This window comes from Cryptomeria japonica, unplaced genomic scaffold, assembly GCF_030272615.1.
Source record: "Cryptomeria japonica unplaced genomic scaffold, Sugi_1.0 HiC_scaffold_25, whole genome shotgun sequence".
In the NCBI taxonomy this organism is placed as follows: domain Eukaryota; kingdom Viridiplantae; phylum Streptophyta; class Pinopsida; order Cupressales; family Cupressaceae; genus Cryptomeria; species Cryptomeria japonica.
Window position 1 is genome coordinate 727038 of NW_026728847.1, and position 144179 is coordinate 871216.

Below are 144179 nucleotides of genomic sequence, written 5' to 3' on the forward strand. Positions count from 1 at the left end.
CTCTATGGAATGCTTTTCGAGGCAGAATTTTGCCTAATCCTTGGACTGGCTTAATCCTCAGTCCATCCTTGAACCATGTTTCGAATTTCATCGAATTTTGCGTGCTTTTGCTATGTCTTTCCTTCAATTTCGGGTTTTTCTCTCTCACTCCAGGTGGAAAATTTTTCTTGAATTGCAAGTTTTTATGGTTTCCTTTGTTTTGATCTTTGTAGGGAAATTTTTGGCTAATTACAAGTGCACTTTATTATAAAAAAAGAACTTGTAACTTAGCTTTTATTTCCCCCTTGATGCTTTTTGGCTTTTTAAGTTATGGTAGGGATTTTTTTTATAAGTTACAAGTTAATTTTAAATTGCATATTTATAAATAACTTGTAATTCTTTTCTAAAACCCCCATTTTAATGTATTTTGCTTGTAATAGGGATTTTAAACCCCTATTACCTATGTGCAAGTTATTAGAACTTGTAGGGATTTTATTTTCCCTTTACAAGTAATTTGTAACTTGCACATCTCTCTCCAAAACCCGATTTTGCCTAGAAATGAAATAAAGTGACATTTTAAATTTGCTCTTTTGATTAAAAAACATGATTTTCTCCATAAAGTGCAAATTGGGGAATTTTAAACTTGTAATTTCATTTCTAAAACCCAATTTTGCCTTGTTGAGAGAAAATTGACATTTAAAACTTGTTATATGGGAAATATAACCCGATTTTCTTTATTGCATGTAAATTAAAACTTGCATTTTTCTTCCAAAAACCCGATTTTCCTCTCCTAAGACAATTTTGCCGCAAATTCTTCCCAAGTTTTTGTGCAGAAATTCATGGAGAAAGGAGGCATTTTTTTTGCAAGGTGATTTATATGCATTTGGTGCCACGTTGCTGTTGTTTTAGTGATTATTTAACCGTCATTTTTTGTCAAAATAGTTTACCACGTGGTTCTTTGAATCCACATTTTGGGGGATCTAAACTCCATGAAGTTGCAATCTCCTAGGTCATTTTTGCCTTTCATGCCTAGGTGTTGAAGTTGGAGGGAGATTTGACCACTTCTTGTGCCATTTAACTTGCATTTGTTGCCACGTTTTGCTGCTGAAAACGTTTTTCAAAAATGTGGCAAGGGTTTTTGAATGCGGTTTGATCTTTATTTAAGAGCTATCCTTTCTTCTTTCAAAGACTAATCATCTTTGGAAGAGGCATTTTCACTTTCAAGCAAGGTATGGTTTCTTTCCTTTCTTTGTTTCATTTTCTTGTTTTCTTGTTTTTCTTTTTTAGTTGTAATTTATGTATATATTTATTTTGCCCCAAAAATCGGTTTTGTGAGAGAGATTTTCCCCTTTGAAAAGCAATTTTTGAATTGCATTGTTCTTCCCCATTTTCCCTCTTTACTTGTATTCGGGATTTTAAATCTTGATTACAAGTTGGATGAAAATAATTGTTCTTCCCTATGGTTAAAAAGAATTTAACTATTTTTGGTTGAAATTCCAAGTTGCAAAGATGAAAAATACCCATCCTTCCAAAATCGGGTTTTTAGAACCGGATTGCATGTCCAAAGTTCTTCCAATTTTCTTGAAAATGACATTCCCAAAATATACACATTTTTATCCATCCATATTTCCCATATCCATACTTTCCATTCACATCATTTCCCACAAGTCTAATTCTCATTTTTCACTCATTTCTCCATTTTCCATTTTACAAGTATACTTGCATTCGGGTTTTAGAAATCCGAATGCATGTGCACTCTTCCCAAACTTGTATACTTGTAGAATTTTCCCTAAGATCTGAAATTGGTCAAAGTCAAGATTCCTAGCATTTCCCATTTGTTTCCCATCTTTCTTTCAAAAAAATGTGAAGTGCAAGGGTTGGAGTTCTTCCCATTTGAAGAAGGAAAAATGTTAGTTGCACGTGATTATGATGTTGCCTTAACACTTGTAAGTCTTTGTCACAATATACCAGGTTGTCCTTCAATGTCAAATTTGTCGTCATCTCCAATTCCAAAGAAGATGAAGTATAAATATGACAAATATCAAAATGAAGTTTCACCTTCTCATGTTTCCTCTCTTTTTGATCGCATCAAAGACACAAAGATAGGGCATGTGGATATGTTAGAATTTTTCAAGAGGGTGGAGGATCTGCAAGATAGCAATATGTAGTGGTTGTTGGACAACCATATCCATCACGCATCTTCTTTTCAAGTGGCTGCCCTAGAACCTGAATTTGTTCTCGCTTGTGCCCATCACTTTGACAGGGACACAAGAACCATCATAAATAATGATGGTGAAGTAATAATCTGCCTTGATGCAGATACAATTGAGAAAGTCTTCAGAATACCACTAGCACCTATTTATATGGACATTTCCAAAGATAGTGTAGCTGAGTACTACTTCAAAAGGGAAAAAGACTACAAACGTCATTTTAACAGGTGGATTCATGAGCCACAATCTGCCTTTTCAAGATGAGCTAAGTTGTACCACTATGACATTAAATGGGACATTGCAGACATCATAACTCTCATCAGCAGGATGATGGGTCTTGAACATTCTAATATTTTTGAGCCCTAGATTTACTAGTTTATCATGTTCATAAGGTAGTCCCATCATATATCATGGGGAAAAGTCATTAGTGATGCCTTGTGTGAGCGACTTGCAAAAGTCTCTTCCACCATGACTTTCTACATGAACTCATACCTGGTGTATTTGGCAGCATCACTTAGACATTTCCCTGGTCTTTCTACCAAGTGTGATCGCTCGCTTATACCTGTATGGGAATATTATGATCAGCTACCTTTGAGACCTAGCAGATTGCATTTTAGAAGAGTTCAAGATGCATTCTTTGGTTACTTGATATTCCAGCTTGATAGAACTCTAAAGAACAGAAGGTTGTCAGATGAGGCATTGGAAAAACTGAATGAGTATGGGTGCTTGTTTCTTCAATTCCTGACCTTTACCTATATGAGAGTTGGATGCTATAGTGGGCAGCCATACATGCTCCCTAGATAGCCGACTGATAAGATCATACTTATGGAGTTGGGAAGACAGATCGTGGTTGTACACACTCATGAGTCTGTCAAACATAAAGTCGGAATGGGGATTTCTACAACAAACCCATTGAAAATTGGTCGGTATTCTCTTGTCACTTTCGTTAAAGCCAAAGGTATGGAGAGTGAGATGCAAGAAATTAAACTCAAAATGTTTAAGTTTAGAGCTGATTTTGATTACTGGGGAATGAAGGAAAAGATCAAAAAAGTCCTTCGTGTACGTGCAATGTATTGAGGATATCTGGGTAGCTCTCCGTACAGAAGTGGAAATTTTGAAGATGGATTACTGCAGGCTTACTGTTGAGCAGGTTATTGATTTGAACTTGGTGGATATTCCACAAGGGATGATTGATGATGGGCATGTACTTGATCCTGAATATATTTCACGAAGGGTTGAGGAAGCTCCGCTTCCTTTAATCCAATGGTCACATAAAGAATGCACGTCCATTCTTGAAAGATTTTAGCTTATCTTGGCTAATACCAATACTTGGCTCAAAGGTAATGGTGTTAGACTCATTAAGATCAAGGTTGGGAAAGAAGATGATTCTACAGGACCTCTTGGATGTAAGTCTGAGATTCAGATTGACAATAAGGAAGGTGCATCATCTTCTGGCACCGGGATCAAATTGCAAGTTAGTTGAGCAGTAGTGCTTCCTCCTGACGAGGTGACAATTCATGGAAAGTAAATGTCACAATTTCATGTTCAGGTAATCCATCTTGATAATCCAGAAGAAGGACAACAATCTGATGATGCTCCTAAGTCTTCAGCTTCAGACTCACCTCATAAGATTCCTTCCTCAGTTTCCTTTGAGATGCCTCTTTCTCCTCCTGACATAATAGTAGAAGAGTCTCCTCAGAATGTCGTTCCTATTTCAACATACGAGCCACCTCCTGATCATCAACAAGAGGGTGTGCTATAAATTCTCGAGGATACTCCTGCATGTATCTAGTTGTCAGTGATTGATACCTCCACTTCTAGCTTTGAAGAATTTATGAGGCAATCTCCATGCCCATTGGTTACTGAGAAAACCATGATCATCATCCAAACAGATACTCCTGCTAGGGTGACCACGATTGGTCAAACAGAAACTGCATCTCCTTTATTTGCAATTCCTACTGAAGGAGAGTTGATGGCTTTACCTCCATGACTTAGTTCTTTTACCCCAAAGAGGAAGAAGCAAGAAATCTCACCTGATGCCTTTAATTATCAGCAACTTAAACAGTCTAGACTTAAGGTTGCTAAAAAGGATAAAACTATCTCAAGAGTAACTGTTGATAGCAACAAGATGAAAGTGGTTGAAATTGTTGAGCCTCTAGCAGATAAGCCACTTGAATAGATGTCAGCTACTGATTACAAAGTCATAAGGGTAGAATTGGGAAAGAAAATGCATGAAATGGTTAAACATGATGCCCAGTATTTCGTAGCCTCACTAGTGCAGCGATACGATGAACTTCTAGCTAAGAAAGATAAGCTAGAAGAGGACAACTGGAAACTTGTTGCAATTGTTCATAAGATCACAAATCCGATTAGTGAGGTGAGTAATCTTACAAGTTCTTTTGAGGCACGAGAATCAATCTAGGGAGTTGAGAGAGCTGCTCAAAAGGTACAAGCACTAGAATCTTGGGTTGATCAGCTTCATAATCTACCTGCACAAGTCTTGCAGGAGGTTATCCAAATGATGGCCAAGTTGAAAACAATTGAAGAACAATTGAACCAAGTTTTTGATACTTTGAAACGGAACTTGGAAAAGGTAGAAGACAACTTGACTACTTGTCTTAAAATTCCTCAACAAAAGTTAAGTGTTCTTCTAATACATCAGGTAATTCCTTCAAGAGTTGTGTACTCGAATTATCAGGAGCTCTTGGAGAACAAAGACCTTGTTCTTAAATCAATTATTGAAGATATTGATGATGCTATGAGGCTGTGAATGTAAGTTTTTTAGGATATGATTTCTCATTGTCAGAAAGCTTCTTGCACCATCATGGATCGTGATGGGGAATTGTTTATTGAATAAAATGTTCTTTCTAATCTGCAGTTGAAGATCCATCAAGAGTGGAAAAGTGAACCATTTTCAGCAGCATCCATTCAAACCTTAGTGACTTATCAAGTTTACTTACGGGAGATTCAATCTTCCTTTGAGAGAAATAATGCCACAATCCTTCGTTGCAATGATGTTATCGTGAAAACCATGATCGTGGCCAAAAATACCAATGAAGTGGATCCTGATGAGCTGCAAATAGTTATCCAGAAGTACAAAGGATTCATGTCTTCACATACTATAGTTTAAGTGTTTTTCAACACTTAGTTGCATTTTTCCTGATTTGTAATCTCTTAGTTGTAGTTTTTCTTTTGACAAGTTACATGTAAGAACTTTTTGTAGATTGTAAGTCAAGTCTTTACTTGCACTTTTGTAATTACATGTAAGGCAACTATAGGTTGAGTTCAACTATGAGTGTAGTTGGAATAAGTCATAGTTAGTTATTGAATAAGTCTTGGTGGTTGAGATAATCTCTCAAGTTAGTTAGGATCCTCCCACCTTTTTCTCAAGGCTCCTCTTCTATAAATACTTGAGGGGTCTATTGTAATCTTTGTCTTTTGGAAAGCAAGCAAAAACTCTGCCAAATTTGCAGCAAAGAAGTCTTTGAGCTTTTATGTGTAAATTGAAGAATTGAAAGGAATAGAAGAAAATTGCTCAAGCTTTGAGTCTTTGTGCTACATTCTTGAGTTTGTGTTCCATATTACCTTTCTTGCAAGTGTTTCTTTGAGAACTTAATCGAATCTGATTTGCAGTCTTTGAGCTGCAAGTATTTGAGATTAATTTAGTTAAAGTAGAAGTTCTATTTGGAGAAAAGTTGTGAGTCTTTGAGCTCACACTTCTTCTTGTTGTCTTGCATACAAAGAATAAGATATTTCATTCTTTGTGTTGTTATAATTTTTTCTTAATAAAATTAGTATAGAAAAGGGTAGATAGGACTGCACATAATCAATACTTTGAGCTTGATATTGTTGTCCCGTCCCGAAGGAAGTGACGGAAGTCTTTGAGCTTTCAGGAAACTTCATTTCCTTTCTCTTATTTCATTCAGAAAGTTGTTACTATTGTTTTATATCAAATTTCTATCACTTTTCTATGAAGAGAAAAGGATATTGCCTTTCTTAAAAGAAGAAGAAAGACTGTTGTGCCATCCTATTTTATTTTTAAAGTTGTAGCTAGATGGGGGAAGCCTTCCCTTAATTAGGAGAGTTTTACTCACACACTGTGGTTGAAAGCACAATTTTGTAATTTCCTCAAGTGTACAAAATTTTCAACCAACAGGGGACACGAATGCATTCGGAAGCCTCATGCTTTCATTTGAAGTCTAGTGTCTTGCTGATTTTTCAAAATTTTATCACTTTGGTTTTTTAGATTTCTCTAAGATGGAAGGTTTGCATGTTTATAATCGTCGTAGGAAGAGTGAAAGTTCTCAAGAAATCTCTCTTGCTGAACGAGCTAGATTCCGTTTGCTTACTAGTACATCCTCCCTTTCATGAACCATAAGTTACCCCCGTCAAGGAAACAGAAGTCTATCCCAAGTGGAAAATCCCCTCTCTTTTTCAAACCGTTGATATCTTCATCATCTAGTATGGCTAATCTACCTCCACCTCCTCCTCCTGGTCTATGGGGAGTAGCTTTTGGTCCTTTAGCCTTAACCCCACCTCTTCATCCACTCCCACAAGGTTCCCGGAAAAATCTTCCCAAGTTCTATGGAGATGGGAAGCAACATCCCGATGAGCATGTCAAATCTTTCTATATGGCGTGTGGTGTTCTTGGAGTAGAACATCAAGATGTTGTTGTTCATTTGTTCGTAGAAAACCTTCAAGGCATTGCAGCCGATTGGTTTTTCAATCTTGCTACTGGTTCAATCATTTTTTGGAACTCGTTGAGAGATAAGTTTGAAGAACATTTCAAGCCTGCAAAAAGCAAACATGCCTTGCTGGCCCAATTGACCCAAATGAAGAAGGATACCCATGAAGCCATGCATGAATTCATTTCTAAGTTCAACAAATTAGCAAATAGGATTCCTATCAATTCTCAACCTACACCTAAGAATCTCAAGTTCTTTTTCATCAATACTCAGTTGCCTAAGGTCAATTTCTTGTTAAGGCGAGCATCTCCCACTGATTTAGTTGTTGCTTAATCAATGGCTACTGAAATTGAGGATGATTTGATCCTAGCTTCTAAAATCAAAAGGGATTCTAATTAGTCCAAAGGAGGTTCACATATGGAGAGTTCATCTTCTGGTTCTACCAATCCAATGGTGCATAAATTGGCAAATGAACTTCTTGCTTTAAAGAAGCAAGTATCTCAAAATTCCTATCCTACACCATACAGGGATATCCCAAGATGGACGTATCCTAATGCTGCTGATAGTTATGTTGCTAAGAATCAACCCAAGTTACCTCCTCCTCCTGAGAGACTTGTACTTGAACCACCTCCTTCAAAGGCAGCAGTTGGTTATTATGAGACAAATCAAAATGAGTCTTCTTATTTTGATTATCAGTCTGACGATGTTGCTCTTCCTCAACAAGAAGAAGAAGATGTAACTGCCGACTTTGCTATACGCTATATGCACTATGATAACTCTATTGCTGCTGAAAGGCCTCATAGTCAAGAATTTTCCGTGATGACAAGATCTCAGACTCGTTTGGCTCAACAAGATGAAGCCGCGAAAGTTGCAAGTGATTTACAATCACCTGTTACTATTGCTAAAAGAGTAACACCACGGCCCTACATTCCAAAGGATGCAACAAAAAGTCAAGTAAGTAACAATAATCCTCCTTTTGCTTCTTCTATTGATCCCAAGCCCACTATGCCTAACCCCAATCCACAATTGGACAATGTTCATCTCTCCCTAGCTAGTTCATTTCAAGCTTTCGACATTATTGATCATGCTAAGAAGACCAAGATTCAAATGTCTGAAATTGAATACTTACAAGCTAATCCTGATCAATTTGATAGATTAGCTAATTTTGTTAAAAGTAAGGAAACTCTTCCTATACTTGAAAATACTATCCCTCAAGAACCCAAGAATTTTCCCAATTATTTGGTGATCATTCCATCTACTACCCAAGGAAAGATAGAACCTTTTTATATTTCCCTGTTGACCAATGGTTTTCAATTGAGCAATTGCATCTTGGATTCTAGTGCTTCTAATAACATCATGCCTGTTAAAGTTGCTCAAGCTTTGGGGCTGACCTTGACCAAAAATTTTGGTCATTGTTATTCCATGAAAAACAAACAAGTGCCTCTTATTGGGCAAATCAAGGATGCTTAATTTGCATTTGCAGCTTTGCCGGATAATAAAATAAAGATGACTATTTTGGTAGCTGACGTTCCTGTGTCATATGGAATGTTACTTGGCTGTAATTTTTGCAAGGATGTTGGAGGTGAACTCAACATGGATATGACTGAAGAAAGAACACTTGTCAAAGGTATTGTGCAGAAGTTAGTTCCTTAAAGAGAAACCAAATACACGGTTGTCAAGTCTAATGATCCCCATGCTCAAATTCTTTTTGAATCTTTGGGTTTCAGGAATTATTATCTTCATATAGATGAAATCTCAGAATTTGTTAAATATTTTCCTTCTATCAGCTCTGACATTTCGCTACTTTTAGCAAATGAAAAAATTGTTGATGTTGAGAAAGACCAAGCATTGGAAGATGGATCTTCAAGTTCATATATCATGGTTGAATAAGCTTCATCTCTTGTTGTTGATAAAAATGCTCCACTACCTTCTCAACAAGAAGAGTTTCACAATTCACCTACACAAGACAAGAGTTCATCTTCTCCCATGGAGGAAGATGACAACTTTTCTTTCATAATGCATCCATTTTGGATGAAGGTAGCACTAGCCATTCCAATGAAAATGACAGTTCAAATGATGTGTGGACTCTTGAGTTTGATGGTAGCTGTGCTACAAATGGATTTGGAGCTGGCATAGTTCCCATATCTCCTAAGGGAGAGATCTTCCCTTATTCTTTCAAATTGAAATTCATTAATACTAACAATATGGCCTAATATGAGTTGCTTTTGTTAGGAATGAGCATTGAATTGAAAAGAGGAATTAGAAATCTTCACGCCCAAGGTGATGCAGAATTAGTAGTTTGTCAAGTAAGGAGTATATATTGGACTAGAAATGATAGACTCAGGCATTACCATAATTTGGTATGGGAAAATATTGAAGATTTTGATGCTTTTAGCATCTCAATTGTGCCTCATGAGTACAATGACAAGGTTGATTCCCTTATTGTTTCAGCTACTTTGTTGATTCCCCATCTTGACTTTGGTCAAGATAAATACATTATTGAGTTAATCTACAGATCTCGTGTGCCTAACAATTGGGATCATTGTCAGATCTTCAATGATGATAAGCAGATTAATATTTTCACTAAAGCAGAAGATGGTTTCAACAACCTATACTTCGAAGGAAGTAATTCTCCTTCTTCTTCTTCATCAGATTCAATGTCTGAAACATCATCCGAATCGGATGAAAATATTCTTCAGCTAAAAGGAAATAAAATTCCCAAGGGGTTGGTTTCTCTTGAAAAACTTTTTGATCAACATGATCGTTATATCAAGAGACAGCAACAAGAAAGTGTTGATTCTCCTATGGGATATGAGAAATATAATATTGGCTCACATGAAGACCTCAAATTTGTCAATATTGGCAATAACTGCACTTCAGATGAAAGAGATCAGTTTATTCAGCTTTTAAGCCAATATCGTGATGTCTTGGAATATTCATACGATGATCTTAAATATTTTCAACCCAAGGAAGTGCAACATGACATTCCCCTAAAGCTTGGTGCATTTCCTTTTAGACAAAAGCAGTGCCAGTATAATCCAAAAATTTTAGGTACCATTCTTTTTGAGATTTAAAAAATGCTTGATGCTTGGATTATCTTTCCCATCCATCTTTCAACATGGTTGGAAAATATAGTATCGGTGCGTACAAAGAATGGAGAAATATGTATCTGTGTTGATTTCAAAAATCTTAACCAATTGTCACTCAAGGATAATTATCCATTGCCAATTATGGATCAAGTTTTGCAAACAGTGACAGGTTCTGAAATGCTATCTATGTTAGATGGATTTTCGGGATACAATTAGATTGAGGTTAGTGAGCCAGATCAACATAAAACTGCATTCACTATTCCATGGGGTATATTTCCCTACCATAGAATACCTTTTGGATTGATCAATGCAGGAGCTACTTTCCAATGAGCGATGGACTTGGCCTTCCGTGGTACTATGGGAAGATATATTGTAGTATATCTTGATGATCTTACTATTTTTTCCAAAGACCATGAGAATCATATTTTTCACCTAAAAGATGTACTTGAAAGATGTCACAAGCATGGCATCTCCCATAATCCCAAGAAGTCAGTTTTTGGACTGACTGAGGGAAAACTCCTTGGTCATATTGTTTCCAAGGAGGGGATAAAAATTGATCCTGAGAGGGTTAAATCTATCCAAACTCTTTCTCTACTGTCCAATAAGACCGTTGTTCATTCCTTCTTTGGCAAGGTAAATTTTGTGTGGAGATTTATTCCTGACTTTGTAGAGAAGACTCATCATATCGTGGATATGATGAGAGGAAAGACTATTTTCTGCTAGAATTCAGAAGGAAAAGCTGCATTCAATGAAATCAAGGATGCAATTGCTCATGCACCTATGTTGGTATGTCCCAACTACACCAAGGAGTTTATCATGTATAGTTATTCTTCCGAGCATACTATGTCTGCTATTTTAATGCAGAAGAATTCAAAAGAGATTGAATCTCCTATTGCTTTCATGAGTTGTCCCTTAAAGTCTCATGAACTCAAGTATTCCTCTATTGAGAAGAATGCCTATATGGTTGTTAAAGCAGTCAAGAACTTTCATTTCTACATGCTAAATTCTTGTATCGTTGTGTTAGTTCCTGATACATTAGTCAAGTCTATCTTGACACAACAAGAATTTGGCACAAAAAGAGGGAATTGGATTGCTAAAATCCAAGAGTATGATTTGGAGATTAGGCCTACAAATCTTGTTCAAGGAAGAGGACTTTGTCAACTCATGGCAGAAGGGATTCCAGAATAACAAGAATTGGATGATTCTGAAGATCTTCCCAAGGTATTGTTTGTCAGTACCACTGATGAATGGTATTCTAATTTAGCATTTTTCTTGACTTATGGTGAATGTCCACAACATTTGTCATTCAAGGAAAAGAGGAGTATCAAGTTGAAAGCTGTGAACTTTGTATTATGGGATACTGGTTTGTACAAAAGAGCAATTTATGGTACTTTCCTCCGTGGAATCTTTCCATGACAAGGCTTGTGGTGGTCATTTTTCCACACAAGTGACTACTCATAAAACTTTGAGAGCTAAGTATTATTGGCCTATGCTCTTTCAAGATGCTTTTAGATGGGTGCGAAAATGTATACATTGTCAGCAATTTGTGGGAAAACAAAAACTTGCAACGTTACTATTGAGACCGGTAATTGTTGAAGAACCTTTCCGGCAATGGGGTATTGATTTCATTGGTGTGGTCAATCCTTCTTCAAGTGCAGGTCATTCATATGTTCTTACTGCTATAGATTATTTCACCAAGTGGGTGGAAGCAATACCGGTAAAGAATGCTACTTCTGAGATAGTGTGTAGATTCCTCAAGGAGAATATTATTTCTAGACTTGGTGTTCCATACAAAATTGTGACTGATAATGCAGCCACATTTTCTTCCTCTGAAATTTCACAAATTTGTTTTGAATATAGTATTTTGTTAACTCATTCATTCGGTTATTACCCTCAAGGTAATGATTAGGTAGAATCAAGTAACAAAAATTTGATTACCATTATTCGCAACCTTGTGGAATAAAATCAAAGGTCCTGGCATAAGGCTCTTTTTGATGCTTTATGGGCAGGCAAAATTACACCCAAAAGGGCTATTGGTATGTCACCATTTCAGCTTCTTTATGGGATCAATGCAGAGATACATGTCACTTTGGAACTTCCTGCTCTTAAGTTGGCTAAATCAATTGAAGATCAAAATTTTGAGAATTCTTTAGACAAGAGGATCATGTACCTTTCTCTACTGGAAGAACAAAAAGCACAAGTGGTGGATCAGATTGCTCAGCATCAACAACAAGTCAAAATCCTTTTTGACAAAAAAGAAAAGCAAAGAGGATTCCAAGTTGGTGATCGCGTGTTTCTCTAGGATAAGCGAAGGGAACCGAAAGGTTTACATGGAAAATTTGACTCTCTTTGGCAAGGACCCTTCACTATTCATCGTATTACGGGAGAAGATAGTTTTATCTTGGCTTATCCTAATGGTACACAATTTGCACTGCCCTATAATAGCCAACATTTGAAGCATTACTTTGAATGAAAGTTCAAGGTAACTTCTTGTAAATAATGTTTATATCTTTTTCTTTTCCTTTTTGTCTTTTTGTTTGTTGGTTTTTTGCGTTGATTGACTCTGTGGCCCAATGCATAAGAGGAAGACACTTAGAGATCCGGTTTCTATTCTTTCACAATCTTGAAGGATAAATGAAAGAATTCCCCAGTCAGAGCTAGTTGTTGTCCTCATTTTTTTTTAAATGAAGGACCATTACATAAAAAATTTATCAAAAAATAAAAAATTTACTCTATGGCATGCTTCCCGAGGCATAATTTTGCATAATCCTTGGAATGGCTTAATCCTCAGTCCATCCTCGAACCATGTTTCAAATTTCATCGCATTCTGGGTTCGTTTTCTATGTCTTTCCTTCAATTTCAGGTTTTAACTCCCTGGCTGCAGGTGGGAAATTTTCCTTGAATTGCAAGTTTTTATGATTTCCTTTGTTTTGGTCTTTGTAGGGAAATTTTTGGCTAATTACAAGTGCATTTTATTAAAAAAAAAGAACTTGTAAATTACCTTTTATTTCCCCCTTGATGCTTTTTGGCTTTTTAAGTTATGGTAGGGATTTTTTGGATAAGTTAAAAGTTAATTTTAAATTGCATATTTATAAATAACTTGTAATTCTTTTCTAAAACCCCTATTTAAATGTATTTTGCTTGTAATAGGGATTTTAAACCCCTATTACCTATGTGCAAGTTATTAAAACTTGTTGTAGGGATTTTATCTTCCCTTTACAAGTAATTTGTAACTTGCACATCTCTCTCCAAAACCTGATTTTGCCTAGAAATGAAATAAAGTGACATTTTAAACTTGCTCTTTTGCCCAAAAAACCCGATTTTCTTCATAAAATGCAAATTGGGGAATTTTAAACTTGTAATTTTATTTTTAAAACCCGATTTTGCCTTGTTGAGAGAAAACTGGCATTTAAAACTTGTTATATGGGAAATAAAACCCGATTTTCTCTATTGCATGTAAATTAAAACTTGCATTTCTCTTCTAAAAACCCAATTTTCCTCTCCTAAGACAATTTTGCCACAAATTCTTCCCAATTTTTTGTGGAGAAATTCATGGAGAAAGGAGGCATTTTTTTTGTAAGGTGATTTATATGCATTTGGTGCCACATTGCTGTTGTTTTAGTGATGATTTAACCCTCATTTTTTGCCAAAACGGTTTACCACGTGGTTCTTTGAATCCACATTTTGGGGGATCTAAACTCCATGAAGTTGCAATCTCCTAGGTCGTTTTTGCCTTTCATGTCTAGGTGTTGAAGTTGGAGGGAGATTTGGCCACTTCTTGTGCCATTTAACTTGCATTTGTTGCCACGTTTTGCTGCTGAAAACATTTTTCAAAAACGTGGCAAGGGTTTTTTAATGCGGTTTAATGCGGTTTGATCTTTATTTAAGAGTTGTCATTTCTTCTTTCAAAGACTAATCATCTTTTGAAGAGGCATTTTCACTTTGAAGCAAGGTATGGTTTCTTTCCTTTCTTTGTTTCATTTTCTTGTTTCCTTGTTTTCTTGTTTTTCCTTTCTAGTTGTAATTTATGTATATATTTATTTTTCTCCAAAAATCGGTTTTGTGAGAGAGATTTTCCCCTTTGAAAAGCAATTTTTGAATTGCATTGTTCTTCCCCATTTTCCCTCTTTACTTTCGGGATTTTAAATCCCGATTACAAGTTGGATGAAAATAATTGTTCTTCCCTACAGTTAAAAGAATTTAACTATTTTTGGTTGAAATTCCAAGTTGCAAAGATGAAAAATGCCCATCCTTCCAAAATCGGGTTTTTAGAACCGGATTGCATGTCCAAAGTTCTTCCCATTTTCTTAGAAATGACATTTCCAAAATATACCCATTTTTATCCATCCATATCACCCATATCTGTACTTTCCATTCATGTCATTTCCCGCAAGTCTAATTCTCATTTTTCACTCATTTCTCCATTTTCCATTTTACAAGTATACTTGCATTCGGGTTTTTAAAAATCCGATTGCATGTGCACCCTTCCCAAACTTGTATACTTGTAAAATTTTCCCTAAGATCCGAAATTGCTCAAAGTCAAGATTCCTAGCATTTCCCATTTGTTTCCCATCTTTCTTTCACAAAAACATGAAGTGCAAGGGTTGGAGTTCTTCCCATTTGAAGAAGGAAAAATGTTAGTTGCAGCTCATTATGATGATCCCTTAACACTTGCAAGTCTTTGTCGCAGTATACCAGGTTGTCCTTCAATGTCATATTTGTGGTCATCTCTATTTCCAAAGAAGATGAAGTATAAATATGACAAGTATCAAAATGAAGTTTCACCTTCTCAAGTTTCCTTTCCTTTGGATCGCATCAAAGACACGGAGATAGAGCATGTGGATATGTTAGAATTTGTCAAGAGGGTGGAGGATCCACAGGATAGCAATATATAGCACCTATTGGACAACCATATCCATCACGCATCTTCTTTTCCAATGGGTGCCCTAGAACCTAAATTTGTTCTCGCTTGAGCCCATCACTTTGACAAGGACACGAGAACCATAAAAAATAATGATGGTGAAGTAATAATCTGCCTTGATGTAGATAAAATTGAGAAAGTCTTCAGAATACCACTAGCACCTATTTATATGGACATTTCCAAAGGTAGTGTAGTTGAGTACTACGTCAAAAGGGAAAAAGACTACAAACATCATTTTAATAGGTGGATTCATGAGCCACGAGATGCCTTTTCAAGATGGGATAAGTTGTACCGCTGTGACATTAAATGGGAGATTGGAGACATCATAACTCTCATCAGTAGGATGATGGGTCTTGAACATTCTAATATTTTTTAGCCCTGGATGTACTAGATTATCATATTCATAAGGCAGTCCTATCATATATCATGGGGAAAAGTCATCAGTGATGCCTTGTGCGAGCCACTTGCAGAAGTCTCTTCCACCATGACTTTCTACATGAACTCATACCTGGTGTATTTGGTAGCATCACTTAGACATTTCCCTAGTCTTTCTACCAAGGATGACCGCTCGCTTATACCTATATGGGAATATTATGATCAACTGCCTTTGAGACCTAGCAGATTGCACTTTAGAAGAGTTCAAGATGCATTCTTCGGTTACTTGATATGCCAGTTTGACAGAACTCTAAAGAACATAAGGTTGTCAAATGAGGCATGGGAAAAAGTAAATGAGTATGGGTGCTTGTTTCTTCAATTTCTGACCTTTACCTATATGAGAGTTGGATGCTATTGTGGGCAGCCATACATGCTCCCTAGACACCTAACTGATAAGTTCATACTTATGGAGTTGGAAAGACAGATCATGGCTTTACACGCTCATCATTCTGTCAGACATAAAGTCGGAATGGGGATTTCTACAACAAACCCATTAAAAATTGGCCTGTATTCTCTTATCACATCCATCAAAGCCAAGGCTATAGAGACAGAGATGCAAGAAATAAGGTTTAAGTCTAGAGCTGATTTTGATTACCAGGGAATGAAGGAAAAGATCAAAAAGTCTTGCGTGCACATGCATTGTATTGAGGATATTTGGGTAGATCTTCGTACAGAAGTGGAAATTCTGAAGATGGATTACTGTTGGCTTACTGATGAGTAGGTTATTGATTTAAACTTGGTGGATATTCCACAAGGGATGATTGATGATGGGCATGTACTTGTTCCTGAATATATTTCATGAAGGGTTAAGGAAGCTCCACTTCCTTTATTCCAATGGTCGCATAAAGACTGCACGTCCATTCTTGAAAGATTTCAGCCTATTTTGGCTAATACCAATACTTGGCTCAAAGGTAATGGTGTTAGACTCATCAAGATCAAGGTTGGGAAAGAAAATGATTCTATGGGGCCTCTTGGACGTAAGTGTGAGATTCAAATTGACAATAATGAAGGTGCATCATCTTTTGGCACTAGGATCAAATTGCGAGTTAGTCGGGCAGTAGTGCTTCCTCCTGAGGAGGTGAAAGTTCTTGGAAAGGAAAAATCACAATTTCATATACAAGTGATCAATGTTGATAATCCAAAAGAAGCAAAACAATTTGATGATGCTCCTAAGTCTCCAGCTTCAGACTCACCTCATGAGATTCCTTCCTCAGTTTCCATTGAGACGTTTCTTTCTCCTCCTGACATAATAGTAGAAGAGTCTCCTCAGAATGTCATTCCTATTTCAACATACGAGCCACCTCTTGATCATCCACAAGAGGGTGTGCTGGAAATTCCTGAGGATACTCCTACATGTATCCAGTTGTTAGGAATTGATACCTCCACTTTTGGCTTGGAATAATTTATGAGGAAATCTTCATGCCCATTGGTTACTGAGAAAACTATGGTCATCGTCCAAATAGATACTCCTCCTAGGGTGACCACGACTGTTCAAATAGAAATTGTTTCTCCTTTACTCACAGCTGCTACTGAAGGAGAGTTGATGGCTTTACCTCCATGGATTAGTTCATTTACCCCAAAGAGGAAGAAGCAAGAAATCTCACCTGATGCCTTTGATTATCAGCAACTTAAACAGTCTAGACTTAAGGTTGCTAAAAAGGCTAAAACTATCTCAAGAGTAACTGTTGATAGCAACAAGATGAAAGTGGCTGAAATTGTTGAGCCTCTAGCAGATAAGCCACTTGAAGAGATGTGAGTTGCTGATTACAAAGTCACAAGGGTAGAATTGGGCAAGCAAATGCATGAAATGGTTAAACATGATGCCCATTATTTTGTAGCCTCACTAGTGCAGCAATACGATGAACTTCTAGCTAAGAAAGATAAGCTAGAAGAGGACAACCGGCAACTTGTTGCAGCTGTTCATAAGATCACAAAAAACTGACTCATGAGGTGAGTAATCCTACAAGTTCCTCAAAGACACAAGAATCAATTCAAGGAGTTGAGAGAGCTGCTCAAAAGGTACAAGCACTAGAATCTTGGGTTGATCAGCTTAATAATCTATCTGGACAAGTCTTGAAGGAGGTTTTCCAAATGATGGCCAAGTTGAAAACCATTGAAGAAAAATTGAACCAAGTTTCTGATACTTTCAAATGAAACTTGGAAAAGGTAGAAGACAACTTGACTACTTGGCTTAAAATTCCTCAACAGAAGTTAAGTGTTCTTCTAGAACATTAGGTAATTCCTTCATGAGTTTTGTACTTGGAATATCAGGAGCTCTTGGAGAACAAAGCCTTTGTTCTTAAATCACTTATTGAAGACATTGATGATGCTATGAGGCTGCAAATGGAATTTTTTTAGGATATGATTTCTCATTGTCAGAAAGCTTCTTGCACTATCATGGATCATGATGGGGAATTGTTGATTGATGAAAAGGTTCTTTTTGATCTGCAGTTGAAGATCCGTCAAGAGTGGAAAAGTGTACCATTTTCAGCAGCATCCATTCAAACCTTAGTGACTTATCAAGTTTACTTACGGGAGATTCAGTCTTCCTTTGAGAGAAATATTGCCACAATCCTTTGTTGCAGCGATGTTATCGTGAAAACCATGATCGTGGCCAAAAATACCAATAAACCGAATCCTGATGAGCTGCAAATGATTATCCACAAGGTTGAAGGATTCATGTCTTCACATACTACAGTTTAAGTATTTTTCAACACTTGGTTGTATTTTTCCAGATTTGTAATCTCTTAGTTGTAGTTTTTCTTTTTACAAGTTACATGTAAAAACTTTTTGTAAATTGCAAGTCAAGTCTTTACTTGTACTTTTGTAATTACATGTAAGGCAACTACAGGTTGAGTTCAATTAGGACTGTAGTTGGAATAAGTCATAGTTAGTTATTGAATAAGTCTTGGTGGTTGAGAGAATATCTCAAGTTAGTTAGGATCCTCCTAGCTTTTTCTCAAGGCTCCTCTTCTATAAATACTTGAGAGGTCTATTGTAATCTTTATCTTTTGGAAAGCAAGCAAAGAATCTGCCAAATTTGTAGCAAAGAAGTCTTTGAGCTTTTATGTGTAAATTGAAGAATTAAAAGGAATAGAAGAAAATTGCTCAAGCTTTGAGTCTTTATGCTACATTCTTGAGTTTGTGTTCCATATTACCTTTCTTGCAAGTGTTTCTTTGAGAACTTAATCAAATTTGATTTGTAGTCTTTGAGCTACAAGTATTTGAGATTAATTTAGTTAAAGTGGAAGTTCTATTTGGAGAAAAGCTATGAGTCTTTGATCTCACACTTGTTCATGATGTCTAATAAGATATTTTAGTCTTTGTGCTGTTATAATTTGTTCTTAATAAAATTAGTATAGAAAAGGGTAAATAGGACTGCACATAATCAAGACTTTGAGCTTGATATTGTTGTCTCGTCCCGAAGGAAGTGATGGAAGTCTTTGAGCTGTCAGGAAACTTCATTTCCTTTCTCTTATTTCATTCAGAAAGTTGTTACTGTTGTTTTATATCAAATTGCTATCACTTTTCTGTGAAGACAAAAGGATATTGCCTTTTTTGAAAGAAGAAGAAAGATTGTTGTCCCATCCTATTTTATTTTTAAAGTTGTAGCTAGATAGGGGTAGCCTTCCCTTAATTAGGAGAGTTTTACTCACACATTGTGGTTGAAACCAGAATTTTGTATATTTCCCCAAGTGTACAAAATTTTCAACCAACAAACTTAACATTTAAATAAACCAAAACAAAACTTGGATGAAGACAAGAAATTTTGGACAAGGAAAGAATTCATATGGGAGCAAGTAATAAAATACATGGGTACAAGTAATGAAGCTTATGGAGGCAAAAGATGAGGGCCATTTAAGATTTCATAACATAAGATATAAATATTATTTGATAAGAGATGAATGTGTTAAGACAAAAAGTAAGTGACGTAATAGTTGAGATTATATATGAAATTCCTTCTTATCATGTCGGCGACTTCTATTTTTTAATATACCATTTTTTTGTCTTTCTTTATTGATAATCATAACTTGTTTTTTATAAGTTCTAGTATAATATATTTTTCTTATAGTTTCACAATAACATGTAGGCAATCGTTTATAAAATATAAATTTTAATTTTTTATTGATATTAGTGAAGCTATAATGAAGTGGAGAAGAATGACCATAATTATTTCGCTGACTATGGTTATCATATGAAGTCATGACTTTAACATCAATAAATTCTCAAATATCTCTTGGAGTATAGGGGGGTTATGGTTGGGGTCAGTGCGGGAAGTACATGCCTCCTACAATAATATATTTGAAGGGTTGGGTTTTTTATGAATTATACATTTATTGCTTTTTGTTATTTAAAAAGATAATAATACACTATTCACAAATAAAGATGGATGGTAGAAAGATGGATTAATATCTATAAACTATCATAAGACAATTTTGAGATACACTTGAACAATGTAAAAACATCGTTTCAATATAAGAAATTGATAAACATACACCAAACTATAAATCAAATTAACATTGACACAAGCACACTCGTTATAATAAATTTTAATGGTAGCAACAAGAAAAACCTTACCTTAATAAAAAATAAGAAAAACCTTATTGCACATCCCCAATTCAAACAACACCCACGAAAAGAAGACTAATGATAACAATATATTAAAATATATAATTTTTCGACATTACATCATTTAATTATATATTAAATTATTTACTTTGTATATGATTACATAATTATTTCAAAAGTATTACTCTTCTATTCATAAAATATATTAGTTATTATTTTTTATTTATTAAAATACATAATTACTTACTATTTTATTTACTAAATTATATAATTATTTCAATAAATTAATTTTCTATGCTCTATATTTTTTTATTTCTATTATTTTTAAAATATAATTTTTATATATAAATATTTTATTTACTAACATATACATCTTAAAAAGTTATGCCAAAATTTCAATCAATGTCTTTCTTTAGACATCTATTTTTTTTATATTAAATATAAGAAAACCAAACATCTTACAAAAAAACATGAACGCAATTCAGACTGTCAAATAGACTGCATTCATCATAGTCAGATTAAGGGACTATCCTAGATAGGGTATAGTGCTTATCTACACAACATAATAAATTACATAGTAGCAAAACAAATCTAGTATCATGGTAGTATACCAACGAGTATGACGTCATACCAAAATAAGATACATAGTAGAAAAACTAATCTATACATCATGTAATGTCCTATCAACATAGATATACATCACTGGAAATGCTCTATTTGTCAAGCCAAGAGGTCCAACCCCTTGGGCCTTCCATCTAGATGGATATCCTAGAGTCTTGGACCACAATAGGTACTTTGGCGAGGATTTGTTGCTTCAAGTCATCTTGCCTCTTATCATTGATCTTTTTGACATATGCTTCAAGTGCACTCACGAATGGAGACCACACATTAGTGAATTTGATCGAAGTATGGCCATGGGAAAGCTCTGAAAGGTAGACATGTATAGTGCCCTCCTCAATGAATCTCTCAAACTTTTCCACTGAGAGGCACATGACCAAAGTAACTTGCATGCCAACATTGTGAAAAACGAGTCTCTTGAGAGACTTAGCTAGCACCCTACCCCTATTTTGAAATTTAGCCTCATTGAAAAACTTCCAAATAATCCAAAGAATTCCACAAGATAGGACAGACTAGAAATAATTAACATCTTTTTTCAAGCCCTTGATAAATCCATTAAGAACATCATATCAAGAGAAATTTCTATCAAAGTTAATACCAAACATGTTCCAAACCTCTCTAGCAAAAAGGCAATTGAAAAAAATATGATTAACATTTTTAGTAGTTCTGCAAATATCACAAATAGACATTGTTTTCTGAATATCCTTAATAGGCAATCTATCCAGAATAAAAATCCATTTAAAGCATTTAAGCTTAGGAGAGACAATAGAATTCCAATGAAAATTAAACACTTTCTACCAATTAGCATTAGTACCCTATAAATTCCAAGCAATTTTTAAGTGAAGGATGAGATTGTCATTAGCTAGTAGAGAATTATAAATGACTTTAACAGTGAAGTTTCACAGTGGTGACCCATTCACCCATGTGTATGAGAGAAACCTATCATCCCTCAACACACATGGTCTAGATAGGTCTACATTGTTGCAAGCATTTTTAAGCATAATGTATGTCCTCCAATTAGAGGGCGGGATCAGGAAGTTCTGAGAAAGATCACACCTCGGGATCAAAGCCCCATTACAAAAGATATCATTGAAGCTCTTAATGCCTTTAAGAGCCCAACTCCTAGCTAAGAAACCTTGGACAAGGGCCAATGACTTGTCTTTATGCATGAGGTTCCGCCAAATAGATTTCTCACCACAGATAGTATTATCTTGGCCACGAATCCCACTGTTAGCAATCAGGTATCTAAAATACTCCTAGGCCTTCCAAATAGACTTAAAGACAAAGGACCCGAAAGGGGAGATAGGAAATCTCCCAACAACCAAGTCAACAAAGGGGAGAAATTTCCAAGATTTAGCCTTCTTGGGAACAAAAAGCTTGATGTTGTTTCTAACTAGAATCTTCCAAGGCTCTTCACCTTCTAGAGCCTGAAAATTTCATTTAGTAGCAAGTGCAATACCCTGAAGCTTCAAATCCTTCAACCCAAGACCACACATATTCTTTCCAAGACAACACCACTCACATCTGACTGAATGCCATTTTTGTTGCATTTACCATCTGACCAGAGAAAGCTTCTGATGGTATTCTGAATCTCATTAACCTAATAATTTCTAAACATCCACATAGAGGAGTAATACAAGCTATAAGAGGAAAGAATTTTTTGACATACTTGAAATCTACCTACCAAGGAAAGTTAGAAATTGTTTCATTTATTTTGTTTTCCTTCAATTTTATTCCTGATCCAAATCCACATCTCTCTAAGGCAGGGGTTAATAGCAAAGAAAATCCCCAAATATCTAACCTGTTTGGAGGGACCACCCCACTGAAATTCAAATTTGGAGAGCCAAGGGGGGGGATTATTCCAACCCAATAGTGTAGACTTAGGGGTAGAGATCTTGGCCCTAGATGCATCACAAAAAAATTTCAGTTTGTGGAGAAGAGAAGCAAAGTTCTTCTCTTCTAGCTCAAGGAAGAAAGATGTATCATCTTCAAACTGTACATTCACCAAGTCCATGTTGTTTGACAGAGTAATGCCTTTCACCCTGGGGGAGAGAGAAGAGTCCCTTAATAAATAGAATATGGCATCAGAGGCAATCACAAAGAGGGTCAGGGCTATGGGACAACCTTGCCTGATGGATCTACTAAAGGATATAGCTTGTGAACATGACCCATTAATTTCCACTTGGGTCGAAGCATCCCTAAGCAAGACAGATACTATGCGGCATAAATCTTTAGGAAAGCCAAACACTTCCAACATCATAATCAGAAAACCCCACTCCACCCTGTCAATGCTTTTTCAAAGTCAATTAAGAACATATCAACGTGTTGTTTGATATCTTGGGCCCCATACATGGCCTCCCAACTGGTAATCATATTTTCAATAATATACCTACCTTTGATGAATCATGTTTGAGTGTTGCTGACAATAAGTGGGAGGAGACTTTCCAGTCTAAGGGCTAACAGCTTAGCAAGAATCTTGTATGATACATTGAGTAGAGTAATTGGTCTCCAATTTATGATGAGGGATTTATCCTCATCTTTAGGTATTAATTTCATAACTCCTTTTTTGATCTCAAAACCCAAAGTACCAGAGTTAATGGCTTCATTATATAATTGGACTAAATCCTCCGCAATCCACTCAATGTTGGACTTGTAGAATTCAACAGGAAGCCCATCCGAATTGGGGGCTTTTTCATTGTTTATGCTATTAATTTCTCTTTTAATATCCTCAAGGGTGAAATGTTTACTAAGTACAACAACATCATCATTAGATATTTTCCTAGGAATAAGAGCTCTACACTTTTCAAGGGCATCTCTGTTGAGTGAGGAGTCACATTCTAAGGTGAAGAGTTTCTCATAATAGAGGAGAAATGCCTTATTGATATCTTTTGTCTCAGTTAGCTCCTTATCTTCATCCCAAATTATTTCTATTATCTCCTTGAACACCTTGTGTCTAAGCATGTTGAAAAACAATTGGGAGCCTTTTATCACCAAATTGCAACCAGATGATCCTAGTTCAGACCTTGGCACCTTGAACTTTCTTATGCTTGAAATTTTTGAGCTTATCATGGGTATGGGAGATTGCAAGGGAGAGATCAACATTATGAGGAACATCCTGAACTAGAGCCTCCTAGATAAGGAGTTGATCTGTGAGTTGTCTTTTAGCTTTCCTACCATCTTTGGAAAATTTAGTGTCTAGAGTTTGACAAAGGGTTTTCCAACTATCAACATTTTGGTTCCATCTCTCAATAGCCAAAGCACTCTAAAGGTTCCATTTATTAAGTTGCCTAATGATAAACAGAGCATCCCCAACCTCTTGGTTCTGCAGGAGCTTGATGTTGAGATTGAAAAAATCAGGCCTCAGGTTGTGACGAGACAAGGGAGAATTAATAGAATTGCAGGTCAAAATAGGGCTACTCATTAGAAAGAGTAAAAGGAATTACTCTAATGGTGCTCCCATCTAGATCTCAATTAGAGGAACAAGCAGATGAGTTAGCATAGAACCGATCTAATCTAGAGTAGATTATTTTTAACCTTGTTGAGCGTTGCACCAAGTGAACCAGATATTGTTATAGTCCCTTTTCTTCCTTGCCAAAGGATCAAAGAGATGCAGCTTGGATTTTATTTTATCCCAAAACAATTTCTCTCCACACTTCCATTCCAAGAATAGACCTCCACTTTTATCTTCTTGTCTCTCAATCATGTTGAAATCCCTTCCTAGTATCCAAGGGATGTTTGAGAGGCAAGTCATCCACTTCCAGAGATCAATTCTATCCCTGTACTCACTAGGGGCATAGATAGAGAAAATACCCACCTTAGAATCTTCCATATCAAGGATAACCCAAGCAAGCCTGTTATAGGGAGAACATCCACTATCTGCAATCTTGGATGCCCATTTCCTACTTACTAACACAACAGTGCCACCTCTCCCCCTATCATGGTTAGTGGTGAATTGCAAGACATTTTTCCAAATAAATTGGAGATTGACCTCAAGGATGAACTTGGTGGCTTTTACTTCTTGCAAGAGGAGGATGTCTAGATTCTTATGTTGATTTAAAAATCTTTTGATTATGAGCTTTCTATCAGGGGATTCTAGAACCCTTATATTCTAGGAAATGAGGCTCAAATCCATGGTAAAGATTAGGAGGAGGAATCCTTGGTAGTCTAAAAACTGCTAAAACACTTAGGAAGCTCACTTTTACTATCCATCTTTTTGGGATTGGGGGAAACCTTTTTACTTCCCAGGGGTCTTCACATTTTTCTTTTGACTTTAGTGAAGGGGCCCTCTCCATTAGTACTCAAGACATCTCCATCCACATGGACAAGGGACTCAAGAAAATGCTGCTGATCTAGGGGCTCCCTAGAGTTGGCAAGACCACTAGCTATGAAAAACCCATCCCGTCAGAGTCCTCAAATAAAGGGTTAGTTTTGGTAAGTTCATACTTTGATTCGGGTTGATCCTGAGGGATGCTAAAGGCCTAATTGCTAACAGTGGGTGTTGCCTTAACAACCTCGATGTTGGCAACATCAATATCATAAATTATGGGGTGAGAATTAATAACTGGGGGTGCATTGCCATTATCAATAGTCACAGTATCATTATGAGATTTTGGGCTGCTCGTGAATCCATTAGAACCATAAGAAACAATTTTAGGATTTGATTCATCAGTTATATTTTTATAATCTTCATCAATTATATCACCAATAGAATTTTTGTTTTCATAAATTTGAACCCTATATTTAACAAGAGAGTTTTTAACTATTGAAGAGTGGTCCAAAAGAGACTTATCGAGAGGATTGGCAATATGACCATGGGTGGCTGCATTTTGAATTTTTTCTAGAGCAAGTTGTTGGGCGTTCTTCTTTCTATTCTTACTAGCCTTCGAGTGAGGATGAGCTAGGTCATCATGGCTATCTCTAGCCTAAGAGAGAAATATCAATGGTCGAGTGTGGGGGAGGGTCGACAGTAAACTCCCCAAAAGTCATGGAATCATCAAAAGAGGTCGGAAAAGAAGAGGAAATATTTATTTCCCTCAAAACATAATCCTTAAGATTGTTAAAATTCTCAGTACTAGGGTCGTGAGAAGCCCTAGAATGTCCGGGAATCTCTCCCTTGACACCTTCATTCAAAGGGGCCTTAGGTATCAAATTTTGCCTACGACTGCCAATCAAGCAATTTCTTCTAACATGCCCTTCGCGCCTACAAAGAAAGCAGACATTGATTCCTCCTAAAACCTCAACAGAATAGAGAATAGGGGCATCATTTTCAAAGATCTCAATACACTTGGGAATGTCTTTTCCAGGGTCGATGGCAACAAGAATCTGGGCATCAATGTGAGGGATCAAAGAGTTAGAATTATCCACTCTAATAACTCTACCCACTGGTTCAAGAAGCTTTAGGATAAATTTCCAAAACAGAGGGGGGAGATGTTTAATGATCAATCATCTAGGACATGAGAGGGCGAGGATTTCATCATTAACTACCTTTGAAGACCATTTAATTGCTCTGAATGTGCTTTTACCTACCGACCAAAATTGCTTGGTAATTACATGCTCTTGAGATTTAGAGTCTCTAAAAAAAATAACAAATAAGCCTTTTTGAATTAAACGGCAAAAAGAGAAATGCAACCCTAGTCTTTTAATCCAAACATTTTTAAGCCATTCATCCATATATTTGCGGGCCGGATAACTAGAGGTATCCGTGAATGCCAAAAAAAAATGCAATACATTTGAGTCTAGATTTCTCATTGTTTATCTCATTAACCATATCAGAATTAGGGGTAACAGAGAGTGTAAATTCAGAGGGGGTAGGGGGCTTACCTGCTCCTCCTTTGACCCCATCTTTACCTAAAACCGAATCCAAAACCCTAGCTTCGAACCAGGATGAATTCATAATTGGAAGAGAGTCGGAATCAAGGAGAGATAACTTAAACGATTTAATAGGAGTCGTGCCCTTGGTAGAAGGGCCGCCATTCGTCTCGCTCGTCATCAAGGAGCCAGCGTCCGGAGAGAACCACAATCAAACCACACACACTCGAGGACAGCAAATGTGACAACCAAAGCAAAAGGAAATAAATGCGGAAGAAGAGAACGTGAGGAATAGTACTTACCTACGTGGAGGAGGCCGAACACACTCCTCCATGTTCAAAGGATGAGGGACCCCTCCACATGACGAGCTCTTGTCAGACATCTTTTTTCAAAAATTAGTGATATGTAAATAGAATTCTCTTTTTCGAAATCATATCTCTATCACTTTCGACACAAACTCCATAATTGTTTATGCTAAATTGGATTTTTTGATCATTAGCTTTGGTTCATTAACTTGTGTTGATCAACATTTTATAATTGAGGGAAAATATGAGAAAAGTTGTATATGGATGCCTTCCACCATTTTGTCATGGTATAAAAGGAAATTATTAGATTTCAAAAATTATTTGATATTCTTTGTCCAAACCACTCAACATAAACCATTTATATAGGAAGATGTCTTCCTCAAATTGCTCCATACAATTCGACCTAACACTTGAATTAACAATTTATTTTAAAATAACTCACAACCATTACATCAAAATTCACACTAACAATATGTTTCCTAACATTCCTTCCTTTACCATGAATATGGTAAAAACTCACACTTTCCACTATGGTAAACCCACCTCTTGTGGCTCATGATCTTGATTCAAATGAAAGGCACCTCTCACCAATTATTGATAATTTTTACAAAGGTTTACCAAAAACCTAGACACAAATAGTAACATATTCATCTATTCACATCATATGATTTTTTAGACTACCACTAACCATTTCAAGATCCATGATTTTCATTACACTAGTGAATTTTTTAACTACAATATTTTACAGTAGGAGGTGACATGTGATAAACCAACCTGCATAGGACTAGAGAAAATCACTATTGTTGATCATGCCACTCTATTTCCAACAACATATGAAATTTTCACTTCCAATGGATATAAAATAATGGTGTTATATTTGCCCATGATGTAAAATTTATAATTATTAGAAACATAGAAAATAGAATCACACAACAAAATTCCACCAAAGCTACTAAGTGGCCTCATCATTGATGATTGAAGAGAAGACATTGAGTGTCCTCCTTCCTCCATTGCTTCTTACCTCTAAGTTTGAATTGATTTAAAACACATATTGTTGATCACTAAATCATGATAGCTCTTCATCATTGGCATAGTCTTTCCAATACATTAGCTCCAAAAATGCAATTTTGACATTGATAGGCATTCACTTGCCAATGTCTAGAGGAATAATTTTGGTGTAATAATATATTGGATTTCAGAACATTGCACACAAATAGAATATATTTTTATGTTCTCCATCCAAACCAGTCAATACAAACAATTTATATAAGAGGATTTCTTACTCAATTTTCTCCATACAATTCTACTTAGGTCTAGAATCTGTTGCAAGGTGTGCACCCTTGGTATCCTTGCGTTGTACAACGCAGTGCTCGAGTTTGTGACATGGCTTAACCACCTCCCATGGATTTTATAATTCTAGTGGTTGTATTGGGCATTAATAGGTCGATCTTTTGGTGCAACGACAACCGTAATTATAACAAGTGGTATCAGAGTCTAGGTCATAGGGTAAGTGCAAGAAGTTGTGTCCACTTAATGTGGAATTTATACACTTAGAAAAAAGTAGAAATCAGGTGGAGCACATAGGAGACAAAAGAAGATCCCGATTAGCCACGAGATCCCATGAGCATTGGGATCTTGAGCCTAAACCCCAAAATGGGATCCCGTTCTAAAATGAAATGGGATCTTGTTTCATTTTAGAAGGGGATCCAGTTTTGAAAAACATAATTGTTTTAAAAAATTGGACCTAGTTCATTTTTTCTAACTAGAATCTTGATTCGAGCATCTAGCCAGTCATCACAAAATATTCCAGGTACGTCATCTACTATTTTTTTTCAATAAGTTTTAGTTTTTAGTATATTTTTTTCAATTTGTCATAGTTTAAATTATTTTTTTAGTTTAAACATTAGTTTTTAGTTTAAAAATTAATTTTTTAATTGATTGTGAAAATAATTTTTTCTGAATTGATTAGATTAGTTTTTTTAAAAAAATGTTAATCTAGGTTAAATTATTGATTAATCAATTCTTTTATAAAATTTTCTTTTTTTGTTGATTTAATGAAAATGAAAATGTTGAAAACCAAAAGAAAAACAAGAACAAAAACCAAAACCAAACCTTGAAATGAAAATGAAAATGTTGAAAAACCAATTTACCAAAAGCAAAACAAAATAATCTACCCATTTTAAGAAATAATAGATATAAGATCCCTTAAAAGATCCTATTACATGTCATAAGACCCATTAAGACACGTAATAGGTCCACTTAAAGGGTCTCGTGAAATAATTTTGCACCTATTATGACCTAATAGGTGGACTAAATTATGTTGTAATAGGTCCTATTATGACATAATTTAGTCCACCTATTAGGTCATAATAGGTGCTAAATTATTTCATGAGACCCCTTAAGAGGATGTATTACATGTCATAAGGGGTAGATTATGGCATGTAATATGTCCTCTTAACTTGGGGTCTCCTCTCTCCCCCCTCCCTTTCCCAACCCCTCTCCCTCTCCCCTTCTCTCTCTCTCACTTTCCCCATCTCCTTCTCTCCCTTTCTCAACCCCTTCAACCCTTTCCCCTTCTGAACTCCTCTCTCCCCCATCCCTTTCTCAACAACTCTCCCTTTCCCCTTCTCTCCCTCTGTATTTTTTGATACTTCCATCTCCTCCCTTCTTCCCCTCCCCCTAATTACACTCTTTTTTTTATACTTCCATCTCCTCTCTTTTTTGATGCTTCCCATGTCCTAATGCGTCATATGGTGTTCTAACACATGTGTGGCATCTTAGGAACCCATATGACCCCTTAGGACACTATATGACCCCTTAGGACACCATGTATGACCCCTTTTAACATCCTAGTACTCGACATGACCCCTTATGACACTATATGACCCCTTAGGACAATATGATGTCCTAATGGGTCATATGGTGTCCTAAGGGGTCATATATGGTGTCCTAAGGGGTAATGTATGGTCTTCTTTAACACATGTGTGGTCCCTTAGGACACCATATGACCCATCATGACACCATATAACCCCTTAGGACCATATGATGTCTATATGGTGTCCTAAGGGGTCATATCATGTTCTACTTCACACTCATGGCCCCTTAGGACCCCATATGACACCATATAACCCCTTAGCACACCATATGACCCCTTAGGACAATATGATACATCCTAATGGGTCATATTGTGTTATAATACATGTGTGGCCCCTTAGGACACCATATGACCCCTTTCAACATCCTAGTACAAGACATTCAACACCTTATGACACCATATGACCCCTTAGGACAATATGTTGTACTAATGGGTCATACGGTGTACTAAGGGGTCATATGGTCTTCTAAAACACATTTGATCCCTTTGAGCCCCATATGACCATTAATGATACCATATGACCCCTTAGGACACCATATGGTCCCCCTCATGAGACCATATGACCCTTCAGGACCATATCATGTCCATATGGTGTCATAAGGGGTCATATGGTGTTCTAACACATGCGTGACCCCTTAGAAACCCATATGACCCCTAATGACACCATACATGACCCCTTAGGATACTATATGACCTATTATGACAATATGATGTCCTAAAGGCCCGTTGATTATGGTGTCCTAAGGGGACATATGGTCTCCTAACACATATGGAGCCCTTTAGGACCCCATATGACCCCTAATGACACCATATGACCCCTTAGTACACCATATGACTCAAATGTTAGGACATGTCATAACATCTGGGTCATATGGTGTACTAAGGGGTCATATGGTCTTCTAAAACATGTGTGGCCCCTTAGAATCTCATATGACCCCTTAGGAAAATATGATGTCCTAATGGGTCATATAGTACATCTTAAGGGGTCATATGGTGTTCTAACACATGTGTGGCCCCTTAGGACCCCATATGACCCCTAACGACAACATATGACCTCTTAGGACATTGTACGACCCCTCAATACACCATATGAACACTTTTAACAACCTAGTACACACGACCTGACCCCTTAGTGACACCATATATGTATATGTGTATATATATATGTACATATACATATATATATACATCTACATATATAGATATATGTATATATGTATATATATGTATATACATACACATATACATATATGTATATATATGTGTATATGTGTATATATGTATATATATATGTATACATATACATATATACATATATGTATATGTATATGTATATATATATATATACATACATATATATATATATATATATATGTATATATGTATATGTACAAATATGTGTGTGTGTGTGTGTGTGCGTGTGTGTGCATGTATATATCTATATGTATATATATATATATGTATATGTATATATATGTGTGTATATATGTATGTATATGTATATGCATATATGTATATATGTATACATATATATACATATATACACACATATATATACATATCACATATATATACATATACATATGTATATATATGTGTGTATATATGTATATATATGTATACATATATACATATATGCATATACATATACATACATATATACACACATATATATACATATACATATATATATACATATATACACACACACACACACACACATATATATGTGTGTGTATGTACACATATATGTATATATACATATATATACATATGTGTGTATACGTATACATATATATATATACATATACATATACATATATATTGTATATATATATATATGTGTATATAAATATGTATATATATGTATATTTATGTATATATCTATGTATATATATGTATATATAGAGAGAGATCAGATTACCCATCCCACATCTACGTGTGCATATATCTAGAGATAGATTACATGGATGAGTTTCACATAGATGAGTTGCTTAATCCGGCACAGGCTCCACCACCCCAGATGACCCTGCTCATGGTGCACTACCTCCACCTCCACCTCCATGCCCACATCGACCTTCGCCCACATCGACCTTCGCCCTTTGGATCCGATGAGGCTTGATATTTGATGCAGGAGCATCCCCGGTTCATAGCAATTTTGCATCAACCAAAATATTTCCTTTTTGTTTTGCTTTATGTTTGCAGTTTCATTATTTCTTTCTGTGTGTCTTGGATTTGGCTCATCAGATCCTATGGAGTTGGATTTTGTCTTGAATACTTGATCATCTTCCTTATTTCCAAACCTTGGAGCATTTGGATCATTTTCTGGCAAGTTATCGCTACTGGTTTTTGAGATAGTTTCCTATTACTGGTTGACAGTTTCCTGCTATCGGTTGCCTAGACCTATTTGCATTGGTGATTTACTGGATCCCTTATGTAGATTGCAGAGCCCTAAGCATTGATTTTGATGTTCCTTGGCATGTGATTGACGTTTTCTCGCCATCTACTCTTCATCCTTTGGATTTTCTGGAGGAATCTCTTGGCGGAGGCCAACCATGTCGGTTTTGCACGTTAGGTCTTGTTCTTCGAGTTTTGATCCCTTTTTGGACCGATCAGATCCCCTTTGATCATATAAATCATTGTAATCGAGCATTAGAATGTGATCAAGAAGTCAGATTAAGCATAGAAGATATACCTTGAGGTTTGAGGTCTTGGTTGTGACCTATTCTATACTTTGAGCATGTTTTAGCAGGCCTGTGAGCTGATTTCGGGAATCTAGTTGTTACCGGTTGGCTATAATCAATTTTCATGTTATAATACAATATGTTTTGCATTGCCTCCATCATTTCCTTGTGTTTCCATTGTGTTTACTCTTGCTGACCAGTCTGGATTGATCTCCTTGAGGTCCCTCCTAACCGGTGACTAATTCAAATGGTATCAAAGTGATTTTTTAAACTGGAGGTTGCATTGTCCTGAGAATTTTGTTGTAGGGTGGCGGACTGTGGATCCGACCTACAGCTGTAGAGGATTGGCGTGAAGATGGCATGAAGAGAAACTAGGAATGGTGGAGCATGTTGGAATGCATACCCTTCTATGATGGAAATGTTGCAAGGAATAGCAGCCCGATTGGAAGCCGTGGAGACAACTTGAGGAAGAGGCTGACACATTGAAGATGTAAGTGAAGATGAAGGAGAAGAAGCCTCGGTAGAACAAGTAAACCCACTGGAGGTTGATCTAAATGAGGAAAGGTTTTTGAGGGTTTTGAGTAGGGTGAATACTAAACCTCATTTTACCCCACCAAAATATGATGCAAAGTTGGATTAAGATGAATTGATGGATTGGATCTCAGAGATGGAGAAATATTTTATTTGAAAACACCGCAGAAGAAAGGAAGGTGAAATATGCTTGTACCTAGTTGAAAGGTCATGATTCTCTTTGGTGGGAGTATTTTCTGGTTGATAGACATAGAAGAGGTAAAGAGAAGACCAAGACATGGGATCAGATGGTTGCTAAGTTGAAATCAAAATTTATGCCAGCTAGTTATCAAGTGAATCTATTCCAGAAATTGCAAAATTTGAGACAGAAGGAATCTAGTGTGAAGGATTACACCGAAGCCTTTTACAAGTTGAATATCAAATCGGGACATGTTGATGATGAATTTGAACAATTTGCAAGATATTTTAATGGATTGCGGGTGTCTTTACAAGATGAAATCAATTTGATCAAATTATAGAGTGTTGAAGAGGCTTACCAGTACACCCTGAAGGCAAAAGAAAAGATAAACAAAAGACATGAGTAGAGGCAGAGAGGCAGAGGTGGAAGGTTTTTTGGAGGAATATTTCAAGGAGGAAGAGGATATACCAGAGGTAGAGGAACCTATACAAATCAGAACAAGGACAAGGAAGTAAGAAAAGAAGGTAATTCATATGAGAAAGATGATAGAAATTTAGACGGGATGGCTACTGGAATGAGAATTTTGGAAGACAAAACAAGAGAACATTTAGAGGAACTTTCTTTAAGTGTGGAGGAGAAGTACATCGTTCTTTCAAGTGTAAGAAGACAAATAATACCAGAAGAGTAGTAGTGGTTGAAGAAAACCCCACCAGATTAGATAATAAACTAGAAGATGGAGAACTCTTGATGATGAGGAGAGCTTTGTGTCATACCAGGAGAGAGGAAGAGCCCTTGCAGAGGAAGAATTTGTTGAAGACCAGATGTAAGGTATCAGGTAAGTGTTTTAAATTTATTATTGATAGTGGTAGTTCAAATAATGTTGTTTCAAAAGAGATGGTGAATATGTTGAATTTGGAAAGATTGAAACACCCTAAACCTTATCAAATAGCATGGATTCGAGATGAACATAAGTTGCTAGTAAGTGAGAAATGTTTGGTGAAATTGAAAATTGGGAATTATCATGATGAAGTCTTGTGTGATATTATGCCTATGGATATTTGTCATATTTTGTTGGGTAGACCTTGGTAGTTTGATAGACAAGCAATACATGACGAGAGGAAGAATACATACTCTTTTGTGGCCAATGGGATGAAGCAAACCTTGTTTCCCTTGGAGGAACCTTTGAAGAGTGAAGTCTATATGAATGCTAGAATCTGTTTGGTGGATGGAAGGAAATTCTTGGATGGATTGAGACATGAAAATGTGTGTTTTTCCTTAATTCCTAATAAGATTAAGAATCTGAAGCATGAAGAGGAAAAACTGAAAGAGATAAAAGATTTGTTGACAGAATATGAAGACATCATTTTAGATAATGTACTTGATGAATTGCCACCTGTGAGAAGTATCAGTCATTGCATGGATCTGGAGCTAGTTTGCCTAACAAAGCTAGACACTGGATGACACCGGTACAAAATGAAGAACTCAATAGACAAGTGCATGAGTTGTTGAAGAAAGGTTGGATCAAAGAAAGTTTTAGCCCTTGCGTAGTACCAACAATATTAGCACCTAAGAAGAATGTAGAATGGAGAATGTGTATCGATTCCAGAGCAATAAACCATAATGGACTATCTTAGTGGAGCCAAATACTTTACAAAGATAGATTTGAAGAGTGGATATGATCAAATCAGGATCATAGAAGGAGATGAGTGAAAGATAGCATTCAAGATAAATGAAGGATTGTATGAATGGTTGGTGTTGTCTTTTGGGTTAATTATTTTTCATCGAGTACTTTCATGAGGTTGATGAATGAGGTATTGAAGAAATTCTTGGGTAAGTTTGTTATTGTATATTTGGATGACATTCTGATTTTTTCATAAGACAAAAGAAGAGAATTTGTTACATTTGAGACATGTTTTGCAAAGGTTGAGACAAGAAAAGTTGTTGATAAATCTTAAGAAGTTTACTTTCATGAAAGATGAGTTACTCTATTTGGGATTTGTGATATCTGAGGATGGTTTGAAGATGGACCTTGATAAAGTAAAATTAATTTTTGAGTGGCCTACACTGGAAAGCATTGGAGAGGTGAGATCATTTCATGGATTGGCTAGTTTCTACCAGAAGTTCATCAGAAATTTTAGTTCATTTTGTAACCCTATGACTGAGACCATGAGGGGAGATCGGAAGGAATTTAAGTGGACCACCAGAGCAAATAAAATTTTTGAGCCATTGAAAAGGAAAGTGACTGAGCAACCTATGTTAGCTTTACCAAACTGCAATAAAGTCTTTCAAGTGGATTATGATGCAAGTGGAACAACAATAGGAGCAGTCTTGAGTTAGGAAGGGAGAGCAGTAGCTTATTTTAGTGAGATATTGAATGATGCCCAAAGGAGATATTCAGTGTATGATCAGGAGTTTTATTCCATAGTTCAAGCCTTGAAGAAGTGGAGACATTACCTATTGCCTAAGGCATTTGTGTTGTATACGGATCATCAAGCCTTGCAGTATTTGAACAATCAGAGTAAGTTCAATCAAAGACATATGAGATGGGTAGAATTTTGGTAGAGTTACACGTTTTTGTTGAAGCATAGAAGTGGGAAATCTAACAAAGTTGCAAACACACCAAGTAGGAGAAGGAATTTACTGACAGAGATGAGAGTGACAGTACTAGGATTTGAGGAATTGAAGACCTTGTATGATGATGACCCGGATTTTATAGAACCTTGGAGGTTATGATAGACAGAAGAAAGTGGTTGTTTTACTTCATTCAGGATGGGATGTTATTCAGAGGAGTTTAGTTCTGCACACCTAACAGTTCTATGAGGGAAAATCTGGTAAAGGAGAAACATAGTAGAGGATTAGCTAGACATTTTGGTATTGACAAAATAGTAGCATTGGTGAGTGAGCATTACTTTTAGCCCCAGATTCATAAGGATGTTAGGAAGTATGTGCAAAGTTGTAGAGTTTGTCAAGATGCAAAGGGTAGTAGTCAGAATGTGGGATTGTATAAACCTTTGATAGTATCGGTAAGATCTTGGGAGGATATAAGCATGGATTTCATACTTGGACTGCTTAAAACACCGAGAGGGAATGATTCTATATTTGTGGTAATGGATAGATTTTTGAAGATGGCTCATTTCATACCTTGTCAAAAGACATTAGATGCACTACATGTAGCAGACCTATTTTTCAAGGATGTAGTGAGATTGCATGGGTTACCTAAAAGCATAGTTTCAGACAAAGACACTAAGTTTGTTTTTTTAGAACACTTTGGAAGAAGATGAAAACAAATTTGAAGTTCAGTTCTACTTTTCATCCACAGATTGATGGATAGATAGAAGTAGTTAACCAGAGCTTGGAAAATTTGTTGAGATGTTTAGTTGGAGATAAAACCAGAAGTTTGGATTTGATTCTTGCACAAGTAGAGTTTTCCTATAATAATTTAGTAAACAGGAGTACCGGAAGAACACCTTTTGAGATTGTTACTGGAATACATGCTAGAGGTATATCATAATTAAGAGATATTAATAGTGAAGACTAAAGAAGTTCAAAAGAAGAAGAATTTGCAGATCACATGAAGGATTTACATATTCAAGTTAGGCAACATTTGGAGGAAATGAGTAGCAAGTATAAGGGGAAGGTAAATGAGAAGAGGAGACATAAGGAATTTGAAATTGGCGATGAAATGATGGTGTATTTGAGAAAAGAAAGATTCCCGGTTGGAACTTATAACAAATTGCAGATGAGAAAGTTTGGACCTTTTAGGATTTTGAGAAAGTTTAGTTCTAGGAATGCATATGAAGTGGAGTTACTGGATAGTCTGAGTATTTCACCTATGTTTAACATTACAGATCTTCATGAGTATCATGAACTAGAATTCAGTGAGGATAGTATTGCAGACTTGGAGAAACAATTTCCCTGGAAGAAACCAGATCAAATTGAAGACATTTTGGGCAGTAGGATTGGGTGTAGTACCTAGAGCAGTCATTATAAGGAGTACCTTGTGAAGTGGAAGGACATACCAGTTCAAGATTCATCTTGGATTTCCCAGGCAAAGGTAGACTGCCTTGGTTTTCCTCTAACCCCAGCAAAGTGAGAGACTCACTTTTTTTCAACAACTCTAGATGTCTAATGTAGGAGCATCCCCGGTTCATAGCAATCTTGCATCAACCAAAACATTTCCTTTATGTTTTTCTTTCTGTTTGTAGTTTCAACATTTCTTTCTATGTGTCCTGGATTTATCTCACTAGATCCTATGGAGTTGGATTTTAGCTTGAAGACTTGATTGTCTTCCTTATTCCCAAACTTTGGAGCATTTCGATCATTTTTCAGCAAGTTATCACTATTGATTTCCGAGACAGTTTCCTGTCACCGGTTGATAGTTTCCTGTTATCGGTTGCCTGGAAACTATTTTCATTGGTGATCTACCAGATCCCTTATGTAGCTTGCAATGCCCTGAGTGTTGATTATGATGTTCCTTGGCATGTGGACGACCTTTTACCACCATCTACTCTTTATCCTTTGGATTTTTTGGAAGAATCTCTTGGCGGAGGCCGACCTTGTTGGTTTTGCACGTTAGGTCTTGTTCTTCAGGTTTCAATCCCTTTTTGGGCCGATCAAATCCCCTTGGATCATATAAATCATTGTAATAGAGAATTAGAATGTAATCAAAGAAGATAGATCTTGAGGTTTGAGGTCGTAGTTGTGACCTATTCTATAATTTGAGCATGGTTTAGTAGGCCTGTGAGATGTCTAGAACCCAGTTATTATCGGTTGGTTGTAATTAGTTTTCATGTTATAATTCAATCAATTCTGCATTGGCTCCATCATGTCCTTGTGTTTCCATTGTGTTTACTCTTGCTAACTGGTCCGGATTGATCTCCTTGAGGTCCCTCCTAACTGGTGACTGCTTCAATATGGAGCCATGATTGATGAGAATGTTGGAACCATACAAGAAAGAGTAAATGAGATCCTTAGAGAACCTCTCATGTCACAACACATGATGTGTTTTGCATCGAAGATGCAAAAATTTCTTGATGCAGTTAGAGTCATTAATGAGGATCTTGATTCACATCAAGCATGGAGAAAGGAGAGATGTCATTTCTATTATGATGGCCTCTCATATAGGCAGGTTTTAGACTTGAAAATAACCAAAGCACACTTAGTTCCTTTTTTTGTAGACCCTATCACAAATGAACCCATTCCTCCAAATAAATCACACATATCAATGAGGTGGTGTACACAATAGTAGATGGCTAATAATTTTTGGGAATGGTGGTAGATGGTATTTGACCAACCACCACACATGAACTTAGATTGCCCCTATAATTTTTGAGGAAATCATATGCAGAGTTTTTTGGGGGGTTTAAAACCCAATTATTTTGATATTGGATCATTCTAGGGTGTTAGTGGTGGCATGCCACAACATAGGTTGGAGGAACGTATTGACCCCAACTGACCTGTCCCTTGCTAGACCATTGCAGCTCCCTTTATTGTTGTTATACCTATGCCTTCTCACCAACATTTTTTTATCTTGACATTGAGCATATTGACTACACTCACTAGTATCCTTAGTCAGTAGACATCTGATTTGGTAGACCATGGCCATGATGATGATGGACATTTAGGAGGCTTAGATGATGTGACATTACAACCATTCCTCATACATCAGCACCCCATTTTTGTACCAATTGACATCGATTATGATATGGGCCCCGCAATGATCTAGGTAGCATCTATTGATCACATAATATTGGTTCATATGTTGATTTCTTATATGTCGATGATCATTCGACAAATCATGATTCAAGTGATAGACATGTATGTATGCAAGTTATCTAGATAATATTTTTTAATGAAATTAATTTATTATATTTAAAAATTGAACATATATATATATATATATATATAATTTTTTTTTTACATATATTATATATGTCTTCATTGTACATGTTTCTAGGCCATGGCTGGGGCCAACACGTTGACTGGAGCTTCTAAATGTTTTAGTGTATTATCGACACCTCTTGATCTCGACATGCATTTTGGGATAATTTATTTTTAATTCGATTGATTAATTTAGATCTAGTTTGTGCACATCCGTATATATATTGTTAAGTTTTTGGTATATAATTTAAATATAAATATGAGCCATTTTAAAAAGGACTGCGACACCAACTTCCACGTCGGATTATCCACTTGCGACTATGGTGAGTGCTAAGCCTCCAACATCGATTATTGCAGATGAGCCTACAGATATTGTTCGTTGACACTCTAGAATTAATTTTTAATACATCTATCTTAAATATAAATTACATGTATTCAATCTAGTGCTTATATGTATTAAATTTAAAAATTGAATTTTGTTATAGGTGGACATGACCATTAGGGTAGGTTTTTCAAAACCATATGGTCATGGTGACCCTCTTGTTGGTTTTCTACATACATCGAGTGCATTTCAAGTGATCAATTTGATTTTAATAAATACAAGCTAAGTTTGTAAATAAATAAATTATATGTGCACACATGTATGTATATATATGTAGATAAATCATACATCTTTGTGTATGTACATTGACATGTACAGTATGTGCTCTAATTTGACCTTGTAGGATCTTGTTAATAGCATTTTTTCTTTTGATATTACAACCACGCATACCACAACACCTAGACATGTATTGATGTAGAGCACATGGATATGCATAGAGGATATGATCATCAGGTTCATGATATATATTTAAAAACTTAAATCTAAGTGAGTACCTATTTTAAAAGCACCTAATTTTAGGATATACATGTAAAATTTCTAGGACCTTTAAATATTTTTATTTATATATTTAATTGAACATTTTAAATTTAAATTTAATATTCTATTTTTTTATTGATCTACATGAACTATAGCATGAGATAGTAGAGACATCGACATCCCCCATAACATCTAGAGATGTAGATGTTAGTCCCAACCAGTGCTGAGAGGGGAGGGGTGAATCAACACTTGATCAAATTTTCACAATTAAACTTTTAACTTAAATCTGCATTCATCTAATATCCAACAATATACTTAATCACTGAAGTAAAATATGCAAGCATGAAAAGTTGACAGTGACACGAAGAAGTTATCACGTGGAAACCCAAATAAGAGAAAACCAAGGTGTGAGTAGGAACTCACAAAATTTGTACTCTTCTGAAGTACGCCCGGTGAGGAGCCATCCATGTTAGGAGATTACAAAGACACTATTAGGTGCCACCCAGTTAAGGGATTTTTTTCAAGGTCGGTCAGTGTCTTTACTTTGTTAAAGGTAGCTTGGTTAAAGGACTTAAGAACATCAATTAAGATGTCACCCAGTTAAGGGATTTTTAAAAAGGGACCTGTTAAAGTCCACCCAATTAAGGGATTTATGTTGAAGTGGCTAGAAAGCAACAGATGGATGATCTACTGAATTAGCTACTAATAGCTTGATTAGATCTCAATATGCATCACACTCAATCCACACTAGTTGTGTCTTCTCTGTACACCACCAGTTTTTTTCTTAAACCTTTGGCTCTTCACTCAGCCAGTTTTCTATCCTTCGGCTCTACACTTTGCTGGTCCTTTGTCTCTCGACTCTACACTTAGTCAATCTACCTCAAACACATTCTACTCTGCTAAAACCTTTTATCACTTCCTCTCTCTCCGCTCTTCACTTTGGATCACCTTCAACAAGATCCACTTGTTGCAAATTTCATGATCAAAACTTTCTGAATGAACTCAAGAACACTTTATACATTTTCTGCCAACACTTTTAGGCGTTCCTTCAATCAAAGCAATCATGGATTTTGGAAGATTTCAAATTCAAAATCTCCCACTCTTTGTTTGCACGCCTTACAATAATTCTGCCAAGTGTTCAACAAATTTTGCAACCGCATCTCCCAAAGATAGTAACTTTTGGGTCGTGTTCAGTCAATTAAGTGCGAAGCAGAAAATCTGCAGGTAATCATGCTTGACTGCATGATAATTGAAGTTGACCTTACCAACAAGTGATTTGGCGTAGACACAAGCTGACCAACTCATCTTTCGCCACTGCAACTAAATAACCGATCACCGCTTTGAAATTTATGGTGATCACATGTCTTCCTTCTATCATATCGGTGTACTGGTATGCCACTACATTTCTATATTACCAGTTCATCCTTTGATTGTTGGTTTTTTGTGTTGGCATGAAGTCTCTTCTCTCATTTGCCAATGAGATTCCGGTTTGCATAAAACTTCAAGTTTGCTTGCCTGAGTCACCTTTTGTGACTTCATTATCATCAAAGTGATCGATCTTCTTGAATGATAGATGAGTTGGCTTAGTTTATCTTTCCTTGAGTTGATTGAACCTTTGATCATTTGTTACCAATGTTGTTTCCATGTGTTTGTAAGTCATCACCTTTTCTTACTTAAAAACACCACTCTACCTATACCACTTCATCGATTAGTGTCTTCATCGGTAAGTGTTGGACATCAATGACAAATCTTAGCACATATATTGGTTCTCTGGATTGACCGGTTTTGTAAATGGCAACAATCCAATAGTAGATCACCCAATGGAGAGAGGAGATGTGCCTAATCATGTATGTACACGATAAATTTTTTATTTGTACAACTAACTAGTTAAATTGATTTTATAAATTTAAAATTTAAATAATGAGTAAATTTTTTTAAATCATTTGAAATAGTTTTAAATAATTTATAATTTCATGTAATGTAACTCACAAACTTTCATTTTTGTCTTACAAAGCAATTCTCTTCATTCTAGTTCGTGTGGCTTGAAGAGGAGTCTAGATTTTAGGGAGTCCTCTTGATTTTAGGGGCTAGATATATAGATTTATTTGTTGCTATTTACTAAGTTGTCATTAGTTTTATGCCCAAAGTCATACTATATACACTAGTCAGTTAATACTACTGAAAAGTCTAGTCGGTAAATACCAAGGTTATCGATGTTGGTTACAGAAGAGAGACAAGTCACCGAGATGATATACATTGAGCTATGAACCGAGACAAATACAGCATGTCTACCGAGTTAAGTTCATATGTCTACCGAGCAGCAAAGAAGGAATACTGAGTTAATCTGAACCGAGTGGAAATGTGTTACCAGATTCAATGAACCTGGACACACATGTGAAACGTGTTACAAGATTCGAGAAGATGAAACCATTATTACATAGGAAATTGCATTTAAAGATTTTTTATGATTTTGAGGAAGAATATCCAGTGAAATAATTTCTATGTTTATTCATTCAATAAAACATGTTTGTATGATTGAAGCATGAACAGATCACCATCTCAGAGATCTATATAAACAGAATGATTTGAGTATTTGAGATATGACATGACAATCAAGAGAGAAGATACAAAGTGATGATATAGTTAAGTGTTAAGAAAGAAGATTGATAGAGATATTTAGAGGTTACCGAGAAGGTTTCAGAGAATAGTTTAAGGGACAAAGTATACAAAAGTGGTTACCGAGTTTATTTATCAATTACCGAGGAATGATATGAGCAAGGTAATTTTATATTGAGCACATAGAGTCTGCTATAACATTTCAGATGTGAAGCTGCAAATATTTTATAAAGATTTTGAATGAATTATTAAGTTGTGTTAGAAACCTTTAATAGGGTAAAAGACTCTAATAAAGTCTATAAATTGTAAAGCCTTTAACCAGGTACAACATTTTGTAAAAGTGTTTGTAAAATCCTTTAGCAAGGTAGATCTAAAGATATTTATACTCCTAATAGGGTAAGCTATTAGAAATAGCTAAACATGTAGCTCTAATTGAGCAATCTTGATTGCTGCAGTAGTGAAGTTGTGGGTGCCATCCCCACTGTAGTTTTTCTCTCTAACCAAGAGTTTCTGCATGACCCAAAATCTTTGTGTTATGGAGTGAAATTTTGATGGATGTTATTTCTATGATTATGTTTCAATATTATATATTTAGGAGATTGGCAATACTTAGTTTGTGTTTATCAGTAAAATTGTTTTTCAAGAAAAGTTTTGAAGTACTAATTCACCCCTCCCCTCTCAATACATTAGCTTTCCAATTCAGACCTAACAATTGGTATCAGAGCCCGATTCTTGGTAAAGGGACTAACAGCCTAAAGAGAAAGATCCTATCAATGGAAGGCTATAAACAATCATGCAAGATTGTGAATCTTCAAGAAGAATTGGATCATGGTAATCACGTGATTACAAATATGCAGAGGCAATTGCAAAGATCACTGAATGTCAGAAGAAGGTTGTCTGATGATTTACATGACTCACAAGAGTTGGTGGAACAAATTGAGACATCATCTGAGAACAACATATCAGAAGAATCTGAAGAAATGATTGCAGAATTGAAAGAAAAGAACAAAGCACTTAATGAACAACTAAAAGTAATGAGAAGGGAACATGAGTATTTCAGCACACAGATGACTGAAAATATTGAAGCATTGAGAGTAGCTAAAGATAATAAGTGAAAAATAGAAGGAGAAAAACAACAGCTAGAAGTAATGGTGTCTGCAAAGAATGATGAAATATCAAGGATGACTGAAGTTCAACATAATCTGTTTGATCAATTGGATTATGCACATCATGAAGCTACTCTAAAGGAAAATGAGAACCAAGCATTGAAACTTGAATTATAAAGATTGACCAATGAACTAGAAGCAGAAAAGAAGTCAAAAGAAACACTGAAGAAAAGCCATGAATCATCAAGAATGTTGGATGAGCAACTAAGAAATATGAGAACATCCAACAAAATTGCAGGACTCAGTTACAAAGGAAATAACTCTACCAAGAAAGGGATCAACACCATCGAGAAAGGATAATATTCAAAGCAAGCTGGAAATAAAGAGAACATCAATAACATGAAGGACAAGAATCCTATTTGCAACTGTTATCTAAAATTTCATTACCCATGTAATTTTAGCCAAAGGATGCATATTTATCAAATGATTGCATTTACAAAAGGTACATTGCAGTGTTTAAAAAGGAAAAAAGGCATATTTTTCATTTGTATTGAACAATGATAGATTACAAATTGAGTTCATGCATCTGAAGCATATTTATATACACTGAGTTTCTTAAAACCTCACACAAGCTGTGAGCTTAGCATTTCTATCTTTCCTACATATCCAAAACAGAAAAAGATAGAATCAAATAATGAGTGTGAGGATAACCAGTCATTGCCTTGGGTTGCTTTGACTGGTTATAGGCTGCCCCGTTGCCCTTATGAATGTTTTCTCGATCTTCAAATTCTGAAAAACCCCTACTTTCCTGCACAAAAGAGAAGAGGTGTTAGATCCAACAGATCTAAGCAATGAAAGATTATCCTACAACATATCATTTATCATAGCCTATCATATTTCTGTTTTGAAAGGGCGGGAAAGATAAAGATACAAATCACTGCTTCAGGATAAAGAAATGTTTATGCTAATGTGTTTGTTTCATGTGCAGATAATTAGTTACTCTAATTGGCATGTGCCCCTAACCAAGGTTCCCTTCGGGTATGAGCCCGACATACCTTTTAGAGTAGCTAATCTTGGAATATCAAAGTGGAATGATGAAGAAACTAACTGAAGTATCAAAGGGACATGTTTATTTTAAATATGAAACCTTTTACTTTATTATTCATGATATGCATAAAAAGAAAATATTAATGCATAAACTGTTTTAAGGGACATATTATTTCAATGTGAAACCTTACAGTATTTAAAAAAGGGTCAATACTACATCGTGAAGATAAACAATTCAATGCAACAAGTTGGTAAAGAAACAGAGCATCTGAGTTTTAAATGCATGTTCAAACAGTGAACTTCAATGAAATCAGAATCAACTGGTAATGAAATGAGTGTCACGAGCCCGTGCTCGAACTTCATTTCTACATAAGATCAATCCCAGCATGTGCCAAAGTCGGAAATTTAATAAGGATAAAGTACAATCTCATCCAAAAGTAGAGCCTCCTCATTTTGAGACTCTCCTAATTGGACAAGGCAATTTAGCTATGTTTTCAAAAAGATATTATGAGGCAATTGATCTGTATACATTGGCCATTTCATTGTCTAGAGATAATGCTGTATATTATTGTAACAGAGCAGCCGCTCATACTCAGGTTTGGTTTATTATGCACAGGGAAAATATCATGATGCTATACAGAAAGGTTTTGAGAAAGCTTTGGAATTAAAGACACACAACACTTCTGTCAAAGAGAATATTTGAACAGCAAATAATTCTAATACGAGAGACTTCAAGACCAACATTAACAAGGATTTGAACCCTTCTTCCACTGCAATGAACTCACTATACCAATACAAAGTTTGAAGCAATTTTAAGGGATTTCTTCATTTCTGGAGAAAGTCGATTATCTTTGTAAGGGAGGCTTGAAAAGGTTGGAGCTTTCTGTACTATGGTTGGAAAGAAGTGACAACAAATTTGAGCCTCTCAGCCAATTCTGTACATAAAAAAAAAAATGATTTTAAGAGAGGTTTGGTACTCTGCCTAATTGGGCAATGATAGCTGTTTTCCTTGGTTATTGCTTACTGCAATCACCTTCAACAATATTGATTAGACCTCATCCAACAATTTGGCGGTTAGTTCATGGAATAGCTGTCATTTATTTAGTATCTCTTACCTTTTTGCTCTTTCAGAATCGTGATGATGCCCGGCAATTCATGAAGTTTGTTCATCTTGATTTGGGTGTTGAACTCCCAGAGAGGTCATATGGTACAGATTGTCGTATTTACACTCCAGAGAACCTGAAGAGCAGGAAACATTGTTCGATAAATTTGTCATTGCTCATGTTCTTGGATGGTGGGGGAAACACGGTTTTTGGCTGTAGAAAACGACTTCAAGGAACACTAGTTCTATGTCTGTTTCAAGGTCATCACCTAAGGTAGATGGTGGAGACTGCAAGAAAATAGGGGAAGGAGAGCAAATCAATCAGTATGTGGCAATTGTTACCTCTACTATAGACCAGCTGAAGGCACAAGTCCAAGCTAATCGATCTATGCATGTAAAAGAAAAAAATAGAATCCAATGCTATACATTTAAAAGCATGTACTGCTTACCTTCAGTCACTTGCAGATACCAGGCAGGTACCAAATGCGATTGAGAAGGATGGTAATAAGGACATGTTTACATTGAGAATAGAAAGTGCTTACTGTAAATTAAGTGATTCTGATCATATGTTGGGACACAAGGAAAATGTAAATTGTCAAGAAGAAGGTTCTAGTGCATCCTCAACAATTGTTTATGCAAGCAGCTCTGGATGCAAGAGTATTGTTCGAGCAATTAAGCTTCCATTTGTGGAAAGGATACCGCCTTATACTACATGAATCTTCCTACAGCAAACTCAGAATGGGCCGCCAACGGAAAAATTCCAAAATGGTCAGAGAGCTCTATAAGATCTTTCTGTCTAGGAGAGTCGGTAGCTCGCAAGGTGCGTTACCCAAGTCTTGGTACGAAAGCTTTTCTCATTGGTATTTTGATGGAAGGTACAAGTCTTACTGTCAAATTTTTACGGGCTAATGGATTTACTCTTTCTAAAGTTCGGGAGGAAATGATAAGTTTGATTGGACTGCCTAGTATATGGGATACTAAAGTTGAAGCAGAAATACCAGTATCTGAAGATGCACAGAAGGCGTTAGATTTGGCTATTGAGGAGAAGATAAAATTGGGGCAAAGCGATGAGGTGACAATTAGTCACATGTTACAAGTCCGCTGGGCTCAAAAGGCTGCACGGGTCAACAAATACTGGCTAATTTTGGCTTTGATGAACAGCAGGCCAAGGAACTTTCTCAGATAAATGAAATGGTGAGAACAAAATAAAAGCTCCTTTTCCCCTACAGTATCCATTTTGGGTCACAAGGAATAGGAAGGTCTATGCATGCACATTTTGGTTTGTAGTCTTGATCTTGAGTAGAATTCAACATTCTTCCAATATTCACAGTTGCTGATCCAATTTGGAAAGGTAGTCCGTCCAGGTTTGAATATAGAGATAGCTCCAGATGCGATTGCAAATTAATTAAATGTCAGAACTGGGGCTCTTGTATTGTCGATTCCTGGTGAAAGTGCCGCAGCAAACTCAGGGTTGATTCCAACAAAGAGAGGATTTGCTGGTAAAATAATTCTTGGCAATGTAATAATTAGAGTCGAGAATTCACCTATAAAAAATGCTACAGAACTTTCCAAAGTTTCGGGAGAAATATATGCAAAATGTATGTGCGTGCAAAATGTAAAAAACCAGACACAGCACGTTATTTTTCTGGTAAAATATATGCAAAGTGTAGTGTATGCAAGATGTGAAAAACGAACACAGTAAGTTTCCTGGTAAATGTGGTGCGAGCATACCTGTAGAGAAAAAGATTTGCATTTAGAGAGAAGACTCAGAAAGCCTAGCACTCTTTGTCAATGGCGGCCACCAAACCCTCCAGAACTTTCTTCGCTGTTCGCACTTTGCAAAATGAAAAATGCGATGGGAGTGCAAAACTTTTAGGGTTATAAAAATCCTTTATCATTTTTCATATTCTCCCTCAAGTCCGCTGGGCTTTATTTTATTCAATATGATAAAAATCAAACATATTTGATAAATAGATGTTTATTAATATATCAAATATGTTTTACTTTTATTATATTTTTGTTTTCATTTTTGGTCCAAGGCTGGTATTTATTTGTAAAAGGTATTTAATTACAATGCAATTATAAATTGTAATTGAATATTATTATTCAAAATATCAAAGGTTTATCCACATGCAAGAAAAGGACTAAGTCTTTTGACTTAGTTTTGAAGGAGGAGTTAATTCAAGAGAGATAAGGCTCTCATTGAAGAAGTCTTTTCAGTTTGGAGACATAAGGAGAGCATATAGGATCACGCATAACCACTTGGGAAACATTCAAAAGGAGTTGAGATATTTTTGGAGACAAGAACGTTTTTATAGGAACATGAGGTTGTTTGAAACCAAATGGAGCAAATCTAGGGAGTTTGGAGCATTTTTAGGTAAAGGGTCGAAGTTGGACTTTTCCACCATTTTGGGGGGCTTTTATTACTTGGTTAAGTGTTTTGAGGCTGTTTCTGGTGATCTTTTGGGTTGATTATTTATTAAGGAAGACTTTTCCAGGTTTATAGCCCTCTTTGGTGTCTTCTAGACTCCTCTTTTTGAGGCACTTTTCTTGCATCCGACCCAAATCAGTTGGGGGTTTTTTTGTACTTAGTGTCTGAAGACACTTCATTTGTAGTTAGTTCAGATTTATGCAAGAATAGTGTTTTGAGAGACTTTTTTCTTGTCCTTAGCATTTTCTTTTGCACAGATTCTGTAACTCAGATTTGGAGATATGATATATGAAACAACATCTTTTGGAGCAATTTTCGATGGAATCAAACCTTGTTATCCTTCCAATTTTTTGTGTACAAGCATGATTGATGAAGCCAAATTTGTGAGTTATATTACTCCTTGTTTACTTGTCTCAGTCAGTACCTTAATATAGGAACGTATGTATGTTTGCAGGTCATAGTATGTGTTTTAAAGTTCAAAATTTTTGAGTGAAACATTATTATTTCCTCATTGGTTCATCTCAATACCTTATTATGAAATACTTATGCAAATGTATAACAGGAAAGAAGTGTTTATCAATTGAAGTAGAATATTGCAGACTAAGATCATTTTCTTATTATTTATCTCTCACATTTTGGTGTATCACCAGGTTCTAGTTAATTTTAGTTCAGTTTTAAGTATCATTTCTGTAATTTCTTACCCTTTACCCTGCAAAGTTAGTCCAATATTAGAGAGTATCAGGTGATTATCCAATAGGAACCGGCCTAGGAACCGGAGGTTTCATTTCAAGTTGCGCATTGCCCACATGCAGAAGTGAATCCCATGTTAGGCCAGATTGCTAAACTTGTAGTTTAGTAGGGTGCAAATTTGTGACTTAACAGCAACTACTATGGAAAATGAGGACATACTACCAACGTTTATTGGAGCAAGAAATGTAAGAAACCGAATGTTACTAGGTTTGATGGTTATTGTTACAATTTTAATAAGTATGGTCACACATTTAAGCAATGTAGGAAAAAGTCTGTTAACAATTATCAGAAGGCAAAATTCAAGGGGTTTTGCAAAAATTGCAATAGATATGGACATAATACCAAGAAATGTTGGTTTAAGCAGAAAAACTATATGTGGACTCCACACCAAGGAAACACTAGAAGCTACCGAACTCACACAGATCTCAATCGATAATATACTTCAATACCATGAGATTACAATACAAGGATATGGTGTGAATGTTGTGGAAGATACAGACATATAAGTGTAAACAGTATGATAAGGTTTGGAATGAACAACTAGAGATCATGGAGAAATCCCGGAACGACATGTTTTCATTGTCACAAAGTTGGACACACGGCTAAAGTCTGCAGAGACCAACCTAGAGGAGATACTGAGGAGATAAGAAGCAAATTACAAAAATTTTGGAAAAAGAAGGAAAATGTGTCAACTAATGAAGGAAGCACCTTACCTACCGAGTTAGGTGCATCTACTTCGAATTAATCAATAAAGGTATGGAGGGACTACATTCTCACAAGGTTAGATCTTAACAATTCCTATATAATCATGTACATAATTCCAAAATCTGCATAGCTAAGATGCAATAGCAAGTTTAAAATATTATCTAGTCTTTTGAATTACCAAAGAAGTCGGCAAATGTATTAAACCTATCTAGTAGGTAAAAGCTTATAAGAGAGATAGTCGGTATAGTGGAACTGAGTGCATTTAATGCCTATTTTACCTAACCGCACAAAGCCCAATAAGGTCAAAAGGAAGTATTTAAAGTATTTTAGACGGTCATTTTTCACTTACCAATTTTCAAAGTGCAGAGCAGAGCGAATCAAAAGATGATTAAACATTTCCAAGAGCAAATTCAAGGTATTTAGCATAATCTAAACTGCATTTTCAACAGTTAACTGATCAAAGTCACTTGTGAATATTTGCAAAGTATTTACTAAGTTGGAAGCATTTTCTGGTTATTTGAAATGCTAAGCTATTTTGTAAGTAGAATTTCAAGTTTGAAATGGTTCCCAAGGTACAGAAACCCATTGTAGTAGAGAGCATTGAGAAGCCTACCTTGAAATACACCTTACCTCCCAAAGTGGCATTCAAACCCGATGAGAAAACTGCATTCTCTCTCATTTTGGATAGGGTTCTGTTGATCGAAGATGTTAGATTTTATACCAAGTGCCGAGTTGATGAGCTAGGTCATACTGAGATTAAGGATATGTATGAAAAATTGTGCACTGATGGAAACCTAGATAGCAAGTTTGAGCATATCAAAGTTAAGGGATTGACCAAAGCCCTAACCTATCCTCAAGTCTTCAAACCCTAATGGGTCAAATTTGTCTTGAGCCAAGTGCATGATGATTTTATGTGGTTAGAGGATCAACCTTTCAAGATCACCAAGGAGATTATTCACATGATAACCAGATACCCTATATTTGACCATGCCCGAGCACATAAGATGATTTCACATAAGGAATTGATAACATTAACAGGTGTTGAGTTTGATAGAAGAGGTCTTAAGTTGAACAATGTGACTGATGCAGAACTCAATTTTGCTATTAGAGTTATTGGTTATTGTTTCTTCCAGTCTGCAAGAGAAAATAGTGTATCGTGTGCAGCTGTAGATTTAGCTTATAAAATTGTTAAAAAGGGTATGCAAATTGGTTTATGTGAAGTGTTATTGAAGAATCTTTTTGAAAATCTCAATACAATAAGGAAACCGAAGAATAATACTACAAACACACTAAAGTTTGGGTCACTCTTAGTGTGTATGTTCTTCTATTTTTAGAAATTCTTTCCATCAGTCGGTAACATTGTTTGGGAATTACACCAACCTATCACCCATCAAATAAATGATTTCATCAATCAGCTAGGTGATAATTTCAATATGATAATGGATGATTACATCAATAGATTCCAGGAAAAGATGCATAGCAGGTACAGGATTCCACCTCAGCTAGTGGAGAAGTACAAGGATACCGACTATTGTTATGTCAATGCAGTAGAACCCATGACTCAATCATTACCGCCTATGGGTTATGAGATAGATTTTGACATTGCTCAATAATAGATAGATGCCTTTTTAGCACTTCCAAGCCATGCTACCGAGAACAGATATGGCACCTATGAAGAGGTCAAAGAAAAAGTAAAAATGAGCATTGTAGTATCGAAGGCTGCCATAAAAGCCACCAGAATGATCAAGGATTTAACTGAAAAGTTTGGAGAAGGTTCTACCTCCACACCTACTAAGCCAGCAAGAAGGAAGAGTGATCAACTTTCGATCAAGGAAGAATCAAAATATTAAGAACCAGCAATTACACTGAGCACCGAGTTGCCAAAGGGAAAAGTTTTGAAAAGAAAGAAACAGGATACAATCGAGGTATCACTGACCAAGCCAGCAAAGCGACCGAACACTAGATCGTCTGCTACATCACCTGGTAAGAAGCAGAAGAATGTAGAAATGCCTAAGGTTACAAAAACTTATAGAAAGAAGCCCAGAAAACTAATTTTGGATAAAGAGGCAAGTGACACAGAGTCAGAAGATGTAAATAAACTTCAGGTTGTAAAAATCTCAAAGGAAGATGTACATAGTGTTGACAATTTTTGTGCAAAATTAAAGGAAAATGGTGGATTTGGGTTGTTTAGATATGTAAAATATGATACAAGAATAGATGAAGAGAAGAGGCAATTAGAAGAGACTATAATTTGTGCACTTCTCAAGTTCCGAGTAGTTCCATTGGAAGTGGTTGGTTTTCTTCCAAAATCATTGTACTCACACATTGATAATAGATGGAAATATGCTATGGACTCGGAGAAGCAAATAAGAGAAAGAGTTTTAGTTCATCTCTTTCCAGATATGTTGGTAGATAACATAAGAGATCATTTGAAAAACTACCAGACAAATTTTCAAGTAAAACAAAGGGCCTTGAAAATGATGAATGGCCTATATGGAAGAAAATATTCAAGATTCAGGCTAAAGATCCAAAAGGTGAAGTAGAAATAGTTGACATCACCGAGCAAGATCCTGCTTCCACTATTCAGTTAGATGAGGATGTAATAGACACTGGACTAGAGGAAGGAGAAATGATAGAAGGACGCTCCTATGCCAAACTGATATCAAGTGAATCAATTGTGGAACAGGTTAAGTCCTATCCTCCAATCACCCAACAAGTTACAACCGAGAAACTTCAGGACATAGATCAAGGTATAGAGGGTCAAAAGGTTAAACCAGATGAATCTACCTCTCAGGTCACCATCAAGCAAACTTCCCAAGTACCATCAAGCATTGAGATAATTGCCACTGAAACTCTAACCAAGGAAACACCGAAGGATACAATAGAGGCTACAAGAACCGACAAAAGTGTTGCCTCTACTGAGCAACATACCAAGGAAGGACAAGCCTCAAAAGCTATTGTACCCATTCAACTGGAGAAGGCATCATCATCAAAGGAGAAGAAAGAAAAAAGACATAGTTTTAAGATAGATCTGTCAAAGCCCATTGTGTTACCAAATGCTGACATTACAAAATTGAAAGGGCAAGCACTGATAGAATTTGGTGAGCTTTGTAAAGCCAAAGCAAAGCAGGAAAGACAGATAGCTATTCAACAGAAGAACTGAGTACTTCAGAAGGTCAAAACATTATTGACAGACATGATACCTATAGCTACCATCAATAAAGATGTTGCCATCCATGTGCAACTGGATGAACTACTCACTCAATTGGAGGAATTAGGAGTAGAAGCATCTGAATACCTTAGCAAATTGAAAGATAAAGAGCTAACTGCCTAGATGATTGAAGAAGTGCAGAAAGCAATTGCTATAGGTAAAATAAAGCTTATTGAATTCATCTATGAGTTGTCCCCTCAACTCAAGCATATAATTTATTTATTCAAGAAGTTATGCACATTCTCATTCTTCATCAAAGATATGAAGAATAAGACTGAAATCATTGAAAAAGAGATTACTGATCTCTCAAATAAATTGACTACCGAGCCAGATTCTCTTCAGAATTTTTATACAAGGCTACAAACCCTTATGGCTCAACAGTTAGAACTTCAGAATGAAGAGCATAAAATAAGGATGGATATCATGACTCTTAAAACATTATTTATTCCCCATTTGTCATTAGTTCAAGAGCAGATCAACCGAGCTACCCAATTGTCAACTCAAGTAGAGTGAAGCACTTTAGATGGTTTGATCACACTATCAACTGATATTACAGCTCAAAATGCAATAAATGAAAGTGTCAAGGATGCACTTACCAATGCTCTTACAGAAGCTTGTACAAAGTATAAATCTATTTTTGATCAGTTGCCCCCACTAAAAGGTAACTAGTTTTGATGTTTGTTAAAAAGGGGGAGTGTACCGAGTATACAGAGTATCTGAGTATATAGAGTATCTGAGTGTACAATGTTTATCATATATACCGAGTGTACAATTGAAATTGATAGGAAGAGCATGGATCATCAAGAGCATGGAACATCAAGAGCATGGAATACAGAGTATGGAACATCCAGTTATGTACAGAATATTGATAAGGGGAGTATGTATTTGAATGATGTATATGCTGACATTTTAGTTTATTTTGCAAGTATATAGATTTTGCGTTATGACTTTGAAAGGAGTTTTGTCAAACATACCAAACTAATGTCAAAAGGGGAGATTGTTTCTATTTACTAAGTTGTCATTAGTTTTATGCCCAAAGTCATCCTATATACACTAGTCGGTTAATACTACTAAAAAGTCCAGTCGGTAAATACCAAGGTTATTGGTGTCGGTTACAAAAGAGAAACAAGTAACTGAGATGATATACACCGAGCTATGAACTGAGATGAATACATAATGTCTACCAAGTAAAGTTCATATGTCTACCGAGCAGCAAAGAAGGAATACTGAGTGGAAACATGTTACCAGATTCAATGAACCTGGACACACATGTGAAACATGTTACCAGATTCAATGAACCTGGACACACATGTGAAACGTGTTACCAGATTCGAGAAGATGAAACCATTATTACATAGGAAATTGCATTTAAAGATTTTTTATGATTTTGAGGAAGAATATCCAATGAAATAATTTCTATGTTTATTCATTCAATAAAACATGTTTGTATGATCAAAGCATGAACAGATCACCATCTCAGAGATCTATATAAACATAATGATTTGAGTATTTGAGATATGAGATGGCAATCAAGAGAGAAGATATGAAGTGATGATATAGTTAAGTGTGAAGAAAGAAGATTGATAGAGATATTCAGAGGTTGCCAAGAAGGTTTCAGAGAATAGTTTAAGGGACAAAGTATATAGAAGTGGTTACTGAGTTTATTTATCAATTACCGAGGAATGCTATGAGCAAGGTAATTTTATATTGAGCACATAGAGTCTGCTATAGCATTTTAGATGTGAAGTTGCAGATATTTTGTAAAGATTTTGATTGAATTCTTAAGTTGTGTTAGAAACCTTTAACAGGGTAAAAGACTCTAATAAAGTCTATAAATTGTAAAGCCTTTAACTAGGTACAACATTTTGTAAAAGTGTTTGTAAAATCCTTTAGCAAGGTAGATCTAAAAATCTTTATACTCCTAACAGGGTAAGCTATCAAAAATAGCTAAACATGTAGCTCTAATCAAGCAATCTTGATTACTGCAATAGTGAAGTTGTGGGTGCCATCCCCACCGTAGTTTTTCTCTCTAACCAAGAGTTTCTGCGTGACCAAAAATATTTGTGTTAGGGAGTGAAATTTTGATGGATGTTATTTCTATGATTATGTTTCAGTATTATATAATTATGAGATCAACAATACTTAGTTTGTGTTTATCAGTAAAATTATTTTTCAAGTAAAGTTTTGAAGTACTGATTCACCCCTCCCCTCTCAGTACATTAGCTTTCCAAGTCAGACCTAACATTATTACATGTGTTTCATGTAGTTTATTGAACATTCCATCATGGACTTATTTTAAAACATTTCAGGACCTATACAATATTTCATACTTGTTTATTTTGTGCAATTTGTTTATTTCATGTCATGGACTTGTTTCATCATGGATAGTACATATTTTTGGCATTATGGATGAATTGATTATGTGTTTCATTGATGTTTTGTCATTGATGTCAACACTAGCTGTTATGGATGGTTACCAACAAATAGGTTATCAGTAGAAGATCTAGTGTTACCGATAGAAGAGACTATCTGTTGGACACTTCCAACATGTTTGGATCAGTGAAGTATATTTGATTCCATGTGTTATATGCTCCATGAGCTTGTTTTGGTCAATTTGTATTGGATGTTATCATACACTTTGGGAAACTATTACCAACACTAGTTTAAGGCTTTACCGATAGAGATTTCATTGAGGAATTGTGACAAGATGCACAATTGGTGTTGGTGCAGCTTCTTCATGGATTTCAAGATGCTAAAGATGTTCTTTGATCGTGCTTCAATTGCTTGAAGGCCTTTATTTAGTGTGGTGTACCCAGAATAGGTCTGGTACCTATCTAGGTTATGGACTAGTATTATGTTAGTGTGTACTCTACATGTTAATGAGATGCTTCAAGATGTTTTATGGATTTGTTATTATTGTTTTGGTCTTAAGCCAACATGACATATCATTGTAAATGGAATTATGTAATGATTGTATTGTAATATCTTTAGGTGGCCGACCTAATTGGGTTAAGCCTTAGGGTTTGTATAAATAAGAGGTAGAAACTCTTTGTGAAGTATCATGATTATTGGAAAGGTCATGGTCAAGGAATATAATGCGCGGATATTATAATATCATTCAGGCATAGGAGTTTGTCGATTATTGGTGATCGAATTGGATTCAGAAGAGGATTTAGTCCTTCGACATTGAGCTTAATCGGGACTGTAATCAGGCATTGTAGATGCTATTTCTAGCAGTTCACTCTATTGAATTGTTGTCCATTTATCTTGAGAAGGTTGTAGCCTCTCTATAGTCAGTTAGACTCTTTTGTAATGAGTAGTACGCTCTAGGCAGTGTGCCTTCCTGCAAGTGTAGGCCCCTCATTGTAACACATAGTTCCCGCAGAAGTATCATCTGACTGTGGGTAGGCTTCCCACTGTGGTTTTTCCCTTTCTGGGTTTTCCACATACAAATTATGGTGTTATGTGGTATGGTTTATTTGCATTGATTATCTGGTTAATTTTTAAGTTGCATTGTTTATCGGTATCTATTCCTACCGACATTTGTCTATGCTTTACCGGTACTTAATTTGTTTAAGGTCATATTATGGATTAAAAGTTATAATCTATTAACAACTGATTCACCCCGCCCCTCTCAGTTGTTCACCAGTTATCCTAACACATATATATGCTTTACGAGCTAGTACATGTGTTTCACACACACACACACACACATATTTATATCATCCAATTTAGTACATTTCAGGACATACGTGTACATGTATTATATTTATTTCATGGACTTTTAAGAAATTTATACATGCTTTAGATAGATCATCTACATGTATGGATAAATTCATGCTTTCTAGAGCACTTTGTTATATGTATGTATATGTATTTTATTACTATGTCTTCTTATATGTACACATGCATACATGTTAAATTATATATTGATTTCTAACAATGAGCTTATATATGTACACCTTAGTCACATAACTTAATCACATAGTTCTTAAATAATTAAAATATGCATTTAAATTAAGTATGCACAAGTGCATTTAATTAAAAAACTATATAAATATTCAAAACAATTGACAGGTATATATATATATATATACATATATACATATATATATATGTATATATACATATATATATATATATGTATATATATATGTATATGTATATATGTATATATGTATATATATATGTATATGTATATATGTATATATGTATATATCTGTATATATATATATGTATATATATATATGTATATATACACATATACATATATATGTATATATATATGTATATACACACACACATATATATATATATACATATATATATATGTATATATATATATATGTGTGTGTGTGTATATATACATATATATATATATATATATATATGTATACACACACACACACACACACACACACACACACACACACACATATATATATATATGCACGTATATATATATATTAAGCAATCTACATGTCCAACAAGATTAATTAAATTTATACACGAGCAATTTACACATGAACCAATTTTGAAATAATATGTACATCTATAATATATTAAAGAGTTAATATTTGTACACAATTAAATTAGGACACACCATGGCTTAAAAGGGGATGGGCCTAGATTTAGGATGTATGGCTTAAGGGGATGGACCTGATTAGGACATGGCTTAAGGGGATGAACCTAGTTAGGACTTGGTTTAAGGGGACATGGACCTAATCAGGACATGGCTTAAGGGGATGTTCAAAACTACTTAGGGCTTGGCTTAAGGGGATGAACCTAATTAAGACATGTGGCTTTTAAGGGGATTCAAGAATAGAAGGGGAACATAGTTCATATGTATTACACATACATACATGATATACATGAAGCAATAAATATCTCATACTGCACATACACTAAATAAATGAACCAATTATAAAATTAGAACTTACACATACTTAAAGAAACATAAATAACAAGTACACTATTATACACATGATTGATCCATGTACATCTCAAATTATATAAAAGTTTGATTCAAATCTTAAATATATTAAAGTTTTATCCACATCTCAAATATAAAAGTTTGCTCCACATCTCAAATTTAAAAGTTTGATCCACATCTTAAATATATATTAAAGTTTGATTCAATCTAAAACACTAAAAGTTTGATCTAATCTAAGACATTAAAAGTGAATTTTAAATCTAGGAAATAACATTTTAAATTTGATCCCTACATGGAGACAATCAGGTTCTTGAAAGATCTATAATTTAGATCCCTACCTAGTGACAAATTTTGTTTTGTAGGGGACCTACATGCAATTTTTTTTAATGAGTTAATTAGAATTAAGTTATTAAACATACACATTAAAAATAGAAATTAACTAAACATTTAACAAAAAAAATGATGCTAACCAATTTATTAAAAATCTTGATTTAAATAAATTCATGAACTCGTTTCACATGCCACCAACAACAAAAACTAACATAAACCTACAACAACAAAAAATAGTTAGATATATATAAATAGGAACTAGGGGGTGAAAAGTTAATTAGGACATGGCTTAAGGGGAAATTAACTAATTGGGACATGAGGCTTAAGGGGATGGGTGTAATTGGGACATGTGGCTTAAAGGGATCAAACTAAATAGGACACTTGGCTTAAAAGAGGATCATTTGAACTAATTAGGAAATGGCTTAAGGGGATCTAGGCCTAATTGGGATATGTGGAAAGAAAGGGGATCAAAGTTTAAACTAGGACATGACTTAAGGGGACATAAATCAGAATCTAGATGGAAGTACAAAATAGTTGAACATTTTAAATGAATTTTAAAAACATGTATTAAAACCAATTTAACAATTTATCATTTAAAAAAAAATTAAAATAGAAACTAAGTAAACATTTAACAAAAAAAAATGATGCTTACCATTTCATTAGGAATCTTGATTTAATTAGATTCATGAACTTGTTTCACATGCCACCAACAACAAAAACAAAGATAAACCTACAACAACAAAATAGTTAGATATATATAAATAGGAACTAGGGGGTGAAAAGTTAATTAGGACATGGCTTAAGGGGAAATTAACTAATTAGGACATAAGGCTTAAGGGGATAGGCATAATTGGGACATGTGGAAAGAAAGGGGATCAAACTAAATAGGGCATGACTTAAGGGGACATAAAATTAGAATCTAGATGGAAGTACAAAATGGTTGAACATTTTAAATGAATTGTAAAAACACGTATTAAAAGCAATTTAATAATTTATCATCGAAAAACATTTAAAATAGAAATTAACTAAACATTTAACAAAAAAAATGATGCTTGCCAATTCATTAGAAATTTTGATTTAATTAGATTCATGAACTCATTTCACATGGCACCACCAACAACAAAAAAAATAGTTAGATATATATAAATAGGAACTAGGGGGTGAAAGGATAATTATGACATATCTTAAGGGGAAATTAACTGATTAGGACATGAGGCTTAAGGGGATGAGTGTAATTGGGTCATGTGGCTTGAGGGGATCAAACTGACAAGGACATGGAGCTTAAGGGGACATATTAAAATTATAACCTAGATGGAAGTACAAAATGGTTGAAAATTTTATACATGAATTGTAAAAACCTATATTAAAAAGGCAACTTATCAATTTATCATTGTTCAAAGACATGTAATTTTAAAAACTTATACATACCTCTATATTAAATATTTAAATTCCATTACATACCATTGTGTAAACTCCTAAGGGGATGGACCTATATATCAAACAATAATATTTAAACTATAGATCAAATGGTAATAATATAGAGCTAATCTGAAAATTAAATAAAGGGAATGGGTCCCATAGAAATTATATATTTATTATACATGTATACATACCTCTTTAAATACTTATTCCATTGTACCATCTGCATCCTCTCTCTTTTCCAAAGCATCTATAATTGTTTCATGATCTTCCATAGAAATTGTCCACACCTTTTTATTAGTAGGTCTCTCGTGATATCTCACGAGTTGTATATTTGTTGCAATAATCAAATGTGAGTAGTGTATAATCTTCTTGTGTGTTTCATAATCTTCAAAAGCAAGCAAACTATTTTTCCTTGTCAAATATTTCCTTAGCCAAGTTCCAACAACTACCACTGAACTAGTCGGATAATGAAAGCCGTCATCATCTTCTTGAGGATTAACTAATTTGTGTTTAGTCTCAACACATCTAGCCAACTAATATTATGTTTCCTTCTGATTATCCTCAAGTGCAACAACAACATACACATGTCCTACAAACAAAAATACTTTTAAATATCAAAATTTCTAATAAAATTTTACCAAAATTTTCTACATTATATAAAAAAGGTTTGAAATTAAATATTAAACATGAACTAGAAACATATATAAATTTGAAACAAAATAATTAAATAATTACATTTTTGTGCAAGGTCTGAAACATGATCATAATCATCTAATGCAAACAATTGATCATTATCTTCAATCATGTCAATTTGATCTTGTGCTTGAGCAGGAGCATATGATCTTTGATTCCAATCTTCAACCCATTTAGTATTCTCACATACATCAAAATCACCTGAAATACAAAACTGACAAAAACATGCAAGTTCCCTTGTCCATATAGTCCATATGCTTGCATTTGAACTTTTGAATGAATGCCATTTTGTCAATCCACTAATTGTCTCACAATCAAGTTTGGAAACAATGTTCTCTTCTTTAACTAACCAAAAGAATAATTGAATTGTAGAGTTCACACCTGATCCAGTAGATAATGTTGTATTGCACCAATCTACAATTGCATGTGCATCTTTAAATTTTACATTATCTTCAAATTTTAATTTCTCTCTAGCAAGAATTCTTTTAACACATGCACCAAATTTATCATGTTCTCCTTTACCATGTCCAGCTTAAAAAAAACTCCATATATGTTGGATATTGTATTCCTTGTGAGCCCTACTTAGCCAATAAAACATTTGAGCATTCTTGAATTGTCATGTACACTTATCTGACCATATAAGATGTTATGTCATCTGGATTCCTCTTTCTCTTAAATTTTTATAAAATATGTTGAAACAATATTGAACAAACTCTGATGAGTGCATCTAATTATCACTCACATAGAAATGGTACTCCCTTAATATTTTTCTATCATCCTCTGTGCTATCATGTATGCATGTCTATAAATAATATGAACAAAAATAGCAACTTGAGTGGAATTGTAACACTGAGATTGAATTTCCTCTTGTGGTTTAAGAGTATAGTTTTCCACAAAGTCCACCAGTGATAGTATACTTCCAACTAGAAATGAATTTCTACATACATGCGAAATTGAGCATCAAGCCATCTGGCACGTTGAGAGTGTGTCACATATTTTGGAACAATCTTATTCTTAAATTTTGACATGAATGCATGCACACTAACTTGTTTTGTGATTAAATCAACATGCTTTCCTATTTTCCCATCCTTTAAAGGATACTCAACATTCTTAAATCTTCTAAGATCCACTAGTTGCCCAAAATCAGTTTCACTACTCTCATGCATACATTCTACTAGTGATGAAAAATTGCCACAACTAGAACATTGTCTAGAGATACATGAACATAAATAAAATAATTTCCCATAAGTTATTTCACAAAATAAATTGGTTACAAATTCCTTGATTGATTCAAGTGGTATATCAATACCACATTCTTGGATAAGCATGTTACTATGCAAGACATAACATATGTATAAAAAAAGATCATAATAATAACAAAATTGCACACATGTTTTATAGAAACAAGAGATTCCTTGCTTATTAATTTTCACATACCAAGGCATGCATTTTCAAATGATCTTTAGCTGATGGTAATATTTTCATGTAACACAACTTCATCAAAAAAATTCTATAAAATTTAGGTTGAGTTGTGTCTAATAGGTGTTTTGGATGAGGATCATGAATTTTTGACCCCACTATCAACTTTAGAACATGTCTAGCATTAGATGATACCCTTGTATTATCATGCCAAAACTTTTCAACCAAAGATTTCACTTCAATATTCAATTTCATATCTGACCTTGGAAGTCTACTACCAAAACTCCAGTTCATATTGATTGAATCATTTTCAATACTTTCTCTTCTTTTAGTTGCTCTAACCAATGTTTTAGGATGCATATTTGAAATTCCACTAATGTTTCTTACCTTCCTTTTATTCAAGGTTGTTTTATTCACTATAGCAATTGTTATAGCTCGTTGTGCCACATTCTTATCTTTAGATAGACTCTTTTTTCCAATAGATTGAATGACACTTGCAACAATAGAGATAGCATTCTTAACTGATTCATCTTCTTTTGTTGGTTTCACAAAGATGCCTATTTTTTTCATCACTTTTCTTATTTTCCACATTCTCATCAATTGCATCATCAGTTGACATTGAATTGCAATTTTTTTTCGATAAAAAAAATCATTGTATATCTTATTTGCATAAGTTCTTATTTGTCTCCAAGAAATCCTACTAGGAAGATTATCCAAAACATTTTTTTCAATTTTTATAAAAATGTTTTCTAGATCTTCAACAATAGGAGGATTTTTATTTTCACCATGTTCAAAAGGATTATCACTTTCAACTTTCAAAGGAATTTCATCTTTACAAACACAAGGGTTTTCATTTTCAATATCTCTAATTTGTTTCATTTTAGAGTTATGAACAATTGTATCAATCTCAACATTGGTATATCCAACTTCTACTAAATCATCAACATGAATATCTTCTATAATCACATTATCCATGTCTTTTAGAGAAGGATTTGAAGATGTACCTAGATAATTTGAAGATGTACCTAGATTTGAGGATGTAGTACCCAGATTATTCTCCATAATTGTATCATCCACATCAACATCATCCATAATTACATCATCTACATCCATCTTATTCCCCAAGACATCATCTTGAATGTTTGTCTTGTTAGGAACCGAGAAGGACAACTGAGAGGGGGGGCTGAATCTGTTGTCAATAAATTTTAACCCAAAACAAATTATTCCAATTTAAACCTTAGTGTTAGTAAAACAAATTAATAGTTATATTTATAGTGGTATAATTTAATGTATGAAATAGAAAAGAAAACAACATCCATAACACGACATAGAGATTTTGACGTGGAAACCCTATAAGGGGAAAAACCATGGTGGGAAACCTTACCCACAATCAGATGACACTACTGCAGATAGTATGTGAATACAATAATGGGGTTTTCACATGTAGAAAGCCCAACTTCCTAGAGCCTACTTCTCAATCACAAAATAGGAGTCACACTGAGTACAATTGGATGGTTAAATCCAATAAATAATGTACTGCTTCAGAATAGCATCTACAATGATGGATTCAGTACCGATTTAAGCTTTGACCATGAGTGCCAAACACCTTCATAGCCTTTCCTTCAACCTTCAGATAATATCTGCATGATTCACACAAGGATCTACTCTTTACAATGATCTTCAATATTCAATTCATGTCTTCAACCAATGTGAACCCGATCAGACCAATAAGCAAAACACCAAATCCAAACATCCAATTCATGTCTTCAACATAATCGAATGATCTCCAGATGATAACAAGTCATCATCAACTTCCTGAGTTGTCGATGAAACATATACCAGTGACTGTGCATAAACCAATATCCATACCGGGACCACAATGTGTTGGTTCAACAACAAACCAATATAACCAAAGTGTCAAACCAACAATGTAGACCTCCAGAAGGATAAGTGTTGACATCAATGACAAAACCAATGCAACACATGATGAAGTCATCCATAATACCAACAATCTCCCCCTTTGGCATTTATGGCAACACTAGATGGAAAAACATCTGAGTGCCAAAATAGAATGCCAAATACCAACATGTCTCTTTCATTATTGTGGATCAAGAAGCATCAAGATTATTCATTTGTCAAATCCTCATTCTTCTATCTCTTTGAGGTTTGACCTCCTTCTCTCTTTCTACTTGAATTTCCTCTACAGTCATTTCTCTCCTATGTTTCTTCTTTTGACGTTGTTTAGACCCCATGAATAAAAAATTATGCAATGATTTCCACCTTCAAAAACTTGATCTAAAATTACAACAAAAGAGCATCCAAAGGACAACTAGATCATAAAATATTGTAAAAAAAACCACAAAAAAAAAACATATTTTATCAATTCTAATAATTCCTACATATATATATATATATATATATATATATATATATATATTTAAGAAAAACTAAACGGGATCCCATTTCGAAAACAGGATCCAGTTTCGTTTTGGTATTTTTTATTAATTAAAAAACTAAACAGGATCCTGTATCTAAGATGGTATCCCATTTAGGATACAAGATCCCATTTCTAAAAAAATGAATTTCGACCCAGTTCTTGCTTCAAAATTTGGCTTGGAAAATGGTTTGGAGAGTCGAACCTTAGGCTTGGACCTAGTTTGACTTGCAACTTGAAGGCCAAATCAATCTTCATACAAAATAATGACTTCAAAAATATATTTGAACAGCGAATTTTCAGATTTTTTTTTTAAGTAATGAAAACCCATTACAATAGAGGTTGTCTAGATTCCAAATATGTAATTTTTTTTAAAAATGGATCAATATTTGTATTTTTAAAATAATTCCTAAAGAAAGAGGTCCATAAACTTGAAATAACAAAGTATTTTAGTTTTTTAATAGCTTTTTTGTCTTTAAGTTTTTTGGAATTTTTTTTGTATGGAATCAATATAGAGACAATTCTACATAGTTTTAAAAAAATAAAAAAATGTTTCAGTTAAGGTCAAATTATATTTGTCGTACATGAGTATTTTTCAAAATAGTGATTATGCCCAATAAAAAATTAACAAAAAAAAAAGCAGAAAAAATTACAAAAAAATATCCTCATCAAAGGTGAGTGAGTTACATATCTTTTCCCAAAAGGATTCAGAAAAATACTTTCATTTAGGTCAAATTATGCTTGTCGTATACGGGCATGGTATGGTCCTGAAAAGTGACTTTTAAACTATAGGTTTTAGTAATGAATATTCAAATTTAATTTTTAAGATTTGGGTATTAAAATAAATTACATATTTGGAAAGTAGACTTCAAGCACTAGATTTTCTATTCCTAACTATTTTCAAGATTCATTCTTTAAGTGCTTCAAATTTTTAGGTCAAATAGGGAAAACACTACCACTTTTTGGCCAAAAAGTGGACTCAACTTCTTGCAAACACCCCACAGGTTCAAACCCTTCGCTTGCACTAGGGGGGATTATTTCAAGGTGTGTACCCTTGGTCTCCATAGATTCTATAATTCTAGGGTTCTATTGGGCATTAATAGGTCAATCTTTTGGTGCAATGACAATCGTACTTCTAACAGAATCAACAAGTTGTTTAAAACAACTCATAACCATTACATCAAAATTCAAACTAACAATATATTTCCTAATAGAAATGAACACATTGTTTGTATGTGAATTATTAAATAGCTTGAAACATGTTGTCAATATTTACCAAGCAGATTGAGTGGACCCATATGATATGCCACTTAATACACCACAATCTTTTTTTATTTGTCACCACAAAGACAAGCCCTTTAAATAACCTACACAAAGAATTCAGATATTAATCTTTTGGCCAATAAGAATTGACAATCAATTTTAAATCCTCCTTTTTATTTATGACTATGGATAAAGATGTGCATCTTCTAACTTTTTGTATAGGCCAAAATAATATTGGGCACATCAATATCCATCTCATACCATAATTCATTGTCATAAGGGTGGACCCCTTAAAATTTTGCATATCATCCTTTTGACTAGTAGCTGTTAACTTGTGTTGCCACATGTCAATTATATTCCACTTTTAACCACCACCTTGAGTCAATGAATCTTGAGAATAATCAACAACTCACATTGATCAATAGATGATATATGGTAAGAAGTAAAATGACAGAAGCATATGTGAGAGCACCTAACTTTGGTTTTTTTCATATATGAACATTGGTTACCAATTTACTATTATCGCATGCATGGTTATCAATAATTTATTAAATTATCAAATTGATATTCAAATCAAATTGAGTTAATCCCTCTTTTATATTCATCAAGTATTAAATGTATTAGTGACTTATTAAACAAGACATTAGATATCTTTTGATAGGTTAGCAAGTAGGTATTAATTTTTATCTATTAAATTCTTTAATAAATTCAAATATTAGGGTCTAGCAATTACTAGGTTAGATCATGTGAGTAAGAAAAAAATGCCTTTGAGCATATGTTTGATGCCCTTTGTATAAAAATATCAAATGAAATTAAAACCCACTAGAGATTATGTTCTCTAGATTCCAAATATGTAATTTTTTAAAGATTTGATTATTTTGTCTATTTTTTTATTAACTGGTACAAAATACTTTTCATATGGAAAAAAAGTTAAGAAAATGATAAGTTTAGGTCTAATTATGGTCGCCATACATGAGAGGTTTTTAAACCAGTAATTATAGCCAATAGAAAATTAATTAAAAAAAATCCTCATCAATCTTCAGTGTCTTATAGATATTTTCCAAAGAGGATTTGAAAACAACTTTTATTTATGTCAAAATTGGTGGTCATACACATGCATGGTATGGTCCTAAAACAAACATTTTTAAATAGTGGTTTTTTAGAAATCCCTTATGAAAGTCAATTTGTATTATCTGGGCATTAAAATAAATTACATATTTTCAAACTAGACTCTTAGTATTGCATTTCATATTATTGACCTTTTTCAAAATTCGATCTCTAAGTGTTTCAAATTTTTAGGTCAAATGTGGCAAATTTTGAAAAATCAGAGAAAACGCTTCCACTTTTTGGCCAAAAAGTGGACTTAACTTATGCAACACACCCTTTACTCGTTTAATTTGAATAGCCGAACAATATTATGCCTATGTGATGACTAAAAAGGTACTTAGAGGTTTTTTTGAGAAAGTAGGAAAAGGATCCTTCAGGGTGCAAGGATGAATTTTGACCAAGTAAATCTTCCTCAATACATGTTCCAAAACTTTAGGAAGCTACTGTAGCACAAAAGAGATGCCTAGAGGTCATTGAAAGAGGTTCTAACTATTGCATACATAGGATTGTTATGGATATAGAACTTGTTTTTCAAGCTATAAGCTAGTTTTGTGGCTCTGATTCAATTTTAGATCAAGAAAATAATTATAATACTTTATGAAGAATAAGAAGAATTTCTGGTGAGAAGCATGATTTCTTTTGCACCAAAAGATCAACTTGTTAATACTTGATCTAACCAAGAGATTTAATGAATCCATGAGATGTGGTGAAATCATGTCACAAACCCAAGCACTATAACACACAACACAAGGAGACCAAGGACATACACCTTGCAACAATCCCACCCCCTCCCCACCCAATGTAAGTGAGGGGTTTACAAGTGACATGGCTTAACCACCTCCCATGGATTCATTAAATCTTGTGGTTGTATTGGGTATTAACAAGTTGATTGTTTGGTGCAATGAAAACTATGTTTCTAACAAGTGGTATCAGAGAATAGGTCAAGTGTTCAAACCCCTCACTTGCACTAGGGGGATAGTTGCAAGGGGTGTGCCCTTGGTCTCCTTGTGTTGTGTGTCAGCATAGTGATTGAGTTTGCAACCTGTCTTAACCACTTCCAATGTATTCATTAAATCATTTGGTTGTATTGAACATTAACAAGTCAATCTTTTGGTGCAACGACAACCATGTTTCTAACATTTCAATCAAATACTATTTCATCAATTGAAATAAAACAATTTGTCTTCTTAGTGTGTTACTTTATTATATGCAACTTCATGATTGATGTATGTTTATGTGATTTTTGTACTAAATCCTCCAATATATGTCTCATCTTAGCATCTCTAGGAAGGGAAACACATTTTCTTGCAGGTTGTGAGTTGTGTATGAGTGTGGATAACATGGGGGCTTCACTTAGTGAACTTAGGTTATATCACATGTGTTCATGGCATACTAGAGAACCCACCTATTTTCAAAAAATATTGCCCTAGAATCCTTTTTTTCCACCCCTTCCAATACACAACTTGAATAAAAAGCCCCCTATTTTCACCAAATATTGCATTTTTTCATAGCCCAAATTAAAAACCCCCCTATTTTCACTGATAGGAAATATATTGTACCCTCATTTTTAGGATATTAAACCCCCCAATATGAATGCACATGATATGATATTGCCCAACCAGTGAAACCCACATGGTGGATAACTTGTAGTTGTGAGAAAACCTTCCTTTTCCTTCAAAACTATTGAAACATCCAGCCTCCTCATGAAATGCTAATGCATAAATAGGTGAACACTCTTGAGCTGTGTAAGGACCATCTTGGGCATTGTATGATTGTGTATCAAAACTACAATACTAATCTCAATAAATATTTGATGCATCATCATAGTGGATTATAGTTTTCATTTCAAGTTATCTCCTTTCCTTTTCCTCATTCATTGCAATAGTATAGGTCAAATAAGGTGAGATATCAAGGGAAACAACCCTTATTTGGAGATTCACTCTAATCTTCATGCAACACATAGGCCCTAGAGTCATGGTACAATGTATGTGATAAAACCTTCATGGGTTCGTTTTGGGGCATGGTGACATAACTGTCATAGGTTATCTAGATAGTTTTATTTAGGGTCTTTACTTTTTATAGAATTTTGGTTTAGTACTTGGTCTTATGGTCATCATAATAGTATCTACAAAAGTGGAATTTGATGAATTTCCACTAAGTATGCCATATCTTTCCAACACTATAGCAAGTGATTGTAGAATTTTGACCAACACCTTGTATTCATCTACACCCATATTGATTCAAGTCTTGACCTTGGTATGCTATTTATTTTGATTCATAGGTTGTTACTAAGCACTAATAATCATTACTAACTTGCTACATTGGTATCAATGTACTTTAAAAATTTGATGATAGTTGGTCTCATGAGTTGGAATCATAATATATATTGATCTTGTACATGTCCATTTAATATTGCTACAAGAAAGGACAAGTTTTGTACATCATACACAATGTTCTTCAAATTCTAGGTGATCTCAAATAGTTTCATGTGCCATCATGACCCACATAGGGTTTTACTAGGGAGATAATGGGCTCATAGATTATTACATATTTATGAATTCTATTAGATTATGTAAACCTAATTTCCTATGTGATTACCTTGTTTATGTGTCAATATGGGATATGTTATTACATAAATAATTTTACTAGTTAGTATATGATGGTCACTTCTAAGGATACTCATGGGGAAACCAAACATATACAATTAATTTCTATTAGTTCCTATGCTTGCCCAAGAACCTTTTGAAAATTGAGTGATTAACTTTGTAAGGCATATCTAACTCAAGACACATTGCTCTACTTAATATTACATCATAATCACCATGAACTACCATAATCACTAGAAAAAGTCACCAAATAGTAAGGATTGTATAGTTAAACAATCTGAAAATTCATCTTCAAAAGCAATATGACCAATTTTGGTTGTTTACTAAGTTTCACCATAGCCAAGAGTGTCTATAATCTAATTTTTTTTTTCCTACTTTCATGATCCAATATGCCTTATCATAAACACACTAATGATATTGTGGAAGTTTTTAATATAATTATAAAAAATATATTATTAAATGTTTTTGATGTAGGGTTATGATTAGGATGACCATGTTCTTTTCATTCTTTGGCTATATTGAACAACATTTAATGGGCTCATTAACTATACTCCCCTTTAGTTAGTATATGAGAAGAAAATAATGATTCTCAGGAAATTCTACGTATCTAACATGTGCATTGTATTAATTACAAGAGGAACATATAACTATTGGAGCACTGGATAGTGCATTGAGAAATGATAGTAGAGTAATGGCATGATCACCACATTAAGTAGTGTGAATTTCAACAAGGAAACATGTTGCTTTTATTTGATAGTAACTTCCAATCATATATGAGTAAGCTAGGGCTCATACATTTTTTTACCATTTTCCTCAAAATGGTGCACTCAACTTAGACATGTTGGATGAAACATCATTGAAAGGGTAAATGACACATATTTTGATGTACATTTTTTCCTTGTAGAATTGACATTTTAGTTGGTTACATATAGCCACTTCGATATTTACATGGGGCACATGGAGTCAAACTAGGATTTGCAACATATAATTGAGCCATTTGTTTAGAATAATGATGATTATGATATTATATTAGTTAGACAACCAATTTTTTTGATTACACTAGGGAAACCACTTCTATACCATCTTTGCACATGGCATCAACATGCTAAAATGAAATGAAATAGATTTTAATAATATCTATAAGACAAAAGTAGTCTATAGTACCAAGAGTACAAAAAACTGGTAGCATACAAACCCGACCCTAAGACACAAGGGCACCAAATCCTTATGAAGCATATAAGCCTTCTTTATATAACATCTTCTATAATTGATCTTGATAAAAAAGTTTACACTTCTATTCAATATTCTCTCATCAAACAAAATTCAGATTTTCCACTCTCAAGATATCTCTATAATTGATATATATGTCACTATTGATAGAGCCCTTCATGATGTGGTGTTATTCTATCTTCACCACACACAAAATAGGTATTAGGTATTGTCTAGCTGTCAACTTTACACTTAATATGATGCACAATAGTTTTTAATTGAGTTATCAAAATTTTTGCTCTCCACTTATTATATCTCCTATATTCTCCTATATAAGACTTTTTAACATAATCTCATGTAAAATTAAATTGTTTGGCCTATATATCAGAGATTTTATTTTTATGTAAATAAAACTGTTACCAAATGATGTGAAGGAAATAATATCTATTGGGAGATCTTGGAAATCCTTAAGCACTTCAAGTTCTGATGCACATAGATGATATCAATTTACTCGATTCATTCAACATGCAGGCACTGCTTTGCATTATTTTTTTGCTTAGTTTTAAGAAGGATTGAAAACTCTAAGAAGAAATGGCAAGTACTCAAAATTGAGAAAATTGTGAATCAATAGATCCAATCTTTCCTAATACATCTACACTTACAGAATAATTATCAAGATCCATAATGTTGTACAATGAGATCCAAAAATTTGAACACCAAATTGCAAAAGTGGTATAATCATTTGTCTTACAAACTTTGCCTCCTTGAACCAGAACCCACTTCTGAGCTTTCAAGGATTTTATAGAAATAATGGGGAATCTATTTTCTACACATATATCTTTCTATACAAGAGAGTAAATAGAATTAATGTTGTGCAATATCATAAAGAATCTTAACCATGCTATATAAGCAAAAGAAAAACAAGTTTACTAACAAAGAAACATAGATAGCTACAAGAAGATGGGGATGAATGACCAGAGGCCTACTCTCATAGAAACTAAGGTAGACTGTTGGATTTTGCCAAGATCAAGAAGTCATTGAAATGTACAAGATAGAGACATAATATGGGACAAGAATAAACTGTATTCTCATCAATAGAAGATGATCAATAATCAACTGGATTATCGTTATTACATACAATGTAGATGAGCCTGCTTATATAGGCAAGGCTAGGGATATGTATGAGCACACAAACATGACATGTGGCTCAATAAGAAACAAGGGTAGGTAGGAAATAGGTGTGGGTAGGTAGGAGAAATAATATAATATTCCACATGAGGTGGATCACCCACCGAAGGTGGAATTATCACTCCACAATAAGTGGATATGATAGTGTAATAACAAGATCAACACCATAAGAGGTGGAATTTCTCCTACACACACTATCCCAATGTGGCACAAACACCCAAGTGTCTCATATCCAAACTACTATGAAATGCATTATCCTAAGTAAACTTAAGTAAGTGTAATAATATCCATGATGAATAATTATTTACACCAACACCCCCCCTTAAGTGCAACTTAGGGGAATGCACTTAAGTCTACAATGCAACTAAGCAATGCAAGATGGGTCCCGGCTACGAGGCCATGTTAGGTACCCATGCACAAATGCAAATGCATGCAAACCAATGCAATGAAATCTCTCACAAAGTGGGGAAAGAGAGAAAAACCCAATGGGAAAAAACCCTCCCCCAAAAAGAGAGATGAAAGCTATACAAGAGAACTCTCAAAGAAGTATGTGAGGAACAAAACCCCATGTGAGGAAAAAGTCCCCCCCATATGAGAGAAGAAGAGAAGTCAAACTGTGATCCTCCCTCAATGAAGAATCTGCACCAATGATAGAAGCTCGATGTATGAAGAAACTGCTCCACGAACGTCGAACAACATTCCTCCCCTTAGGAAGAAACAAAACCAAAGGTGTATCCATGAAGTCTCCCCAATCATGAAGGGAAGATGTATGAAGAAAACTCATGATGAAAGGAATCTCTGAAAACTGCTCAAGTGTCCCCATGTCGATGCTAAAAGATACCCCATCCAAAGGTGGTGAACTGCTCCACACTGCTGAAAAAGGAACTCCAATATCTAGTGAAGATGGATGTAGAACAATATCCAAAGACTCATGTGTCTCCTCAAAGAATAAAGAGACCTCCTCCAACTGCTGTACATAAGTATCCACAATCATGTCAACCTCAAAAGAATGATCATGTAGAGAATGAACAAGAGGGTCAGAGTGTGCCCTCGCAACAATCGAAGAAGGATCATCTTCATCAAGGAGAAGATGTATGTCATCAATGATGTCTCCCAAATCTGCAATGTAGGATTCCACAAACAAACCTGCAATATCTGTCATGTAATCATCCCATGAATCTGAAGCTGGAAGACAATGTATATCCTGCTGCACTGAATCACATGAAGGCAAAACTGTCACACTATCTGCATAATCAGGTGCAATAGGTGATGTAATATCAATATGAGGAGATGAAGTACAAGACTCAAGAATGGGGTCACATGTGAGAATCCCCATGTTCAAGTGTCCAAAGTTCTCCTCAAAATCTGAATCATCACAATAAGTGTGATCATCATGTGTAGAATCATCAAATGTGAAATCATCATCATCAACAAAATCTGAAAAGGAGTATAACCGAGATGCATGATCAACCACCCCAGTCGCAATGATAGCTCTAGTCTCCATGTCTCTAATAAAAACTGAGTCAGGTGTGAACTCCACAACTCTCTTAGTTGCGCCATGTGTGATTTGATAGATAGAAAGGAGATTGTTTGTCAAGTGGGGTACACACAACACATCATTGAAGGAGTTATCCCCAATGTCAATAGATCCTTTCCCAATCACATCCATGTATGTATGATTGCCCATCAAAATTTGAGGCATGGTGCAAGGCTCAAATGTAGAGAACATAGACTGTGAAGATGCCATATGATGAGAAGTCCCTAAATCTAGAAGCCATCTCTCTGAAGTATGATTTGTTGTAGCACATAGAGCTTGTCCTTTTCTTGTTCCAAAAGAGTGAGTTTTTCCATTTGTAGAAGCCATGAATGCTTGCCCTTTTCCTTTTGAATGTGAGGAAGTGGAAGTTGATGAATCATCCTTCTTGTAGACTTTAGGCAAATCAATGTTATGCTTTTTGATGATATGTGTAAGCTCATCAATCTTCTTAGTATGGCAACGATGTTCCTAATGACCAATCTTTTTACAATAAGAACAAGTAGGTCTCTCTCTCTTTGGTGAATTATCTTTCTTGGAAGAAGATGAATCTCCTTGTTGTGGAGAAGATGATGCTTTGTCTTTAGGCTTTGATTTCCATTTTTTCTTGTTTGAGTTGTCCTTTCCTTGATTTCCTTTGTTCCCTTGATTTGCCACTAATGCTTGAGACTTAGAAGAAGCCTTAAGAATGCCCATGCTTATCAACTTAGTTTGTTCCATCATCAACATTTCATTGAAAGCATCAAATGTAGGCATTTTGTAGCTTGAACCCATTGTCATCCTATGAGTTTGGAAACTAGAAACAAATGCTGCATATTCTTGTGGAAGCTTCCCTACCAAGTTGAATATCAATTGAGTATCCTTCTTATCAATGCCACAATCTTTGAGTTGTGCCCTCAACTCATTTGCCTTAGTGACATAATCTTGTATAGTATCAAAGTTCTTGGGATCTAACATGGTGAGATCACTATCAATTTGATATCCCCTAATCTCATCAACTTGACCATACAAGTCTTGAAACTTTTGCCAAGCATCCTTGATTAGAGTACATTTCTCAATATGAAAAATGAGATCCTTTGATACATACTTTCTTAAGGTACCAATTGCCATGATATTTTTAGTGAGCCAATCTAAGTGACCAACTGGATCAGCCTTAGGATCAGCTGGAGCAATAATAGTTCCATCAATGTAATGAGTGAGTCCTTTTTCCATAAGTTTACTCCATGCATCAATTTTCCAAGTAGCATAATTATGTGGAGTTAAGAGAGGAAACTTAGAAGAACCCATAGCAGCAAAAAGGAAAGAACACAAGAGCACAAAAGCACAAGAGACACCCCCCAAATTCAATCAATCAAAGTACCCCCCCTAAAGTGATGATTTTGGCACTTTATACTTAGTGCGATTACAATGAGCCACTTGCAAAACAAGGCAAAGTGGGCTTATGATGCAAATTTTACAACTTCCCAAATGAGATACAAGAGACTTAAATCAATAGTGCAATGAATCTAACTGAGATTCAAGCAAATATACAAGTACCAAGAGAGCCAAAAATGGCCAAGATCTGAAAGTACAATTTTTACTTACAATGACATCAATCTGATAACATTATGTGAAAGTAGATGAAAAAATACGCACTTTCAAAAAAAACAGCACCTAAAAAGGAGGTCGGATGACCCCAAACGAAGCCTCTGAAGTTGCAAAAACTGGGATTACTCAGGGACAGTCACCAAAAACTACATTTTCTGAAAAATCCGTGCATCAAAATCAAAAAATTCTTTCACCATTGCGGAGAGCACGAAATTCTAGCCCATTTCAAAAAACATTGCACCCAAAAAGGAGCAAAAATGAGCAAGTTATGGCCATTTCAAGTTGAACTGCAAAATCAAAAATGCAAATGAGAGGGGGTCCAAAAATTTTCAAACCCTGCTGATGTGGCGCTGACATCATCAATTCACTGGGTTAAATTTGATGGCCGTATGACCGTCGCCAAAACTTCGCTGCCTGGCTGACTGGGCGTCCGTACCGTACGGACGGATGAGGTGGCGTACTGACTGTGTATGTTCCGTACTGTACGGAATGCTGATGTGGCAAGGTGACTGGGCGACTGATGTGGCAGTTCATACTGTCTGCGTGGCGTACGGTTTGATCTACGTGGTGTACGGAAGATGATATGGCAGGTTTTCCGCGTGGCTGACGTGTCGGAGGAGCCGGAGGCGGAACCAGGAGCCTGGCTGCGCTCGGATGGCGGAGCAGGAAGAGCTGCGGAGGCGAGGGCCGGAGACGAGGCGCCGGGGGCGGGGAGGACCGGAGGAGCCGGAGGAGAGTGGGAGCTGCGGGAGCCGGAGCGGGGAGGACCGGTGCTGCGGGCTGCGGCGCTTGGAGACTGTGTCGGCGCGGTCAGCGAGGAACGGGCGTCGGAGGAGATAGCGGGTACAGTCTGCCAGACAGGAACTTGGAGCGCGTGCAGGTCGGCGAGGTACGGGCGGTTGCAGTCTGTGGCATGGACGGAGTACACCGCACAGGTACGTGCTCTGTGGAACCTGCAAAACGAGTACGGCGTGCGCAGGGGGGGGTCTGCGGACCCCCCAAAAATGATTTTTTTTTTTTGCTTTTCTTTTTCAATTTTTTTTGATTTTTTTTCGAATTTTTTCAAAAAATTTTTGATTTTTTCGATTTTTCAAAACAAAATGCAGAAATTTTTTTTTTGAAAAAATAATGAATATTCGAAAAATCCATACGATAAGCAAAATTGGGGAAAAAATTTTTTCTCACCAAAATAGGCCAACTTTATAACCAAAATTCATGGAAATGGCCTTCCAGACGCAATGGAGAGGTCGGATCTGGTCTAGGATGCCTCCAAATGATGATGCTCCTCAGATCTGCCTCTTGACGTCACAATAATGCCTCTTCAAGACGAATCAATGAAGCTCCAATAGCTCTGATACCATGTTGGATTTTGCCAAGATCAAGAAGTCATTGAAATGTACAAGATAGAGACATAATATGGGACAAGAATAAACTGTATTCTCATCAATAGAAGATGATCAATAATCAACTGGATTATCGTTATTACATACAATGTAGATGAGCCTGCTTATATAGGCAAGGCTAGGGATATGTATGAGCACACAAACATGACATGTGGCTCAATAAGAAACAAGGGTAGGTAGGAAATAGGTGTGGGTAGGTAGGAGAAATAATATAATATTCCACATGAGGTGGATCACCCACCGAAGGTGGAATTATCACTCCACAATAAGTGGATATGATAGTGTAATAACAAGATCAACACCATAAGAGGTGGAATTTCTCCTACACACACTATCCCAATGTGGCACAAACACCCAAGTGTCTCATATCCAAACTACTATGAAATGCATTATCCTAAGTAAACTTAAGTAAGTGTAATAATATCCATGATGAATAATTATTTACACCAACATAGACTATATTATTTACGGTAATGATAATAGCCAACATGACACTTCACAACAAGGAAATTTTTTTTTTTTTTTACTTTTGTAAACAAACAAAAAAATGTCAAAAATTATTATATCAAATATAAATGAATGTTTTTTGTAAAGATAAATAGGTTTTATAGGGACTTGAAACCAAAAGTATTACAAACCAAGGCCAGCAACCAACCAGACCAAAAACTAAGTAGAACAGGGGACAAGCCCCACACAGACTGACAACAAAAAATAAAAAGTTGAACCAAAAAAAAGGACCACACACTCAACTAAGAGAGTGCATAAATTTAGTATTTTACTAAATAATACTCCTATTAATCTTTTCCAAGTCCTCCTTGATGAATCTGGAGGTTCCCTGGTCCTAGCTATAGCTCCTAGTTCTAGTACATGGACCTGAACTAATCTTCCCAGCAGCAGCACCTTGTCCACCCTCTGAACCAAGCTTTTTATGCTTTTCTCCCATGGGAGGGTTTGATGGTATGATGAAAGAATAAGTATCTAGTAGATAACTGAGAGGGGGGGGGGGTGAATCAGTAATCTAAAAAATTCATACAAACTTCCCAAACTCAAACTTAAACACACAAAGTAAACTTTCACTTGACAAGATCAATACACATAATAATACTCAAGATCAACGGGTTAATTGTTATACCAACTTAATAGTAAACAACTTCAAACATTGTAAATGTCAAAATGCTTAACCATATATCAACATACTCAATCTCTCAATGCTTCCAGTTATCATGACTTATCAGAATAGTTAAGTAGTTAATCGAATCAACACATAAGATCATGACCACAAAAACATTCACCATATGACACAAATATTTATCCATGGAAAACCCAAATAGGTAAAAACCATAGTGAGATGACACTCACAAGATAGCTATCATGAACTCTTTTGAAGTTCGCCCTATTAGGAGCCAAGCTTGTTAAAGCTTTTACAATAAGTCATGTTAAGAACTGATCCTATTAGGAGTCATCTGGTTAAGGGATTTCAATAATGGCTTGATGAAAAGAAAAATACCTTGTTAGGAGTAACCTCGGTAGAGGATTTGAAAATCCAAGCTAAAGGGCCACCTTGTTAAAGGATTTAAGAAGTAACCAAGCCTGTTAGAGCTTACCCGATTAGGGGATTTCAATTATGCTGTAATTGTTAGAAAACAACAGGTTTTCTTGATTAGATCCTTTTAAGCTTCAATCTACCTTTACACAAACTGCAGATCCATTCACCACTTAGGCAACCACACACTCAACTGATTTCTGCCAATTTTGCCAACACATTAACACAACAACTTCATTGACCTTAAATACAAATTAGCTAGTTAGTAACACAACAAAAACCTAATTCTCTCATAGAGATTATAAACAAATTGGTTCAAATGTGACAGTTGGATTTACATAGCAATCCATACACATTCTTCAAGAAAATTCTAACCGCTCCATGATCACCACTTCATCGGACTTGTAACTCATCACGCGCTATGCATTAGATGCAATCCACTTTTCTCATTCCCTAGATGATCAAACAAACAAACACGCCAAAAAAATTTGAACTTATCCTCATACAATGATCACACGTGTCTCCATCTTCACCGCTCAACCTTAGATCTCATTTCAACAAATCTTGATCGGTTAGGGTTTATCAAAAACAACTAGTAGGGTTTACCGGTTAACTAGAATAGAAAGGGTTTAACCTTATACACCGATTCACCTTACAAACTTACATACCGATTCCCAACATCTTCCACAAAGCCTTTCCAACCGGTTACAAGATAATATCAATAATAACAACAACATTATCAATATCATAAATACCATTACCAGTTCAATTGACATTAATGACAACATATCATATCATTAATACAATCTTTATGGAAAATGCCAACAATCATGCAAATACCAACAATCTCCCCCTTTGGCATTGATGGAAATACAAATATCAACACCTTTGATTGTTGTTGTGGATGGGTGAATAGGAATCCTAGTTTACTTTACCAAGCATTCACCATACACTGTCTGTCTTCAGCCTGTCCTTAGATTCCCTTTACCAGTCAGAAAATTCTTCTCATCAATCATATAATTCATGTCCCCCTTTGACAACAATGCCAAATTGAAAGTAAAACATGTAATGTTAAATTTTCACTGTGCACCAAATATCATTCTGCAACTGGATGCTCCCCCTATGGAATACATCCACTTCTACTTCAATCCATGTAAAATTCTATATGTGATTCAAGGACTGATGCAGTTAGCATCATGCTCAACTAACTTCATGAAGGGGTACAACCCCTAGTTGTCTTCTAAGACACTCAAATATAGTCTTAAGCAGAGGTTTGGTAAAAATATCTACAAGCTACTCCTTGGTAGAAACATGATCTAAGATAACATCTTTACTTTGAACTTTTTCCCTCCAAAAGTGATACTTCAATTCAATGTGCTTGGTGCGAGTGTGCAAAACATTATTCTTAGAAATATTTATGGCACTTGTATTATCACATAAAATCTTTATAGGTTCTGAGATCTTCATCTTAAAACCTTCCAAAATGTGCCTCATCCAAATAGCTTGTGTGCAATTCATATAAGCTCCAACATACTCAGCTTCAGCAGTAGATTGTGAAGTACAACTCTTCTTCTTACTACTCCATGAAACTAGCCTTCATCCTAGAAAGAATGCTCCACCGGTAGTACTTTTCCAGTCATCAACATTTTCTGCCCAATCAACATCTGTGTACACCATCAAATCAAAATTTCCTCCACATGGATACCATAATCCATAGTCAATTGTACCTTTCAGATATCTAAAAGTTCTCTTGGTTGCTATCAGATGTGCTTCCTTTGGATTTTTCTGAAATCTAGCAACAATACCAACCACATGGGCAATATTTGGTCTGTTGTGAACAACATAGTGTAATTTGCCAAGCATTGACCTTGTAATGCCCCGCCAGGAACCCTAAAGGAAAACAACACAACTAGGCAACTAAAGGGTGAAATAATTTTTTTTTTTGTTAAAGACTAAGTGCACTAACTAAAACCATTGCACGTTTAACAACAAAACGAAAGTCTACCATATGTTTTCCTAAGGGTAACCAACGAAGATTAATTTCATAGATTATATTAACACCACAGTTAATCCATTTAATTAGATAAATTGAAAACTTAAGTTTAAAACTACACATACATCCAAATTTCATAATAAAGAAATAAAAGTATTCCAATGTATCCAATTTCCATAACCCATTTAAACATAAGCTCAAAACAATAACATTCATTTCACTGACAAAATAATATTACAATATCCATAAATACATGGCTTCCAATAATACCACTAATTACAAAGATATAATATCAAGGTTACATAAAAGTCTGATACAATGACCACAAGGTCTACACTGAACAATGATCTCGAACAAGAGCTGGTACATAAACCACGAACCAAGAAACACCAGTGAAGCCTTTCCTCGCATGAAGATACAATCCAGAACATCCGATGGGAAGTGGCACTACCACCCGACCATGTGACCCCGAAATGGAACCACCCCACCATGCTAGGAGATAGTAGAAAACCCTCAAGCAAGCAAAGTAAGACAAGTACGAAAGGACTACAAGACTTTGCAAACATCCATGTGACTCAACTCACAAAACACTAGTGACTCTAAGAAGAGAGTGTCATCGCATAGCTTGATGGTTACCATGGTATAGCCTCCATAGGTCCTGGCCCCCATCCTCGAGTTTCTCCTGGTAACCTCTCCCGAGCCTCCGGTTCCAACTAAGTCTCATGCGGACCCTACCAATCCTTTCATGAAGACAAGGTGGTAAGTTTGCCATTCTAGGCCTTCTCGTAACATTATGAGCCCTGTACAAGCACTCACCTATGCACGAGGTACATTTATCTTAATTAATATTTAATCTACCCACCCCCTAATCAATTATTAGGTTATCACTTTTTAACTAACTTTCAATGGGTTATCCTGTCATCCACTTTGGGCACAGCCCCCGCTCGAAAACCACTCTCTCTCCTAGGACACTAACAAGAAATGTTTCTCTCTATGAGAACTCTATGGCGAAACAAACAACCATAAACAATCTTGACAAGCACAGGTGAAGGATACACAAATACCAACCCAAGATTGAACATTTGGACAAAAACACACAATGGCTCATATCAAATAGGTTATACAACAACATCTGGTCTAGGAGAAATAATAACATAGGACACAATGACAATTCAACCAGAATACCAATGAAATTTAAGCTTGACTGAAAAAACCATTTACACAAGATCCTAATACAAGCAATCTTTTCTTAAAACAACCAAAGCATAAATTATTTGGGTAAGTGTACAAAGTTGTGTCCACTTAGTGTGGAAGTTTTACACTTAGAAAAAAAAGGCAAATCTCATGGAACGCATGAGAAACGAAACAGGATCCCGTTTCTCATCGGGATCCTGAGTCAAAATTTGAAACGGGATCCCGTTTAGCTTCGGGATCCCAAGCCTAGATCTAGAAATGGGATCTCATTTCAAAAACAAAACGAGATCCATTTTTTTTTTTTAAAAAATTTAAAAATGCAAGCTTTACATGAAATATAAAATTTATATATAAGTCACATTTCTCTGTCTTTTTTTTCCTTTCTATCTCACTTTGTCCTCTCTCTCCCAAAATCTAAAACTATGTCTCTACCTCTCTCACATCCTTAACTCTTTACTCTTTATCTTTTCTATCTCTCTACACCTCCCCTTACCCCCTACCTACATAACATAGGTCCTATTATGTCATAATAGGTCTTCTTAAGGGGTTTTATAATATAATATGACCTATGATGTCATAATAAGACCTATGATGACATAATAGACCTATTACATCATCATAGGTCTTATTATGTCATTATTAGTCTTATTATGACATAATACCCTTTAATGTGTCCTACAAAGGGATATAATGTTAGGTCCTCTTAAGGGGTCTTATGACATTATAGGACCTATTATGACATTATCGGACATATTATGACATAATAGGCCATAATATGTGATAATCGATCTTATTATGTCATAATAGATCCTACTAAGGGGTCTTATGTCATAATAGGTCCTATTAAGGGGTCTTATGACATAATAGGTCGTATTATGTCACAATAGAACCTATTATGTCACAATAGAACCTATTATATCGCAATAGGTCCTATTATGACATAATACCCCTTAACATGTCCTAGTAAGGGGTATAAAGTCATAATAGGTCCTCTTAAGGGGTTTTATTACATAATATGACCTATGATGTCATAATAGGACCTATGATGACATAATAGGACCTATTACATCATCATAGATCATATTATGTCATAATTAGTCTTTTTATGACATAATACCCTTTAATAAGTCCTACTGAGGGGCATAATGTTATAATAGGTCCTCTTAAGGGGCCTTATAACATAATAGGACCAATTATGACATAACAGGTTCTCTTAAGGGGTCTTATGACATTATAGGACCTATATGACATAATAGGTCCTATTATATGATAATCGATCCTATTATGTCATAATAAGTCATACTAAGGGGTCTTATGTCATAATAGGTTCTAGTAAGAGGTATAATGTCATAATAGGTCCTCTTACGGGGTATTATGACACAAAAGGACCTATTATGTCACAAAGGGACCTATTATGACATAATAGGTCATATTATGATATTATAGGTCTTATTATGTCACAATAGGTCTTGTTATGACATAATACCTCTTAACAAGTCCTACTAAGGGGTACAAAGTCATAATAGTTCCTCTTAAGGGATTTTATGACATAATATGACCTATGATGTCATAAGAGGACCTATGATAACATAATATGACCTATTATGTCATCATAGGTCCTATTATGTCATAATCAGTCCTATTATGACATAATACCCTTCAATAGGTCCTACTAAGGGTTATAATATAATAATACATCCTCTTAAGGGGTCTTATGACATAATAGGACCTATCATGACATGACATGTCCTCTTAAGGGGTCTTATGACATTATAGGACCTATTATGACATAATAGGTCTTACTAAGGGGTCTTAAGTCATAATAGTTCCTATTAAGAGGTATACTATCATAATAGGTCCTTTTGAGGGGTCTTATGACATAATAGGACCTATTATGACGTAATAGGTCGTATTATGTCACAATAGGACCTATTATGACACAATATGACCTATTATGATACATTAGAACCTATTATGTACCAATGAGACTTATTATAACATAATAGGTTGTATTATGACATTATAGGTTCTATTACGTCACAATTTATAAGATCTTCTAAAATCTAGAATTTGTATATTATAACTCTTAGAGATCTGAAACCATTCTCAAACATCCTGCTAATATATACATAAAATATAACTTAAAGTATAATAAAGGAAAAAGACAAAGGGAAATATGACTTAAGCTTAAATTTAATATTTCATGTATATATAGTTTGTTTGTTTGTTTGTTTTTTCAAATTTAAAAAAAAAAACTTAAAAATTTAATTTTAAAAAAAGGAAATGGGATTCCGTGTGTTAAACATTTTTTTAATTATTTTAAAAAATGAAACGAGATCTCGTTTTGTAAACGGGATCCCGTTTCTAAAAATTTCAACTTTGGTTCGGTTGTAGCTTCAGTTTTTGGCTTGGGAAATGGCTTGGAGAGCCGACCCTTAGGCTTGGACCTAGTTTGACCTACAACTTGAAGGCCAAATCAATCTTCATATAAAATAATGACTTCAAAAATATATCTGAACACCAAATTTTCATTATTTTTTTAAACAATGAAAACCCATTATAGTAGTGACTATCTAGATTCTAAATATGTATTTTTTTAAAAAAATTGATCAATATTTTTATTTTTAAAATAATTACTAATGAAAGAGGTCTATAAACTCGAAATAACATGGTTTTTTTGTTTTTTAATAACTTTTTTGTTTTTAAGTTTTTTGAAAAAAAATTTATATGGCATCAAACTAGAGACAATTCTATACAGCTTTAAAAAAAAAAAACCAAAAAAATGTTAAGTTTAGGTCAAATTATGGTTGTCGTACACAAGAATTTTTGAAAACAATGATTATGCCCAATAAAAAATTAACAAAAAAAAAACTATGCAAAAACAAATTACAAAAAAACATTCTCATCAAAGGTGAGTGAGTTATAGATGTTTTCCCAAAAGGATTTATAAAAAAATTTTCATTTAGGTCAAATTATGCTTGCCGTACACGGGCATCGTATGGTCCTGAAAAGTGACTTTTAAACTATAGGTTTTAGTGATGCCTATTCAAACTTCATTTTTAAGATCTGGGTATTAAAATAAATTACATATTTGAAAAGTAGACTTCGAGTACTACATTTTCTACTACTAAATTTTTTCAAGATTCATTCTTTAAGTGCCTCAAATATTTAGGTCAAATGGGACGAAATCAAAAAAAAAGGGAAAAAACTTCCACTTTTTGGCCAAAAAGTGGACACAACTTCTTGCACTTACCCATTTGCGAATAAAGATTTTTCCAATAATAAGAAAATACCACTATTTAAAAAAAACCATCCTTCTTGTCATCTGTCCAAAAAGATTTAAAATAAAAATAATTCTCCTAATGTATTTTCAACATTTTTATAAAAATTATAAGCTCTATTCCTGAAACATTCCAAACTGTAATTAAATAATATTTAAAATATTATAATAACTACCATAAGAAAAACATATCTAATATATAAATATATATATAAACACATATATGAATACACATATATCTATTTATATACATATATACATAATAAATTTTATTTATCCAACCCTTGGGTATGAAACCCGAGACAGTCATACCGCAGTATGCACAGGGGTTAGAAATTAATTTTAAAAATTAAAACCACTTTAAAATTTGTTAAAAGCCCTTAGCACGGTAGCCTAAGCTACCACCGGTAGCTAGTACTACTATCTGGTAGCACTACTACCGCCGGTAGCACTGCTACCGTCGGCAGTACTGTATACTACCGTCGGTAGTGGATGCTACCGTAGGTAGTATGCCCTACCCTTTATTTTTATTTTTTTAATTTATTATTATTATTTTTAAATAAAATTTTAACAGTAATAATAAAAAACAATATTTCTCCAATAACTCCATTTTCACAGAATTTAAGATTTAATTAACCCAAATAAATTTAATGTGTAATTAAATTTATTTTCTTAAGGTAATAAAACCATTTCTCAGACAAATATCCTTTCTCACAAATATTTCAATTTCCATGCATCCTAAAATCTTTACAAATTTTCTATAATAATTTCTCTTAATTTTCTCAAAATTACATACTTCTCATAAATTAGAAATACACATCAGGCATGGATTTTAAAACAAAACTCGAACTCACCAGAAGAGGGTTTGCATTTAAAAATAACTTTACACACACACATCAATCAGAGAAAAAAAATAGAAATATTTACTAAAACCCACAACTAAGAAATCATCCAACCTAGTAAAGCTTTCCTGGAAGAAATCTGTAGAAGAGCCCTAATCCCTTCAATAACTTCCAATAAATTTCTTCACCTAAATTATGGACCTGTTCCTGTATAACTAAAATAAAGACCTAACCCCTATTTAAACTAAAATTCTAGGTTCAATAGTTTTTTCACAAAAAACACCTAAATTTAGAATAATAATAATTTTTATTTTATTTTCTAAATTTATCACAAAAGATAAGCTAATATGCAATAATTAAAAAAAATATTATTCTTTCTTTTTCTTTTCTCATGCACATTAATTAATTTTCTAAATAAAGAATTAAAATAATATTTAAATTCTAATTAATCCTTTTATTCATTTATTTAATTATAACTTTAGAAAATAATAAATACAATTAATCTAATTTATTTTTCTATTTAAATAAAAATATATTTCTATGCAGCTTAATTTAATAATTTCTTTAATTAACTAAATTTATAATCTCAATGCATAAACAATACAATAATGAGATAATTTCATAAACTTAATTAATTAATTAATTAAATCCACTAAGACACTCAAATTAAACAAATCTCAAGCAATTACCCATAAAAGATAAAATGACAAAATACAAAGACCGAACTAACTGACAAGACGACCAACTAACGACACTCATATGAGTGTAACTGAGTAAAAATATGGTCAACTACTATCTCCTCCACTTCCATCAGAAAATATAAGGCATGCTCAGACCTGTGAAGCTAGGTGGAGACAATACCCCGTACCTACCCGGTACTTGTACCTGCAATATCTTGCATCACCGAACCACACATGCATATATATACAATATAGAAAACACGACATACACACCCATGAAGGAGAATCGCGACGTTCCCTATCTCACCGAAATGAGTGAAGGAAAATCATCCCCTTGCATCCAATACACTTGTAAACACACAACATATAATTACACATTGCATAGATAAAGTAAAATGTCAGTACATAGCAATAATCCATAAAATGCCATAAATCACAAGTACTGAAATACTGCAAATAAATTATACATCTCATCTCCAGATAAAGCGTAATGTCATAAAAATCTGAATAACATATCATGGTAATGTATCCACTAAAAACAACCAATAATAAAATATGAGTTTAATGAGTTCAAACTAGTAGGGGTACTACATTCTCCCCCCCAAAACTTGGCTTACTTCTGGAAGCGTAAAATAAATAAGAATACAGTTCTCTCATCTTTGTTGCATCCTCCCACATCATCGGGGTCTTATCATTTGGGTCCCATAGGACCCTTACCTGGTCGATGGTATGACCCCTGAGGATCAATTTGGTAGTCATCCACCACTATAAACACTCTATGGGATCTCCCTGCATCTCCCACTATAGCTCTGAAGTTTTTGGCCTTTGACTACCTATATCATGGAAACATTGGGGGCACTATGCGGCTTTGTGACCAAACTGCCCACAAGAGAAGCAAGCTCCTCTACCTGGTCCTCTATTACCTGTTGGCCTACTAGACTGCTAGAGAATTCTTTGGCTAGGGGCATGAGATTCACTCTACGAGGATTGCCCTGAAGGGACCTGAAACTATTTTGGTTTCGACAGTTGCTGCTGCTGTCCACCCTTAGCGGGTGCCTAAGGAGTCCTCAATGGTACAGCTGACTGGGACTGATTTCCTCAAGCTCTATTTCCACTGGAAGGTGCACTCCCTATCTACACACCTGGTTGACCACCAAGTGCACGACTAAGGTTCAACTCAACTAATCTGGCTTTCGCCATGACTATCTCCACTAAAGGTGGCTCAAACACCCTCACTCCTCCACTAATGCGGTCATTCAAACCTCTCAAGAAGTGTTGAACAAGAATATCCTTGTCATTACCTATCCCGGCATATTGTTTGAGCTCATAGAACCTATGCTCATACTGGTCTACTGTCATCCCATACTGACGCAAGGCATAAAACTCATCTGCTCGAGTTTGCCTCCACTGGGGTGAGAGAAATCTTGCCCTGAATCTCTCCAGAAATAGTTCCCATGTGATGGTGTTAATGCATACACCGATCTTCTCCTCCTCTAATCTTCACTAGATTGAAGCAAATTTATTTAGACGCATAATAGCACATCTTGCCTTGGTGTTACTGCTGTATGGAAACATAGCGAAACACCGGTCCAAGCTGATAAGCCAGGTCTCTGGCTCAAGACCAGTACCCATACCATCAAAGTAAGGAGGATTGGACCTCATCAAGTCCTTTATGTGACCCAAGGAAGGTAGATCTCGGATAGCTGGAATCTCCCCTCGCCTTGGTGATCTCTCTCTCTCTCTCTCTCTCTCTCTCTCTCTCTCTCTCTCTCTTTCCTCTAGAACCTGTTGAAGTGGCTCATCAACCAGAGCATGAATAGGCTATTCAAACTCAGGCCTTTGGCCTAATCTAGCTAGAACCTCCTGAAACATTTGTCTCAGCTCTTCCCTTTTGAGAACATGTTCTCCTACATGCTGAGAGTTCTGATGAACAGATTGTTCCTGCTCTTGATGAACTAACTGTTCCGGCTCAATGCTCACATGAGTGGGTGGTGGTGAAGGACTATGATGGTCAAAACCACAGCCCCATCCTACACCTCTGCCTCCTTTGCAACCACCCATACGACCAACTCCTCTAGCTTTCCTAGCCATGACCTAGTACCATAAAAGAGAAAACGGTTCAGATCTATAGCAAGGATAAGACAACAAAGATACAAACATTATGACCTAAGCAAGATGGTCAACTGAAAGGAACACTACAAACCCAGAGTACCCAGTGTTGAAACCTGGCTCTGATACCAAATGTAATGCCCCACCAGGAACCCTAAAGGAAAACAACACAACTAGGCAACTAAAGGGTGAAATAATAATTTTTTTTGTTAAAGACTAAGTGCACTAACTAAAACCATTGCACGTTTAACAACACAATGGAAGTCTACCATATGTTTTCCTAAGGGTAACCAATGAAGATTAATTTCATAGATTATATTAACACCACAATTAATCCATTTAATTAGATAAATTGAAAACTTAAGTTTAAAACTACACATACATCCAAATTTCATAATAAAGAAATAAAAGTATTCCAATGTATCCAATTTCCATAAACCATTTAAACATAAGATCAAAACAATAACATTCATTTCACTAAAAAAGTAATATTACAATATCCATAAATACATGGCTTCTAATAATACCACTGATTACAAAGATACAATATCAAGGTTACATAAAAGTTTGATACAATGACCACAAGGTCTCAACTAAACAATGATCTTGAACAAGAGCTGGTACATAAACCATGAACCAAGAAACACCAGCGAAGCCTTTCCTCGCCTAAAGATACAATCCAAAACATCCGATGGGAAGTGGCACTACCACCCGACCATGTGACCCCGAAATGGAACCACCCCACCGTGCTAGGAGATAGTAGAAAATCCTCAAGCAAGCAAAGTAAGACAAGTATGAAAGGACTACAAGACTCTGCAAACATCCATGTGACTCAACTCACAAAACACTAGTGACTCTAAGAAGAGAGTGTCATCGCATAGCTTGATGGTTACCATGGTACAGCCTCCATAGGTCCCGGCCCCCATCCTCGAGTTTCTCTTAGTAACCTCTTTCGAGACTCGGGTTCCAACTAAGTCTCATGTGGACCCTACCAATCCTTTCGTGAAGACAAGGTGGTAAGTTTGTCATTCCAGGCCTTCTCATAACATTATGAGCCCTGTACAAGCACTCACCTATGCACAAGGTACATTTATCTTAATTAATATTTAATCTATCCACCCCCTAATCAATTATTAGGTTATCACTTTTTAACTAACTTTCGACGGGTTATCCTATCATCCACTTTGGGCACAACCCCCGCTTGAAAGCCACTCTCTCTCCTAGGACACTAACAGGAAATGTTTCTCTCTATGAGAACTCTATGGTGAAACAGACAACCATAAACAATCCTGACAAGCACAGGTGAAGGATACACAAATACCAACCCAAGACTGACCATTTGGACAAAAACACACAATGGCTCATATCAAATGGGTTATACAACAACACCTAGTCTAGGAGAAATAATAACATAGGACACAATGACAATTCAACCAGAATACCAATGAAATTTAAGCTTGATTGAAAACACCATTTACACAAGATCCTAATACAAGCAATCTTTTCTTAAAATAGCCAAAGCATAAATTATTTGTGAATAAAGATTTTTTCAATAATAAGAAAATACCACTATTTAAAAATAAAAATCCTTCTTGTCATTTGTCCAAAAAGATTTAAAATAAAAATAATTCTCCTAATGTATTTTCAACATTTTTATAAAAATTATAAGCTCTATTCCTGAAACATTCCAAACTGTAATTAAATAATATTTAAAATATTATAATAACTACCATAAGAAAAACATATCTAATATATAAATATATATATAAACACATATATGAATACACATATATCTATTTATATACATATATACATAATAAATTTTATTTATCCAACCCTTGGGTACGAAACCCGAGACAGTCATACCGCAGTATGCACAGAGGTTAGAAATTAATTTTAAAAATTAAAACCACTTTTAAATTTTTTAAAAGCCCTTAGCACTATAGCCTAAGCTACCACCGATAGTTAGTACTACCGTCCGGTAGCACTGCTATCATTGACAGTACTGTGTACTACCGTAGGTAGTATGCCCTACCCTTTATTTTTTTTAATTTTTAATTTTTATTTTTTAAAATTTATTATTATTATTTTTTTAATATTTTTTTTTAATAAAATTTTAACAGTAATAATAAAAAACAATATTTCTCCAATAACTCCATTTTCACAGAATTTAATCCTTCATCATATATATATATTTTTTAAGATTTAATTAACCCAAATAAATTTAATGTGTAATTAAATTTATTTTCTTAAGGTAATAAAACCATTTCTCAGACAAATATCCTTTCTCACAAATATTTCAATTTCCATGCACCCTAAAATCTTGACAAATTTTCTATAATAATTTCTCTTAATTTTCTCAAAATTACATAATTCCCATAAATTAGAAATACACATTAGGCATGGATTTTAAAATAAAACTTGAATTCACCAGAAGAGGGTTTGCATTTAAAAATAACTTTACACACACACATCAATCAGAGAAAAAAAATAGAAATATTTACTAAAACCCACAACTAAGAAATCATCCAACTTGGTAAAGCTTTCCTGGAAGAAATCTGTAGAAGAGCCCTAATCCCTTCAATAACTTCCAATAAATTTTTCACCTAAATTCTAGACCTGTTCTTGTATAATTAAAATAAAGACCTAACCCCTATTTAAACTAAAATTCTAGGTTCAATAGTTTTTTCACAAAAAACACATAAATTTAGAATAATAGTAATTTTTATTTTATTTTCTAAATTTATCAGAAAAGATAAGTTAATATGCAATAATTAAAAAAAAATATTATTCTTTCTTTTTCTTTTCTCATGCACATTAATTAATTTTCTAAATAAAGAATTAAAACAATATTTTAATTCTAATTAATCCTTTTATTCATTTATTTAATAATTTCTTTAATTAACTAAATTTATAATCTCAATGCATAAACAATACAATAATGAGATAATTTCATAAACTTAATTAATTAATTAATTAAATCCACTAAAACACTCAAATTAAATAAATCTCAAGCAATTACCCATAAAAGATAAAATGACAAAATACAAAGACCGAACTAACTGACAAGATGACCAACTGATGACACTCGTACAAGTGTAACTGAGTAAAAATAGGGTCAACTACTATCTCCTCCACTTCCATCGAAAAATGTAAGGCATGCTCAGACCTATGAAGCCAAGTGGAGATGATACCCCGTACCTACCCGATACTTGTACCCACAATATCCTGCATCACTGAACCACACATGCATATTGTAGCGTCCTAAAATTGCGACACTTGCAATTTCGACTGCATTTCGGTCTTCACGATGGCGATGCAACACGGAACCTGAATGGAGACCCCGAAACCTGTCTACGACACCAAAAACTGCATTTTCTTGCACCCTGGCCTGATCCTCCTTTGCACCCTACTGTCCCGGGAGGTGGGACCAGGGCACCCAGTGCCCTAGTCCCTGGCCCTATTTTGGGCCCGATCTCCTATGGGGCTTCGGGTCTTTTTATTTGCAAATTGGAAAATTATCTTTCCTTGTCGGCCCAAGGTCGGAAAAATCAGTCTTTTAACCCTAATTGACAAGTATATAAACTCCATTTCCTCTCCCATTTTGGAGAAGGAGGACATATGTGTACAAGACGTGGAAATGATACTCAAGCATTCAAGCATTCAAGCATTCAAGCATTCCTTCAAGCAATTGATCATTCCAAGTCTCCATTCAAGGCTAAGTGTTGCATTCAAGACAAGGATTCAACCATTGAAGAGGAGATCACATACTACAACATACAACATACAACATACAACAACATCTATACCTTCACACATAAGGATACAAACATCCTTACAACAAGGTATTAGTACTTGTTTTACATTATAAACATTTACATTTACAACATTTCTCATTTCTTGGTTAATTCCAAAACCGGGGTTTGACCTAAGGGCAAACCCCTAATCCCTAACCCCCCAATCGTCTTCGCTTTTCTGTGTGTAGGTTGTAGGTACGTGGCTGAAATTGAAGATCTGGAATCCTTGTGTAGAGACGAACAGATCCCCCTTCGTTTCGCGGATTTTTCGGAGGACCGTGTGTACGCCGGGCGCCATCGTCCCATCAACTTTTGCTCAAATTTGCAGGACAGCGCCATATCGACATTTTACTGCTAATTCCAGGTCCACAGCTTCATCCTATAGCCCTATCTCAGTTTATAAGCGAATCTTTCTCACTTTCCATGCGTTCCTAGCTTAATCATTCTATCTACATTCTTTACAAAAGAGGGTAGCCTTGCTGTCTTAACCCTTGAAACTCATTTAGAATCCAATCTTGCCTTGTTGTGGGATTGGATCTTGTGGGTTTCAACCCCTCTTTTGAATGTAAAGTCTCCCCTAAGTGAAAACCGTCAACCCTAGCGACCTCTCTTCTCTCTCCTTGGAGTTGGAAGAGGGGAGAGCAACTAGGGTTCGATCATTTTTCGCTTTACATTTTGGTGAACCTGACGTGAACATCCTTTCTGATTATTCATGGTTAGATCTGAAAATTGGATTCCTTGATTACATTTCCATGTTTGATCTTTTGCAAAATTTTAGAGGTTAATTGCATAAAAAACCCTAAATTTTCTTTTTGGAAATTGAACTTGTGAAATGTTTAATTGCTAATGCTTATTTTAGATCTGCTCTTCTATTACAAATTATCAGTTCATATTTGTGCTTTAATTTTGAAAATTAAGTGGTTAAGTGTCAAAACCCTAATTTTTGAAACCCTCTTGATTCAACCTTTGTCCGACAATTTTACTGATCAAAACATCTCCAAATCAGCTGTAACTTTGGATTCCGCAATAAAATCACAATATCTTTCATCCCTGAAAATTTGGAAAAAAGTTGCAAGGACCGTGTGCACTCCGAGCGCCATCGTCCCCGACATTTTTTTCGAAATTTCAGGAGCTAGATCTTACTATATTTTTCTGCTAAAATCCATAATTTTGGCTGATTTTATCAATTCTAACACTTTCAAAATTACAGTCAAAGTTGGTCTAGTGATTGCTTGGATTAAGGCTCCTAATCATTCAAAAATTGGTGAAACTGAAATTCATGTCAAAATTGTGTTTCTTACTGTCCTAAATCTGAAAAGTGTGTTGGCATTCATTCGAAATTTCAGTGCTTTATTCAGATTTTTACAATTTGTGACTTTTGAAATTAAGTGCTTGATTACAACAACGTTGATTTCCGCTTTCAAAATTGAATTTTGCGTGAAATTGAGTCAACTTTTAAATTTCAAAACTTGCATTGCTTTTGGCATTCCCTCTAAAATCATAAAATTCAAAATTTCAGTTTCCCTCTCTTTTCCAAAATTCAAATTTTGCTTTTTTCGACAATCTTGGTAGTGTTCAATTTTGAGGTTGCAACTTTAATTTGGCCTATCTACAGATCGTAAAATCACTCAATTTTTTCAGATTAGCTCTAAAATCATCATACCTTTCATCCTTGCAAATTTCGAAAAAAGTTGCGAGGACCGTGTGCACTCCGAGCGCCACGGTCCCTGACATTTTTTCCAAAATTTCGGGAGACTGTCGTGATTGCATTTAACAGCTTAAATCTAGAAGATTTTACTGAAATTTGCTACCTCTAAAATCAAAATTTTCTCTCCCTCTCTAGTGCATGAGTTTTACAACAATAAGCCCTACTTACACTATACCCGTTAGACGAAGCCGTAAAATTAAGTCTTTCTGAGGTTTAACTACCGAGGAGATGGAACCTAATTTGAGTAGCCTTTTTAATGAGGACATGGGTAATTCCTCTCATCCTCCTAATGATGAAGAAGCTCTCCATGAGGTTTCTGTAGAACAACTTGCGAAATTGGATAACCAATTTGATGATTTTCAGCAATGGATGTCTCACGAGTATCCTGATAGTCAAGCTCTTCCTTTAATTGAGGGTCTAAAACATATGCTTCAAAGTGATGAGAATGGAATTGATATTTTGCATGCTATTGCACACATTGTGGATTCGAATGTGATGCCTATGAAGACTTGTGCCGAAACTTTAGGTTATACAGAACCTCCCACTCAAGTCAATCGTTCTGTTCCTCTGACAACTTCTATTGCTAGCATACCTACCTTTACATCAAACATAATGACTACCTCTATACAAGACATTCCACCTATGATCACTAGTCATGGGGGCAATCCTTCCTCTTCAATTAACCCTCTTCCTTCATTTAATCCGACTTCTTCATTTATTCCTTCAATGAGTATTCCTATTACATCTCCACAAATGAACATGACGCAAGGGGGCAATTCATTCAACCATTCCATTCCTCCTTGTAGTGTTCCTCCTTTCCAATCATCTCCTATGACTAACTATCATAGTGTCCCACCACCTTACTCTCTACCTTCTTTCAATAACATAACACCTCCATCTCAATCTAACACATGTAATATGAATTCTTCGACTGAAGCGACCATTAACAATCTTGCACAAACTGTCTCTTCTTTACAGCAACAAATTGCCTCTATGAATCAATCTAAGTTTAGTGTGCCCACATTTGATGTTGCGAGCCCACTTTCTCTTGACATTGTTCGAGCTATCCCTCCTAAACATGTTGAAATCCCACATTTGGAGCTTTATAATGGTAAAGGTGATCCTCTAACACATGTTAAGACTTTTCAAACAATATGTACCGATTTTGCTTATGACCAAAGGTTGCTTGCAAAACTGTTTACTAGAACATTAAGAGATAAAGCCCTACAATGGTATTGCTCGTTGCCTTCTTATTCTATTACTTCTTTTGAACAACTTGCAAATGCTTTCATTCAACAATTTCAAAACAATATAAGTCCTAAAGTTACTTTGATTGATTTAATGCATTGTAAACAAGGTGTTAAAGAAAAAGTGACTGATTTCATTGGTAGATATAAGCATTTGTATGCTCAAATTTCTTTTCCAGTGCCTGACAATGATATTCAAAGAATCTTTATTTCTAATTTACAAAAAGATATTCGAGACAAACTTCTGTTTTCTGAGTTTACTTCTTTCCAACAGTTGTGTGCAACTCTTCACAATTATCAACTGACTGTGAGTCAAATGGAACAATCACATCCTATGGCTCCGAGTGATAAGGGTGATAGCAGTCAACAACCATTTGGAAAGTTTAAACCGAACAGAGATTCCATCAAATTCAATGAAAACATCATCAACAACAATGTGAATGCAGCATCAGGCGTGCCTCCTATTTCTAAGTTTTTCAAGAAAGAAAGAAAGTTTACTCCTTTGAATGAATCATTGCATAGTATTATGAATAAGTTATTGGAACAAAATGTGCTTACTCTTCCTCCTATAAGGCAAATTGATCCTGCAAAGATTAATTCACCTTATTTTGATAACAAATCTTTTTGTCAATTTCATCGTCAACCTGGGCATGATACTGAAAAATGTTTTGCTTTAAAGGGTAAAATTCAAGATTTGATTGATAATAATACTATCTCTATTTCCGGAGTGAATGATAAAGGCAACACATCTGTAGCTCCTCCTAACCAAAATCTTCATATTTTTACTTATCCATTACCTTCCCATACCTCTAATGCGATTGAGGCTAACGATTCCTCTTTCTCATCTGATGGTCTTGTGTCTATGACTCCGAATGTGATTAACTTTGTAGAGCAGCAAGAAAACCCTAAAGAACCTTCCATCACATTTGATTCTAGTGAAACTATCAGGGCACTTGATGGTCCTTTATACATAGTTGCAAAAGTCAAGAATACACCTTGCCGTGGAGTGCTTATTGATCCTTCATGCATGGTTAATGTTATTACTGAAGAATTTCTTTTTACTTTGCAATTGAATCAAGTGATCTATGACAAAACAGATGTGATTGTGAAATTATTTGATGCATTTTCTTCTCCTGCAATTGGTTCTATTACATTACCTATTGAAGTTCATAACAAATCCCTTGATGTGAACTTTGCTATTATTCCTTCTTCTGAACAATATCATGTGAAGCTAGGCTATCCTTGGCTATCTTCCATGAAAGCTATTGCTTCTCCTATTCACAAGTGTTTGAAATTTCCTCATAATGGTGAAGTTGTTACTATCAATCATAGTCTCTTTAAACCAACTGAAAGAACTTCTAGCGTTCCTATTGATTATTTTTGGCCTAAACAATTCCAATCCCTTCCTCCGCGAAGTGATCATCTTTTCAAATCTTATCAAAAGTGGAAAACAGATATGATCTTATCTCTAAGTGAACCTAGAACACCCAAACTTGATATTCCTATCGTTCTTGAGAAGGAAGTTCTTCCTTTGAAAGATAAAACTAATGTCTTTCCTCAAGAAGATTCCCAACCCATTCCTATGGATGTAACTATGTCTATGCCTAATAAACTTTCTAAAAGTAGACCTATACCTCCTCGTCATGATGGACTTGGTCTCCTTCCTAAACCAAATATTCCTCCTTTATATGGAGCAGTTCCTCCTCCTTCCTGTTATAGAGAGAAGAGACCTTCTTCTTCTTCTATTATTCAGCCTAAGAGACCACAAACTAAACACCCAAGTGATAAGGATGAGAACATTCCTCCTCCTCAATCTTCTCCACTTCCTACTAAGACTAGACGAAATTGATCTGCACGTGAATGCCGATGAAAGCGTCCTCTTAGAGCTCAAGCAGCTGCTTCTCAAACTTTGCAATCTCCAAAAACACCTTCAACAAGCATTATTCCATTTTCTCCAAAATCTCCTAAACATAAGATGCATGATGGTCTTGATCTTGTGCGAGTTAAAGATCCTATTTTTATAAATCTTAATGATGATATAGATGAAAATGTTATTCATGATGGAAATGTTACTTCTCTTGCTTCTGATAGTGAATATGAACTTGTTGATATTGATAACCATTTATCTAACGAATTTTCTAAAGCACTTATCCTAGCTCCTAGACAAGAACAACGTGGCTTGGAACATGAACATAGCCCTTGTTTGGATCTTGTGATAGCTCCATCTGCTGTGTTGGATGTTCCTCCTCTAGCGTGTTCCCTGCCTTCCCGAAACATTGATCAGCAAGATCGGGGGGTAGATGACGTGCTAGACTAGTTTCATTAGCATAGCAGATTCTCTCCTCCTCTCTTTTGTTACTTCTTCTATATGTTATTCTCATTCTTCTATTTGTTGTCCTTAGTGTTGTCTACTTGAGGACGATGCAAAGCATTGAGATCTCTTTTGGTCTCTCTCATGTTGACTCAAAAGACACATGTGTTCCCTTCTTCTAGGTGACCTTCCTTGATTGGGGAATGAAGAACAATTATGCATACATACATATGATATACATGAATTATCATATAGCATATTGACCCCAAGGAAAGCGAAGTCACCTCATGCTTTGCATTTTTGTGTCTATTATCCTTGGGTTTATCTCACACTTGGGGGCTAAATCTTTGTGATAATGTGCTCCTTTCCCTTCTCATTTCTTATGTGTATCACTATGTTAAAGCAATCACCCCCGTTGAGGCTTGTGCGATCTCTTTAACGTAGGGGGGCATACACCCTATCTATCCCTTCACGATACTTGAAAATTTCTTGGCGAACTTAGCTTTGCCTTGAAAATTTTTGGTATTTCTCTTACATGACTCATAGTGAGGGAACCTTACTACTGACAGTCATGGCTCTCCCTCATGATCTTCCCTTTTACTTTGTCAATTGAAGTCGTAAGATTGTTAGTCCACTGGGGGCTTGGTGTGTCTTGCCTCCTTGACGTGGTGAAAGTCTTTCAATGTTGTTTCCTTGTACTTTACCGGAAGTATGAGCGTACGCCTATACTCCCGCTAAAGTGGGGGCTAAATGTAGCATCCTAAAATTGCGACACTTGCAATTTTGATTGCATTTTGGTCTTCACGATGGCGATGCAACACGGAACTTGAATGGAGACCCCGAAACCTGTCTACGACACCAAAAACTGCATTTTCTTGCACCCTGGCCTGATCCTCCTTTGCACCCTGCTATCCCGGGAGGTGGGACTAGAGTGCCCAGCGCCCTGGTCCCTGGCCCTATTTTGGGCCCGATCTCCTATGGGGCTTCGGGTCTTTTTGTTTGCAAATTGGAAAATTATCTTTCCTTGTTGGCCCAAGGTCGGAAAAATTAGTCTTTTAACCCTAATTGACAAGTATATAAACTCCATTTCCTCTCCCATTTTGGAGAAGGAGGACATATGTGTACAAGACATGGAAACGATACTCAAGCAATTGATCATTCCAAGTCTCCATTCAAGGCTAAGTGTTGCATTCAAGACAAGGATTCAACAATTGAAGAGGAGATCACATACTACAACATACAACATACAACATACAACAACATCTATACCTTCACACATAAGGATACAAACATCCTTACAACAAGGTATTAGTACTTGTTTTACATTATAAACATTTACATTTACAACATTTCTCATTTCTTGGTTAATTCCAAAATCGGGGTTTGACCTAAGGGCAAACCCCTAATCCCTAACCCCCCAATCATCTTCGCTTTTCTATGTGTAGGTTGCAGGTACACAACTGAAATTGAAGATCTGGAATCCTTGTGCAGAGACGAATAGATCCCCCTTCGTTTCGTGGATTTTTCGGAGGACCGTGTGTACGCTGGGCGCCATTGTCTCGTCAACTTTTGCTCAAATTTGTAGGACAGTGCCGTATCGACATTTTACTGCTAATTCTAGGTCCGCAGCTTCATCCTATATCCTATCTCAGTTTATAAGTGAATCTTTCTCACTTTCCATGCATTCCTATCTTAATCATTCTATCTACATTCTTTACAAAAGAGGGTAGGCTTGCTGTCTTAACCCTTGAAACTCATTTAGAATCCAATCTTGCCTTGTGTGGGATTGGATCTTGTGGGTTTCAACCCCTCTTTTGAATGTAAAGTCTCCCCTAAGTGAAAACCGTCAACCCTAGCGACCTCCCTTCTCTCTCCTTGGAGTTGGAAGAGGGGAGAGCAACTAGGGTTCGATCATTTTCCGCTTTACACATATATATACAATATAGAAAACACGACATACACACCGATGAAGGAGAATCACGACATTCCCTATCTCATCGAAATGAGTGAAGGAAAATCGTCCCCTTGCATCCAATACACTCGTAAACACACAACATATAATTACACATTGCATAGATAAAGTAAAATGTTAGTACATAGCAATAATCCATAAAATGCCATAAATCACAAGTACTGAAATACTGCAAATAAATTATACATCTCATCTCCAGATAAAGCATAATGTCATAAAAATGTGAATAACATATCATGGTAATGTATCCACTGAAAACAACCAATAATAAAATATGAGTCTAATGAGTTCAAATTAGTAGGGGTACTACAGACCTGTATTTCTTTTCATCAACAGACTTAGATTCATCTTCCTTGGACAACTTACAACCTGTAACCCTTGGTGTTCCAACTGGTTTATAGTCACTCATGCCAAAAGTCTTCAAAACCTCTTTCACATACTTAGATTAAGTAATGAAAATACCATTCTTCATTTGTTGTATCAGTAAGCCTATGAAATTTTTTATTTCCCCTACTAAAGACATTTCAAATTCATTTTTTATTTCATCTGCAAAACCATTGCTGATGATATCATTACCTCCAAATATAATATCATCAACAAATACTTCACTCACCAGTATTTCATCTCATTCAAACTTGAGATAAATGTTACTATCATCACTGGTTCTTGCAAAGCCTATCTTCATCAGATGTGTATGATGTCTTTCATACCATGCTCTGGGTTCCTGCTTTACTCCATACAATGCTTTATGCAATTTGCATACCATGTCTTTCTCATCTGTCAAAGTATAACCATTAGGCTGCTCTATGTATACCTCTTCTTCCAATATCCCATTAAAAAATGCAGACTTAACATCCATCTGGTAAACCTTGAACTTCTTATGGGCTGCAAATGCACGTAAAGTTTTAACACCTTCCAGTCTTGCTATTGGTGCAAAAGTTGAACAAGTGCATCAGGATATTCTTTACCGGTTTTTTATTTAATATTTTTAGGTTGCAAAAGCAAAATGCAAGGATCTTCATCCTTTTTCTCTGAACTAGTTCCTTTTGAAATTTTAGGACATTCATCTACACGAACATCAACACTCTCAACAATTATCTGTGTCTGGTTGTTGAAGCATTTGTAGGCCTTACTCTTGGTACAATAGCCAAGAAATATGCCTTCATCACTCTTAGCTTCAAACTTGTTTATATAATCACCTCTCTTAATAATACATTTGCTAACAAATATCTTAAAATAGATAACATCGGGTGATCTGCCATACCAACATTCATAAGAGGTCTTGTCCTTACCTCTTTTTATCAGAATGTAGTTCATTGTGTATACAGTTGTACTTACAGCTTCTTTCCAAAATGTTTTTGCCACACCTGCTTGTATCAACATTGTCCTAGCAGCTTCAACCACTGACTGGTTGTTCCTCTCTGCAATATCATTCTGTTGTGGTGTCCTAGGTGCACAAAGTTGTCATTTGATACCATTCTCATCATAGTACTTAGTGAATTCTGCAGAAGTAAATTGACCACCTTAATCTGTTCTCAAACATTTTATCTTTTTGCCACTTTCTTTCTTTGCTAAGGCTCTGAATGCCTTGAATTTACCAAAAGCTTCATTCTTATCCTTCAAGAATGTGACCCACATCATCCTTAAACAATCATCAGTGAAGATCATGAAATATCTATCACCTTGGATGCTTCTTGTTCTTATTGGTCCACATAGATCTGTATGAACCAAATCTAACAAGCGCTTTGCTGAGAAGGACTTGCTCTTGAAAGTTGAAGAAGTCATCTTTCCTAACAGACATTCTTTAAAAAGAGAATTAACCAGTTTGTCTAGCTGAGGTAGACATCTTACTATTTTAGACTTGCTCACTTTAAAAATGTTATGAAAGTTTATATGAGAAAATCTCCTATGCCAAAGCTAGCTATCATCTATCTTTTCAATCAAATAGTTGCTAAATTTAGGATTAAAATAAAATAGACTACCTCTGGTTTGTTTGCCAGTTACAATAAATTCACCTTTGTTGTCAAAGATTTTGCACATACCATTTCTAAACTCTAGTGGGTATCCTCTGTCATTAAGTTGTGCCACACTCAGAAGATTGTGCTTTAGACCTTCAACCCAATAGACATCGTCAACACTACTCTTCCCATTAAGAGAAATAACTCCCTTACCTTTAACCATAAAGGGTGAGTCATTGCCATATCTAATAGCACTGCCATCAAATTCTTTCAAGGAAAGAAATTTTCTCCAATCACCGGTCATGTGATGTGAACAACCACTATCAATGATCCAATCATCAGAATTATCCATCCTGGACACTAGTGCTTTCTGATCTGATATCTCTTCCTTAATAGCTACAAACACAATATCTTCACTAGCATCATCATCAAACTCTTCATCAATAATACCACTGTCAACTGCTATAAGACAATCTCTCTTGCCTTTACCCTTATACTTCTTGAATTTGTCTCTCTTGTATTCATTTTCACTATTAGGACAATTTGCTGCTATATGACCAATTTTGTTGCATGCAAAACATTTTAAAGGTAATTTACCTCTATATTTCCCAGTGCCTCTAGGCAATCATTTTGCCAACAATTCTTCAAGTTCTACTAAGCTGTCTTCATCATCAACATCTTTGCTAGATCTATATTCATAGCCATGAAAAGTATCTTTACTTTTTCTCACAGATGGGTTAGAGACAGAATCTCTGAAAGTAGATTCTTATTTCTATACACTAACATCATAGCCATTTAATTTAAAAGTAGTAAGTTTTCCAATGATAGAGTCAAGAGTTACGTTAGTTTTGTCATTGGATTTCAATTCCTGAATAGCTGCAACTTGAATAGCATAGACTAGTAACAGGGTTCTCAGTACCTTACTGATTGCTTTGGCATCTTCCACTTTCCCTCCTACACTCTTTATTTCACCAACTATCTCTTTTATCCTTTGACCATATTGTTGGATATTCTCACCTTCAGACATTCTCATGTCATCAAACTTTCCTCTTAAACTATCTTCTTTAGCAATGTTAACATGTTCATCCGCTATAAATCTCTTCAAGTTTTTTCCATACTTCATATGCAGTTTCAATACCATGAACATCTACATATTCAACATTAGACAAGGAACTTATGATAGCCTCTAATGCTTGATGATTCTCTTGTTGTTCATTCTTCTAATCATTAGTCATAATTCCAATAGGTGCAACAGACCAAATTTCTACATGATCCCAATACTGGCTTCCAAGACTCTTGATGTAAATCTTGATTTTGTCGCTCCATATACTATAGTTTTCTCTATTGAACTTCAGACCTTCCTTCTTCATCATGATCTACAAGATCTTTTCATCAAGCTATTAGGCTTTTAGGTAAAGAGGACATGAGATGCTCTGATACCAATTGATGGTATGATGAAAGGATAAATATCTGGTAGATAACTGAGAGGGGGGGGTGAATCAGTAATCCAAAAAATTGATACAAACTTCCCAAACTCAAACTTAAACACTCAAAGTAAACTTTCACTTGACAAGATCAATACTCATAAGAATACTCAACATCAACTGGTTAATTTTTATACCAACTTAACAGTAAGCATCTTCAAACCTTGTAAACATCGAAATGCTTAACCATATATTAACATATTCAATCTCTCAATGCTTCCAGTTATCATGCCTTATTAGAATAGTTAAGTAGTTAATCGAATCAACACATAAGATCATAACCACAAAAACATTCACCATATGACACAAATATTTATATGTGGAAAACCCAAATAGGTAAAAACCACAGTGAGATGAGACTCACAAGATAGCTATCATGAACTCTTTTGAAGTTCGCCTTGTTAGGAGCCAAGCTTGTTAAAGCTTTTACAATAAGTCATGTTAAGAACTAATCCTGTTAGGAATCACCTGGTTAAGGGATTTCAATAATGGCATGATGAAAAGAAAAATACCCTGTTAGGAGTAACCTCGGTAGAGGATTTGAAAATCCAAGCTAATGGACCATCTTGTTAAAGGATTTAAGAAGTAACCAAGCCTGTTAGAGCTTACCCGAATAGGGGATTTCAATTCTACTGTAATTGTTAGAAAATAACATGTTTTCTTGATTTGTCTGAATAACACTACATTTTCTTGATCAGATCCTTTTAAGCTTCGATCTGCCTTTACACAAACTGCAGATCCATTCACCGGTTAGGCAACCAAAGACTCAACCGATTTCTACCAACTTTGCCAACACATTAACACAAAAACTTCATCGACCTTAAATACAAATCAACTAGTCAGTAACATAAAGAAAACCTAATTCTCTCATAGAGATTATAAACAAATTGGTTCAAATGTGACTGTTGGATTTACATAGCAATCCATACATATTCTTCAAGAAAATTCCAACCGCTCCATGATCACCGCTTCATTGGACTTGTAACTCATCGCGCGCTATGCATTAGATGCAATCCACTTTTCTCATTCCTTAGATGATCAAACAAACAAACGTTTCAAAACAATCTAAACTTATCCTCATACAATGATCACACGTGTCTCCATCTTTACCGCTCAACATTAGATCTTATTTCAAAAAATCTTGATTGGCTAGGGTTTATCAAAAACAACTGGTAGGGTTTACCGGTTAACTAGAATAGAAAGAGTTTAACCTTATACACTGATTCACCTTACAAACTTACATACCAATTCCCAACATCTTCCACAAAGCCTTTCCAACCAATTACAAGATAATATCAATAATAGCAATAACATTATCAATATCATAAATACCATTACGGGTTCAATTGACATTAATGACAACATATCATATCATTAATACAATCTTTATGCAAAATGCCAACAATCTCCCCCTTTGGCATTGATGGCAATACAAATAGAAATGCCTCTGATTGTTGTTGTGGATGGGTGAATAGGAATCTTGGTTAACATTACCAAGTATTCACCATACACTATCTGTCTTTAGCCTATTGTTGGATTCTCTTTTCCAGTCACATAATTCTTCTCCCCCTTTGACAACAATCCAAAATTGAAAGTAAAACATGTAATGTTAAATTTTCATTGTGCATCAAACATCATTCTGCAACTAGATGCTCCCCCTATGGAATACATCCACTTCTACATCAATCCATGTAAAATTATATAAGTGATTCAGGGACTGATGCAATTAGCATCATGCTCAACTAACTTCATGAAGGGGTACAACCCCTAGTTGTCTTCTAAGACACTCAAATATAGTCTTAAGTAGAGGTTTGGTAAAAATATCTGCAAGCTACTCCTTGGTAGAAACATGATCTAAGATAACATCTTTACTTTGAACTTTTTCCCTCAAAAAGTGATAATTCAATTCAATGTGCTTGGTGCGAGCATGCAAAACATGATTCTTAGAAATATTTATGGCACTTGTATTATCACATAAAATCTTTATAGGTTCTGAGATCTTCATCTTAAAACCTTCCAAAATGTGCCTCATCCAAATAGATTGTGTGCAATTCATATAAGCTCCAACAGACTCAGGTTCAACAGTAGATTGTGAAGTACAACTCTTCTTCTTACTGCTCCATGAAACTAGCCTTCCTCCTAGAAAGAATGCTCCACTAGTAGTACTTTTACAGTCATCAACATTTTCTGCCCAATCAGCATTTGTGTACACCTTCAAATAAAAATTTCCTCCATATGGATACCATAATCCATAGTCAACTGTACTTTTTAGATATCTAAAAATTCTCTTGGTTGCTATCAAATGTGCTTCCTTTGGATTTTTTAAAAATCTAGCAACAATACCAATCGCATGGGCAATATCTGGTCTATTGTGAACAACATAGTGTAATTTGCCAATCATTGACCTATATTCCTTTTCATCAATAGAATTAGATTCATCTTCCTTGGACAACTTACAACCTGTAACCCTTGGTGTTCCAACTAGTTTACAATCACTCATGCCAAAAGTCTTCAAAACCTCTTTCACATACTTAGATTGAGTAATGAAAATACCATTCTTCATTTGATGTATCTATAAGCCTATGAAATTTTTTATTTCCCCTACCAAAGACATTTCAAATTCATTTTTTATTTCATCTGCAAAACCGTTGCTCATGACATCATTACCTCCAAATATAATATCATCAACAAATACTTCACTCACTAGTATTTCATCTCCTTCAGACTTGAGATAAATGTTACTTTCATCACTGGTTCTTACAAAGCCTATCTTCATCAAATGTGTATGAAGCCTTTCATACCATGCTCCGGTTTCTTGCTTTAATCCATACAATGCTTTATGCAATTTGCATACCATGTCTTTCTTATCTGTCAGAGTATAACCATTAGGTTGCTCCATGTATACCTCTTCTTCCAATATCCCATTCAAAAATGCAAACTTAACATCCATCTGGTAAACCTTGAACTTCTTATGGGCTGCAAATACAAGTAAAGTTCTAACACCTTCCAGTCTTGCTATTGGTGCAAAAGTTTCACCATAATCTTCTCCTTCTTACGCATATCCTTTGCAAACCAATCTTGCCTTGTTGCGAACTACAACATCATCATCATCATTTAACTTGTTCGAAACACCCATTTAGTACCTATAACATTCTTGTTTACTGGTTGAGGTACCAGGGTCCAAGTGTTGTTCTTCTCAATTTGATCCAATTCCTCATCCATAGCTTTTACCCAATGATCATCACCAAATGCCTCCTTAGCTCTTCTGGGTTCAATGGTGGCAATCATGCAAGAGTTCTCTTTTATTCTCCTTCTAGTTAGTACTCCCACATCCTTATCCCCAATAATCTGCTCAGGACTATGGTTCACTCTCACATACCTAGGAATAACATGATCATTCTCTTCAGGTTCAACTTCTTCATTATCTTCTTCTTCTAAAATTATTTGTTCCAGTTGAACAAGTGCATCAGGATTTTCTTTACCGGTTTTTGATTTAATAGTTTCAGGTTGCAAAAGAAAAATGCAACAATCTTCATCCCATTTCTCTAAATTGGTTCCTTCTGAAATTTTAGGGCATTCATCTACATGAACATCAACACTCTCAACAATTATATGTGTCTGGTTGTTGAAGCATTTGTAGCCCTTACTCTTGGTAGAATAGCCAAGAAATATGCCTTCATCACTCTTAGCTTCAAACTTGCTTATATAATCACCTGCCTTAATAATACATTTGCTGCCAAATATCTTAAAATAGCTAAAATCGGTTGATCTGCCATACCAATATTCATAAGGGATCTTGTCCTTACCACTTTTTATCAGAACATGGTTCATTGTGTATATAGTTGTACTTATAGCTTCTTTCCAAAATGTTTTTGCCACACCTCCTTGTATCAACATTATCCTAGTAGCTTCAACCACTGACCAGTTGTTCCTCTCTATGATACCATTCTGTTGTGGTGTCCTAGGTATAGAAAGTTGTCGTTTGATACCATTCTCATCATAGTACTTAGTGAATTCTACAAAAGTAAATTCACCGCCTTGATCTGTTCTCAAACATTTTGTCTTTTTGCTACTTTATTTCTCAACTAAGGCTCTGAATGCCTTGAATTTACCAAAAGATTCATTCTTATCCTTCAATAATGTGACCCACATCATCCTTGAACAATCATCAGTGAAGATCATGAATATCTATCACCTTGGATGCTTCTTGTTTTTATTGGTCCACATAGATATGTATGAACCAAATCTAACAAGTGCTCTGCTGAGAAGGACTTGCTCTTGAAAGATGAAGAAGTCATCTTTCCTAACTGACATTATTTGCAAAGAGAATTAACCAGTTTGTCTAGCTGAGGTAGACCTCTTACTATTTTAGACTTGCTCACTTTAAAAATGTTATGAAAGTTTATATGAGAAAATCTCCTATGCCAAAGCTAGCTATCATCTATCTTTGCAATCAAACAATTGCTAACTTTAAGATTAAGATAAAATAGATTACCTCTAGTCTGTTTCCTGGTTGCAATGAATTCACCTTTGTTGTCAAAGATTTTGCACATACCATTTCTAAACTCTAGTGGGTATCCTCTATCATTAAGTTGTGCCACACTCAGAAGATTGTGCTTTAGACCTTCAACCCAATAGACATCGATAGCACTGCTCTTCCCATTAAGAGAAATAAATCCCTTACCTTTAACCATACAAGGTGAGTCATTGCCATATCTAACAACACCGCCATCAAATTCCTTCGAGGAAAGAAATTTGCTCCAATCACTGATCATGTGATGTGAAAAACCACTATCAATGATCCAATCATCAGAATTATCCATCCTGGACACTAGTGCTTTCTAATCTAATATCTCTTCCTTAATTGCTACAAACACAATATCTTCACTAGCATCATCATTAGACTCTTCATCAGTAATACCACTGTCAATTGCTATAAGACAATCTCTCTTGCCTTTACCCTTATACTTCTTGAATTTGTCTCTCTTGTATTCATTTTCACTATTAGGACAATTTGCTGCTATATGACCAATTTTGTTGCATGCAAAACATTTTTAAAGGTAATTTACCTCTATATTTCCCAGTGCCTCTAGGCAATCATTTTGCCAACAATGCTTCAAGCTCTACTAAGATGTCTTCATCATCAAAATCTTTGCTGGATCTAGATTCATAGCCATGACAAGTATCTTTACTTTTTCTCAAAGATGGGTTAGAGACAAGCTCTGAAAGTAGATTCTGATTTCTATACACTACCATCATAGCCATTTATTTCAAAAGTAGTAAGTTTGCCAATGATAGAGTCAGGAGTTACCTTAGTTTTATCATTGGATTTCAGCTCCTGAATAGTTGCAACTTGAATAGCATAGACCGGTAACAAGGTTCTTAGTACTTTACTGATTACTGTGGCATCTTCCACTTTCACTCCTGCTCTCTTTATTTCACCAACTATCTCTTTTATCCTTTGACCATATTGTTGGATATTCTCACCTTCAGACATTCTCACGTCATCAAACTTTCCTCTTAAACTCTCTTCTTTTGCAATCTTAACATGTTCATCACCGCTATAAATCTATTCAAGTTTTTTCCATACTTCATATGCAGTTTCAAGAACATGAACATCTACATATTAAACATCAGACAGGGAACTTATAATAGCCTCTAATGCTTGATGATTCTCTTGTTGTTCTTTCTTCTAATCATTAGTCATAATTCCAGTAGGTGCAACATACCGAGTTTCTACATGATCCCAATAATGATTTCCAAGACTCTTGATGTAAATCTTCATTCTGTCGCTCCATATCCTATAGTTTTCTCTGTTGAACTTCAGATCTTCCTTCTTCATCATGATCTACAAGATCTTTTCCTCAAATTTTTAGGCTTTTAGGTAAAGAGGACATGAGATGCTTTGATACCAATTGATGGTATGATGAAATAATAAGTATCTGGTAGATAACTGAGAGGGGGGGGTTGAATCAGTAATCCAAAAAATTGATATAAACTGTAGTCACATAAATCTATCCAGTTTAATTAAATAAATATTTGCTATTTATTTGATTAAAAATCCACTAGCCATCAGTTAATTAAATTAAATATTTAATTAATTTATCTTCAAATATTCTCCTATTAATTAAATAAATTATTCAATTTATTTTAATTAATTCATTCAACCAAACTCACAATCAATTAAATGAATAAATCCTATTTATTTCATTTAACCCTTTTCCTCATTTAAATAAATAAAATAAAACATTTATTTAAATCATTTATTCTCCCCCCACTTGCATTTTCCTACAAATGCAACTTGCACAAATTTATTGAAATAAATTAATTTATTTTTAATAAAAATCCTATTTTCCCTCACCCACCTAACCCCCTTCTAGATTCTTCTAAGCCCTTCCTAATTAGCCTAATCCATTCCCTAATTATTGTCACATTCCTGAGCAACTTGGAGTCACTTCTCAAAGACTTCAAAGTCTTTGAAAAGCATTTAATGCTTTGTGTGTTCAACAATTTAACCTCCAAAGTCTTCCAAAACCACTAATGGCTCTTACATGACCATTAATGGCTCTTACATAACCATTTATGGTTATTTCAACTTGCACTCATGTGTCTCCTCAAGTATTTATTGTTTTGACCATGGTTATCCCTTTTGCCTTTGCACAAGAGTTTATCCATTGGATAAAAGCTTTATTCTTTCAATAAAGAATTTATCCATTCAACTAACCTTGACCTTAACTCCCAAGGTCATGTCAAGCATTTAATGCTTATTCCCTCTCCTCTCAACCTATCTCACATTGACACTTGTCATCCTGGGATTGGGTTGAAAGCCCTCACATGGATCTCAAATCATTCAATCCTGACCCTTGTTGAGATTGCTCCATTTTTCCTATAAATAGAGCCCTTTTCTTCATAATCCAGATCCTGAAAACTTGTATGCATTTAAGCTATAGTGAATTTTAGAGAGCATTTTAGCATAATCAACTCATATATTGTCATTTAGGTTAAAATAAATCATTTAGTATCAATAGCATAGTATTAGCTTTTTATTCACATTTAGAGCAAATACTACAATCTCAAACCTCCATAAGCATCCATAGTGCCAAAAGTTGCTAAGAGCTACACTATTTTGGAACTTGGAGAGGAGAGGAACAAAGGAGAAGGAGCCAAGAGTATGGTAGAAGGCATTTGGAGATGTCTTCTTGCATTTAAATTCCTAGTTAAATGTTTTACTTTGTTCTTGGTGTCTCTTTTGATATGCCCGCTTAGGTTCATCTTTGGTTGAATAACACTAACCTTAACACTTGTTTCTTGTTGTTTGTGTGTTATTCCATCACAAGTTTTTATCCTAACACTTGCCCTTTTTGCAAAGCATCACAAACTTCCCAAACTCAAACTTAAACACTCAAAGTAAACTTTCACTTGACAAGATCAATACTCATAAGAATACTCAACATCAACCGGTTAATTGTTATACCATCTTAATAGTAAACAACTTCAAACCTTGTAAACATCAAAATCCTTAACCATATATCAACATATTCAATCTCTCAATGCTTCTAGTTATCATGCCTTATCAGAATAGTTAAGTAGTTAATCCAACCAACACATAAGATCATAACCACAAAAACATTCACCATATGACACAAATATTTATACGTGGAAAAACCAAATAGGTAAAAACCACAGTGAGATGAGACTCACAAAATAGCTATCATGAACTCTTCTGAAGCTCACCTTGTTAGGAGCCAAGCATGTTAAAGCTTTTACAATAAGTCTTGTTAAGAACTGATCCTGTTAGGAATCACCCGGTTAAGGGATTTCAATAATGGCTTGATGAAAAGAAAAATACCCTGTTAGGAGTAACCTCAGTAGAGGATTTGAAAATCCAAGCTAATGGACCACCTTATTAGATGATTTAAGAAGTAACCAAGCTTGTTAGAGCTTACCCGGTTAGGGGATTTCAATTCTGCTCTAATTGTTAGAAAACAACAGCTTTTCATGATCTATCTGAATAGCACTACATTTGCTTGATCAAATCCTTTTAAGCTTCAATCTACCTTTACACAAACTATAGATCCATTCACCGATTAGGCAACCACACACTCAACTAATTTCAGCCAATTTTGCCAACACATTAACACAACTTCATTGACCTTAAATACAAATCAACTAGGTCAGTAGCACAACAAAAACCTAATTCTCTCACAGAGATTACAAACAAATCAGTTCAAATGTGACCGTTGGATTTACATAGCAATCCATACACATTCTTCAATAAAATTCCAACCGCTCGATGATCACCACTTCATCGGACATGTAACTCATCATGCACTATGCATTAGATGCAATCCACTTTGCTCATTCCCTAGACAATCAAACAAACAAACGCACGAAAACAATCTGAACTTATCCTCATACAATGATCATGCATGTCTCCATCTTTACTGCTCAACATTAGATCTCATTTCAACAAATATTGATCGGTTAGGGTTTATAAAAAATAACTAGTACGGTTTACCGGTTAACTAGCATAGAAAGGGTTTAACCTTATACACTGGTTCACCTTCCAAACTTACATACCGATTCCCGACATATTCCACAAGGCCCTTCCAACCAGTTACAAGACAATATCAATAATAACAACAACATTATCAATATCATAAATACAATTACTATTTCAAATCACATCAATGACAACATATCATATCATTAATCCAATATTCATGCAAAATGCCAACAATCATGCAAATGCCAATAGGGTCACTAACAATGGTCCTAGTTATATATTCAGTCATCATGGAATTAATCTTTTCCAAGCCATCGACGCTATTGTTCATCACTTGCCTACTAATTTCCACCAGATTGTTCAGGTTTTCCTTGATCTCACTCACAACCTCTTCTAGCTTCTCAATTTTGGGCTCTTGGTTAACCTTCAAGGTTTCCACATCCTACGAAATTTTCTAGATCATACTCATGATCATCTCAAATTTATTGGGCCCAGGGGATTCTATGAAGGTTTCAACAATTCCTTTAATCCCATCTTCTAGGGATCCAATTTCCTTGTCCACCCACTTCCAACATTTCTCCTGACTTCTGGTAGCCTCTAGTAGCAAATTTCCCATCACCCTCTCCTCCTTTATCTCATCTTTATTTTCCTTAATCACACTCCCTTGTTTCTCATCATCCACCTTGATATGGATGTCCAACCTAATGTCGTGGTCCAGGACTTTGGACCTGCTAAATTTGGTAAGTTTCGATTTCTTTTTGGTGGGTGGCTCCAGGTATTGTATTTTCCTACTGCTAGATTTGAACTTACTAGCCACCCACCTTGGAGGATTGGTTTTTGCTGCTACTGTTAGTTCCCAGGGTCACCATAAACTCCCCTTCAATTTTTGGTTTATACTCAAGGTCCTCCATATCTTTGATATTCTGCCAGTCCATGGCCATACCACTATCATCCTCATCCATTTTTGTATTAGAAACCAACTGCACATCAGGGTTAGAAGAGAAAATGTGGGTTTTATCCTTGGGGGATGGTTTCACTTCATGAGCCTAGGCGTATTCCATAATCAACAAGATAAGCCCTTCATGAATCATAGGGTTATCCTAGTTTTTCAGAGTGTTCAACTAAACTATTCTCCAAGGATGAAACCAGATAAAAGGGAATGGAAATCAATCTACCATGCCTAAAATGGTTTAATATAGTAAAATGATGAGAAAAAATACTAGGAAAAGGTAAGTTAAAGAAGCAAGATTCCCTCGGCAGGAATGAATGCTTCCATTAAAGTAATTCTCTAAAAGATCAAGATTTGTAAGGTGGGTGAGCAAACAAACGCGAGGTAGAATCATCCCACTAAAGCTATTATCATATAAAACTAAAGAGTGAATATAGGGAAGATTGTTAAGGCAGTAAGGTATGCTTCCATTCAAGTTATTGTGAGAAAGATCGTAGACTTTAAGGTGGGTGAGCAAACAAATGAAAGGGGGAATCATCCCACTAAAGCTATTATAAGATAAAACTAAAGAGTTAATATAGGGAAGATTGCCAAGGCAAGAAGGTATGCTTCCAGTCAAGTTATTGTGAAAAAGATCAAGGACTTTAAGGCGGGTGAGCAAACAAATGAAAGGGGGAATCTTCCCACTTAAGCCATTATAAGATAAATGTAAAGAGTGAATAGAAGAGAGATTTCCCAAACAGGGAGTAATGGTAGTATCTGGTGTTACTACTCCTCGTATAGTGAGTGATGTGAGAAAACAAAGTTGGCACAGGCTCTCAAATATCACACCTTGAAAAATGCCTATTATTTCAACAGAAACAACATGGTTGGTGTAATTGTTGTAGGATATGCCATACCACTGGGTGTAGTAGTCTATTCCATTTACCCACGAACTCGGATATCCTTGGGATATAATTTAAAAATGAAAAATTATATATATTTTTTTCAAATATATAAAATTTGTTTATTAGATGTTCTTTTATTAAATGGATAAGGGGTTTTTACCAGTTTTTATACAGTGAGGAGAAATAATTTTTTTAACATTTTTATTAATATATTATAAATAATTTTAAAAAATATAACAATAATAATATTATAATAAAGATATTGAGATAGGGTTTCTAAATTGAAAGGAAAAATAAAAATTTATTATTTAAAATATTATATTTGTACAAAAATAAATAAATTTCATTAATTTCTTTTTCTTTATAGATAATTAGGCATAGTTAAAACATTGAGAGTGATATAAATAATAATATAATAAAATTGATAAAAATACAATAATATATTAATTATAATAAAATAAAATAATGTCAATATAATACACTAATAGTAATATAATTTAATTTAAATATATTAATAATAACATTATAATAATAATAATAATAATAATAATAATTAATATTGAATTTTTCCAATATTTTAATACAAAGGGTAGTGCTCCTTCAAGTCCATTCATTAAATAAATAATAATATTATATTAGAGTTTATAAGTGATGATTTGTTTTGGGGGGGGTTCATATTTAGGGTTGGGTTAAGATTTAAAGCATTGAATATAATATTTTAAAATCAAAATTATATTATAACATACAAATATTATAATAATAATCATATAATATTAATATTAGATATATTTTTATTAATAGCATTTATTAATTTATTAAAAGATGTATGTTTATCATATTTGAATTTAAAGTAATACACAACATAAATTACTATATATAATTATTAAATATAACATATATATTATTAATATATTAATTAATTAGAATATAGGCTTAGATCTATAATATTAAAAAAATTGAAGTCTTATCATAATTTTCATTAAATCATACTTCTAACCTTAAAATTCATAATAACTTCAAACTAAACCAAAAACCTTAATTTTTTTATCTAATGTTAATAATATTAACTCTGACACTAGCCCTAAACCATACATTAATCTATTAATAATTCTCTTATATCCTCATTAAATTAAATTAAATTTTTATTGTATCAATATAATTTAATATATTGATTAAATAGACTAATAATCTTCTTATATTCTCATTTATGATTAATGTTATGCAAGAATAAATATCAATACAAATAGGATCTAATTTCATATTCAATAATATCTAGATTTCTATACACAATTTAAAATTATTTGTCCATTCACATCCATAATCATGGAGATTCTTCTTATAGCCATAAAAGTAATCCAAAATGATAAATAGAAAACAATATAATTCAAGCTTTCAGATATCAATATATATTGTTTTTATCTTTAATATTATATTATGTATTCTTTATTTTTAAAAAATTTTAAAAATTCTTCCCATACCTTGGCCAAACAGGTATTCGAGGCTAGAAATATCCTCAAAAAATACCAGCAGGTTAAAATCAGAGGTGCTTTCATTAGAGCCCGTAACCACTGGCTCCAATTTGGTGATAAAGGCTCCAAAATTTTCTTTAATCTACTCAAGAAAAAATGGACTAGAGAAAAAATAGACAGAATAATGGTAGATGATAAGGAACTCCTGGATATCAATGATATCAAAGAAGCCTTTGAAGTGTTTTACAAGACTCTATTTACCTCGGAGGATAATGAAGCCTTGATAGATGCTCGTACCAAGTGTAGGACCATTATTCCTAAAAGAATCTCTGAGGATGAAGCTCGCCTCCTCAAAACTAAGATAACCATGCAAGAAATTAAGGATGCCATTAAGGCTCTCAAGGATAACAAGGCCCCAGGCCCCGATGGACTTCCTGCTGACTTCTACAAAACCAACATTGACTGGATCTCTAATGACCTCTATGATATCTACAAGGAAGCCCTTGACACTGGCACCCTGGGGGAGTTCATAAATAGGGGTATTATTAAGCTTATTCCAAAAGAGGGGGACAAAGCCCTAATTAAAAATTAGAGGCCAATCACCCTCCTCAACATCTCCTACAAAATCCTAGCCAAAGCCTTAGCCTCTCGCCTTGAGAAGATCCTTCCCAAATTCATCTGCTCTACCCAAACAGGATTCATTAAAGGCAGATATATCTTGGAGAATCTTGTAACTAGTTGGGAATCCATGGAATGGGCCAAAACCTTGAACCAAGACACTGCCATGTTCCTTGTTGACTTTGAGAAAGCTTATGACAGGGTGGAATGGGACTTCATCCTCATGATGCTCTCCGCCTTCAACTTCCCTAGTGAGTTCTGTGATTATGTTTGGATCCTCCTGAAGGATGCGTCCACCCTTATCAAAGTCAATGGGACTCTCTCCCAGCCTACTCCTATGTCTAGATCAATTAGGCAAGGCTACCCCCTTGCCCTTGCTCTGTTTGTCATTGCATCAGATGCCCTGTACTATCTCCTTAGAGATGACACCCTATCCCCAAGATTCCAAGGCATTACTATGTCGGACAACTCTGAACTGATCAACATCCAGTTTGCCGATGATACCTTGCTGCTCCTGAAGCTCTCAAGGCACAATATTGATTCCCTTAATGAAAAACTTGACACCTTTGGTAGAGCATCTGGAGCCTGGATATCTAGCACCAAATTTGTTCTACATGGGTGGAAAGATAACCCTCCGGACTGGCTTCACTAGTTTGGATATGCATGGGGAGGACCAAATAAATTAGTCAGATACCTTGGTATCCCCTTTTCTATATCTCCCTCTCTTAAAGACATGTGGAGTTGGTTCAAGGGAAAAATAGACAGTAAACTCAACAAGTGGGACAATAGGGTCCTCTCCCTTGCTGGCAAGATTCAAGTCTGCCAAAAAATCCTTTCTTCCTACAGCATATACTACTCCTCTGTGTGGATGTTCAACAACTACCAAGTCTTTGAAATCCAAAAGGCTATTAGACGATTCCTATGGTCTAATGGCAAGGGTAAAAGAAAAGCTCACGCGGTCAAGTGGACCTGGTGCCACTTAGACAAAAAACTTGGTGGGCTGGGCCTCAAGGATCTTAGGCTGCAAGATATCTCCCTCGCAGCCAAATGGATATTTCACTCACCGGAAGGACAAGAACCTTGGAAAATCCTCGTCAGAAGCAACATACAAAATGGTGTTCCCAAAACTGCCAAATTCTGGAAAGCCCTCCCGCTCAGTGATTTGATTGCAGGTAGTTTCCCTATGTCTGTCCAAGGCACCTAGGTGTTTAAATCCATCTGGAAAGCTTGGGAGCATGTGCGTGGTCTTATTAACAACTCTAGCATCAACTATGACAATACCCTCCATGGTGAAAGGTCAATATGGTGGAACCTACATCATAACTGTAAACCCCTTGCTTTAACCCAAGGTTGCTCTGCTAAGCACTGGCATAATAAAGGAATCAAGAATATTATGGATATCCTAGAACATGATGACCTTATCAGCTGGAAGGCTCTTAGCACTAAGTATGATCTCCTTGCATCACATAAGAGGACCTACAACATGATTAAAAATGCATGCACTCCCTTTAAACTCCCTAAGAACACACAAGTAGATGCCCATAGGTACCTTACATTCCTATGGAAGGATGGCTCCACCTTCCCCAAGATCAAAGCCAAGTCTATTTATACCCTACTCAATAGTGATACCTCGGTGATCAAACATATCAACACTCTGTGGTACATCAACCATACCCCCCACACTTGGCAGAAAACCTTTGAGAAGCTTTGGCGATCCCCCATCCCCCCTAAGGTCAAATGCTTCAAATGACAACTTATATTGGACAGACTACCTATTAGGAATGAATCGATTGCATATGATTGGTGTTTTGTTTGCAGAAAACCTGAGACCACGCACTACATTTTCTTTGACTGCCCTTTTGCTAGAGAAATTTGGCTACTGTTTGGAATTTCTATTACAGAATATGTTTACACTCTTGATATAGTTACTGGTTTTGTTCAAGGACCGAGGAAGGATACTAATCTAGTTTGGCAAATTCTACCTTCTTACATTCTCTGGTTTATTTGGAAACTTAGGAATGAGGAGAAGTTTCAAGGTATTACAAGGGAATGTACTGAGTTTTTTAAAAAACTCACACATTACAAAATTGTTGTGCAGGTCTTCTTTCTGATGAACATTGAGAGAAACAAACTCTTGCGATTCCTCAAAGATGGCAGAGCGACCATGTTTGTTTATGAGATGCAAGATGGTTACGAATGGGCCAGGCTTGTAGAGAATCAGACCTCCTTTGATAAGGCAGTAAAGAAGTTGATAAAGGATCTACAGGACAATAGGGCTCCTCCCTTCAATAGGGTAGAGATGTGCTCCCAGATCCTAGCACGAAAGAAGGTGGTATGGATGGAAGGAGAACAAGGCTGGGCCACATGGCTGGAGGACCAAGATGAGGTTCTCCAAAAGTGCTATACTCTGTTGCATCCCCACATTTTGATATGATTAGGAGATAAATGTATATATTACTCTCCGTGGTTTCACAGTTTGGCAGTTGAGGCTCTGCCTCCCGCTTTCTCTTTTTGTATAAACTCTCCGATTTTGGACTCTCGATATCTAATATAAAATAAATAAATAAAAAAAAAAAATTAAAAAATTAAAAAATTATTTCAAATTATAAAGATACAAATTAATTAATTGTGTAATACTTATTCTTAATAATACTATTGATATATATTTTAAAGTCTCTTATAATTCTCAAATACATAAAAAAAATAAAAATAAAAAGATATCATTTAAATTAACCAATTTTATATTCAAATGAATTCATTATATATATCTTGAAAAAAACATAAACTCTCCTATTTAAATTTATTAAAAAAAATTAAAATTTTTTTTTCCAAATTTTATATTTAAATTGAATCATTATATATATATAGAAAAAATATGTAAACTACCCTTTAATGTTTAAAATTAAAATTTTTAATTATTTACTAAATTGTTTGCGTAGTAATTATTGCGTGAAAAATATCATGCAATCAAATGAAATGTAAAATGGAACAAAATAGAAGTCACAACTTAATGAAATTATTTACTGTTTCACTTTTTTAAAAGTCTTATATTTACATTACTCTCATTTGTGCATAGGAGACTTTGCATTCTTTAAAATGGAATTTAAAGGTGGGCCCACATATGACAGCAACTGATCTCTCACAAATAGAGAAGAGGACAAAACCTCATAGGAAAATATTCCTCTCCAAAAATAGCTAATAAAAATCATGTGCAAGTGAAGAATGAGGTGATGTATGGAGGTCTCAATACCAATAGCCCCCAAGAACTACATCCATCATTGGGATATAATTGGCCTCCCCACATAGGAGGGATGGTGAGAAACTATGTGGCTCCTCTATAAAAAATTCCTACAAGAATGGTAAGTGATTGAAGGAAAAACATGATACAATGCATACAAAGAAGTTTTCTCCTTCTAGAAAAAACAAAACCATATATAAATGTAGGAACATCATGAAATTTGAGTAAAAAATAATAATATGCACACTCTAAAATACTAGAGGGAATTGATGATGTGGACCCACAATCAGACTTTAAAAAATACTAATACAATAATTTGAGAGTGCAATATGAAGCATATTGGGTTGTGCCAAATGAATTGGTGGAGAGATATATTGCCAATCTTAAGACTCTCAAGATCTCAACAAGGCTTGTGAAGGGCCTCATGCTAGAAAGGAGAGAAAATTGAAAGGCTCTAATACCGTGTTTGAGCAATATCCCAAGCTCAAATCATGACTACAACAATTGAATAGAGAGAGAGAGAGAGAGAGAGAGAGAGAGAGAGAGATTTCACTAGGAAATGATAAATGATATTATTGAGATGATTTACAAATGTACAATAACCTATCTTAAATAGGCAAGACATGATGAGGTAGTTGCAACTAACCTTGATACAAGATTAAATGCATAATGTAATAGAATAAATTCCTTAAAGCCAATATTGAATAATGAGACATGGCCTCATATCTTCTAGAATACCACCTAGGATAGCTAACTTGATCCTATGAACATTATTAAATGACAAGTTACATAAAGTAACTTTATGACATCTACCTTATGCCAACTAAGCCTATGTAAACTTAATGTGTAAATGATATTATAAAGGAAAATATCAAAATTTTATCCATACTAATAAAATTGTGTGAATGGTTGGTCTTCTTGAATGGTAGTACCTAGTATTAGTACTAGCCCTTAGGGTTAACTAGCAGTATTTTTCATACTAATGGATAAAATTTTGATATGCATACATTTACTACTTTCAAATAAAGAAGACAACAAATATATGCCCCAAATTCGCCAAAAAGAGATTTTTTGGGGGATTAGTTTATATTTGAAATGTGTACCAACCAAGCTATTTACATGGAAGATGGTGGACATAAAAGGGTGCCCACATAATTAAATTACCACACACTCCTAACATTAAGGTGAAAAATGTGAGCAGATCCATATGGATAAGCACTTAGAATTAGGTATTATTTGTAATTGGATATTTTTAAAATTCTTTTTTCTACACACACACACATACATGTCTATGTGTGTAGGTGTGTGTGTGTGTGTGTGTGTGTGTATATGTATACATATAGTTATGATGCAATGTATGTTACATTGCAGTCCTAAGCCTTATAAAAAAAACATAAAATGAAATATAAAATTAAATTCATTGAAGCCATCATGGAAATCAAACAAAATTGCGTATGCAAGTGTGAAAGGAAATATTGTTTCTCACATATATTCAAATTTTAAAAACAACTTCCACAGACTAATTATGTATTCATTGTTCGCATTCGAATGCTTTAATAAGGGGGAATTTTCATAGTCATTTTTATTACAATTTCTTCTTTCTTTTCACTGAATATCCTCTGTAATATTTAGAGCTTGGGAATGTAACTATGACATGAGGATATTTTCATGTTCTCACAAATCAATATGCACATTTATATATGTATATTTGAATATGCTTATGTATATGCATATGCATATGCAAATGGATATAAATTTCTCAGCATAGATATGCATGAATTTTTGTACTTGGATCCAATTGCATTCAATAGTGTAAGGATGATATCATGTGAGAACTGTACTACCTATAGTTATTATGATTTTTTTTGTAGGCATGTGAAAGCCTTGAGAGCTAAACCAAGTAGATGATCGAGCCTTCCATATAATTGTTTTTGTTAACACACTTAATTTTTATAGGATATTTTTCATGGACACCATTAATTGTGAATCCAAGTTGATGTATTACAAAAAATGTCTAACATCAAAATTTTATCCCTTAGTATGAAAATCATTGAAATTATGATTAGATTCACTGGTTAGGGTTTGATTCACTCTTTCTAGATTAAAATTGGATGCAAATTATGTAATTAGGGTAAAAAAATGAATAATCAAAGTAACTTGTCAAAAATAGATTGTTATGGATATCCCACAAAGCCACAAACTAAGAGGCAAAAGAAGAAGTTTAAAACTTGTTCCCAAAAGTTCATCCTAACTTTTTGGTACCAAGTAGTATGAATTCACCTTGGTCCTCCAACTTTTTCTCTATCGAAAGATGAACATGTTTTGTTTCATCAACTCTGTTGCAATCCTTGAGTACATCTCCTGAACCTATTTCCTGCACATAGAAAGAGAGGGAAAGATGTTGTGGATAAGGGTTTTCCTTAGGTCAAACCCCGATTTGGGAATTAACCTTGAAATAGAAGTTGAAATGGAAATTACTGAAAGATGCTTTCCTTTTGAGGGAAAGGCTAGATCTAAAACAAAATGCTTGTAATTAACAATGTATACCTTGACGAAGTTTTGTTTGATCCTTATGCAAGGTTTTTAGGATGTCTTATAGAATGTCTTCAAAGAAGGTTGACCATGGATGCCATCTTGATTGCATAAAATTGAATTCACTTATTCTCAGATGCTTGATGAGTGACTATTTTCTTGCTCACTTGAATTCGATAGAGTGTAATTGAGATCTTGATTGAGGTTACGTTTTAAATGAGGGGTAGACCTCCTTGTATAGTTGACTTCCCAAAAATTAATTGAATTTTTAGAGTAGGCCAACACATGATCAAATTTCCCACTCATTTGACATGATCATTATGAGGATCAAACAATGGGCCCTAATTCAGAGGACCAAGATGCTTAGTGCCCTGGTCCTTTCAATAAGGACTCGGGCTTGGAGGGAAGACAAAGAAGGTGGTGAAAATCAAAATTTGGTGAGTGATGTGACCAAAATCCAAATAGGCATCAAGCAAGAAAATCCAAAGCACCAAGGTGAGGCCTAGGTGAGGACAAAATTGCATGTGGATACAATTTACAATGCTACACTATGACTCTTTATGGGTTGATTCCATATTTTGAAATAAATTTGTATGATGTGGATCTAATTTAGGTGTAGTCTTGATCTATTGTATTGCTGTAGTACCCCGTTTTGATCGGACTTATTAGACTGATTTTGTGTTTCAGTTTACTTTTCAGTTGGCACTTGATTGCTCGTCATTTTGCAGACATATTTGATATTATATCATGTTTATCTGGATATTGGATGCATGAGTTACTTTCAGTATTTCAGTATTGGTGATTTCTAGTGTTTCGTGGATTATTGCTCGTACTGACATTTTACTTTATCTAGTTGATGTGTCATATATATGTTGCGTGTTTGCTATTGTATTGGATGCAAGGGGACGATTTTCCTTCACTCGTTTCGATGAGACAGGGAACGTCGCGATTCTCCTTCATCGGTGTGCGTGCCATGTATTCTATATCTATATGCATGTATGTGTGCTTCGGTGATGCAGGATATTGCAGGTACAAGTACCGGGTAGGTACGGGGTATCGTCTCCACCTGGCTTCACAGGTCTGAGCGTGCCTTATATGTCCGATGGGAGTGGAGGAGATAGCTTTTGACCCTAGTCATTACCTCAGTCTGTTATTGTGAGTGCCGTCAGTCGGTTGTTCATCCCCTTTGTCTGAATTTCGAGTCTTTTTACTTTTCCTCGATTTGCGTGCCTTGGTGGTTCAGTTAATTATTTAAGTTTAAGTTGTCATTATTGTTGACTTGAGCGATTCATTCCTTATTATGCCTTATGTTTTAAATCAAGCGAAATTGATTAGTTATTAAATTTTAACTGTTAGTTGCTTATTTGGAAAAGAAATCGTGTTTAGATCCAACGAAAGAAATGGAATAGATTAGTTAATTGCTTTTAAATATATTCAATTAAGTTAACTCATTGCTTTCCTATTTAGTAGAAAAATTGATTAAATTGCTACTTATGAAAATGTAATTTTCAAAAAAGGGAATTTTTCATTTATTGTTTTGAGAAATTTGAAAAAAAAGAAAAATAGAAAAAAGAAAAGAAAGTCAATGGGGAATTTTAATATTTTTTTTTAATAGAAATTTTGGGCAACCTAGAAAATTAGGTTAAGAGATTTTTCTTACTAAGCCATTTTGGAGGAGATTTTGGGGGTTATGCTTATTTTGGAGGAGGAGAAAGAAATTTTGGAAACTTGGCTTGAAGGGTGGATTTGGGTGTGAACCCGTTGGGATTCTTGCTTGGAAATCAAAAGGTTGGTTGAATCCTTGCTTATTGCAACAAAAAAATCATTGCTTTCCTTCCTCTTGCTGTTAATTGTTTAAAATCTTGAAGTGTTTGTTTGTTATGGGTTATGGAGGAAGAATTCAACTATTTTGGTTATCAAATTTAAACTTAATTTCTTCCCATGTAGTTTCCTTAACTGAATTCTTAATGTTTCATCTTTGCTATGCAAGAAATTTCTTGGTTTATCATGCTGTTTGTAATTAGGAATTTGATGGATTTTGGTAGTGTTATGCTGGCAAAATTTTGCCAAGCATTCATAAAATATCTCCCCTAAAAATTTCCAGTTTTAAAAATGATAGTTATGAGTTAAAATTCCTTGTTCATGCTTGATTTGAAACAAATAGTTTCAATTGGGGTTTGGGGATTTAGTCTATTCCCATTTAATTAAACTTTTAAAGCAAACTGGGCAAATTTGAATGAAATATTAATGCCCCTGTTTTGTCTCAGAAAATTGGTGATTGCTGGTAAAATTGTGACTCCTTTTAAGTTAATTTTGTTTGTTTGTATGTTGATAAACTTGATGGCTGGGAGTTTAATTTTATTTATTGTGTTTGACAGAGGTTTTCACCTCTGTCTGTGTCTTGAGTTTCTGTTCTATTTAATCCTCTGTCGTTTTTTATTTGTAAAGGTTTTTAACTGTTAAATTAAATAAAATTTAATTTGTTAAATTTAAATTTAAATTGTGTTGGGGGCGGTGGCGGGGAGCTGGGCTCGACCCAGCCACGCACCCCCCCTTTCCCTTCCTTTCCCCCTGCTCGCTGCATACCCAGTGTGGGAAAAGGTAGCAGCGCTGCTTTCCCCAAGCTGGGAATGCAGCTCGCTGCATTTCCTAGTTTGGGAAAGGCAGCGCTTGCTGCCTGTGGGTTCGTGGGGGCCCACGGGGCTTTAAAAATTGCTTATTTTAATGTTTTTTTTTGTTAGTTTTAAAAAAAAAATGAAAATGATAAAAATTTAAGTTAGTGGTAAGTAATATAATTAGTGTTATGGTATATTTAATACTATATGATAAGATATTGTTATTTTATTAAAAAAAAATAATAATATGTTATCATGTAATATTAAATAACAATAATATGTTAAAGGTTTTTAATAAATTCTATGCGCGTTATTCGTTTTAGTATTAAGCAATAATATATTGTTATTTTAACAATAATAACAATATGTTATTATTTAATATTAAATAATAATAATGTGTTAAATATAGTTTACGATGATGTTAAGATTAATGAGTAATTCTTTTGATTTAGTAATGGGGATTAATTGATTGGTATCGTGAAAATAAATCAAATGATTTAGAGGTTAGTGGTAATGTTGGGATTAAGGAAAGTCGGATTAAATTTAATATTGGTGTTTGTTATCCAAGTATTATAAAATAGTTGTATGAGGATTGTATTCATCAAATAGATGTTATTTTGGAATTATTTTATAATAGCTTGTATACGTTGTTCAATTTGATTTAAATGTTGACTGCTCAAAGAAAGATTGTTTGTAGTGTTTTTATCATTGCAGTCTAGTCGTTTTAATGTCGTCGCATTATGTTTAAAATGGTCATTATGTTGTCAATGTTTGCCCTTGGTCAGGTGTCGTTGTTCAAACCTTGAGGAAGTGGGCTTTTATGTGATATGTCCCTTATGGTTAACTCTGGGTTTGTGACTGTGAGTCCTACACCTATGTTATGTCTGGATAATTTATGGTTGTAGTCCACCATAGAGTTCTCATAGATAGCCTTATCCAGTTAGTGACCTAGTAGAGAGAGTGGCTTTCGGGCGGGGGCCGCACCCAAAGTGGATGGCAGGATAACCCCTCGAAAGTCAGCTATTAAGTGATAACCTAATAATTGTTTAGGGGGTGGGTAGTTATTAATTTAATTAAGATAATACACCCCGTACACGGTTGAGTGCTTGTATAGGCTCAAGGTGTTTGGGAAGGCCTGGAATGGCAAACCTACCACCTTGTCTTCACGAAAGGATGGTAGGGTCCGCATGATGCTTAGATGGAGCCGGGGGTTCGGGAGAGGTTACCAGGATAACCCATGATGGGGGCCGAGACCTATGGAGACCTTCCTAGGGTAACCATGTTAAGCCATGTGATGACACTCTCTCTCTAGGGTCGCTAGTGTTTTGTGAGTCGAGTCACTTGTGTACTGCGGAGTCATCTGTACTGTTGTTCTTTTCTTGCTTGCTTGAGGGTCGTCTGCTATCTCCTAGCACGGTGGGGTGGTTCCATTTTGGGATCACATGGTCGGGTGGTAGTGCCACTTCCCATCGGATGCCTTGTTCCTACCTTCACGCGAGGATTGGCTTCGCCGGTGCATCTTGGTTCGTGCTTCTCGTAGCACTTATATTCTTGATTTTGTACTTTGAGGACGTATGGTCATTGTATCAACAACTTGTAAAAATTGTAATTTATTGTTCTATGGAAGCCATGTAATTTTATGGAATATTGTAATTTAAGTCATGGGATGTATATTGTTTCAGTTATCTTTCCTATTTGTATAAATGAATCTTTGGAAGTATGTATGTTGTAATTCTGTAAGCCTATCTTTTGAAGATCAATTTATGAATATGAATTATTTTATCATTATTGGCTTTCCTAAATTTAAATGGAAGATTGGATTAATATTGTGATGTGGTTTTTATTTTGAAGTAATCTTCGTTGGTAACCCTTTAGGATGTAATGTTAGTCTTCCGCTTATGTTAATTATGGAGCAAGGTTATGATTATTTCCCTTAATCTTAAAAAAAAAAATTATTGCGCCTTTTAGTTGCCTTTTTGTGTTGCTATCCTTTAGGGTTCCTGGCGGGGCATTACATTTGGTATCAGAGCCCATGTTTCAACATTGGGTACTCTGGGATTGTAGTGAGCCCATTCAGTTTGACCTTGTGTGTAGATCTTAGTGTTTGGATTTCCCTTGCTATATCCTTGTCATTGATCTGAACCGTTTTCTCTTTTGCAGTTTTGGTCATGGTTAGGAAAGCTAGGGGTGTTGGCCGTGTCGGTGGCCGCAATAGAGGTAGAGGTGGGAGACGGGGCCGAGGTTCAGACCGCCATAGTCCTTCACCACCTCCTGCTCATGTGAGTGTGGATCAGGAACAGTCAGTGCATCAGGAATTACCGCATGTAGAAGAGCCGGTTCCCGAAAGGGAAGAGCTGAGGCAGATGTTCCAGGAAGTTCTAGCTAGGCTAGGCCCCAGGCCTGAAGGTGAGCAGCCCATCCATGCTCAGGTTGGGGAGTCGTATCAGCATGTTTCAGAGGAGAGAGAGAGAGAGAGGTCTCCTAGGAGGAGAGAGGTTCCAGTTGGTCATGATTCAGCTCCCTCGAGTCACATCAAGGATCTTTTGAGGACCAACCCTCCTTTCTTCGATGGTCGAGGCATAGGTCTCGAGGCAGAGACTTGGTTGATTAGTTTGGATAGGTGTTTCGCTATGTTTCCATATAGTAGCAACACCCGAGCGAGATGTGCGATCATGCGTCTCGATGATTTTGCTTCCATATGGTGGAAGTTAGAGGAAGAGAAGATTGGTCTGAATATCAATACTGTTTCTTGGGAGATCTTCTTAGAGAGGTTCAGAGCACGGTTTCTTTCACTGCAGTGGAGACAGACTCGGGCAGATGAGTTCTATTCATTGCGGCAGTTTGGTATGTCAGTTGACCAGTTCGAGCATAGATTCTATGAGCTGAAGCAGTATGCCGGGATTGGCAACGATGAGGCTATGCTCGTACAGCATTTCTTGAGAGGTCTTAACGACCGCATTAGTGGAGGGGTTAGAGTGTTTGAGCCAGTTTCAGTGGAGGCAGCGGTGGCGAAAGCCAGATTGGTTGAGCAGAACCTCATCCGTGCGCATGGTGGACAGGCAGGAGTTCAGATAGGGAGTGTTCCTTCCAGTGGGAACAGAGCTCGTGGGAATCAGTCCCAGTCAGCGGCACCATTCAGGACTCCTCAGGCACCCGCTAAGGGTGGACAGCAGCAGCAGCCGCAACAGCAACCGCAGCAGCAGAAACCGAAACAGTCTCAGGGCCAGCAGGGTGGCAACCCTCCTCATAGAAGAAACAGGAATTGGCGGAGGAGCAAATAGGGTTTTCCAGGACAGTCTTCTCAGAGTGCATCACAGGCCCCTAGTAGGGGAAGCTTTCAGCAGTCCAGTGGGCTGACTGGAGGTAGAGGACCTGGTAGAGGAGCTTGCTACTCTTGTGGGCAGTATGGTCATATAGCCGTGCAGTGTCCTCAGCGTATCCACCAGACAGGGAATCAGGGGCCAGTTGCATCAGAGCCTACAGTAGGGGATGCCGGTAGGACCCACAGAGTGTTTGCAGCGGTTGATAACCGCCAGGCTGAGCATCAGGGGACAGTTATTGAGGCCGCAGGTGTGTTGTGTGGTATCCCTATCTCAGTACTTTTTGACTCCGGTGCATCGGATTCTTTTATTTCTTCATCCATTGTGGAGCGGTGTGGACTCACGTCTGCTAAGCAGGCGGATAGGTGGCAGGTAGAGTTGGCTACCGGGGTGCGCGTGGTCGTAGATGCCTTTGTTCCTAGTTGTGAGTTGGATCTAGGTCCCTTTGTGACTTCTGTTGACCTTCGTGTCATTCCTTTGGGGTCCTATGGAGTAGTGTTGGGGATGGATTGGTTATCATCTCACAGTGCTCATGTGGACTGTTGTCAGAAGACAGTAGAGTGTTTAGATGACCATGGCAGGAAAGTGGGGATCGTTGGAGTTCAGAGATCGATATCCTTACGTATGATTTCCGCTATGCAACTTAAGCGGTGTATGCGTAGAGGATGTTCGCTTTTTGCAGTGACTCTTGAGGATATGGATGAGGGAGAGAGTCGAGAAATCGCTCTTGATGGTCACCCTATTCTTCGAGAGTTTGCTGATGTGTTTCCTTTGGAGATTCCTGGTATGCCTCCGAAGCGAGACATAGATTTCCGCATTGATTTGGTTCCTGGTGCAGAACCTATTTCGAGAGCTCCATATCGGATGACTACTCAGGAGTTGAGTGAGTTGAAGTTGTAGGTGGAAGAATTGTTGGCCAAGGGATTCATTCGTCCTAGTGTCTCTCCTTGGGGTGCGCCTGTTATCTTCGTAAAGAAGAAAGATGGTTCTCTTCGGTTATGCATTGATTACCGACAGCTGAATAAGGTAACCATCCGGAATCGATATCCATTGCCTCGTATTGACGATCTTTTCGATCAGGTGAAGGGAGCCATGGTGTTCTCTAAGATTGATCTGAAATCCGGGTACCATCAGTTGCGCATTCATGATGCAGACATTCATAAGACAGCGTTTCGCACTCGTTATGGTCACTATGAGTTCACAGTAGTACCATTTGGATTGACAAACGCGCCTTTAGTTTTCATGTGCCTCATGAATGGGGTTTTCCGTGCATACCTGGATCATTTTGTCCTTGTGTTCTTGGATGATATATTGATTTATTCCAGATCTATGGAAGAGCATGAGGGTCACTTGCGTCTAGTTTTGCAGTGTTTGAGGGAGAATCAGCTTTATGCCAATTTGGCGAAGTGTGATTTCTTCCAGACTGAGGTGAAATATCTTGGTCATGTGGTTTCAGGAGAGGGTGTATCTGTGGATCCTTCAAAGATCCAAGCCATCGTGGATTGGCCAGCGCCGACCAATGTTTCAGAGGTTCGGAGCTTTATGGGATTGGCCGGATATTACCGCCACTTTGTTAAGGATTTTTCCCGTATAGGTCACCCGATTACTTCTCTTCAGAGGAAAGGGAAGAAGTTTGTTTGGTCAGAGCAGTGTGAGTCAGCGTTTCGTGCCTTGAAGGAACTCCTTGTCAGTGCTCCGATTTTGACAGTCCCTGATCCATCCAGAGAGTTTATGGTATGCACAGATGCCTCTTTAGAAGGTATAGGTGCGGTGCTTATGCAGGATGGACGTGTGGTTGCCTATGAGTCTTGCAAACTCAAGGACCACGAATTGAACTATCCAGTTCATGATTTGGAGTTGGCAGCTGTAGTGCATGCGTTGGTTAGGTGGCGTCACTTTCTGTTAGGGCGTCGGTTTGAGCTGCATAGTGATCACCGTAGTTTGCAATATATCTTCACGCAGCCGAACTTGAATGCTCGACAGCGAAGGTGGATGGAATTCCTCTGCGAGTATGATTTTGGGGTTCGATATATTCAGGGGAAGGAGAATGTAGTGGCTGATGCCTTGAGTCGTAGGCGGCATGAAGTTTCAGCTTTGTCCCTTGGAGTGGACTTGAGACAGAGAATTCTTGGAGTTCTTCCTCAGGACTCTTGGTATCAGGATGTTAGAGCCGTGTTGGAGTCCGGAAGGCCCTTAGAGGGTAGATTCGCTGGGTATAGTCTTGAGGCGGATGGCATTCTACGTCATCTTGGTCGGATCTATGTACCTCCTTTGGAGGGTCTTCGCACTTTGATCATGACTGAGGCCCATCGTGCACCTTATTCGGCACACCCAGGTGTCAAGAAGATGCATGCAGATCTTAGATAGATTTATCATTGGGCTGGTATGAAGCGTGACATTGCCGATTTTGTGTCGAAGTGTTTGGAATGTCAGCGAGTGAAGGCGGAGCATCAGCACCCAGCAGGGCTTTTACAGCCTAATTTAGTACCGGATTGGAAATGGGACATCATTTCCATGGATTTCATTGTTGGGTTGCCTGTTTCTTCACGTCGTCATGATGCCATCATGGTCATTGTTGACAGGTTGACGAAGGTTGCTCATTTTGTTCCTATCCGAGCTTCCTATACAGCAGCAGTGGTGGCTCGTGTCTTCTTGGAGGATGTGGTGAGATTGCATGGGATTCCGAGGCGGATAATCTCTGATAGAGATCCAGTCTTTACCTCAGCATTGTGGACCTCACTTCAGCATGCTTTGGGAACTCAGTTGAACTTCAGTTCAGCTTATCACCCAGAGACGGATGGTCAGACTGAGCGTGTGAATCAGGTTTTAGAGGACATGCTTCGCATGTATGTTATGGACCAGCAGTCGCGTTGGGAGGATTATATTTATCTGGTGGAGTTTGCTTATAACAACGGATATCATAGCTCCATAGGTATGTCACCCTTTCAGGCCTTGTATGGTCGTCCTTGCCGTACTCCGTTGAGTTGGGATCGGTTAGAGGACAGGGTGCTCATAGGCCCGGATATCCTTCGAGAGATGGAGCAGCAGGTAGAGCGGATTCGTGAGCATTTGGTAGCTGCACAGGATAGGCAGAAGAAGTATGCAGATGCTCACAGGGTAGATCGTCAGTTTTCTGTTGGCGACCGTGTATTCTTGAGAGTGCGTCCGCGTAAGAGTCCGATCCGTTATGGAAAGTGTTCTAAGTTGGCGCCTCGTTTTGTTGGCCCATTTGAGATCCTTGAGAGGATAGGACCTGTTGCCTACCGTCTTGCTTTGCCACCGAGTCTATCACGCATCCACGATGTCTTTCATGTTTCAGTTCTTCGGCCTTATCACCCAGATGTGACTCATGTTCTTGATTGGAACGCTTTGCAGGTCGAGGACGGGCAGCTTTCTATGGAGCCCGTGCGCATTCTTCAGCGTCGGGATTTGACCCTCAGGGGACGCACCATCGACCAGGTAAGGGTCCTATGGGACCCAAATGATGAGACCTCGGCGACATGGGAGGATGCAGCGAAGATGAGAGAGCTCTATCCTTATCTGTTTTAGGCTTCCAGGAGTAAGCCTAGTTTTGTGGGGGAGAATGTAGTACCCCGTTTTGATCGGACTTATTAGACTGATTTTGTGTTTCAGTTTACTTTTCAGTTGGCACTTGATTGCTCGTCATTTTGCAGACATATTTGATATTATATCATGTTTATCTGGATATTGGATGCATGAGTTACTTTCAGTATTTCAGTATTGGTGATTTCTAGTGTTTCGTGGATTATTGCTCGTACTGACATTTTACTTTATCTAGTTGATGTGTCATATATATGTTGCGTGTTTGCTATTGTATTGGATGCAAGGGGACGATTTTCCTTCACTCGTTTCGATGAGACAGGGAACGTCGCGATTCTCCTTCATCGGTGTGCGTGCCGTATATTCTATATCTATATGCATGTATGTGTGCTTCGGTGATGCAGGATATTGCAGGTACAAGTACCGGGTAGGTACGGGGTATCGTCTCCACCTGGCTTCACAGGTCTGAGCGTGCCTTATATGTCTGATGGGAGTGGAGGAGATAGCTTTTGACCCTAGTCATTACCTCAGTCTGTTATTGTGAGTGCCGTCAGTCGGTCATTCATCCCCTTTGTCTGAATTTCGAGTCTTTTTACTTTTCCTCGATTTGCGTGCCTTGGTGGTTCGGTTAATTATTTAAGTTTAAGTTGTCATTATTGTTGACTTGAGCGATTCATTCCTTATTATGCCTTATGTTTTGAATCAAGCGAAATTGATTAGTTATTAAATTTTAACTGTTAGTTGCTTATTTGGAAAAGAAATCGTGTTTAGATCCAACGAAAGAAATGGAATAGATTAGTTAATTGCTTTTAAATATATTCAATTAAGTTAACTCATTGCTTTCCTATTTAGTAGAAAAATTGATTAAATTGCTACTTATGAAAATGTAATTTTCAAAAAAGGGAATTTTTCATTTATTGTTTTGAGAAATTTGAAAAAAAAGAAAAATAGAAAAAAGAAAAGAAAGTCAATGGGGAATTTTAATATTTTTTTTTAATAGAAATTTTGGGCAACCTAGAAAATTAGGTTAAGAGATTTTTCTTACTAAGCCATTTTGGAGGAGATTTTGGAGGTTATGCTTATTTTGGAGGAGGAGAAAGAAATTTTGGAAACTTGGCTTGAAGGGTGGATTTGGGTGTGAACCAGTTGGGATTCTTGCTTGGAAATCAAAAGGTTGGTTGAATCCTTGCTTATTGCAACAAAAAAATCATTGCTTTCCTTCCTCTTGCTGTTAATTGTTTAAAATCTTGAAGTGTTTGTTTGTTATGGGTTATGGAGGAAGAATTCAACTATTTTGGTTATCAAATTTAAACTTAATTTCTTCCCATGTAGTTTCCTTAACTGAATTCTTAATGTTTCATCTTTGCTATGCAAGAAATTTCTTGGTTTATCATGCTATTTGTAATTAGGAATTTGATGGATTTTGGTAGTGTTATGCTGGCAAAATTTTGCCAAGCATTCATAAAATATCTCCCCTAAAAATTTCCAGTTTTAAAAATGATAGTTATGAGTTAAAATTCCTTGTTCATGCTTGATTTGAAACAAATAGTTTCAATTGGGGTTTGGGGATTTAGTCTATTCCCATTTAATTAAACTTTTAAAGCAAACTGGGCAAATTTGAATGAAATATTAATGCCCCTGTTTTGTCTCAGAAAATTGGTGATTGCTGGTAAAATTGTGACTCCTTTTAAGTTAATTTTGTTTGTTTGTATGTTGATAAACTTGATGGCTGGGAGTTTAATTTTATTTATTGTGTTTGACAGAGGTTTTCACCTCTGTCTGTGTCTTGAGTTTCTGTTCTATTTAATCCTCTGTCATTTTTTATTTGTAAAGGTTTTTAACTGTTAAATTAAATAAAATTTAATTTGTTAAATTTAAATTTAAATTGTGTTGGGGGCGGTGGCGGGGAGCTGGGCTCGACCCAGCCACGCACCCCCCCTTTCCCTTCCTTTCCCCCTGCTCGCTGCATACCCAGCGTGGGAAAAGGCAGCAGCGCTGCTTTCCCCAAGCTGGGAATGCAGCTCGCTGCATTTCCCAGTTTGGGAAAGGCAGCGCTTGCTGCCTGTGGGTTCGTGGGGGCCCACGGGGCTTTAAAAATTGCTTATTTTAATGTTTTTTTTGTTAGTTTTTAAAAAAAAATGAAAATGATAAAAAGTTAAGTTAGTGGTAAGTAATATAATTAGTGTTATGGTATATTTAATACTATATGATAAGATATTGTTATTTTATTAAAAAAAAATAATAATATGTTATCATGTAATATTAAATAACAATAATATGTTAAAGGTTTTTAATAAATTCTATGCGCGTTATTCGTTTTAGTATTAAGCAATAATATATTGTTATTTTAACAATAATAACAATATGTTATTATTTAATATTAAATAATAATAATGTGTTAAATATAGTTTACGATGATGTTAAGATTAATGAGTAATTCTTTTGATTTAGTAATGGGGATTAATTGATTGGTATCGTGAAAATAAATCAAATGATTTAGAGGTTAGTGGTAATGTTGGGATTAAGGAAAGTCGGATTAAATTTAATATTGGTGTTTGTTATCCAAGTATTATAAAATAGTTGTATGAGGATTGTATTCGTCAAATAGATGTTATTTTGGAATTATTTTATAATAGCTTGTATACGTTGTTCAATTTGATTTAAATGTTGACTGCTCAAAGAAAGATTGTTTGTAGTGTTTTTATCATTGCAGTCTAGTCGTTTTAATGTCGTCGCATTATGTTTAAAATGGTCATTATGTTGTCGATGTTTGCCCTTGGTCAGGTGTCGTTGTTCAAACCTTGAGGAAGTGGGCTTTTATGTGATATGTCCCTTATGGTTAACTCTGGGTTTGTGACTGTGAGTCCTACACCTGTGTTATGTCTGGATAATTTATGGTTGTAGTCCACCATAGAGTTCTCATAGATAGCCTTATCCAGTTAGTGACCTAGTAGAGAGAGTGGCTTTCGGGCGGGGGCCGCACCCAAAGTGGATGGCAGGATAACCCCTCGAAAGTCAGCTATTAAGTGATAACCTAATAATTGTTTAGGGGGTGGGTAGTTATTAATTTAATTAAGATAATACACCCCGTACACGGTTGAGTGCTTGTATAGGCTCAAGGTGTTTGGGAAGGCCTGGAATGGCAAACCTACCACCTTGTCTTCACGAAAGGATGGTAGGGTCCGCATGATGCTTAGATGGAGCCGGGGGTTCGGGAGAGGTTACCAGGATAACCCATGATGGGGGCCGGGACCTATGGAGACCTTCCTAGGGTAACCATGTTAAGCCATGTGATGACACTCTCTCTCTAGGGTCGCTAGTGTTTTGTGAGTCGAGTCACTTGTGTACTGCGGAGTCATCTGTACTGTTGTTCTTTTCTTGCTTACTTGAGGGTCGTCTGCTATCTCCTAGCACGGTGGGGTGGTTCCATTTTGGGATCACATGGTCGGGTGGTAGTGCCACTTCCCATCGGATGCCTTGTTCCTACCTTCACGCGAGGATTGGCTTCGCCGGTGCATCTTGGTTCGTGCTTCTCGTAGCACTTATATTCTTGATTTTGTACTTTGAGGACGTATGGTCATTGTATCAACAACTTGTAAAAATTGTAATTTATTGTTCTATGGAAGCCATGTAATTTTATGGAATATTGTAATTTAAGTCATGGGATGTATATTGTTTCAGTTATCTTTCCTATTTGTATAAATGAATCTTTGGAAGTATGTATGTTGTAATTCTGTAAGCCTATCTTTTGAAGATCAATTTATGAATATGAATTATTTTATCGTTATTGGCTTTCCTAAATTTAAATGGAAGATTGAATTAATATTGTGATGTGGTTTTTATTTTGAAGTAATCTTCGTTGGTAACCCTTTAGGATGTAATGTTAGTCTTCCACTTATGTTAATTATGGAGCAAGGTTATGATTATTTCCCTTAATCTTAAAAAAAAAATTTATTGCGCCTTTTAGTTGCCTTTTTGTGTTGCTATCCTTTAGGGTTCCTGGCGGGGCATTACAATTGCAAACATCTATTACCCAATTTGTGTGATATTAAGTGCACACTAATTATTAATAACTAGTTTTATTTAGAAATACCTTATTTAGATAACTTAATTTCTAGTATGTGGAAGCATATAGCCATGCGCCACTTGTGGGGCATTTCACTAAAGTAGGCCATCAGAGGAAAAAAAATGATGAATATCTTTGAATGAAGAGCCTTCATTAAAGTTAAAAGGAAATTTTGTTGAAAACGAGGTTTGAATGAAGGTATTGAGGTAGCTTTAAATGAAGGTAATTTTTGGTGTTTAAATATATAAAACTACATAGAACTAGGTATTCAACTACATGTACCTTTTAATGAAGGACCTTAATTCAATGACCCTTCATTATAAAGCCCATTTTAAACCTCTTCATTTGGCTATTCCTTTTTTTGGTCACCCATGTTTTCTCAAAAAATACCAAATTAGGTAAGTTTTGACAATTTAGAAAAATCACCATGACCCATATTTTTTCTTGATTGTATCTTTTATAGTTTTCTTTATATAAAATATAATATGCAATCATTTTTAATTTATTTAGTTTCCATTTTTTAATTAAACATGGGTTTTTACTAAGCATGCAAAAAATTGAAAAAAATGAATACCCTTTATTATAATGGTGTGTCTATTTAAGAAACAATAATTAATTTGATTATATACAAAAGTATTATTCTAGATAAAAAAAATATAATACTCTCAATTATTACTAATCATAATTACCATTTTTATTAGTGTTGATTATATATATATATTTATGAAATTATGAACTACTAGATTTATTTCTAAAAAGATTACATCTAATGGGAAAATGTCACTTATTAAAAAATTATAAAGAATAAAAAATAAGTTATTACCAAATCTTTAAAATTGAGGCATATTATTATTTGAAATTGAAAAATATATATTTAGAATCTACACATGAAATCTCAAAAATTGTCAGTTCACATATTTTTCAAATTCTTAATTGTTTGCTTATTATAAGTGACAAATTTGAAAATTTAATTATTTTTTATTTCAGTGTCCCACTTAGACCAAAAAGTGGGATACACCTTTATGCTTCAACCCTAGTGTTAGGTTTCTGTAGGTTAAGGCCTTTAGTGATAATTTATACGGCCTTGATAAATGTTGGTAGACAACAAGCAAGCAATATAGTGTCCTATCTAAAAATGTTGAGACAAATATTGTTCATTTTAATATTATAAAGTGGCATGTTCCTGTAATGTATTCTCCTTGAAGTGATAGGATTGAAAATGATTCTATGATGATCAAATGATTTCTTGATGTGCTAAAATGTTCAAGTTAATGCTTTTAAATATATATAAAATCATCACACAAATGAGTGTAAATTTGAATCCCATCAATTAGTCGAAAATTGCATGGCTCAATAATATGAACTTACAAAATGAATTGACCTCAATCATGTGGGAACACTCCCATGCATAATAGAAATTACCTAGATTAAATAATTCTAACTATTAAGATAAGGATTGAGCATTTGGCAATCAAAGCTAAAAAACATGTAAATAAATGTAGAAAGAGAAGATATGAAGTCAAATGCCCGGGAATGTATGGAAGTGAGAGTAAAAAGGCGTGGCTAGTGATTCTAGGAAGGAGAAAAAATTAGCACAAAGAGTGCAACATGTAATTATGCAATTATATTAAGACATCTTTTCAAATAGACTCAAAAAATAGGGAATCAACATAGGTGTGAAAATTTTGCCATTAGAAAAATACAATGATGGAACACACACACACACACACACACATTCACTTTTCTATGTATCTTTAAGAGTTCTTAAATGTTGATTATTCCAAATAATATTTTTGTAAACGAAAATAAGATTTCCCTAGAAGGACTAATTTTTAGGCTAATCTAACAAAATAAATATTTAGGCATTATTTACCTAGATTGGTAATGAATATGATTATGATTAATATTCTAATATTAAATTTAACGTAACTCCCAATTTCCCTACCATAGTCATGTGGAACTTCAATTTTAGATAGATCTATAGACAATTGAAACATTTGTGTATAGTAACTCTCACCACATTCAATTTTTGGGGCCTTTAAACTTTTTTTTTTATAAATAGAGACAAAAAACCAATAAAAATTAAGAGGAATAGTTTGTATATTTTTATTATCATCGTTACAACATAAAATAGCTACAATTATATAGGCATGATTATTGAAAATTCATATTCTAATATCATTATGGAAAATCAGTATTTTAATATTAAATTTTTTTATTTGTTTAACAATAATTACCTTACAAAACAAAATAATTACAATTGTAGTAACATTAAGCATAGCAAATACCCATCTATAATCCTTCACAAAGACCAAAGAAGATAAATACTTATTCAAAAATGGTTCATACAATGCTAGCAACCATATACCAAGTTAGAACAATGCCAAGATAAAATTATAGATACAAATTTTATTACTATACTCATACGTTTTGAAATGTACCATGTTCCTCAATTTCTATAAATATGTTTCTCAAATTTAAACCAAATGGTCTTTAAACTATCAGCATAAGAGACATGAGGATTAAATTATTACAATGCTATGTTGAGATTCTATTTTATACAAGTCTCATTTTTCATTGCAACTATGCTATTATTGTGATTCAATGATTACAATTTAACATCAAACATGGTCATCCATAAGAGAGTTTAGAATGTCATTGAGGAAATTATAGACATTCAAATTGAAGTTAAAGAACAATAAGAAAGAATTTCAATATGGCACTGATATGTGTACAAGGTATAAAGTCAAAGACTACTAGGTAATGACTTAGTGGTAAAATTTCATGTCGGAGCCTTGTAAGAGATAACTTAGCAATACTTTATTATGATTGAACATTTCAAGTTAGGAGAAAACCAAAAAATGTGTGAGAACACCATCTCACTTTCGTTACACCATATTTATACTAAAAGGCTAAATAATGCTATATTTAAAGAAACAAAATAAGATCAAGCGACAAAATAGTAAAATCCTCTCTTAGACTATGTTCTAAAGATCTTTAATTGATCACTTTATGTAGCTTCCAACATCTCAAAAAACTAAACAAAAAATCAATAATTGAAAATAAAAAATCAATTTTAATTTATAATACAATAGACTACATCTTCACATCTAAAAACACTATATAAAAGAATAAAACTTAAAAACATATTGGCATACACAACTCTTAACACAATTAAAAATGTATAGGGGAGTTTTCCTAACATAAACTTAGTTGCAAATACTTCCAAATGAAAAACAAAAAAGAACTTGACAGTTATAATTTGTACTGTTTATGTGTATGAACGACAACAGATAATTTTAAAAAGAAAACCGAAGAAAAGCATAGCCGTTTACCCCGCTCCTATCCCAAGGGCACTCAAATTATAGTTAAATTTGATTTCTTTCTCCGTTTGTGCTCTGTTTTCTCTTTTGAGCATGGCCATGCCTCCTGTTTTTTCTTATTTGAGTTTTTTCTGCATATTCATGTGATCTTTTTTCTTTTAATTTGTGTTGGGAGACTGCGTAACCGGGAATTCCAAGCGTTGATGAGACTCGTCTTACAACATTCAATGCCCTGGTATTTGTTCAACTTCACTTTTGATATGCTTGCAGGATTGATTTGGAACATGTAGAGAAAAATTGCTTTTATTTTCTAATAGCTTTCCATACCCTGTTCCAAAGCTTATCAATTAGCATAAATTGGATGAATTTGGATTTACAGTTGGCTTGCAAATACTTTAGCTTATCAAGTCGTGTTGTGCATGTTCAACAATGATTGGATTCCATAAAATGGAATGTTGCTTAAGGAATTTTGCCAAATGATTCGTACTCCTGCTATAGCTTCCACATTTGTAATACAAGATTATAAAACCAAATAGGTTTATTTTCTTTTAATGGATTTTCATGCCCTGTTCTAAGGCTCACAGTTGTTGCCATGTATAAGTCTATCATGAAAGTCAAGAAAGCAACATTCCAAATATTTGTTCGTCTCATGTTTTAATAGATCATTCCATGTTATAAAGATCCACTTGTTCCACAGACTGGCAGGATGTTTGCAAGGAGTGATGAGTTAGATTTACCGCTGTTAATTGTTCTTTCTTAAGTATCTCCATGGAATTCTTAGTAAACCCTACAAAAGTTTCTTCATAAGCCGCTCCTTTCAACGGTAAAGTGACCGCAAAAAACAACATAAATTGTCCTTTATCAATGTCGCTCTCCATCTCCGTGCCTATTGAATTATTCAGGGTTTTTGTTGCCAGGGACTCTACTTTTTATCTGTCTGTGAAGAACTTTGCAAGGTATTTGTTTTTGTCTTTTCTGATTTTTTCTCTAATTCTGCCTCTTCAAAATTCGCCAAGATTTCTGTGTTATGGGTTTGTACACTCGTAGAATTTGAATTGCTATTTGTTTCATTGTCCATGGAATTCACAATTCTTTTCAAGTCTTCTTGTTGAATTGATGTCCAAATTCCTTCAATCCATTGTCTAACGAATTCGTACCCTGTTCTTTGATATTTTTAGTGTTTCAGCTTCATGGCCTTCAATTTTTAGCATTCCGATTTCTGTTTTGTTATCCACTGAATCTATTTGCATTTCACCTTCGTTGCTTTTAATTTCCTGTGTTTCAATTTTTGTTTTCTTATCTACTGAATTTGTCCGCATTTCGGTGTTTTCAATTTCCTGCATTCTAATATCTGTTTCTGCTTCAGTTGAATTTGTCCGCATTTATCTCCATTTCTTTCACATTGACATACACTGGAATTGTTCCAATAATCAAGAGTTGTTTCCTGTTCATGGACACATAAGCTCTGATTCTATAGCTTTCTTATTGTCCTTTTAACATTTCATCTTGGGATAATACAAAGTGAAAAGAAAGGGCTTCATGTGGGTATCTGTTTTGCATAGCATGGAAAGTGTCTGTTTAGATTTTAGGTCTTCATGTGTAAGTAAGTTGGATGTTTATTCATTTCAAAATACCATATTTTTATTAGAATTGCTGCTCATTATACTAAACAGTTGTTTGTTTTATGTTACTGTGATGCTTAATGGAAATATACAATGAAGTGCTGTGTTAGTTGTTGCATATTCATCAACATTCCCCAGAATACCATTTCTGCCTATCAATAGCTGGTTAACTTGTCAATGACAAGCTGACATCTCAAATATGTTTATACCCTTCTCTTTAGCTTAGAAAGGGATTATGCATTCCATTTTCTATTTTCAATTTGAAAATTTGAGAGAGAGCTTATACTTGGGAATGGTAGTATGTCTCTAATTTCAGAGAACTAGTGATGAAATGTTCAGTGTTTGTTGTTATGATTCAAGAGACTAAATGTTCAATAATTGGAAGTAGTTTGAAAACAACAGGGGATATTGAGGTCAAATGGACACCTCTTTTGCCGCACAAAACAAATACAAATCTCAGAGCTTTTGATCTTAGCTGTGTCCTTCTCTCTTGAGTTTAAATGAATTTGAGGCTATTTTTCCCAATGTTTTTCAGCGTAACATTTCAGGCTGGTGTAAACAATGAACTTGCATGGTATGCACAAACAGGTGGATGGATTGATAAGACTAGATATAAGAAAATGGTTCTGGTTGTATAGACACCTCTGACAGTGCACCTTTGACAATGCAAGGTAATGGGCTATAATATTATGCATATGAAAGAATGCATTTTTGGTGATAATTATAAGTTAATTAAATAATTTTATTATTATAGATATAGGCTGGTTTCCTTTCCAACAACTGGGTTGTGGTAGTTCTATGGAACAGAGTTCAAGATCTACAATTCCTGCCAGCTAGTGAGAATATATTGGATTGTGTCTCTCTGTTTCATTCTAAATCTGAAACATATGGAAAGTAATTCACCTTGGCAAATCCAAAATAGAACTAAGAAAACAGATTTCAGCTTTTAATGCTCAATTTAGTTTCATTAATGCCCATTTTCTACTACTGATTTCATTGTGTTGTATCTCCGGGTCTGTTTTTCATTTTGTTATTTTTCAATTCACTTTAATTCTTCCTTGGTGAGCTAAGAATGTCTACATGTGAACGGTTTAAATGTTTTCCCTTGCCCAGGTAGGAAAATATGTGTGGTTGGCATATGACTTAACAATTCAAATTGGATCAGCTACAAGGAGCTGTGATGTTAGTTTGGTGAGTATTATTTGAAGTAACAATTGATTGTCTATTTATTGACTTAATAAAAATTATTTGGTTTCTTTAGATTAAAATATGTATTTGGAGTAAACTGTGTAATTTTTTTATCAATGTTTTGGATCACATTCAATGATCCATTAGTAGAGTGAGGAAGAAAAACAAATTAGATTGTGGATTAGTCTCCTAAAATACTACAATCCATCATTTCTTCTCATTCTCTACACTTTTTCCCTCTCTTTCCCTCTTATAGTATTTAGAGAGACTAATCTATAATCTAATCTAGTTTTCATCTTCATCTTGATGGTAGATCACTAAGTGTAATCTAAAATATTGACGCAAATAAATTACACAAATTATTCATAAAACATAACCTTATTATCCGATTTGTTATAAAAGATAAACTTAAATACAAAATTTGATCTCAAAATCCACTTGAAATGTTAATCATATTCTACTCCTCCCTTCCATTAATTAATCTTTAATGGTGACTACAAATTGTCATAGGTTACAAAAATTGTGTCAGTTTCTAAAGTTTCCAAGATGCCAACAGCTTAATGACATGACTATATATTTATAAAACGAAATGCTTTGCAATGTAAACATTTTGTAGACATTAAAAAATAATTTCAATATAACATACTCAACAAGTCAGAATTGATAAACCTAAGAGTGTTGTCATAGGTCCTGGCATTCATTGTTGGCCTTGCAATTTCAAAGGGTTACATATGAGTTGTAGTACCCCTCCTCGTTTGAACTCATTAGACTCATATTTTATTATTGTTTACTTTTAGTGGATACATTTCCATGATGTGTTATTCAGACTTATATGACCTTATTTGATGCTTTATCTGGATATGACATACATAATTTATTTGCAGTATTTCAGTATTTGTGATTTATGGCATTTTATGGATTATTGTTATGTACTGACACTTTACTTTATTTATGCTATGTGTAATTATATGTTGCGTGTCGGCGAGTGTATTGGATGCAAGGGGACGATTTTCCTTCACTCACTCCGGTGAGACAGGATACGTTGCGATTGTCCTTCATCGGTTTGCATGCCGTGTTTTTTATATTGTATATATGCATGTGTGGTTCAGTGATGCAGGATATTGCAGGTACAAGTACCAGGTAGGTACAGGGTATCGTCTCCACCTAGCTTCACAGGTCTGAGCATGTCTTATATTTGTCTAATGAAAGTGGAGGAGATAGTAGTTGACCCTATTTTAACCAGTTACACTCTTGTGAGTGTCGTCAGTTGGTCGTCCTATCAGTTTGTTCGGCCTTCGTATTTTGTCGTTTGACCTTTTTATGAGTCTTTGCTTGGGGCTTGCTCAGTTTGTGTGTTTAGTGGATTTAATTAATTAATTAAATTTATGAAGTTATCTCATAGTTGGTATTTTTGAATTATGTATTTTATGCATTGAGATATTAAATTTAATTAATTAAAAGAAATTATTAAATTAAATTGCAAGTTGCATTGTATTCGAATTATACCTTATTTAAATTTTAGTGAAAAATAAATTAGATTAATTTCATTTATTGTTTCCTAGAATTTTTAAATAAATAAATGAATAAATTAGAATTAAAGAATTGTTTTATTTTTTTTGTTTAAAAAATTAATTAATTTGCATGAGGAAAGAAAAGAAAAAAATGATTTTTGCTTATTGCATGTTAATTTATCCCTTTGTTAGGAATTAGAAAAGAAAATAAAATTGCTTTTATTACTAAAATTAAATATTAGGGTTTTTGGGAAAAATATTATGCAACCTAAAATTTTAGTTTAAAAAGAATATATTTTTCTCTTTTTGGAACACAAGGAGGCAGAGAATTTGGGGAGAAAATTATTTTTGAAGCAATATTTTGTTGAAGAAGAAATTATCAAAGGATTGCTGAAGAGGGATTGGCTTGGATAACCGGTACAGGACTGGTTGTTTTTTTAAAGAAAATGTTTTATTTCTTCCCCTTTTCTGAATGATGTGTGTTAAAATATTTGTCAAATCCAAAACCCTTTCTGGTTATTTCATGTTCTTGGCTAAAATTCATTCCTAAAATTAATTTTAGTTTATGAAAAAAAGTTATTTCCTGAGTGTTTGTAGATTTAATTTTGTAAGGTTTTGGAAGAATTATTTTGGCAAAATCTTGCCAAGATGTTTTACCATGCTTAAAAGTTGCAAGTTTTGGTAGAAAATGGGTTTTACCAGAGAAAATATTCCCTCTTGTTTGGGTTGGGTTTCAATATTTGGCTATGTTTGTTCTGTCAATATTTGTGTAATCTCTGTGTAATTATTTAGTTACTATAGTAATAAATTTAATTTCAATTAAATTTATTGGGTTATTAAAAGTTTTTGGGAAATTATTTTTTTTTATTATTTTGGAGAAAATCTGTATAAATTAGATTCCCTGGAAATAAATTTTATTGAAAATAAAATTTAATATTTTTTTTAGGTTATTGAAATTTAATGTTTTTATGTTATTGTTGCTATCGACGGTAGTACAGCTACCGTACAGTAGCAGTACTACCGGCGGTAGCACCTGGTGTGTTTCCAAAATTTGGGGTATTCGGGCTTTGTGCCCAATTTTATTTAATTCGATTTTTAATATATATATAAGTTTTTTAAATTTTTGGGCATTATGTCAAATAAGAATTATTTAATATTGTACTTTAATTCATGTTTTAATATATATATATATGTGTGTGTGTGTGTGTTTGTAATATGATTATAAGTATATGATATATATATATATATATATATATATATATATATATATATATATATATACGATAAATAAATATATATATTCATATACTTATATTATTTTATTATATATATATATATAATTAATTCAGAATTTGGTTATTTCCAGAAAAGCTTATAATTTAAGATTCTATATTTATGCTTGGAAATACACTAGGAGGTTAATTTTAATGTGATTTTATTTAACTTTATTGGACAAATGACAACATTGATTTCCTTGTGTTAATATAGTTGTATTTTCTTATTTTTTGGAAAATCTTTAATTGCAAGTATTTTATGCTTTTGGCTGTTTAAAGAAAAGATTGTCTGTATTAGGATTTTGTGTAAATGGTATTAGCAGTCAAGCTTGATTTCTTTGCAATTCTAGTTGAGTTGTTGTTATGTCATATGTTGTTATACCCCTTGGTCAGGTGTTGTTGTATAACCCCGTTGATGTGAGTCATTGTGTGTTATGTTTCCGAATGGTCAATCCTAGGTTAGTGATTGTGTATCCTTCACCTGTGGTTTGTGAGGATTGGATATGGCTGTCAGTTTTGCCATAGAGTTCTCATAGAGAGACCTTTCTTGTTAGTGTCCTATGAGAGAGAGTGGCTTTCAAGCGGGGCCGCGCCTGAAGTGGATGGCAGGATAACCCCTCGAAAGTCAGTTAAAAAGTGATAACCTAATAATTGATTAGGGGGTGGGTAGTTAAAATATTAATTAAGATAATGTGCCTCGCACATGGTTGAGTGCTTGTATAGGCTCAGGATGTGGTGAGAAGGTCTAGAATGGTAAACCTATCACCTTGTCTTCACGAAAGGATTGGTATGGTCCGCATGAGGCTTAGATGGAGCCGAAGGTTCGAGAGAGGTTACCAAGATAACCCAGGATGGGGGTCGGGACCTATGGAGGCCTACCAGGGTAACCACCTTAAGCCATACAATGACACTCTCTCCTTAGAGTCACTAGTGTTTGTGAGTTGAGTCACATGGATGTTTGCGGAGTCATGTAGTTATGTCGTACTTGTCTTATTTCGCTTGCTTGAGGGTCTTCTACTATCTCCTTGCATGGTGGGCGGTTCCATTATGGGATCACATGGTTGGGTGGTAGTGCCACTTCCCATCAGATGTTCTGGATTGTATCTTCAGGCGAGGAAAGGTTTCACTGATGTTTCTTGGTTCGTGGTTCATGTACCTACTCATATTCATGATCATTGTTCAGTTGAGACCCTGTGGTCATTGTATCAAACTTTTATGTAACCTTGATATTGTAACTTTTGGATTTCGTGGTATTTTTGGAAGCCATGTATTTATGGATATTGTAATATTATATCGGTGGAATGTATGTTAATTCAGTTGCTTTGATCTCTTGTATAAATGGTTTATGGATAAATAAATGCATTGGAATACTTTGATTCTTTCATTGTGGAATTTAAATGTATGTGTAGGTTTAATCTTAAGCATTTAATTTAACTAATTAAAATGGACAATTGGATTAACCATGGTGTTAATCTAATCTACGAATTAATCTTCATTGGTAACCCTTAGGAAATCATGTGTTAGACTTTCGTTGTGTTATTAAACGTGCTATTGTTATAATTAATGCACTTAATCTTTTAAAAAGAAATATTTCACCCTTTAGTTGCCTGGTTGTGTTGTTTTCTTTTAGGGTTCCTGGCAGGGCATTACATTTGGTATC